The sequence below is a fragment of the Nyctereutes procyonoides genome, unplaced genomic scaffold (genome assembly GCF_905146905.1).
Source record: "Nyctereutes procyonoides isolate TBG_1078 unplaced genomic scaffold, NYPRO_anot_genome, whole genome shotgun sequence".
Lineage (NCBI taxonomy): Eukaryota > Metazoa > Chordata > Mammalia > Carnivora > Canidae > Nyctereutes > Nyctereutes procyonoides.
The window spans coordinates 85007306-85151484 of record NW_026575140.1 but is presented as its reverse complement, the minus strand read 5'-3'; the positions used below and the strand labels follow the sequence as shown (position 1 = coordinate 85151484).

Genomic DNA, 144179 nt, shown 5'->3' with positions numbered 1-144179 from the left:
TGCATGCATCACCTCAGCAGAGATACCCGTGAGAGAGGCAGAGGAAGATGGTTCAGCTCACAAGGGAATCTGTGACTTTCTCCAGGTCACACAACTAGTGAACGGCCGGGCTGGGTCACGGCCCAAGTCTCCTAAACCCGAGGGCAGTGTCATTTATATTGTGCAGCGAGGCTTTTTAGCACGAGGAGGGTCTGTGACTCTGTGGCTCTGCTTACCCCCCTACGCTTGTCTGTCTTGTGGGAAGGGGTCATTGAATCTAGCAGTTCAAAGATGCCCGGCCAAGGTGGGAGGCCCTATCCTGGGAAGAAACCGCCTCCAAGGCCAAGAGAAAGAATTAGCCACGCTCGAGGCGGGTCACACTGGGAAGCAACAATGAAGTTTTCCAGAACTCTGTACACTTGAGTTCACTTAATCCCTTGACAGAAGGGGCGCCTGCCTCCCACCTTCTTATCTGGTTTCAGAGTTAATGCGCTCAGACAAAGGGGGCTTTCTGAAAGGAGGGACCACCTCGGAAGAGGCCATTAACTCCGTCTGCATCCGGCTGCCGCTCGCTCGGATGCCTGGATGGACCTGCAGCAGGACAGCAGTGAGTGGGGGGCTGAGCTGTGCTCCACGCTCACACCCGAAATCCGTCCTGCCGGTGTCTCTGCTGCCGGCTGAGCTCTGAATTCTTTGCTCAGCAGAGAGGGTCCTAGGAGGGCACGCCTCGTTTCCGGGGGGGACCGGAGGATTCCCTGGATGTCCGGCTACCCCCAAGTGATTTCAAGAAAGGGTTCCATCACAGCCAGCCCATCCCCCCTTCCCCATATCCTCTGGGAAAGTGACTCCCATAAGCCCTGATGCTAAAGAGACCACATTCCCCAGTGTGCCCAGCGCCGACCCGGTTGGGGCCTGTTCTGGCATGATTATTAAGAGCATCGCCTTCACGCTCAAAAGCGTCCTGGTTTGGATAATAACAGAAGCAGACACATGCCCCACTTGCTCTGTCGCTGCCTATGTCCCCGTGGGAGAAAGACAAGTGTCATATCCCCGGAAGTTGTGTTTCTCTCTTGGCAAGAGAATGAGTCTTTCCCGTCTCCGCTCCCGTCAGAATCGACGATACGAAGCTCTTCCCGAAGAAAATGCCTCAATATGCAAAGGTCTTTGGTTTGCTGCTTCTGCCTCCCCGGGTATAGACGATGCCAGGGGAAGGCTTGTTCGCTGGCGTGCTTTGGGTCTGTTTTGGCTATGCCTTAGCTGTCCTTGTAGGAGCAGGGATAGGTGGCAGTCGGTGTGGTGACGGAGGGCGTAGTCCCTGAAGGGTAATCGAAATGAGTTGGGTGTCCCGGAGCAAGTTCCCAGGTTCCCTGTGTCTCGATTCCTGGAAGAGTTACACCAATGTCCCGGCACTGCCTTGAGGACACAGTAAAATACGGAAAGCACCTGACCCAGCGCCTGGCACATAGTAGGTGCTCAACAAAGTGTCGGGAATACCAGCGTCACCTTGGGCAGTGGTGTCGGTCAGAGCCGGAGGGCAGTGTGGTCACAGGCCCTCCCAGCCCACCACCAGGTTAGCTCCGCTGTCCCGCAGGGAGGCCTTCCTTTCCAGAATGCTCGGCTCAGGGTGCTCGAGCGTGGCCCCCTTGTGTTGGGTAAGTGCGGGTACCTTCTGAGAGCTCATACCGCCCCTGGCTGTTTGGGGAACAAGGAGAGATGAAGGACGTCAGTGCAGGAGCCTCTCTTCTCTCCACTTGCTTCCTTACCCTCCTTTGCTTCTCAACTCAGGCCCTAGAGACACCCCCCCCCCAGTATGAAAAGGAGGGCACCAGTTGCTGAGGCCAGAAGGTGTCCGTGCCACGTCTCTCCCTCTCCTTACCCTCCCAGGCGAGCTGCAGGGAGAAGCGATGGGACCCACGCGTGAAGAGCAGAGGAGCAAGGCAGGGGGGACGCTGAGCAGAAGGAGCTGCTGGAAGTGCGTGTGGCCCGGGCCCAGACTCCCACCTCCCACTGCAGTTGGCTCCTGCTCCACGGGTGCTCTGGGGGACGGATCTCCTTAGTTGTCTCACGAAGAATCCAAGAGGCCTGTGTCGCAGCCTAGCTGGCCAGGGCATTTCCTTCTCTTCTTTTCAGGTGGCCTCAGGGGCACCAGTAGAGAAGGAGACCCCCTAAAAAAAGTGCCGTGTCTTCCTAGTGAGAATGAAGGGCAAGGAGTCCCTGAGTCATTCGAGAGCAGGGTTGTTTGACCGCCCCTGGCCGCGCTGCTCAACAGCCCTGGCGTGGTCATTGGAGGTTGTCTGCTGGGCCGGGGCCCCCACTCCCCCAGGGGCGCCTTCTCACTCACCTCCTTCAGCAAGCAGCCCACACCTGTGTGAGGCCCAGAGTGAGCGGTGGGCTGAGCCGTCGGACCCTCCCCTCGACCGGCCCCTGCACCCTCTCTCTGTGGCCCTAGAAGTCGGGCCTGGTCTTGTAGCCCGGGTCCCCGCAGAGAACGGAGCTCACGGCCTCAGGGCCCCCTGGGGTCCCCACCAGGTCCTTCCCCCTGGGGAACCGTAGGAGGTACTGGAAACGTCAGGCATTCCTGCCATGGGTCCCTGGAGGAGCAAACAGCGGGATTGGCAGGGCCTCCCACCCCCAAAACCTCAGCGAGACGAGACAAGAAGGGAGGTGAGCAGGACCAGGATTTGGGATCTTAATAGAAACATTGGACCCCATGGTCCTTGCAGCTCTTTTGCCATGGAAATTATCTTCTGAAATAGCAACCAGAAGGACATCCAGATGCTCTCAAATCATGCTTTGTGCGGAAATGTACACCCGTGTGCCTTGGTAACACGTGCCTGGGGACGCGGACCGTACGCGGTCCCTTCAGCCACACGGCCCCAGAGCTTCTGCCCGATCCGGTCAGCCTGGGACCCCAGACCTTCGGGACCGCCGCCGCCAAGCAGCTGGCATCTCTTGCGTTAACACCTTCTCGGCACAACATCGTCTCCCCCCGCCCCCGGTTTTGAGATTGTGAAATTGGGACTCAAAGGGACGAAGTCTTGTGCGGAGAGTTGCGGGTTGCCTCTGAAGAAATGCCAGGGCTTGGTCCCTGGCCCGTCAGATTGGACCCTTCCTAGGGCAAGAGAGCAGGAGACTCGGCCTGACCCTGGAAGCAGTGAGGGCCTGGCCAGGAAGTAGCCTCCGGAGCTCCCAGCCCTCAGCCCTCACCCCCAGTTGCATAATGATGTGATTGCCTCTTTCCCTCAGGAATCCAGCTCCGGGAGCAGGCGCCAAGTTTCAGCTTTGCTGATAAGATGTTTACATCAGCCTAAACATAGCGAGAGAGCTTGACACGCTAAGGAACCTGCCAACCCCTGTTTGTAGGGCTTACAGAATACCTGGCTCCTTGCCTGCGAGGTGAACAGACCGATCCCATTCACAAATAATAGGATTCGTCTGGAACCCCCACAAGTGGCCTCAACCGGTGGAGTGTCCCTCGTTAGCCTTTCGCCCTCTTTTCCCCTCCTTCCACTCCTACCTTCCAGACCACAGGAGAGTAAAGAAAAGAAAAGCTTAGGGGAGATGGTGTCCCAGGGAACGGGGTGCAGGGCAAGTGAACGGCAGCTCAGCTGGCCACACTCCCGGCTGAAGGCCTGCGTGCCTCTGCCCCTTTCTCGGCTGCAAAGAATCCAAGAGGTCTCACTGCTCGAGGTCCCTGAGGCAGGAGAGTGAGCTCCATCTGGCCGCCTCCGAAGCCTTGGGACAAGCTGGCAGCCCAGGGCCAGGACGGAGGCCAGGCAGTGATGCGAACTCCCTCCGCTGGCCTGGGCAAAACTGGAAGCAGGTGTGATCCTCAGCGCCTGGGCCTCGTTAGGCCCACCGACCCCCCTCCAGCCCCTGGGGTCAACCTTTCGGGGCTGTCCAGAAACCCAGCAGTCAGGCCTTGGGAAACCTAACGTGAAGAGTGTAGGCCTCAGGGACAGACGTGCCTGGGCCGGTGTCCCGGCCTTGGGAGCTGTGTGACCTCAGCTGATTTAACTTGTGCGAACCTCTGTTCCCTGCTTTGTTAAGCCCCGGATGACAATGCCCACTTCACAGGGTTCGTGTGAGGACTTAATGAGGTGTGGGCCTGGCCGACGGGTGCAGCCTGGCTATTAGGAGCGATGACTGGGACGATTCCAGAGTCGACTGTGCCCATCCTGGAGAGTCCACGTTACCCCAGCAGGCCCCGGGAAAATGCTCAACACGTTCTACTGACCTTGAAGGCTCAAATAATTGCTTCTGGGCTGAGCACCGAGAGGGGATGGGATTGGCTGGCAGGGAAGCGGTTGGTGTCACGTTAAGGCAGAGTCGCCAGTGCAGCCCCCACGGAACTTTCTGGGGATGATGGAAACGTCCCGTTCGCTCGGTTTAATACAGAAGCCTGGAGCTATAGGCGGCTACTGATGTACTTGAAATGTAGCCAGTGCGACAGAGGAACTGTAATTTTAATTTTATTGAATTTTAACTAACCTAGATTTGCACAGGCCCACGTGGCTGGTCAAGATGTTAAATGCACAGTCTTTGGAGCCGGGCCACCTGGGTTCAAGTGCCGGCTGTACACTCATTAGCTTTGTGATCCTGGGCCAGCTACTGAGCCTCGATTTCTTGTATGTAAAACCAAGGGAAATAACACCAGGACCTCCGGGTTTTTGTGCGTCTCCAGCAAGAGGCTGGATATCCAGGGCTCAGCACTGAGCCTGGCACCGGGGACGCACATCCAGGGGTGGCAGCAGTGGGCGGCAGGCCCCGGGCCCAGAGACGTAACCCTGCCCTCTCCCTGCTGCCTGCTTCCCGACAGAACCACATCCTGACGCTCATGTCTGTGGCAGCCCGAATCTACAAGCACCCCAGCATCAGAAACTCCATCAACCTGATGGTCGTCAAAGTCCTGATCGTGGAAGATGAAAAGTGGGGCCCCGAAGTGTCCGACAACGGTGGCCTTACCCTGCGCAACTTCTGCAACTGGCAGCGGCGCTTCAACCAGCCCAGCGACCGGCACCCAGAACACTTCGACACGGCCATTCTGCTCACCAGACAGGTCTGTGGGTGGCGGGATGGCGGGTCAAAGGGTGGGGGGACCCTGGGCCTCCCCAAACATGGGCTGGGGCTCCCCGCTGGCCCCACTGGACGCCAGGAGCCTCGTGTGTGGAAGGACAAGGAGGGGGTCATGGGACAAGTGTGAGGTATTTGCAAGGGAAGGAGAGGAATCTCGTAAGGGCTCTTCTCCAAAAGTTTGTGACCAGCTGTCTGCTGAGGTCATGGTGGAGGAAGTGGGCTCAGACAGCCCAGCAAAAGAGCTGCAGTTGGAATGAAAACAGGAGGGCCCTCTGCAACGACTGCTAAACCTAGCGGCAAGTAACCGGGGGTGACCCTCAGGGTTCCTCCAAATCGGGAAGCCCACCCTCCCGTCTGGGACAATTGAAACAGACAGCTGCCCGGTGGCTAGAAAGTCCAATAATGTATGCCAGGCCCTGTTGATGCCTTGGGTCCTCACGACAATCCCACAGAGCCGCCTTTTACGACTGGGGAAACTGAGGCACCGATTGGTCACACTGCGGTAGCGCCCATAGGCAAGCCTAGGCAGCTTGCTGCAGGGTCCGTGCTCGTAACCGCTGTGCCATCCGGCCTCCCCAAACCAGCCGTGGGACGTGCCAACTCTAGGACATGAAGTCCCAGCCAGCCCCCAGGGTCGCACCAACATAGAAAAGGAAACGGACTTCCTCACACAGGGGCCGTTGTGAAAAAATAGGGCCTTTGGCTTAAAATTTTTCCTTTCGGGGGCACCTGGGTGGCACAGCTGGTTAAGGATCCAACTCTTGATTTGCTCCTGGGTCATGATCTTGGGGTTGTGAGATAGAGTCCCGTGTCGGGCTGCGTGCTGGGCACGGAGTCTGCTTGAGATTCTCTCTCTCCCCCTCCCTCAATCTCTCCCCCCGCCCAAAAAAAATGTCCTTCAACTCAGGAGAAGCAGAAATAGGAAGACTGTCTGTTCTGTGTCTGTTCTCATGCCCTCACTCTCTCCGCCGAGCAGAACTTCTGCGGGAAGGAGGGCATGTGTGATACCCTGGGTGTGGCGGACATTGGCACGATCTGTGACCCCAACAAGAGCTGCTCTGTGATCGAGGATGAGGGGCTCCAGGCGGCCTACACCCTGGCCCATGAGCTCGGTAAGATGTGCCATGCCAGGCGCACTGTGCTGTGTCAGAGGGAACTGCCTTCCACGTCCAGGCCGGCCCGGCGTCTGCGGCGTACGCGGCTCTCACGTTTGGCCTGGTTCGACTCAGAATGTTGACAGAGTGATCCTGTGCAGAGAGATCGTGTGCTTTCTCCATCCCCTCCCTGGGCATGAGGCCATAATATTAAAATAGTGTCTCGGACCGTCACCCGGGGTCACCAGGAAAATGCCAAAAATGCAACAAAGGCTCGGGTGAAGATGCTTTGCCCAAGCTCAGCAGTAGCAGTAGGAACTCTGGGAAGAGCCGTGTAAGGAAAGTGCTGTGTGGGCGAGCAGATCGCTGAGGTGCGCGTGATCTAGGGCAGGCTGAGGCAGAAAGCAGAGGCCCCCAGCGTTCCCCGGAAGGCTTTCCGCCAGAGACAGGCCCAGAGTGCGGCCCAAAACCAAAATGTTTAAGGAGGAAGGGGGCGGCCGTGCCCGGGAGTAGCTGGTGAAGGCTTGGCTCTCTGTCGGCGGAGGGTGGCGGCCTCGAGGGGGAGCGGGGCTGGGTGCTGGGCCGGGTGGGGGGCCCTGGGGCGGGACAGGCCGGGCCGGAGGGCAGTAGAGGCCGGTGGGGGTGGACCTCAGGTCTCTCTCACCCCAGGGCACGTCCTCAGCATGCCCCACGACGACTCCAAGCCCTGCGCACGGCTCTTCGGACCCATGGGCAAGCACCACATGATGGCACCCCTCTTCATCCACCTCAACAAGACGCTGCCCTGGTCTCCCTGCAGTGCCATGTACCTCACGGAACTTCTGGACGGCGGGCACGGTAGGTGTCGCGTGGGCTGCTCCTGGCTCCTTCCTGGGCGGCCGCCGGCGCTGGAGGCCTGCTGGGCCCCCCCAGGCTTGCTACGCTGCTTCGGTGCTGGGGCCGTTTCTGGCTGAGCTCCCCCAAGCATCAGAGACGTTGAGGCTGGAACAGCGGGCAGAGGGGTGTCCCTCGCACCTCCTGAGCCGGCTGCCGGGCTCAGGTAGACGATGAGTCCCGGGGCCAGTAGAATTAGCCTGAGAAGGTGCCAGTGGAGGAGGGAGGTCCAACAGAGCTTGAAGGAATGGAAGACTGTGGAACAGAGGAGAGAAGAGAGCGCCCGGCCTGGAGAGGTAGACCATGTAGGAGCTCGAAACGGCAAAGAGGCAGCGAGGAGGTGGGCGAGCAGCAAGGGCCGGGCAGGGATGGGGCGTGCTGGGCTAAAACAGCTGGACTGACTCAGGAAAGCAGTGAAAATGCAATTGATTCTTCCCGTGATCGAAGGAGACGGGGACACCTATGTTACAAAAATCACAGATCATCCGAAATCCGTCCTCTGGCGTTATTTTGCGTGCCACGGTCTTCGAAAGCCCATTCCCATCCCCAAGTATATGTGACGTTGACTAGTGTCACAGTTAACTGGCATCCCCTGGGCACACGCTGAGCAGATATAATATATTCTGGATAATGACCCCAACAACCAAAATTCAGTCCTAATAAAATTTTACCTACTGCTAGTCCAGAATGGGATAAGCTCGTATGGATGAGACGGTCAAAGACACCACGATGGCTGGGCCCCCCAGCCCACCGGTAGGAATTCAAGTGTGATGCGGGAGGCAACCGGGAAGCTGAGAGAGGGAAACCCCTGCTCCTCATTCTTTTTCCTCTGCTTTCCTCCATTTCTCAGGAGACTGTCTCCTGGACGCCCCCACCTCGGCCCTGCCCCTCCCGACAGACCTGCCAGGCCGCATGGCCCTCTACGAGCTGGACCAGCAGTGCAAGCAGATCTTCGGGCTGGGTTTCCGCCACTGCCCCAACACCTCCGCACAGGACATCTGCGCCCAGCTCTGGTGCCACTCGGATGGCACCGAGCCCCTTTGCCACACGAAGAACGGCAGCCTGCCGTGGGCTGATGGGACGCCCTGTGGGCCTGGGCGCCTCTGCTCAGATGGCAGCTGTCTGCCTGAGGAGGAAGTGGACAGGCCCAAGGTGAGGGACGGCCATTCGGGGGTGTGGGAGGATGGGGTGGGGAGGGCTGTTTGCAAAGAGGAAGCCACACTTGAGAGCCATGAATTAAGAGACTTTGGGCCTGGCTGCAACTATGACTTGTAAGTAAAATCATTCATCTTTTAACAAACAGAGCAAAGCATATTTACCCAAACTCAAGAGGAGCCCTTCGAGGCTGTACTCATAGCAGATGGATGACGCCACCAGTGCGTTGGGTGCAGGGCGTTTTGGAAAGTCCTCCTTTGGAACTACTTTGGAGGTGACCCGAAGGCTTGTGGAGCTAGGTGATAGGTATGAAGGCTCCAGCACAAGGCCCAGCACGTGGCCACTCGCTAAAAGGAGGCCCCCGTGAATCCCGTTATAAGCTAGATAGAGTGACGGCAGGAGATCTGAGAGCTGAGGGAAAAGGATTCGTAGCCTACCCACTTTGGAGTGCGCTCCTCTCTAGAGGTCAGGAGAGTGGGATTCATTGTGGGAATTCCATACCCACGAGGGGAGAAGGGATCGAAGCTGTCTCTGAGCAGGCAGAGAAAACTTGGCCTGGGACAGAGTAAACTTACAAGAAACACCAAAGCAATGCCAGCAAGGGTTTTCAAATGATTCGCTTCTTTGCCCTGCTCCTAATACTTCCAAACTGTGAGACTGCTCACATTTCTCTTACTGCGAGTCACCGAGCCCTGCCTATGAAACAGCATCCGCCGAGTTTCACAGCCTGGTCCGGGCCCAGCTCCGAGTCACCAGGGTGGCCTGGGCACTCGCGCCTAAAAGGGCTGTCCCCACGGGCGTGTCCTCTGCCCTGAGGCTCAGGATCCTGCTCAGGCCAGGTGAGCCACCCCCTTCCTAAGCAGCATCTTCAGGCCCTTGTCATCCCTCCCTACCCCCACCCCTGCTTCAGACACTGAGCTGCTCTCCTATATCCTGGCCCCCTCACCCCCCCAAAGCACATGCCTTACACGTTACTGAAAGGAGGGGAGGAGAGAGAAAGGGAAGGCATGGGGTCTGTCCAACATTCCCCAGCACCAGAGCCAAGCTTAATGCGGGGAGAGTCTGACATGGAATTATCATGGGATGATGTTCATCATCTGTTTTTAAGGGTAAGAAAAAACAGGTCATAAAACACTGTATGTAAAAAAAAAATCACATCTTTATGATTATTCAGAACAACGGTGTGACAGGTTATTGCTGAAAATCATCACATCAGGAATTTTATTTGCATAGTGGGTTTTTTTAAGTGTTTTCTTTTTTATACTTTTCTGCATTTTTCCTTTTTTATATAAGCAAATATTACCTCTGTCATTTTTTTAAAATTATTTCTCTTTTGAAAACCGTATGAACCCATCAAGAGCAAAGCTTTGTTCTCCTAGGTTGATTGTAAGGATGGAAGCAACTCTGATTTTTCTCCCAGGCCTTGGAGTGGTACCATTGGAAATTGTAGCTGGTAGACCAATAGCAAGAGCTCCCAGCAATTACTCCTTTAAACCAAGACTTCTCAACCTCACACTAGAGACATTTGGGGCTGCATTAAGGCTTGGTTGTGAGGATCTATCTTCTTCATTGTTGGATACTCATTGGATGCTTGTTGGGTGCTGATTGTTGGATGCTCATTCTTGGGTATTCATCGTTGGGTGCTCACTGTTGGATGTTCATTCTTGGGTATTCATCATTGGGTGCTCACTGTTGGATGCTCATTCTTGGGTATTCATCGTTGGGTGCTCATTGTTGGAATCTCATTGTTGGATGCTCGTTGTTGAATGCTCTGCAGCACCCCAACCTCTACCCACTAGAGGCCAGAAGCATATGCCCTCCCCAGTTGTGACAACCAAAATGTCTTCAAATATTGCCACATGTCCCTAGAGGATAAAATTGCTCCTGATGGAAAACTGCTATATCAGACCAAACCTTATTCACGTAAAACGTTGTTTCATTCAGCAACTAATATCAAGCACCTTACTATTGGCAAGGCACTGTTTTAGACACCAGGGTGAAAGAGTGAACAAGTCCAACACAGCCTCTATGTTCAAGAATCCAAGAGCCAAGCAAGCCACACAATAGTTAACAAATGGTTAGGGCAGTTTACTGAACACGTCCCACCAGGATGAGCATGACTAGGTGAGGAGGTCAGGACCAGGGACCTCTGTGACCCAGAGAGCTCAGGCCTCCCCACCTCTGCTCCTGACTCAGTGTGGCCTTGTGTGTTGCAGGCTGTGGTGGACGGAGGCTGGGCCCCATGGGGACCCTGGGGAGAATGTTCCCGGACCTGCGGAGGCGGAGTACAGTTTTCACACCGTGAATGCACAGACCCTGAGCCTCAGAACGGAGGGAGATACTGCCTGGGTCGGAGAGCCAAGTATCAATCTTGCCACACGGAGGAATGCCCCCCTGATGGTAATGACCACTGACAGCCACTGCTGTTGTCACTGCAGCAGAGCCCGGGACGAGAAGTAGGGTGGCTGTCCCGGGAGGCGGAGCCTTCCTGTGATCCAGACATAAGTGGACTCTGCAAGGCACCAAGTGGTAGGGCAAAGCCTAGCAGCCCCGAGACAGCTCTCATTGTGCTAGGAGAGTGAGCGAAGTCAAGGAACCAAACCGCCCCGATCTTCCACGACGTGGATATAGAGACTGTCATTCCCAACCAAACCTATCAGGGAGTCGGGGGGAGCTCTGCAGAGGGGTGAGCGTCTAGGATAATAATCCTCCTGGAGGCATCTGAACCCTCGTCTGTGTGCAGAATAGAAGTGTTTTCCAAAGCAAGTATCAGAGCCAAACCTCCGCTGTCTCTCCAGCCAACATTCAGCCCGGGGCGGAGGGAGGGTTTCTGAATCTGATTCTAATGCACATTCCTTCTGAGAAGAGTTGCCCATCTTCGCCTGAGGCCATGGAACCTCACCAGGCAGCAGCACCACCCCTACCTCCCCTTGGCATATATTCCTGCCCCCTAGCACCCGCTAGGAAGCACACACATTAGCTCGGAGGCGGCAGGGGTAGCAGCAGAGCTGGTGAGAGGGAATCATTAGACATTTTTCCCCACCATCCCATCCAATTCCCCTTTGTGCAGCTCCAGGAAATATTGGCAGGCAGCAAAAGACAAGCAGAGTTTTAAGAGAGATGCATCCAAGTGCAAAGACACACTGACATTGGGTTGGTGTCTAATGAGGGAATCTGTAGGCTTTGCAGTTTTGCAAGACAAGAAGGACCGGCAGTAGCATGCAACCCTGGAAACTTCGCCCTGGAATCGTGAGGATTCGCCTGGCATATGGGGCAAAGAGAGAAACAGAGAGAGAGAGAGGAGGGGATGGAGATAAGGCACGAGGTGGACAGTATGATTTCTGTTGCACGGGGATCTGCCTCAATCAACAAGTGGTTTTTAGTGCCTCCCATGTGGCTTGAACTAGACTGGACGTTAGAAGTGCCATTGTGCAAACGCACAAAGCACGCTCTCTGTCCTCAAAGAACTTGCAGTCTAGTTAGAGATCCACACGCCTTTTACAAAGCAATTAAAGCCTAATCTCTGAGGCTCAGATCTCAGGTTTATGGAGAATTCAGGGGAAGGAAAAGCCTGGGCTGGTCAGAAGCTTCACAGGGACTTAGGGCTGAGCAAGGCCTGGAGAATGGAGATGGTGATGAGGTGTGGGAGGACGTGTGCCAGTGTGGCAATGGGGAGGCCTGGGAGCGGCTGGGATTCACTCGGGTGGAGTCAGCCAGCATGCTAGCATTTCAAGGCTACACAACAAAGGTTTATGAGATTGAAATGGTATCTGGAGGTCCTCCTGCTGGCTATCCCATCAGGTCGCCCGGGAAGCTTGTTGAAAAGGGGCCCAGGCCCCTCAGATGTGTTGAATCCGAATCTCAGGAGTAGAGCGTGGCCATGTGTGCTCTGAAAAGTCTCTGCGGGCCATTCAGGGATGCAGCTAGGTGGAGAACCTCAGTAGTAAGAGCAGGTTTAATTTCAGGATTGTGGAGAGGAAAAAAAAAAAAAAACATGTCTTACTTCTGACAGATTGTTCTGGAAGCAGCGTGCAGCAGGATGGGAGAGGAGGCTGCACACTAGGTCTCACATGAAACCGAGAGGCCCTGGGCTGGTGGGAGGTGGACTCAGATGGCAACAGGGGTAGGAGACACTGAAAATCACAGACTGTCCTGAATAGTGTGTAGGACTTAACGACAGGTTGGAAATAGTAGAAGGAGGTGCTCAGGTGTTCAGCAGATTCCAGGTGCCGGGCTCCCAGGTACCCCCAGAGGAAAACTGAACCAGTCACTGTGGGAGCCATCCGGGGTTGGGCCTTTGCTGAGCTGGAGGCTATCACACTGCTACAAATGGAGGGGCCCTGGAGACACCCAGAATTATAGCAGGCGAGGCATAGGGGCAGGTTCAGAACTAGAGACGTAGACCTGAGAGTCTTCGGCCACACGTTCAAGGTCACCAAGGAAGTCAAAACAGAGCACAATTAACGGGGGCCCCCGAGAACATGCTCCATGGATCAGTCAAGCTTAATTGTCCCGTGTTCCTACTAAGTTCATTCATCTGTTAGAATTGGTTTCTTCCCCGGATGGAAAGGCTGTTCTTCCCAGAAAGCCCAGCTTGAGCCTGCACACTCCGTTCCTTGCCACATGGACCTCGGTTGGGTGTGTCTAGGAATGTTGGGCCCAGATGACACTGGACCTGTGTCCTGGGATTGGGTCAAAGTCAGGAGGAAGAAAGGGGCCCTGGATCCCAGCCTTTCGGCCGCAGAGCCCTCCCCCTACAACCAGGCATGTTAACTGGGAGCCGTTTCTTGCTCTTTGTAGGGAAAAGCTTCCGGGAGCAGCAGTGTGAGAAGTACAATGCCTACAACTACACTGACATGGATGGGACCCTCCTACAGTGGGTCCCCAAGTACGCGGGGGTGTCCCCCCGGGACCGCTGCAAGCTGTTCTGCAGAGCCCGGGGAAGGAGTGAATTCAAAGTGTTCGAGGCCAAGGTGAGAATCCTTCCGGAGCTCAGAACCGGAGGTTAGGGGGGAAGGCCACCGGCTTCGCCTCGGGGCGCCCCAGGCCCGCTGTTACCTCCCGCTTCCCTGCTGCAGGTGATCGATGGCACCCTGTGTGGGCCGGAGACTCTGGCCATCTGCGTCCGTGGCCAGTGCGTCAAGGCTGGCTGTGACCACGTGGTGGACTCGCCTAGGAAGCTGGACAAATGTGGGGTGTGTGGGGGCAAAGGCAATTCGTGCAGGAAGGTGTCTGGTTCCCTCAACCCCTCCAGGTGAGTCTTGCCCAGAGTTGTGTTGCCTAGGTTCTAGAAGGGTGGAACGGGCTCCAGGATCACGTGGGCCTAAGCGAGAATTGTGGCAGCCACTTATCACCCGGGCGGCTGGCCCAAACTCCTGAGCTCTAGCTTCCTGGTAAAGCATTGGGAGTCCCTCGATCTCAGAAGCATCCTAATGAGTCATGAGACGGGTGGGACACTTGGCACAAGGTCTGACCCGTAGAGAGGACAGTGCACGGGGCAGCCAGACGCCCTGAGGGTCGCAGTGGATCAGCTCTGAGTCCCGCAGCAGCAGAGCCACGCCGAGCAACCAGGGCCTCTGCCGGAAAGCGGCTCTTCCAGGCCTGTTTTGGTAAGGACATCTCACTCTTCACCTGAAGATGCCATCCCTTCTGCAGGTGGATCTTTCAAAAAGGGGGGGGGGGTGCAAAGAGGAGAGTCTTGCTGGCCTTAGCGCTTTCAGGAAGCTGAGCACCCTGGACGCTGTCTCACATCTTAAAGCCATGTGGTCCCAAAACTAGTACTGACCTGCTTTCATTTCTCTTCTTAAGTGCTTTCATTTCTGTGGCCTCATGTGATTCCCGAAATAAGTCTATCAGGTGGCCAATACCGTTATCCCCCATTTTCAGATGAAGAAACGAAGGCGCAGGAAGATGGCATGACCTTCCTGAGGTCACACGGGGGGTTAATGACAGCCAGCAAGAGAACCCGGGTGTCTCAGTCCCTGAGCTGTTTCTTTCCTGCCAGGGAGAGTAAGGGCAAGGCTGTAGGTCACATGGCCACGCTGGGTCCTTCTCTGTGTCCCACTGTCTCTCCCATCGTCAGGCTCGGAGAGCAGAACCAGCCCCCAGCAGACAGCGTGGCAGTCTTCAAATTTAAACTCAAAGGGTTTAGAAAAAAGGAGCATGTGGTGTGGGATAGTCAGACACTCAGGCATTAGTCGTACGTGGCGGTGGATGCGTTCCACGCCGCCCTAGCCTGAGTGCCACCTGCGTGGGTAGAAGGCAAGAGGAGCCTATCTGTCCTCGATCTTTCTTTCCCCCCAGCCCGTGCAACCCAGACACTATTGCCCCAGAAGGAAGGCTCAGCACGAAGGTTTCTCCATCCCACATAAAGCCCTAGACCCACAGTAGAGTGGAAACCTGTTCCCCAGACAGCACGCTGTCGCGTCAGAGGCTCACAGCTCCTGCTGTCTGTACACACTGGGAGGAAGGCAGCTAGCAGCAGCTTTTATCACCCCGGCTCCTGCCCTGGGGCCATGGTCACCTAATACTAGGGACTGGCTGGCTCTGAGAGGTGGCGTGAGATGTCCATTCTGGTCGGGTCCCGGGGCTGGGGTACGGAACAGATTTTTCCGCACGGGTTTGAGCTCGGGGTGTGGAAGCGGCCGCGCAAAGTCTGATTCCACTGCAAGGGGCCAAAGGTGCTTGGGCTCTCACTGGAGCCACGAGCTGCCAGGTTTGGCAGCAGCGATGCACGATGCAGCTCTGCAGACCCTTCTGGGACGCCCCCCCCCCTCGTGCCAGTGTGCAGACCCCCCCATCCAAACTCCACTCGTTTGAAGCGGAGTTCCCAGGCAAAGCACAAAGCCCTGCGAATCCCAACGTACCAAACATTCGTGTCGGCCTCGGCAGCTCATTTCTTGGGAACCCCGGGGCATCGGCTCAGGGACTCCTAGCGCTCTGTGGTGGCGCAGCCTGGCGGCCAGCGTGCTAACCTCCTGGGGCCCTGGGCTGGGTGGCTGTGGTCCTCAGCGTCTTTCTGTTCCTGTCCCAGTTACGGCTACAATGACATTGTCACCATCCCAGCCGGTGCCACTAACATCGACGTGAAGCAGCGGAGCCACCCAGGGATCCAGAATGATGGCAACTACCTGGCCCTGAAGACCGCTGATGGGCAGTACCTGCTCAACGGCAACCTGGCCATCTCGGCCATCGAACAGGACATCCTGGTGAAGGGGACCATCCTTAAATACAGTGGTTCCATCGCCACCCTGGAGCGGCTGCAGAGCTTCCGGCCCCTGCCCGAGCCCCTGACCGTGCAGCTCCTGACTGTCCCCGGCGAGCCCTTTCCCCCCAAAGTCAAGTACACCTTCTTCGTGCCCAATGACGTGAACTTCAGCATGCAGAGCGGCAAGGAGAGGGCAACCACCAACGTCATCCAGCCCCTGCTCACTGCGCAGTGGGTGCTGGGCGACTGGTCTGAGTGCTCCAGCAGCTGCGGAGCTGGCCGGCAGCGGCGCACCGTGGAGTGCCGGGACCCCCACGGCCAGGCCTCCACCGCCTGCAGTGAGGCTCTGAAGCCCGAGGACGCCAAGCCCTGCGGAAGCCAGCCATGCCCGCCGTGAGCCGGTGGGGCGGGGCCGGGCTCGTGCTTGTGGACTGGGGCGCGGGCGTGCCCACCAGGGCAGCCCCTCTGGCGGCCCTACCTGTACAGGTGGTGCGGCCCTCCACAGGCCCGCCGTCGCCGCAGCCGCTTCAGGTTGGCGTGAACCCGCGATGGGGAGAAGGGGATGCGGACAGCAGGTCCCGAAGTCCACCCTGTGGCGGGTTGAGCCCCGCGTGGGCTCAGGTGGAGGGCAGAGGTTAAAAGATGCACGTACTGGCCCAAACAGGAGACGCCGCCTGTTTGCAAAGGACTAGCAGAGTTAAGTGAAAAAAAAAAAATTTTTTTTTCCTATTTGGTTTCCCCGATAAATAATCTACCTCAGAGGGGAAAAAAATGAGTACAAGAGAGGTACGGAGTGGGGTGGGGGGAGGACGGTGAACGCCAGAGCTCGTAGCTGCGCCCCCCGCTGTCTTCCGAAAGGCCCCAGACTGTCTTCAGTATTAAAATCCATCGCCTAAAGGGCTGCAAAGTCGCAGGAGGTGGGGAGCCGCGGCTTCTCAGGCTTCCACCTGCAGAGGTGGATGGATTTCAAGTATTTATGCAAATGTGTCTCTGAACTAAAGTGTGATCTTGTGCCAAAGCAGTGGTCTGGTGTGGTTCAGTATTCCTCTGGAAAGGGCAGAGGACCCAGCGTCCGAGGACAGAGGCTGAAACTACGTCCGCTGACCCTGAACACACACAGGGGAGCAGGCACCGTGCCTCAGTTTCTCGGGCCTTCCTCCCGCTGCATCTGGCTCACTTAGGCAACTCTCCATTATAATCTAGACCAGTGGATTCTCAAACTCGAGTGGGCTTTAGGATCATCTAGAGGGACTCTAAAAACGCTGGGCCCTACCCCGAGAGTTCTGATTCAGTGGGTCATGGGCAGGGGGGGGAGTTGGTTAGGGAAGGGGAGAAACCGAGAATCTGCATTTCTAGCGAGTTCCCAGGCCATGTGGAGCCTGCCGGTTTGAGAACCGCTGCTCTAGAGGAAATACCCATCTCGGAGGTAACGGCGGCTTAGGGGATGCCTCTGGGCTCATTATTCTTGAAGAAGACTTTCCCATTCCACTCTGCAAATACCCTCATCCTCCCTGTGATATACCGACCAGCCCGAGATCCCAGGGTCCCTTAGGACCTGAGGAATGCCCGAACCGCATCTAAGCACCATCATCCCAACGACCTCGGCTCCTTCTCTCCACATCAGAATTGATCCCTACCTCACAACCCTTCTGGCCCCAACAACTTGCAATGGTCCCACTCACCCCTTTTTATTGAGAGAGAAAAAAAAACACATATGCGTGCATATGTGCGTGTGGGAATAGGGCATGGTGGTGGAGGGGTGCGGCGGGAGGAGCAGAGGGAGAAGCAGAGAGAGACTCTTGAGTAGACTCCAGGGCAGCATCTGAGGCGGGGCTCTGGCTCACGACCCTGAGATCGTGACCTGAGCCGAAATCAAGAGTCGGGTGCTGAACCAACCGAGCCCCCGGGGCGCCCCCCTCAGCCCTTTCCACACAGATCTGCAATCCCCACCTGCCCCCTGAAGCCTACCTGCGGGCCAACAACATCCTATCTTCCACTCCGTGTCTCCCCACCTCTTCCTGGCTCAGTCTTCCGTACGGTCTAGCATAGAGGGAACCTACTCCTTGGTCACAAATGGGTGAGATGATCAAGAAACAACATCCTAGTGAAAAGCAGGAACATAGTATAAATTTGCATCTTCCCTTTCTGGCCACCTTTGACCCCTTTGTCCTGCACCTTCATTTTCTCTCAAGACTCCTTCAAATAATGGGGGATCTGGGCAGAGGGCACACTACCCGCTACCCGGAGCCCTGGCGTGAGTGAGGAAAGGTGCCCTCTGGGAGGACCCACCCTGGGGGCACGAGACAAACCATGGGATTTCAGCCCCTACAGTGCCCTCGGCCCGTCACTGCGGGCCACCGCTGCGGGCCGCACAACTGCACACTGTGGCTTTGGACATGGACTTGACCACTTTTTGCCCCCGTCTGCTGACTCTCTAGCGAGTGGGAGGCCGGGCTTACCTAAACATAAACAAGCACACACAGGCATGCCGAGGAGGCCTAGTGAAACCAGATTTTTCCCCGCTGCGCACCAGCTTTGCTGAGACTGAAGGGTGTCTCTGCCGCTCTTCATCTCCTTGCGTTGCTCATTGTCCCCAAAACAACCAAGGCCAACCGTGCCCCCCGGGAACTGCCCACCCCGGTCCAGTGGTGCCATCCGTCCCGCCTGCATCGCTGGCAGGCGCAGCCTCTGCCCTGGAGTTCAGCTGGGAGCGGAGCTGCCGATGTGCAAAGCGGAATGGAATCCAGCTTGGCTCTTCCTCGCTGTGTGGGCTCGGCCAGGCTCACAGAATACATACTTGTTTGTGTCTGGAAACTCAACAGCTGCAGTGCAGGGACTCAGAAAATAGATCTGCAGGGAGAGAGAGCACACCGCTGCTCCCCCTGGCCAACCTCGACCACCCTTTTAGCCCAGAGAAGGGAAGACCACCTTTCCTCTGCTGAGAGTTTGCATTTTCCAGCGAGCGCTCCCCACAGAAACCGACACCAGTGCCTCCTAAAGTCCCCGAGGCCCCGACTTGACAGGTACATTGGTCATTGGTCCGGCGGTCATTCATCTGGATCCTCCGAACACCTGCCAGAAATCTTCCAGAGGTGGTACATGAGTATCAAAGTTCCTTTCTTGCATCCTTAAGATAAGTGTGAATCCTTGCCTGGGGTTCACTTTCCGTCCCTTAGGCCCCTGTAGCTGAGCAGAGGGATTTGTGAATTTATGAAACTACGCAGCATTATTGTTCTCCAGCCCGCTGCGGCAAACCACCCTCTCCCAGGAGTGTGGTCTAGGGGTGATGGGACGATCTTCCCATTAGCTCTACACTCCACATCTTGTCCCCCTGGTGATGTCCACCAGGTTCTTCATGTTGGGGCTTTTCAAACCAAGTGGGCCTCACAATAAGGACTGTCCCTCCTTCCAAGCATCCAAACAACTAATTCTTCTTGCTTTACTCTGGAGCTCCCTTCATTTTTTTCCAAGCCTCCTCCACCAACCAAAAAAAAAACAAAACAAAACAAAACAAAAAAAACAAGAACAATAGGAAAGTTCTTAAGGGTATGTTGGCAAATAAAGAGAGGCTTTGTCACCACCGCATTCTTGAGTCTGTAGAGCGGCAAGGCGGTCTTGCTGCCACGTGCCAGGCTTTCATACCCAGCCCAAGACGCCCAGGGTCTGAGTCTCCCCAGGTTGTAGGGAAGAGGCGCAGGAGCCCACAGCAGCCTCTGTTCCCCGTGCTCTGCGTCGGATCAGCAAGCCCTTTTGCGAAGCAGCCATGTCCCCTTCGCCACTGGGAAGGAGGGATGTTTGTAAGACAGAACCAGATGTAGTCTCATGGTGAGGCTCCCAGATTTCTGCGGCCACGGCCTTGTTGCCTCCTTGTGCCACTTGGGTCAGGGGAAGCTCGATTTCGGAATACAGAGCCAAAGCAGGACACGAGGTAGGGTCGGCATGAGGGAGACCATGAAGGCAACATCTTAGGCAAGGTCAAGACACTGTCATGGACCCCTGTCCCCATCTGCCCGGACTCTGCTCTATGTCGAGTGGGAGGAATGGCCCAAGCAAGGAGAAGCAGGTCAGCGGCCTGCATCCCCCCACCCGCCCCAAGCAGGCCCTGCCCATGGGCGCCACGATGGGAGATGGGGGTGGAGACGGAGGAGGAGGGGAAGGAGAAGTATCAAGGGGTCCCCCCTCCTTTGGTGGCCCCTGGCCGCAGGACAGTGTGTCTGGGAGAAGGCCCTGTCCGGCCCGGCACATTTCCCCGTGGTCCTGCAGGAAAGCTGCACGTGGAATGCGCGAGGGAGCAGTCGTTGGGCTGAGCTGACACTCTTGCTGGTTCAATTCAGATGATCACTGGGGTGATGTCTTGTGGTCTTGTTGGCCTCACGTCTGAAAACATTCTAAACACACTTGGGGGGACCTGAATGTGGGGGCGCCGGGTGAGCAGAGCGCCCGGGTGGTGGCCCCCAAGCCCCCCCTGCCTTCCGTCGGCCCTCGCCAGGCACCTGCCGGCTTTCTGGGCCCACGCCTGCCAACAGCCCGACCAGGCTTCTCCCCATGGGTGTCCCCTCCGTGGCGTGGCTTGTTCTTCAGGAGGGAGGTGGCCTTCCCTGCTTAAAATTGCGGGTTGGCCAGCCCACGTCCCCCAAACACTAGATGAAAGGGCTCCTGGCGGACACTGCCTGGGTGCCAGGGGGAGGAAGGAGCCCCCAGGGGCAGGGACACAAGAGTCGTGGATGTGGGGCACGGAGACAGAAACACAGGGGCTCTTGGGACAACGTTCCCTGGGGCTGTGGCTCAGCAAGGAGCCCGGGACCACTCTGGCTGGTGGTCCGTGTGCCCGTGAGCTGCCCACCTGCCCTGCACGCACTCGCCCAGGAAGGGAACGAGCCCAGAAGCCTTGCCCAGGCCACACCGCCCCTCATTCCAAACATCTTGTAAGTCCCAAGGGCACTGGAAGAGTCCGTCTTCGGCCAAGCACAACTTCCTGCTTCTAAGAAAGGGCAGGGGAAAAAGAAAATGTTGAAAGAGGTTTTGGACACTGGAGATTTTGAGTTTCAGTAAACGCAAATGAATCAGCCACATGTGGAATAAATTTCTCCAGAAGTAAGGAAAGATGCTGTGAGTTCCCTTCGCTGGACCAGAAAGCGGGAAAGGGGTGCTTGAGGTGGGAGGCACGTCAGAGGCCCACAGGGAGGAGGAAGCCAGGTGAACGTGGGGTCAGGGAGAGGCGCCGGTGATGACAAGGGTCACTGCGGGCCCTCCCAAGGCCGCACCCTAAACGACCTCCTACCTTCCAGGTCTCTTACTAGCTCCCACTAAGCCGATTCCAGGCCCCCAGATCCTTGATGGCCTCCATATACACACATCCCCCTGCCTCTCTTTGTCCTCTGTCTCCCCCTGTGCTGCTTGGACTCCATGTTCCAGCACCTTCATCTCAGTCTCGCCAACAGCCCCAACTTCCCGGTCCCATTGACGTTCTGTGGAACTCAGTAGCAGAGCCTCACGCTCATTGTCTCATGCTAACAACCAAGCTCCACTGAGGGAAATCACGTAGGCCCCCCTCTAAAGTTACGGTCCTGGGATCCCTGGGTGGCGCAGCGGTTTGGCGCCTGCCTTTGACCCAGGGCGCGATCCTGGAGACCCGGGATCGAATCCCACGTCGGGCTCCCGGTGCATGGAGCCTGCTTCTCCCTCTGCCTATGTCTCTGCCTCTCTCTCTCTCTCTCTCTCTCTCTCTCTCTCTCTCTCTCTCTCTGTGACTATCATAAATTAAAAAAATAAAAAATAAAAATAAATAAAGTTATGGTCCTAGGACAAACTCCGACCCAAGCAGGCTCCTGCTGTCAGCTCTACTGCTGGTTCTCGGGAGTCACGGCACACTTCCTCCTCTGTCCTCATGATCCTGCCACAGTGCCCTTTCCTGTGAGCAGAGAACCTTACTTCCTACTGCCCAGCGGTGCCAAACGCTGCATCTGCCGTGAGAGCGGGGACAGAGGGGACCGTCTCACCGTTAACAGGTCAAGACACAGACGTGAATCTAGAGGAACAACATAATTCTACTTTATTTTGGCTTCAACAGACATATTCCAATGGCTGTCAAGCCCACAGGAGGGTGAAGATGCAGGAGATAATTTCTCCACCTTGTTAAATTAATCCCTCAGCTCCTCTGAAGCTCATAGCATACCAGGTGTAGCATCCAGGACTCACACATGGCTCAATGTCCCCATCGCGCCATCCTTGTCGCTCCCTCGGTTCTCCACAGAGTAATACCTTTCCTACCCAGGGAAATGGCTGTTCTCGCCTCGGCCCTGACGGGGTTTGTCAGCTGTTCCGGTCTGTGTAGTCACTGCTACGTGGAGCTGGGTCCTCAGATCTCAAGGGGGGCGGAGGGGAAGAAGGAAAGAGCCGTCCGAGGGACAGGTCCAAGGACAACGTATCTTAAAGGCCATAGGCTTTCCCCTGCGCTACCTTCGGCCTCCTGCTAGCCTGTCTCCAATGTGTTGTAATGGGGAAGATCCCTCTCTCGGCCATCTTGGCCTATCTACCAAAGGCCCCTGCTGTTTTCTTGGATTCCGATTGTGCTAGATTTCAGGAAGGAGGGGGGGGGGACCCTGCCCCACAAGAAACTGAAAGTCATCATCCAAGAATGCTCCATCTACAGCCACCAGTCCTAAGGTCTTACCTGTAGCCGTACCTGTCCTTTCAAAACCCATCCTCTCTTCCTGTTTCTGTTGCGTGGTGACTTATTTCTCTATTGCAACTAATCCCTTCTGGACACCACAGCCCCCCACCTTTTCAAGTCCTTCAGGGACCCCTCCCCCTCCTGTAGATTTAGCTTTTCCCTCTCCGTGGGCCCCCTGTCGTGAGAGTCTGAAGGGCGAGGCCTCAGCCTGCTGCTGTGGAGCCCTGGTCCTAGGTCTTCACACTCCTCTTGCTTGCTGAGCACCTGCTGCTCCTCCAACTATGCACTCTTCGCTCCCTCTGGGCATCCATATGCATTCGTCCCTCTTCCTGAAATGTCCCTTTTCTCCTCTCCTCACTTCAACAAACTCCTATTATTCGTCGAGCCCTGGATTCGGGGTCACTTCCTCAAAGAAACCCCCAGGTCGAGTTAAACACCCTCGTGGCGTTGTGCGCTTCGCGTTACAACTACGCGGCAGGCTGATAGGCCTTCCTGCCTTCACTGCTGGACCCACAGTCCGTGAGAGCCAGACCCCACGTTGTGTTGGCTTGCATACAGCAAGCACTTCATAAATGAAAAGAAACAAATGATCAAGTTTTTTCTCTACCTCCGTGCATTTACACCACCCCCACATTCCTCTCCGCTCTTTCCACAGTCACGCTTCGGAAGATTGCTCCCCCACCCCCACAGCCCCTAATAATCCAGCTCTCCTCACAACTGCCCACGGGGACTGTCTTGCCAAGGTCACCAAAGACCTGGTGCTAAATCCAGACATTCCTCTCTCCTACTGCCTGAGTTCTGGCCCTCCTTTGTAGTTGTGGAGATCTGCAGGGATCTACTCAGTCTTCCTGGGTGATCTCATACGCTCCCACAGTTTCCATCTTTTCCACATGCTGATCACTCCCAAATTTAAATCCTGAGACTGTCGGGGGTCCCCCAAGACCACCCCATGATTTGGAGATTCACCGAAGAATTCTCAGGACTCAGCATGTAGCTCTTCTCATGGCGGAGGTTTATCACAGAGACACAGCTGAACTATAAGGGACCAAGACACAGGCGGAGTCTGGAGGGATCCACAGGAGTCTTCCCTGTGCTCTCTTCCTCCTATGAGGGACCACACAGAGCACAGTCTTTCTCCCAAACCTGCTTGTGATGTATCTGCCCAGGGAAGCCCATGAGAGACTTGGTGCCCGATGCTTTAACTGGGGGCCCGTCAGGTCAGTGGCCTCTGCCTAGCAAAATTCCAGACTCCCAGAAGGAAAGTAGGTGTTCAGCATAAGTCACATTGTCTGCACAAACAGTGCAGGGAACCAGCCTTATCAGTCAACTGCTGACTGAGACAGTCTGGGAGCCAAGCTCCCAGATACCAGCCAAGGGCCCACCATGCAGTCAGGTCTTTCTAAGGACAGCAGTGGCCGGCCTGCTGTACTTGCTCCTTTCTGGCTGGAGCTGTCTCCTGAACCACAGGCCATGTGTTTCCAACTTCCCACCAGACTCAGTGTCCTCAAACTCACCCTCCTCCTCCCAGCTGTTGTGACCATGACCTCTCTTCTGTTTCTCTCCTTCTTCCCCACCCGTCCTATCCACTGGCCCCCACCAAATGCCACCACTCCTCTCTACTCCCACTGCTGCTCAGGGTCACCTCCCCCTAGGATGGCTACAACTGGCCTCTCCCCCACTGCTTGATATCCCTCCAATTTGATGCTCACATTATTCAGTTATCTTTCAAGCATGAAAATTGGATCACTTCATTTCTCCATTAAACCTTATAATGGGGGCAGCCCGGGTGGCTCAGCGGTTTAGCACTGCCTTCGGCCCAGGGCGTGATCCTGGAGACCTGGGATCAAGTCCCACATCGGGCACCCTGCATGGAGCCTGCTCCTCCCTCTGCCTGTGTCTCTGCCTCTCTCTGTGTGTGTCTCTCATGAATAAATAAATAAATAAATAAATAAATAAATAAATAAATCTTAAAAAAAAAAAAAGACCTGCAAACTCCTAAGCCACTCCCCCCCTCTCTGAGGACATGTGTGTTTTACCAGATTCTCACCAAGCCCTTTCTCATCCAAGGGCTTCACACATGTCCTTCCCCAGCCTGGGATGCCCTTTCCTCTGCCCACCCCTGGCTCCCCTTGGCTCATCCTCAGGGTCCCAGATTGAAGGTCACATCATCAGGAAGTGCTCCCCCATTGTCCCCAGTATAAATGAGGCTCTGTTACCCTCTTTCAGAATTAGTAACTGCAAATCTCTTATGTGCATTGTTCATGCCATGCCTCCCGCTCCTTCCCACTAGACTGTAACCCCCATGAGGACAAGAACTCTTTATTCGCCGCTGGATATCCAGAGCCAAGTTCGTGCCAGCCACATGGCTACATGCTGTCTCCACTGGCTCGGGCTGCCCTAGTGAAGTGCTATAGACTGGGTGGCTTCAACCACAGATATTTCTGGAGACAGGAAGTCAGACCAAGGTGCCACTATGGTTACTTCCTGGTGAGGACTTAACTTCCTTGGTGCCAGACAGCCACCTTTCCTCGGTACACATTGATGGGGAGGGAGTGGGCGCACAGGCTCTCTAGAGTCTCCTCCCATTGGGGCAGAAATCTCATCCTGAAGGCCCCACCCTCAAGACCGCATCTAAACCTACTTCCTCCTAAAGGCACCATCTCCAAACGCCATCACACCGGAGGTTGGGGCTACAACACAGGAACTCGGGGATGGGGTCCAGAGGACGTGCTCTCAGTGTTCAGGGAACAAACGTGGGACTTGCTGACAGGGTGGTGTTTCTAAAGTGCATATTTAATCTTGTTTCTCCTTCACTCAAAACTCCCTCATGATCCCCTCTGCCTGTAGCATAACTCCCTAAGGCCTTGGCACGACATCAGCCCCAGCCTCTCTGTCCAGTGTCTCTCTGGAGAGCTGCTCCCCTTTCTCCCTCGGGAGCAGGTTCAGTGCTTCTGTCTTCCACATCCCCAGCACCTCGGGGCCACCCCCTGCCCCCATCTCCGCAGTGGCACTAGGCCTTCCTTGTTTGAAGCTCCTGAAAGCGCAAAGCACCGAAGCAGGGTGGCTCATCTGAGGATGCCTGGGAACCGGATGCAGTAAAACTGCCAGAAACCTGAGCTCCTAGGAGCTGAGGAATTGTGGAGAGAAAACACATCCAAGGGAGGAAAGAGCCACCTGTGTGAGCTTGACCTGAGTCCCTCCTTCCTGGAGGGAGGAGGTTGGGCCAAGCATGGTTTCCATTACCCAGCACTAGGTGTCACCAGTTACACAGCCCCTTGCCACCCTAGGGAACTCCCCCCTACCTGCTGGGTGGAGCCCAGATAGTCCCACCAGCGCAGCATCACCATCACCCCTGCTGTCACACCCTGAGAAAACTAGGGCGGCCTTGTCATATCTCTACATGTGTCCTTCCCAAGTTTGGTGAATGATTAATGGGTGAGCATGGCACAGCAGACACTTGATCTGCACACATCTGCACACATTCTTTGCCTCTCTTCCTGTCCCCCATCTTGCAAGCCCATCCCCTGATTCCATGTTAAACCTGTGCTTTCCAGCCCTGGTACTTCTCCCTCCATACTTCCTCTTACTCCCTGGACAACTGGCATTGCCCTCATCATGTTATGAACTATGCCAGTGGATACTCTATCGATGCAGAAAATAGTCCATAATTCCTCCTGTCTGCATAGCTTCACCCTATCTGCTGATGGAAATGAAATTTAGGGGAGAATTTCCTAGAACTCCAGTCTCCCATCATATTCCAAATTGAAAACTGACTCTGATGTCACATACATGGCGAAAGGGTCAGCGTATGTGTTAGGAAAGCAGCAGGCCGAAAATCAGATGATCTGGCTTCAAATTTTGTGTCTGTCACTCATCATCTAGGTGACCGTGGGCAAGCTACATAGTCCCACTGAGCCTCAGGTTCTTCATCTAGAAAATGTCCTGCCAACCTCAGAAAATCTGTCTAAGAATCAAGATAAAAAAAAGTTGTATGATGGTATTTTGGCAAATTATAATATTCTACATAAATTGAGGGAATGCCTTAAGTATTAGGAGATTGAGAGCATCACTCGCTGGAAAAATATTCCAGTTACAATCAAACCCCTGGATTGGAGGAGAATGTGAGCAGAAAAGAAAGAAAAGAATAAAATAACCTAATTTAGTGAACACTGGAACTCCCAGCGTAATTCACAGCATGATGTCATATTGGAGAGAATTGGGAAGAACCAAAGTGCAAACCTGGACCTATTTGACTCCGTGGTCCAGGACGTCAAACCCAGTGCCAAGCTTGGCAGCATGTGGAGTGTGGACCACACTCTCTCCCCTCTGAGAGCTGAGTCTTTGGGAAATAAACACAAGATTTGAGGACCAAAATGTCAACTCTTGTTTTTTTTGTAAGAGCAAAAGATTGGAAACTACCAGTTGCCCGTCCAGCTGGGACTGGTTAAATAAATTATGGAAATTCATTCAATGAAATACTATGCAGCCATTTAAAAATATGGAGGGGACCACAAGGTGTTGAACAAAATACATTGTATGCTACCAACTGTGGGCAAATGTGTGTGCATATGTTCATATGTGTTATTTGCTAAAGGGCTTCCAAAGTCTGCCCTTAAGGATATATAAGACACTGAAAACACTAATTACCTCTACAGAGGGAACTAAGAAGCTAGGAGAATAGGAACCTGAAAGGACTTTCCACTCTCTGTCCTTTTGTGACTTTTGAATTTTGAACTGTATAACGAGACGAGCTTGCATTGTGTGTGCACATATGTGTGTGCGTGTGTGTGTGTATGTACATCGGCGTTATCGGACTGAAAAACATCTTGGACCAAAAGTCAATGGGCTCCCCATTTCCTAATGCTTAGGTCCCCACCCTAAGTTCGGACTCCATGACCCATGTGGGAAAGGGATGAGGGAGGGGGGATCAAATCCTGACAGCACGTGAAAGACAGGAGCAACGGAGCACAAGCCACAGTCTCCGGGCAAGACAGCCACGGACACAGCACCCCTTCCCCCCCAGTCTCGACCGAGGGAAGAGAGGGATTGGGAATTTCTCCAACTGGATATCATCTCCCTACTGTGGTGGTGTCAGGAGTGGGATGACAAGCGTCCTCCCTAACAGTACAAGGAGGGTGAGCATCAGATGGGGGCATCAAAGGTGGGTCACACGGGTAAAGCAGTGGGGCTGGGGAGGTGGATGCCCAGAGGGAGGTGATTAGAGGCTACAAGGCTAAGTCGAAGGATTAGGGGTAAAAATAAGTGGTGTCAGGGTATCATGGGTCACAGACTATTCTAAGAGCCAGAAAATGAGAGGATGGCCCGGAACAGGGCCCGAATATTCTATATTGCATCCATTAGCAGGATGGAAGAGTAAGAAAGATGTAACCTCTGGTTGGCACAATTATGGAGGATGCTGACAAGACGGGTCAATGACAACCCGCCCCCGTCCCGGCCTGACTCAGTCGGGTTCTAAGGAAGCCCCTCCCTTTCCTGCTCCCTCCCGCCCCCACTGCACTAAGGCCCTGCAGTTCGGTGTTCCAATGTTCTGTTTTACATTTGGTTTTGTTCAGCAGCAGCGCCTGCTTAGCCAATTTCTGCTGGAGGAGCCCCCGTGCCAAGAAACGACACAAGAAGAGCAAGGCCTGGGCAGGCTCAGAAAATGCCAGAGATGTTGCCACCAAGCCTCCTCCACCCAGGCTGCCAGGAGAGCTTTGCAAATGGAATCAATCTGAATGGAGCTGATGGGAAACATCTGAATGGAGGCAGCCAGTACAAACAGAAACTGCTGAGTTTCCCACTGCAGTAGCCTGGCTTCTCCTCCTATTCGCTGGCTTCTCTGTCACAGGGAGGACACACGCTGCTTCTTGGAAAAGCCTCCGGACCAAGATGGTTAACCTTGACCTCACAGACCCCGCTGGCCCTCGAGGCCACCCAGCGCACCCTTTGCCCCTTTGCCTCCGTCGCTCACTAGGTTTGATACGTTTTTATAAAGGGCAGGTGGGAGGTCGATTTGCTCACAGTAGGCCGCTTTCTTTTCCCTGGAACCCGAAAAGATCAGAAAACCTCACCCACTAAGCCTGTATGTCCCCTGTCACCCCCAAATAAGAGGCCCAGATACCTCCCAAGCGTAGGTGAGGAATCTAGGGTGTTCCTCTATGACTCCCAAGCACCCCGATGTCCAACGAGCCGGGGCAGCATTCGCTGCAATGCATCGCAGATGAAGTTATGATAAAGGAATGTGATTATTTCCTTGGAGCTGATGGAAAAGAGTTAGGTAATAAAACCTGGACAGAGGTTGTCTAGCAAATTCCAAGGACGGATCCTAACTAATACCTGGCATTGGTTCCTAGGCTTCTGTGTCTTCAGAGCAGAAAGTCAGGACAGTCTCAAGAGGTATTAACTGTAGATAGATGCTGTTTTGGCAGGGTCCCGTTTCCTTTCCCTGATCCCGCTTTCACCACGCGGCCTCCTCAATTTTAAGTTAGAGCCGTTGGCCAGCTGCTCTCGCGGATCGTGACCACCGTACCTTAGCGTCATGCTTTTTTTTTTTAAGATTTTATTTATTTATTCATGAGAGACACAGAGAGAGGGGCACAGACACAGGCAGAGGGAGAAGCAGCTCCATGCAGGGAGCCCGATGTAGGACTCGATCCGGGGTCTCCAGGATCACGCCCTGGGGGCGCTAAACCACTGAGCCCCCCGGGCTGCCCTTAGCGTCATGCTTTATCAGTTTGGTGCTCGTAATGTTTAGCCAGCATGGATCGTGCCACTTAGAGATTTGGCAGCTGGGGAGCTTCGGTCCAGGCCCGGGACCACGGTGATTAATGGTGCCGTGATTCAGTATTTAGGAACCGTCGAGCCACCCGTCCCAAAACAATGAAACCATTGGTCCGGGAGTTGGTCTGCTTCTCAGGTTCTCGGAAGGATAAGTGAGCTCCGTGTTACTCTGAGCATAAACATTATGCTGACCTTGATCCAGGAATTTAAACAGTGTCATTTAATGTAAACATTAGCGAATACCTTCTTGCTGAAGTGGTCTGTTTTCAGGATGGGTTAGGGTTTCTTCTCTACAAAAGCACTTTGGGGCCCTGGATTTTAAACTCCCGGTCAGCTCTGCATTTCTTCTCTCACTTACTTCGCCTGGCCTCCCAAGCAGCAGCACCAGCTTCTAAGGTTGAGGGAGCCCTCTGCTGATGGCCGGGGTGTAACTTCATAGGACAAAGCGAGGCAAGCCGGGCAGTCTGAACAACCCTCGGATCCCAGAGCCGTAACTTGCCTCTAGACCCGGAGCCAGGCTTTGGCTGTCAAAAGCCAGGCTCTAGACTGTTTCTCAGACTGTGCATATTGTTTCGGGTTTTATTCTTTCTGGAAGTAGAAGACACAAGGTCTGGAAAGCGGTTCTTGTCCTACGCATCAAGAGAGCTACACGTTGCTGCGCATGTTCGCGCACGGGCACGGGCACAAGCACACACACGCATGCACACACACTGCAATGGATCCCCTCCAAGAAGGCTCTGCTCGGTGTGTGCGTGTCCTGAGTAAAGGAGTGGGAGGCGCCTGAGTATATATAGCAGCCCAGAATCATGGGGCTGGATTTAGGAACATTCGCCCTTTGTGGTGTGTCCAGATGAAGCACTCTGATGAGACCACAGCCTGGAAGAGGAATTCTTCCCAGCAGCTGTGGCCTTGAAGCTGGAGGTTAACAGCTTAACACCAGAGTGTGGTACCCGATTCCAAACTCTAAAAATTAATGGTGATAAGGGTGGGCTGCTTGCCAAGGCCTGTGGTGTGAATCCCAAGAGAAATACCTTCTATTTTGAGACCTCTCTCAACCCACGATGTGCTGTCCTGTGCTTTGATGCATGTCCCACCTCTTTGTCTATGTGCCTCTTTCTCCAACCTAAACTTTGTCGAGCTTTCAACCCACAGACAGTAGCGACCCAATGTAATTCACTGAAAAGAATAGTCATGTCAATAGTCATGTAGGCAAATACGTGGCTCAGATGCCAATCGGAAGAACCAAAGGTAGAACCCTTGCCTTGCCAAAGGCACCAGAGGAGGCAAAGGGGAAATGGCAAAGAGCAAATCAAACTAAACTTTTTTCTGGGCAAAAGGGGACAAAAGCACAGTAAGTGTCTTTTCCTTGAGAGAGCTCCCCTGGAAAGGGAAAACAAAAGTGCAACTCATGCCTCGTTAAGTTAGCGCACACCGTCCAACGGCTGGGCCTACAGCAGGAGCCATCTCTGGCAAGGGAAAGGATGCCATGCTCCTGGGGCGCCCAGGGGGCTCAGTCAGGTAAGCGGCTGCCTTCTGCTCGGGTCATGATCTCCGGGTCCTGGGATGGAGCCCAGCATCGGGCTCCCCGCTCGGCGGGGAGTCTGCTTCTCCTCCTGCCCCTCCTCACCCCTTCTCATGCTCGCTCATGGGCTCACTCCCTCTCTCTCTCTTTCTCTCAAATAAGTAAATTAAATCTTTAAAAAATAAAAAAAGATGCTAAACTCCTGCTCAAAAATCTTCTGTGACTCCCATTGCCCATATCGAATCTAAACTCTTTAAGAGGATATTTAAGTGTCTTTGCTTCTCCTGTTGCACCCTTCTCCATCCGTGTTTGCCTCAACACGTGTATGCACACCTGACTCTCACCTTAACTATTAAACTTCTCTCGCCTTATTTTTTTTATTTTATTTATTTATTCATGAGAGACACAGAGAGAGGCAGAGACACAGGCAGAGGGAGAAGCAGGCTCCTTGTGGGGAGCCCGATGCGGGACTCGATCCCAGGACCCCGGGGTCACGACCTGAGCCGAAGGCAGACGCTCAACCGCTGAGCCACCCAGGCGTCCTTCGCCTTATGTTTTTCTGCTTCCTTTTCCATCTGTCAAGGACCTGCTCCCCCTTCAAGAGGGAGCTCAGATGTTCCATCCTCGTGAAAGCTTGTCCAGCTCTCCCGGACAGAATAGCCTGCTCTCTCCCCTATGTGTGCAAAGGATTTTACTTATACTCTCCTTCCACCCTCACCGTTACCATGTTTATGTGTAGTCTTTGCCATTCAGTCCATCTACAATTTATAAACTGAGATCAAGGCCATGCATTCATTTTTGCATCCTCCCTTGAGTTGCCGCCTCCGGCATGTCACTCCCCAGCCTCACTCCTCCCATCAAGGGTCTGTCCTAGCAATTCCCACATAAGAGAGTCTCAATACATTGTTTGTATTCAATTCAATTCATAACCAAGAGGATTAGGCGAAAATACAATGACTCCAAAGACAGAAGAAAGGCAGGATCCCAACGACAGGTGGCTCATCTGGAAGCTGCTCAGGATTCTGAATTCCTCCAGTTTAAGGACACTGCCTTCTACGTGTGACAGTAGAGCACTGAGAACCATTTTTGAGCAACTGTGAATTAGGGGGGAAGAAAACAAAATCTTTTTTAAGACACTTTACAGCCATCTGTTAGAAATTTGTCATAAAAACTAGCGAAGTATGCTGCCAACAGGAGTTCAGGGCCGCCCCCTGGCGTTGGTAACCAGCCGCCCTCCGCGGGGTTAAACAGCCGCAGCTGAACACATCCAGCCAAGGCCTTGTCCTCCAGGGCGGTCATGACAGCGCCGCGTGGGCTTGGGAGTCTAACTGAGTCTGAGTTTAAATCCGGGTTAACCATCGTAACCTTGAGTTTCCAGGCCTCTAAGATGGAGCTAATGAAATCCCTCTTCATAGGGTTGCTTTAGGATTAAATGAGATTTTAAATATCAAATACTTTAATGACTCACAACAAGTGCTCAGTAAGTGGAAGCTATTATTATTATTACAGTAATGATTCTATAATTTAATACATTCCTGACTGTTCTCTTTTAAAATTACCTTCAATGCCCCTCTATCAGCCACACACAAAAATCATGGATTTCTCCACCCTGGTTTGTGGCATTCCTTATTTTAAGTGAGAACATATCACGATATTCGAGTATGCAGTTTATTAATCCGATTTATCTAAAAATTCTATTTAGAGGTTTACAAAAGCCAAAGCCACCTATTTAAAGCAAAGGTTTTGCACCACTGACAACATTCTGCAGGTACTTAGGGAATTTCAAAGGCATTGCTCAAAATCTAAATTTTGTATAAAAAGCACTCGCGTCTGATACAAACACCCCAGACATTCTGACGAGATCTCATAAAAGGTTAGACACACTCCTCCTTACTTAATCAAATCATCAAGTACTTACTTAATATGAACATAATGGCTATTATGGGATGACAATCATAAAAAATCAGGTCTTCTGAGTTCATAACATAGAATCCCAAGAAACCTAAAACTGTGGAAGCAACCCAATATGGAAGCTGAGTTAAGCTGACATTCTAGATGGCTCCAGTGATATTCTCTGAGCTCCCTACTGGACCTGAGAATAACTTTAATTATTACCTCATATTGCGCTGCTTAGCCAGAGAATGTCCTTGAAGGGTCGCTGGACTCACTAAGAAATACTGCCAAAGCTCTGGCGTTTTCAATAGGAGATTATTACTCGTTCAATCAATAAGTACTTCCTGGCCTCGCTTACGTATAAGACATTGTGCTTGAGGCCATCAGAGTCACAGAGAAGATGACCCCTGACCTCATGGGCTTTCCATTCCAGGGCAGACTAGAAATCCCATCTGAAATCTGTCGATTCTAACCAGTAGATAAGCCTATAGAGAATATACCATAAGTAATACGATGACTCAATGAGTGAATAGTAGAAAGGAGGCACCCTGTGGACGGAAAGACACGTGTGGTGGGGGAGGTTGTGGAGGTTCTGGGATTAGACACGGCCTAACGGCTAGAGAGGCTCTCCTCAGTGAGAGGAGACCAGCCCAGTAACGGCCCAGCACGTAAGGGGCCCAGGAAAGCAGAAGGTAAAGCCATCCAGGTACAAAGAAGCTAAAGCAAGGATGCGGTTAGTTATAAGATGGGAGCGGTGTTTGCAACCGGACTGTAAAGAGCCCGAGCGGCAGGAGCTCCTACTGCACGGCCAGCAAGCGACGCCCTCCTGCACGGGTTACGGGCCGTCGGGCAGGAGGTCTGGACACTGTCCACGGGCCCTTTTGACATCAGCTCCGTTGTCCCGGGGATTCACAGGTGAGTGAGTCTAAGTCTCCTGCCTTAAGAAAAAGAAGATGAGAGTTTTGGGGTTTAGCCGCACGGGTCCATCCTCCGGCGCTCGCCCTGGCCTCTCAGACCAAGGTCCTGAGCAGCAGGCGTCGAAAGCGAGAAAAGCTGGAGAAAGTCCGAGCTGCCGGTGGCTGCAGAGACAGTGTTCCTGGCAGGGAGCTCTGCTCCCTCTGTGCCCGGGATAGAGCAGTGGGATTAGGTGGTTTGCTGGGCCCCAGGGCATGGTCTGCGGTGCTGTCAGCAGCCTTTCATCAAAACAGGACGGGGTAACACGCAGCGCAGGCTGGTTTATGGTCGGGATATTAAATGCAGGCTTACGTGTCCCTCTATTTAGACATGCACCCAGGCCTGCTGGATGACTGCCATTCCATTCAAGAGAGATAAAATAAAACCCTCCTGTGTAGCACGCTGGGACACACACCACGCATTCCTGGAAGCAAGAGGCAAGAAAGGGTTTGACCTCCAACCGCAAAAAGGAATCCAGCAGGGGAAACCACAGCGGCCTAACAGACCACAAAGAGAAATCCATTCTCAGGCTGTGGGAAGCTGGTCTTGGAGAAAAGCAGTAGGTGGGATTTTTTAACAAACCACACCAATTCTGAAGGATGGGAAGGCAAGATGAAGGGCCCTGGGGCACCACTTGTCTCATTCATATCAGCCTCATTGTCAAACTACAGTCTTGTCAAAATCCTGCCAATGGGAGACCGCGTAGTTTACTCTAACTTCACCCTCTGATTCGTCAGGCACTAGGTCCGACTCTCCTTCCCCAAGAGACTAAGCCAGCTGCAACCCAAAGGGGAGCAGATCACAGAAGTCAATGTCGTTGGTTGAGTGGCAACTGGCTAAATGGAGTTAGGAGGCCGTGGGAGATACACTGGTAAGCAGCTCGCCCTGGCAAAATCCACTGCTACGTAGGCCTTTGATTCAGTTCCGGCCCACCAGCCTCTCATTCCTCTCGGGGACCTCACCCTTGAGCGCTCCAGACAGACCCATATTTTTACTGGCCACTTCCTTCCTAAAGCTCTCATAGATTGCGAGACCTGAATGCTTCCTCCTTTGAACTCATTCGAATTCTGTGGTACTTTGGACATATCTCCTTTTATATAATAATTTACATACACAGCTCCCCCCGCCCAACCATGAGCTTGTGAACTCCTCTAGGCAGGCTATAATTTCCTCCCTCCGCCTATACCAACTGAAACATCAGATATATTCAATAAACTCTTATTGAAACTATATACGAACTGTAAAACCTCAATGGGTTTTGAATAAATGTTGCTGACTCATTCATTGACTTTTAGAGCAAAATGGCACACTTAAGCAAAACATAAATACCGCCCAAAAGGAAGATCATGATGCAAATAGGATCCCTGTTTGGCCAGATTCTGACTCTCTCTGAACAGATGACTAGGTATTAAAACCAGTGCTGTTCACATTTTAAAATAGGCAGCGGGCCTTGGAAAGTGACTACCAACCTTGAGGAAAAGAAGCAAATATCAAGATTCTGGCCTCCAATTTCCTTCATTCTCATCCCTTCCTCTTCTCTGCCCCGGTCTCTGACTTGCATAGCTTCGAGAGTTTCCAATTCTTCTCTAGATGATTTATAGTTTCCCAAACATACCCCACACATTCCCATCTCCAGGCCTCTGCTCAGGCCTTTGCTATGCCCGTGGAATATTTTTCCCCACAACTAACTGTCCACGTTTTAGTGATTCTTCAGTCCAACTACTTCATCCTTCATGGAATCTTCCTTGAAATCTCCTCCCAGAAGCAATTTCTCTTTTCCTGAACTCTCATAGCGTCTGGCACCCTTCTGGTGGCATTTAAGCAAGCATCCTGTATATTATAGTTTTCCATGCATGTCTTCTCTCTACAATTAAAATGGAAATTCCTGAGGGCGGAAACATTTATCTCCCATAGTATCGTGCATCGTTGTACCATGTCCTCCATGAGTATTTGTTGAGTGAAGGAATATATGAATGAATGGGGATATAGAGCAATAATAAATCATTGAATGAATGAGAGGCATTGTCAGTATTTCCCCCATTTAAGGAAAAGGAAAGTCACTCCAGAGATTTATCAGGTTGAACCTCTTGCCTTTACTTCGGTTAGTTATTATTAGTCTCACTTTAAACAGACCAGGCAACCGAGGACAACACAGACTAAAATGTAGAGTTATTTCTTCTTTACGATTCTGCTCAATATTGCTCTGTCTTTTCAATACCTGGCAGTGTATCATGGGATTATCTTCCCACAGATGGGGAAAGACCCCACATCTAGTTCTTTTTCTCCTCTTTTCATTAACCCCTTCTTAGTCCCATGCCTTGACAGAGTGTACAGATGAACACTTACAGTAGGATGATGTCCTGCGCATTATAAACAAGGCAGACCTGGTCTAAATAAGTCTAAAAAGCAAAAGTCTTTCAAGATGGAAAATGATTCTCAGATTAGAGTCTACAGACATGATGAGGAGGGAACCTAGATCAAAAGAAATAATCAAAACATTCGCCTTGGTAGATAGCTCCCTGGACTTGGTCCGGAGCCTATTCACGGAAATTCTCAGGGCAAGCTTAGTCTTCTTGCTGCTGGCAAACTGCCCCAGAAACATTCCAACCCACCCGGGGCCCCACCAGAGAAGCAGGCATCAAATCAAAAGAGCAGAGCACCTGCTGCTAGAGACAGAATGGACCTGACTTAGGAGTGGCCCCAGGCCCCAAGATGTGTGAAGATCACTAAAGAGGCTAATTCTGATATAACAGGAAGAGTTAAGTCCGCTCTTGGGAAATCTCTGGCAAATGTTCTTACGATTTGATTTGTGAGAACAGCAGCTCCTGATAAAAGCCCAGAAAGAAGATAGTGGCTGTTAACACCCTTGGCCTGAGGCCTGCAACTCTTTTGACAGTCTTTCTGCACATTAGACAAAAGTACACAGAAAATGTACAGGAGGTTAGAGCAGCAGCCCAGCACCAAGAGGTAGTTCTCACCTGGCCTTTTTAAGAGCTAAGAAAGGGTGCCTGGGTGGCTCAATCGGTTAAGAGTCTAACTCCTAATTTCAGTTCGGGTCATGATCTCAGGGTCACAAGATCAAATCCTGGGTCAGGCTTCATAGTGGGTGCCAACCTGCTTAAGATTCTCTCTCTCTCTCCCTCTGCCCCTCCCCCCTGCTCTAAAAAAGAGAGAGAGAGAGAGAGAGGAAGGAAAAGCTAAATGATTCGGTGCCTTTGTTTCTCTTGCTCTAAAATGCGTTTGATCCTGAGTTGGGACCATTGTGCTTGCTGTAAAATACCGAGTCTATGCTCCAGGAGCTCAGGTCAGATGTCTCCAAGCCACATCAGCCTGGAATGGGAACCCTGAGAGAACAATACTCAAGGCAATCTTCTCACCTGGAAGGGGAGTTCTTCCCACCCTGCCTTTCTAGTCCGGGAGCTCCTGGGCATCTGATGTGGGCTCTGAAAGCTCCACTTCCTCCTGGCAGCCCCCACCATACACCCTATGCTCCCAGGACACTGTGCCCTTTCCCTCACTGCACTGACCCTGTGGGCACCCCTACTCTGGGCCAAGGGACTGGGCCAGCCCCACGAACACGGGTGTGGTACCTAAAGCTCTACTAACACCACTTCGCCAGAGCACGGGAAAGCTGGCCCCTTCATTTGTAGTATTTGTATTACATTCCCTTGCTAGGCTCTCATATCATCGTATATAGACCCTTGAGTGAAGTATTTGGTTTTCATAATCAAGGTTCCCTGAAGGGCTGGGGTAAAAGACCACTGGAAAGGCACATATCTCACCATGTCACACCGTCTAAAGTGTCCTTATCTTAATGTTGAGGACATTTTTTAAACATGATTACTATACCTTCATCACACTTACCAAAAATAACCATAACTCCTGAATGACCTCTGCTACCAATCCCTGTGCTTATTTCCTTGATTTTTCTCCAACAGGTCTTTTTACTGTTGATTTGTTTGAATGAGGATCCAAACAAGGGCCTCATGATACATTTGGCTGTTTTCTCTCGTCAGAGAGAAATAACTCACTCTTCCTTTTTCTCTAATGCCATTCTTGATGGAGCATAATGCATACTTGGAGAAACCAGGTCATTTCCCATAGAGCGTCCCATCTTTGGGATCTAGCCAATCACATCCTTGTCATTTAAGTTCTTCTATTCCTTATATTTCCCATAAACTAGTAGCAGTTCTCAAGACTCAGCTGGAAAATCAGGTTCAATTTTGTAGGCAGGAAACATCACAAGAGATATTTCCTGATCCATCATCTCACGAGGCACATAATGTCTAGGCTCTCCAGCTTTTCAGGAGGCTAAGATTGATCACAGGGTGTAGGTGGTGGCAGCCCGACCCTTCCACTCTAATGTTCCCCATCAACAGTTCAGCAAATATTTTAACCGCATTCATGAATGTTGCCCGAATCAACTATTTCATTAGAGGTGGAAAGGGGTGTGTTTTTAAAAATTCTATCACTCCTTCTGCATTTATTATTTAGAATTCTTCTATATAGAACTCACTTTTACCAAATATCCAGTTACTTTAAAATATAGTTGGCACAGAAAGGAGACAATAAAGGCTTTCTCATTATTTATTCATTTCAGAATAATTAATTATTACCCAGCAACTTCCAAAGGCAGGCTATCAGCTGTATTTTGTTTTTGTTGTTGTTGTTTTAGGTAATCATTATGAACTCAGGTTTTTTATGTATTTGACAGGTTTCAATCCATTGTAGTTATAATTCTTTTTGATACAGAAGCTGTCAGATTTTGGCCAGTGGGAGCCCCTTCAAAGTGGGTCGTGTGTTGGTTTGACATGACCTCCAATAGTCTGTAGAGCTTCTTGCAAAACAAGTTGCCCATGGCTCATAATGAATATTTATTGCTCAGACCTGGGATCAGTCATTTAACCAGGTGAAATGGTATTTGGAGACATGTCTCAGGATTTTTTTAATTAAGTATTTTTTAAATTAAGCAGTAATGAATACAATCGAGACTTCTTATGTAGACATATCCCTGATCTCATTGACCTTATTTTTCTGTTAGAAGGAAATACTACCGTGTTCAAGTTTATCCTTCTTGTTCAAGTTTTCATCCTTTAACACATATTTTATACACGCATATTAAATAGCATCGTTTTACAGATGTTTAAATCTTACAGAATGCTATCACACTATAAATATCTTACTTCAACCAGTTTTTTCCGACATGATTCTATTTTTTTCATAATTATCCATACTGGTAGATATATTGCTTATTCATTTTAACCGCTGCATGTTATTTCATGGTATATATTATGACAACTTTTGTCCTGCTAATGAATTCTTAGGTCTTCAAATTTTGCTATTACAAACAATACTGAAATGAAGATTCTTGAACACAGCTCCCTGAGCACAGTATGAAAATTTCTCTACCATCCATTTCTAGATGTAATACTGTTGGATCATAAGGCCACGAGCACCTTCAAATTTACTAGATATAGCCAAACTACTCTCCAAAATGGTTGTGCAAATTTATATTTCCACCAGCAGTGCACAAAAGACTTCATTTTCCAACTATATTCAAATTAAAAAAAAATTTAGGGGCACCTGGTTAGCTCAGTCAGTGGAGCATCTGATGCTTGATCTCAGGATTCTAAGTTCAAGCCCCACATTGAGTATAGAGATGATTTGAAAAAAATTAAATTTTGGGGCACCTGGGTAGCTCAGTCAGTTAAAAGTCTGACTCTTCACTTTGGCTCAGGTCATAATCTCAGGGTTGTGAGTTCGAGCCCTGCATCTGACTCCTGCACTGGGCATGGAGCCTGCTTAAGATTCTCTCTCCCACTCCCTCTGCCCTACCAAAATAAATAAATAAATCTTGTTAAAGTTTTAAATAAATAAGTACATCTAAAACTAAGATAACATTGTGTGTCATATACTCAAATTTTAAACATTTTAGTAAATAAAGGGTTTCATTTTCTTCCTACATCCTCACTCAAACTTGGTACTATTAGACTTTTTTTTGTATGAGTCATGGATGTGAAATTATTTTTCTTTGGTATTTTAATTTGCACTTCTCTGATTGCTAGTGAGATTGAGATTCTTCTTGTATGTGTGTTGGCTACTTGGGTTGATATTTCTATTGAGCGTGAGAGCAAACACAGGAACCGGAGCCAGACTTCTAGGCTCAAACTCAGTTCCACCAGTTACTTTTAAGCAAATTATCAATCACTTTCTATGCCTACTTCTTCATCTATAAAGTAGGGTGATAAATACCTATCTCCCAGGGACATAGTAAAGATTAAATGAGTTAATATATCTCAAGTGCTTAGGACAGAGACTGGCTATTACCATTATTATCATTATTGGTTTGTAGGGGCTCTTTCTATATTCTGGATACTTTTTCTCAGTCAGATTTTGCATTTTAAATATATTTTCCCAAATGTCTGTATTTTTGTCTTTTTACTCTGTCTATGGTATCTTTGGCTGGTGCAGGAAATTTACTGTTAATATAATGTAATACAAATTATCCTTATTTTTTCCTATATAGTTTGAGGTTTTGGTGTAAAACTCTAAGAAATCTTTTTTTCTTTTCTTTTTTTTTAAGTCTATTTATTTATTTAAGTGATCTCTATCCCCAATGTAGGGCTCAAACTCACAACCCTAAGATCAAGAGCATCACACTCTTCCAACTGAGCCAGCCACTAAGAAATCTTTCTCTACACAAGGCCTTCAAGAATATTTCCTTCTAAAATTTTAAAGTTGTCCTTTTTTTTTTTTACTTGCAGGACTTTAACCTGCTTGTATTATGAGAGGAATCCAATTTTGTGTTTTTTTCATACAGATAATTTCCTAAGTACTACTATTGATAGTACTTGATAATATTGAACATTATTCATTGAACACTCTTGAACATTATTATATCATTATTTCTTCATTGATTTGTAATTTTACCTTTATCAGATACCAAGTGTCTACATATGTGTGAATGTGTTTCTGGACTTCCTATCCTGTCCATCAATTTACTTTCCAATTATTGCACTATCCCATGTCCTAATTTTTAAGATGTATTTAAAAATAAGTCTACATATCTTGTAGAACGAGTTCCACCATCTTTTTCAAAATGGCATCTGGGTTATTGGCTCCTTGCTCTTCCATGAAGTCTCCTAGATCTTGAAGAGCAGTGTAGACTGTTTCTAACACGTGAGAAATATAAACAGGGAGAGACTGGCTGGTAGCTGCTCTGATGCAGAGCAGAGGCATTACAGAAATCCCACATTCCCAGAATTTATGAGCAAATTATGGAGATAGTTCCCATAGGCCAGTTGTGGGCCATAGGAAAATATGTGCCTTTGCGGGATAACCTTAGATCCATTTAAGAGGGCCAGCTTCTATAAAGAGCCAGCATCACTATGGGGGAAACTAAGCAGAAGAGGTACATTCTTCTGCATGAGTGAAATTATAGGTGAGAGATTCCTAGAAGTATAGGATCTCAAAGAAAGCCCATAGAGAGTTCCATGATACAAGAAAAAAAGTCAGATTTAAGCTTCTTCTCAGTCCAGGGTGTTCTGATACCAGTTCATAACAGTACTGGGCAAGTAGGATCTTTCCTACTGCTCCCCTTTCTTCCCCTGCTTCAATCCTAGAGGAGTAGAGACTAATAAGTGCATGAGAAGGAGGAAGAAACCCAGTTGAGGGAAACAGGTGAGATGCATAACTGCTGTCTATTCTATTTCCACGACAAGCTTTCCACCTGCTGCAGGCTCAGGTTGGGGATGAGGATAAGCTTTAACTTTGTGATACTATAAGTTTAACTATTACCTCTGACTATACATCTTAATTCATACATTGAGACAGTTTTTCATGAGCCAAACACTTTTCACGTGGAGTTGCCAGAAAAGTCCATGATTTTTTATTTATTCATAGGCAAGAAAGAACTAGCCGCATAAATCAGCTCGTAAGGACAATAGCAGAAAGAAAACAATGACACAGCCTGGCTATGCCCCATGAGACATAGCTTTTTTGATGTATTTGCTACCTATTATTTTTTGAAGTTCTTATTTTAATTCCAGTTAGTTAACATACGGTGTTATATTAGTTTGATGTGTACCCTATAAAGATTCAACAATTCCATATATCACCTGATGCTCATCTCAACTCGTGTACTCTTTGATCCTCATCGCCTACTTCACCCATTCCCCCAATCCATCTCCCCTCTGGTAACCACCAATTCGTTCTCTGTAGTTAAGAGTCTGTTTCTTGGTTTGTGTCTTATTTTTCCCCCATTTGCTTGTTTGTTTTGTTTCTTAAATTCTACATGAGTGAGATCATTTAGTATCTGTCTTGTTCTGACTGATTTATGTCACTTAGCATAATACCCTCTAGCTCCATCCGATTTGTTGCAAAAGGATACCTATGATTTTTATTACACTGACAAATTAAATTTACCAGCTCTTTTTTTTATAAATTTATTTTTTATTGGTGTTCAATTTGCCAACATATAGAATAACACCCAGTGCTCATCCCGTCAAGTGCCCACCTCAGTGCCCGTCGCCCAGTCACCCCCACCCCCGCCCACCTCCCCTTCCACCACCCCTAGTTCGTTTCCCATAATTAGGAGTCTTTCATGTTCTGTCTCCCTTTCTGATATTTCCCACTCATTTTTTCTCCTTTCCCCTTTATTCCCTTTCACTATTTTTTATATTCCCCAAATGAATGAGATTAATATTTGTCCTTCTCCGATTGACTTACTTCACTCAGCATAATACCCTCCAGTTCCATCCACGTCGAAGCACATGGTGGGTATTTGTCGTTTCTAATGGCTGAGTAATATTCCATTGTATACATCAACCACATCTTCTTTATCCATTCATCTTTTGATGGACACCGAGGCTCCTTCCACAGTTTGGCTATTGTGGACATTGCTGCTTTGAACATTGGGGTGCAGGTGTCCCGGTGTTTCACTGCATCTGTATCTTTGGGGTAAATCCCCAGCAGTGCAATTGCTGGGTCATAGGGCAGGTATATTTTTAACTCTTTGAGGAACCTCCACACAGTTTCCAGAGTGGCTGCACCAGTTCACATTCCCACCAACAGTGCAAGAGGGTTCCCCTTTTTCCACATCCTCGCCAACATTTGTGGTTTCCTGCTTTGTTAATTTTCCCCATTCTCATTGGTGTGAGGTGGTATCTCATTGTGGTTTTGATTTGTATTTTCCCTGATGGCAAGTGATGCGGAGCATTTTCTCATGTGCTTGTTGGCCATGTCTTTGTCTTCTTCTGTGAGATTTCTCTTCATGTCTTTTGCCCATTTCATGATTGGATTGTTTGTTTCTTTGCTGTTGAGTTTAAGAAGTTCTTTATAGATCTTGGAAACTAGCCCTTTATCTGATACGTCATTTGCAAATATCTTCTCCCATTCTGTAGGTTGTCTTTGAGTTTTGTTGACGGCAACTTTTGCTGTGCAGAAGCTTCTTATCTTGATGAAGTCCCAATAGTTCATTTTTGTTTTTGTTTCTCTTGCCTTCATGGATGAATCTTGCAAGAAGTTACTGTGGCCAAGTTCAAAAAGGGTGTTGCCTGTGTTCTTCTCTAGGATTTTGATGGGATCTTGTCTCACATTAAGATCTTTCATCCATTTTGAGTTTATCTTTGTGTCTGGTGCAAGAGAGTGGTCTAGTTTCATTCTTCTGCATGTGGATGTCCAATTTTCCCAGCACCATTTATTGAAGAGACTGTCTTTTTTCCAGTGGGTAGTCTTTCCTCCGTTGTCGAATATTAGTTGGTCATAAAGTTGAGGGTCCACTTCTGGATTCTCTATTCTGTTCCATTGATCTATGTGTCTGTTTTTGTGCCAGTACCACACTGTCTTGATGACCACAGTTTTGTAGCACAACCTGAAATCTGGCATTGTTTGTTTAGGAATCCTACAACTACATTTTTAAGTGTGACTAATAGATCATTTTCTTGTTTTGCCCTTGTCACTGGTAGCAAAGTTATACTAATTCATAAAAAGATCTGGGCAGCTTTCTTCCCTTTTCTGTCATCTGAAACAGGTATAGTGATTGTATGTCTGTTGATGATATTGTAACTCTTATCTCAAACCCTCTGAGCCTGGTGACTTTGGGGAACAGGCTAGTATAATCTAGTTCCCCTTAGGTACAGATAAGATCTCAGTGGCCTGGAAGCTGCAAAGGACGGGGGCACCATTGTACATTGTGGGACCACCCACTTTCCTCTTAAGACACAGGTACCATAGATGCCTCATAGGTGCCTCAGGAAAAATGCCAGCATCAATTTGGATATCAACTTTCAGTGAAGCTGGATTTTTTTTCTTATTGAACAAAAATCAAATAGAAATTGGAAAAAAAAGGGAAAATATTGCCTGCCCAGACACCAGCAGAACCTCTATGCACCCCATCTTTGGAGACCACAGTTCTAGAGAGTGGACTGAACAGAGCCAGCAGCTAAAGCAATTCCCCCAGATGCTCTGTGGGGAAAGGGAGCAGACAGGAAGAAGGGGCTAGCCTTGGGCGCTGGCCATTTGCAGGGTTGTTTTTTTTTTTAAACCTGTGAGAGGCAGCGGGATATTGCGCCTTTTCCAACTAGTCTAATATAAGAATCACTGAGAACACTTGTTAACAAAAGAGATTCCCAGATTTCAGCCTAGATTTATTGAATCAGAATCTTTGGGACAGAGCTGGGAGGAGAGGAGAGAGTGTGCCTAAATACCCGTATTTGTAATAAACACTCCAGAAAGTCTTGCCAATGGGCAAGTTTGGGACACACACAAAAGGAGAAAAGGCATGCACTTTGGAGTTCGGCCAGGGTTGAATAATGGCTCACGTTTTAATAGTTGTATGGCTTAGAGCATGTCCTTTAATCTCCCTGTGCCTCCATTCCCTTATTTAGAAGAGGGGTTAGTCATACCTGCCTGGTGGGGTTAAGTGAGAGAATATAAATGAAACACCCCACACAACATCAGACACTTGGCAAACAGTCATCTTTATTATAGAGGGTTCTGGAAGAAGACATTAAGCTTGAATTATCAATCTACAAAGACATCATCCCTGAAGTGGAGATGAAACTACAGTACCTCAATCTTTCTTGTGTGTTCAGCATCCAGTCCCATTTTTCTGGTAATGTGCTTGTTTTTTTCTTGGAGAATCACTGCCACCTCTGATGGCTAGTTCACATGGTTTAGACTGATGGATTTGACCCTGCCTTTCACCCCAGGGGTGAGCATGATTAAGGCCTGGCCAGTGAACATATTCCATTGCCCCCCGCCCACCGCCCCAGCCATCATAACTGATTGAGAATAAAGACCATGACCCACGTTGGTCCAGTGAAATTCCATCTTGGGACTTTCACCAGAGATGTCAGCCTGGAGCTAAGCTGCCACCTGCCATCTTGCCGGAGGAGGCGAGGGTCCAACTAAGAATGCAGCAGGAGAGGAAAGAAGAGTGGAGACATGGAGAGCACGGAACCAAAGCTTGAAGATATAATTGAGCTCTTGGATCTAGACATGTGGAAGCAACCCCATCCCAGGACTTTTCATTTATGTGAACTAAGAAAAATTTTGACGTAAGACAGTTTGATTTAGATTTTCTGTTACTTGCATTCGAAAGGGTCCTGACAATGATCTTAATGCATTTCTTCTATTTTAGTCTCCAGCTTATGGTGTAATCATGCAAGCCTTTTTCTTGTCTGATACATTTCCTAACTTTATTAGGAATAAGCAATCCCATGGCCTTTGCATTTAGATTTGATGGATAATGGAAATTGCTACGGTATGATCACTCTCTGGGGATTAGAAACCTCAAATCCTTTCCATCTAAATGGATTCTTTTCTCTCAGGGTGGGAAGGAGTTGATATTTAGGTAAGTCTCTGTTTTTGTTCTCCAAACTCTGAGAAAGGTTGCCATTAAAGGGCAATACAACAATTAAAAGCTGTTGGATATGAGAATGACAAGCTTGGCTGGTATGCAATAATGTGCAGCTGAGATGATTATTCTCAATTAATGGGCAAACATTACACAATTGTCTCTTTCAAGTCCAGAGTGCTAATATATAATACACAATCACAGGGCATTGTACATTGGAATATAACTCATTAGCCAGTGCCAATTCTTTACCACCAGAAATAAAATAGTCCCTTGTCTATGGAATCTGCAATTTTGAGTCTTTTAAATTTGCAGTTACAGACCAGGTGAGAGATTTCAAATTGGGAAGAATCTACATGGAACTGGGAGTTGAAATTCCTATTGGTTTTCATTATTAAGGCAAAATGGTGGTAAAATCCGGGGCTTGGCAGAGCAGCAGTGGAAGGTAGACCTTGCCCCCCGCCCCCAGCCTCCCACTGGGAAGCCTATTTGAGGGCCTTCGGCAAATATGGCTGAGGCAGCATCTGCCCCGCTGAGGGACATCCCAGAATGGACATGTCCCTGTGTGACTGCCCAGCAAATACCAAATAGATTGGGTCATTTTATTCAAACCTGGAGGACTTGGCTGCCCCAGCACATGCTCTGTGGATGAACTCACTTTTGCTTTAGTCCCACATGGCTGCTGAAGTCTGAGAAGCTCAGACAGCAAGGACAGAGGTGAGGAAAACACAGGGCGGGCGATCAGAGAAGCCTGAGGAAGGGGATTGGATTACTGTCAGATCGCAGGGTGTGGGAGACTCTGGGACAGATTCACAGCCTAACCAGCTGGCGCGGAGCTGAGAACTGTGACAGTCGGCTGTGCTGAGCCAGCTGCACTGCATGTGCATGCGGAGCACGGGCTAACTGGGAGCAGGAAATTCTAACAGTTACCAAAAACACCCTCCAGCCCACCAACCCACCCAGCTAAGCCTGCCTATCAGACTCCCAGTCTCACAAGCCAAAGAGATACCTACCAGGTTATCCGGCTTCTTGCCTCATAGGACATGTCTCTACCAGTCTTTCAATGGAGCTCTAAATGTCAAGACAGTGCTAGGTGCTGGGGATTTGGAGGAAATATGTACAGACCTGTCCTCTAAGGAGTTCACCACCCAGCCAACAATTACAAAAAAGGAAAAAATACAATAGGAGCTGAGACGAAAGAGAGCACAGGTACTGTGCGGGAGGCCAGAGCCCAGGAAACAGGCACCAGATCAGGTAAGTTGCCATCTAAAGCTAAAGAATTTGTGAGTTTTTTCAACTACATATAAACTACTCTTCATGTGCCCCCAACACTATACTCACTCAACAGTCTTCTCTCTACAAACCCGTCTCCTATCTGCGACCTCAACCATGAATGTCAAGGTCTTGTCATAGTCAAATGTTTTATTCTCCACTATGACCTCCATGTTTCCACATCTTGGTTGTCTTTCTTTTTGAGTGCTTGTTTACTCTGGTTGGTATAATGTGATATTAAAAGGCCAGGGCTTTGATTTTCTGGGCCATTTAGCTTCATTTGGAACGAAGATAAAGCCCCCACACTCAGAGGTGTATCCATCAACCAAAGTCAGAGGCCCAGAAAATGTTCACTGTGACCTTGGTTACTGGAGGCCAAAGCAAGAAACTAGAGATGGTTTACTCCATTCAAACCTATCATCATTACCAGATATGCCATCAGTAGGACACAGCCTTTAAATAGTTTGGCAGCAGTATATATTCACAAATAAGGGTAAATGTGTGTGTGCATGAGCAGTTTTGCAGTCCCCCCGAGGGCAGCAGAAATAAGAATTACTCTGAACCTACAAACATAATCCCAGATTCTGACAAGCACACTCCTTTATACCTTTCATGTCTGTGCTAAGTATCACCTCCTCAGAAACTCCTTCCTTGACCAGTACTAGAATGTAAATTCACTGGAATCGCTGTCTATTTTGTTCACTGTCCATAAAATTAAAGCCCTGAGCTTGTAAAATATCAAATTCCATCAATTAAACAGAACACTCAAAGACAAGAGAGATGTGAAAACACAGACAAGAGAACATACACAGAGAAGACTCAAGCATTAAACTGTCCTTAGACCTGAAGGGCCTGGGGGCTATTTTTCCCATGCTGACGTCATGAATATGAGACCAGATGGGATGAGAGAAGACTGCTGGATGGGCATAACACAAGATGTGGCATTTCAAGAGCAGTTTATGAGACTGAAGACAACCACTAAACTCTTAGCTTTAGATCACAGTTTATATGATCTGGTGCTGTCTTCTGGGAACAGTTCCTAAGACAGTGCCTACCACTTGGTCACTGCTCAATAACTATTTATCGAGTGTCTAGTGAATTAAACAACCAAGTGTTCTTTAATGAGAGCTTTTATTTCTTCTCAATTTTATAAAAAGGTACTATGTTGACATAGTTCAACATTTATTCAGTGTAAAAAGAGAATACAAAGTCTTGTTCTCACCCAATTTTCTAACCATCCAGCTCCCACATTCTGCTCAGCAACCTCCCCCATAACCATTTTTATTAGTTTATTTATCCTTCCAGAGTTTGTCTATACAAATCATATACAACTATATTTTATTTCATTATGCAAAAGATAATGTACTATATGCTCTGATATCAACCTTGCCTTTCTTCACTGAATAATGTAACCTAATGAGTGAACAAAGAAAACATATACATATATGTTTTTCACCATACAAATGTTTGGACATAGATATGATAATTCAGTCATTTAAAAAAAAAAAACAAGGAAATCCTACCGTTTGAACAACAGAGATGGAGCCTCAGGGCTTGTGCTAAATAAAATGAATCAGACAATGAAAGACAAATACTGTATGATCTCATTTATAGATGGAATCTAAAAAAGCAAACAAACAATTCGTAGAGGCAGAGAACAGATTGGTGTTTGCCAGAGGCAAGGGGTCGGGGGTGAGCAAAATGGGTGAAGGTGGTCAGAAGGCACAAATCCAGTCATAAGATAAACAAGTTCTTGCCATGTAATGTACAGCATGATGACTATAGTTAACAATACCGTGTTATGTATTTGAAAGTTGCTTAGATCTTACAAGACCTTGAAAGTTCCCAACACAAGGGAAAAAATTGTGACTATATGAGGTTATGGATGTTAACTAAACCTGTCATGGTGATTATTTTGCAATATGTACATATATCAAAGCATTCTGTTGAACATCTTAAACAAATACGTTATTAAATGTCAATTATGTCTCAATTAAACTGAGGGCAAAACTCCAACTTGGAAATTCTTCCACACTCAACTTGGAGAATGATTTTAATTTTTTTTTTTTTACAGTTTCAGTCAATTCCATTGTATGAATGTTCCACGGTTTATTGAACTACCCAATGTGGATGGATGTTTGTGTTGTTTCCAACCTTTTGCTATTAAAAAAACAAAAACACTTTGTTAGATGATCAGATAAATTCCCAGAGACAGAATTGCTGGATCAAATAGTCTATGTATTAGTGATTTTATATATATATTGCCTTCCAGTTATACCAATTTTATCAGCAGCAGCAAGGTAAAAAATGTGTTTCCCCACACCCTTTCCAAAAGAGTTTTGTTAAACTTGGGCATTTGGCTAATTTAATAGGTAAAAAATAATATCCCGTATGGTTTTGATTTGCATTTCTCTTACGACACAGAGGATAAAGAGGTTCTTTATTTCTATGAATGGACATGTCATAGCTTTCTTATGCTTCTGGCAGGTGAATAAATCTTTTTATACTTGGCTTATGGGAGCACATTATATAGGGAGATTAGCCCTTTCTCTGTAATATGAGTTGCAAAAACTTGTTTCTAGTGGTGTGTTGGTTAATGTCGAACAATGGTCTCTGGGGAAAATAAACCCTGGTTTATAGCAATTGCCAACTGCCATGATGTAAATGTTCCCACCGCAGACAATCTCAAGCTCCTAATACGACATCTCTAAATGTAGAGTTGGAAAGAGATGTGCAGTAGCAGACCATTATATAATATCTCCACAGTACAGATATAATAGGCGTAAATAACCTCAAGATCATAGATGACAGTAAAATGTAGTTAAACAATTAGAAAGTGATGAGTTTGGAGTATTTATTACCTTTGTAACATTCTGTGTTTAATTATAAGCTTATATGGCTTAATTTTAAATAATAGCTATGTTTGATAATCAGCTTTCAAAATTCCTGAAAATTTAATGATCAGTTCCTGTGAGCCGCTGCAGGCCATCTCCAATGCACTATTGGTTTTTATTACATTTGTGGTTTTTTTTTTTTTTTGCCTTTTGACTTCCTCTCAAATGATGTTTTTCACCATACAGATGTTTGATTCTGAGGTAGTTTTATTTATCAGTCATATTCTTTATGAGTTCAGAATGTTGAATGATTAGAAGACCGTCCCCATTCCAAGATTATAAAAGAATTTTCTCATGTTTTCTTCTAATACTTACATGGTTTCATGTTTACATTTAAAGTTTTTTTTTCTTTTACATTTAAAGCTTTAATCCATTTGTTATATATGGGAAGTGAGGCTTCTACTTTCATTTCTTCCAGAGGCCTATCCAGTTATCCCACACCAGATACTGAATGATTCATCTTTTCCCATCTTTAATAATAATAAACAATAATAAAAACCATCTTTATACAATGCAGCTTCCTTGATTTTGATTATCATGGTATTTATCATCATTTGAATGAAAAGCTTTAATTATGATTGTATTTTATAAACAGTTTCCCTGTGTCCACTCATTTGATTCCATAGTGGTAGATTCAATAGATTATAATAGCTATAATATTTTTATGCCAGCGACTTTCCCATCCTCTGCCACCTGAATCCTTTAGGAAATTCTCCCTCCATACAATGTGATACTGGAAAGGCAGCCATCTGTGGGATACTGGCCAAATCACTGGCCACACATATAACTTTAGGCTGGCCAATCAAAAAAAATCCCACCACACAGTGATTGGCTAGGGTTTAGACATCTGACCTGAGCAAGGCAATATAATCTTCCTGGGACTGATATCTGAATGAGATTTTCTGTTAGAATTGTTAAGCTGGGAGATATTTTTTAGATCTTCTTAGCTGACACATAAATTAAAACTACATGAAGATAAATCCAAACAAAACCAAGCAGAACCAAGAAATAGAGAGTCAGAAAGTCCAGAAGGTGTCCTTTAGCTCTCTGGATCCAACCTTATCCAAAAGCCAATGCCCCCTTGGACACTCCAGAATGAAGCCTATAAATTCCTTTTGTTTCCCCCTACCCCATTTAACCTAGTTCGATATGGCTTCCTACAGTTTACAATCAAGAGATCTCTCTTCAATAGCTATTATAGTTTCCACATTATAGAGGAAGAAATGGAAGCTAGGAGAGGTTAAATTCCAATCACGATGATAACATGTTTCCTACTCTTAGCTCTTACTTCCTGTTACCTATTTTGCTAACACCGGCAGCCCCCCCACTTTGTGTACCGTATCCCAAAGAAGATTCTCTGATGATGACTAGAAAGAAAGGCCACATAAAGATATGAAGATGAAGGCTGCTTATTATCCTCTAAAATATTCAATATCCTAAATTAGATATGTTCTATTAACTTCTTATCAGCTTTTCCTGTAGCAAGGTGAAAATCTCCTTGACTTGACTTCTCAATATAATCAAGGCCTTGGCTTTATCCCTGGTGTCTCTCACTGGAAAAAATGCAAAAGGTCATTATCCAATAACATACTCAAATCATCCCCAGAGCTTCATTTCACATTGGGAGGACAAATTTGTTTTACTAAACCTCTTTTATAATTTGGTATTTCTTCATGCTATCTGGAGTAGTGAATACCTAGAAAACAGAAAAATACTAAGTCGGAACAAGTTCCTCTAAAAATTCTCTTTCCTGTGGAATAGCTAACACTTAGAGCTTCACAATTAGAAATTTTTTTATTTGTTAAAATGCAAATAGCCCCCAAAAGATTCCACTCAAGTCTTAATCACTATGTACACCTTAATGTGAATTAATTTAGAAGATTCTTTTCTTCGAATATTAGTTTCACTGAGGGAGTAGGAAGCAAAGGAGGACAAGTAGTCAGAGAAGAAGACTGAGAGGAGAGACAGGGGTACTACTGACAGGAGAGAGAGAGAGTGGAAATGGAGAGATGGAGACAATTATTAAAGGCTTACCTTCCCAAGTTACTTCTGAGATAGGGCTGTGAACTACAGTCAGGGTTGGGACAAACTGATATGACAGCTACCATTAGGAATGAATTGAATTAGACAGGTTCCCTGAGCCCTGAGGGGAGGCTCTAATTTAGCACCAGAACCAGCCATCTCATTATTTTCACATATTCTTCTACTAGATCATTTTTGGCATTACTCAAAACCCTTCATGAGCTGGAATTAATTTGCATCCAGAAACAGACCCAACCATTTGTAGCATGTAACTGCAGCTGTCCCATACTGTCAGCAAGCACCAGCTCCCTGAGCAATTTACTACCTGGACAGAACATTTCATGAGCTTATCTGTTCTCAATTGTCATCCAATATCCTAGTGGATTCCTCATCTATAAAACTTTAACTCCCCAAACACATTCTTATTCCAAGCTTCTTTATAGTGGCTAAGAGTGTCTTTGTTCCCACCATTTTTTTGTGATTGCACACACCTTTATTTAGGTCTTATGCCAAGGCCCCTAATGCCCTTTGGTGAGAGTCCAAGTGAAGACACAACTATGTTGAAAAAGAAGACATCAGAAAAATAGAAGATAGGAAGCTCCAAGCTTTTATTTCCCCCAGAAACATCTTTTAAAGGCAGAAATGATCTAAGCCAATCTTACTGGAGCTCTGGAAAATATTCAAAGGTTTATAGCCACCAAGCAAACACCTGATCAAAAAAAGAAAGCAATCTTCAAACAGTAAGAAAGTTTTGTGGTATTTTTACTCACCCTTGCTCTGCCCCTCCCCAGCATGGCAGTGGTTTTGGTCTTGAAGTGATAGCAGCCTAGTTCCCAGTACTATCCCTCAAATTGGAAGGAGCAGAGAAGACCCTATTTGCAAATGATTGTGTACATCCGTTCTAAATTGTCTGGTGGATACCTGAAGGACTGATGCAAGGAGCTCGTCACCCTTATGTCTAACTCGGAAATAATACAGGAAAAGCAATGGATACAACTCAAATTTGCAATATGACTACAGTTCCACAGACTTCTGGGGGAAGAGATTACAGGTGGAAACACAAGAGACTATCCAAAGCCCAAAAGAAAAGCCAGGGTGCAACTGAGAAATTAAGGGGAAATTAATATATGGGCGAATTTAGGAAGCAACAAGCACACCCAAGCAAGATGCATGCTCAGGAAGGATCTGAAAAAAACGGTAAGCTTTCACCTCAGGCTAATTGCTAGCCTCAGAACAAGCCTCGCTAAGTACTGGGGGAACACCCTAGCATAAAACCAATCTGAAAACACTGGAAGAGTCCTGGGATTCAAGGAAATCTCTATCAAAATAGAGGCACAGAGACTTCAGTGATCATATATGACAAGGAATAGATTAGCCTCTGCAAAAATAGTTAGGAAAACACTAAAAAAATACAGACTACTACAGCCTTTAACAATGCACACACACAAAATCAACCCCTCGGGGAAGGGGAGAATGTGATCTCCAGAGGTTACCGTATTTTTAACAGCTAAATTCTAATTTTTTAGCAAAAAATCACTAGGTTTAGATAAAAATAGAAAAACACAGCTTATTCAATGGAACAAAGTACACAGAAACCATTCCAGAGAAAGCTCAGACATTAGACTTGCCAGAAAAACTTAAATATACTCAGAGACCTAAAGGGAAACATGGATAAAGAACTAAAGAAAACTGGATGTACAAACAAGGTGAAAACATCGGTGGCACCTGGGTGGCTCAGTGGTTGAGCATCTCTTTTTTTTTCTTAAAGATTTTATTAATTTATTCATGAGAGACATAGAGAGAGTGGCAGACACATAGGCAGAGGGAGAAGCAGGCTCCCCTTGGGGAGCCTGGCTGAGCCGCCCAGGAGTCCCAAGCATCTACCTTTGGCTCCAATCATGATCCCACTGTCCTGGGATCAAGTCCCGCATCAGGCTCCCTTCAAGGAGCTTGCTTCTCTCTCTGTCTATGTCTCTGCTTCTCTCATGAATAAATAAATACTTTTTAAAAAATGAAAATATCAACAGAGACATAAATTATAAAAAAGAAGCCAGACAGAAATTATGGAACTGAAAATTACAATAATTGAAATGAAAAATTCACTAGAGAGATCTGACAGATTTCAGCAAATAGAAGAAAAAAATCAGGAAACCTGAAAATTGGACCATTGAAATTACGGAGTCTGAGGGACAGAAACAAAAAGGATGGAGAAAAGTGAACAGAATCTAAGGGATCTGTGGGATACTATGAAACATACCAACACATACATTATGTGAGTCCTAGAAAAGAAAAGAGAAAATGGGAAAGAAAGGAACGCCTGGGTGGCTCAGTGGTTAGGCGTCTGCCTTCAGCTCAAGTCGTGATCCCAGGGTCCTGGGGTCAAGTCCTGCATCAAGCTCCCCTCAGGAAGCCTGCTTCTCCCTCTGCCTATGTCTCTGCCTCTCTCTGTGTGTCTCTCATGAATAAACAAATAAAATCATTAAGAAAAAAAAAGAGGGGGGAAGACTATTTAAAGAAATAATGGAAAACCATCCAAAATTTTTTTAAAGATTGTATTTATTTATTCATGAGAGACATATATATATATACATAGAGAGAGAGAGAGAGAGAGAGAGAGAGAGAGAGAGAGGCAGAGACACAGGCAGGGGGAGAAGCAGGCTCCATGCAGGGAGCCCGACATGGGACTCGATCCCAGGTCTCCAGGATCAGGTCCTGGGCTGAAGGCGGAGCTAAACCACTAAGCTACCCAGGCTGCCCAAAATATCCCAAATTTAATGAAATACATGGAATTTACAACTGCAAGAATACATAAATTTACAACTGTAAGGAGCCCTATGAACTCTAGGTACAATAAACTCAAAAAGAGCCAATTGAGACACATTATAAGCAAACTGTTCAAAGTAGAGAATCTTGAAAGCAGCAAGACAAAAGTGAACCAGCATCAAACAGTAGGGATCCTCAATAAGAATATCAACCAATTTTTCACAAGAAACCTTGGAGGCCAGAGGAATATAGAATGAAATGTTTAAAGTGCTGAAAGAGAAACACAGTCAACCAAGAATTCTATAAACATCAAAACTTTTCTGGAAAAATAAAGGAGAAATGAAGAATTCCCAGATAAACAAAAGTTGAGGGAATTCACTATCACTAGATAATGCCTTACAAGAAATGCTAAAAGGTGTCCCTCAAGTTAAAATGAAAGGATGCTAGACAGTAATTGAGATCATGACATGAGACAAAACCAAGAATTGGATGCTTAACTGACCAAGCCATCGGTACCTCAGGAAATTTTATCTTTTTCTTTAAATTCAATTTGCCAACATAGAGTATAACACCCAGTGCTCATCACATCATGTGCGTTCCTTAATGCCCAACATCCAATTACCCCATCTCCCCACCAACTTCCCCTTCTGCAACCCTTAGTTTGTTTCCCTGAGTCAAGAGTCTCTCATGGTTTGTCTTCCTCTCTACTCCCCCCCCCCCCGCCGGTTTCCCCTCCTTCCTTTATGGTCCCTTGCACTATTTCTTATATTTCACATATGAGTGAAACCATATGATAATTTTCTTTCTCCAACTAACTTACCTCACTCAGCATAATACCCTCCAGTTCCATCCATGTCAATGTAAATGGTAGGTACTCATCCTTTCTGATGGCTGAGCAATATTCCATTAGATAGATAGATGATAGATAGATAGATAGATAGATAGATAGATAGATATCACATCTTCTTTATTCATTCAACTGTCGAAGGACATCATGGCTCCTTCCACAGTTTGGCTATTGTGGACATTGCTGCTATGAACTTTGGGGTGCATGTGTCCCATCATTTCGCTGCATCTGTATCTTTGGGGTAAATAGCCAGTAGTACAATTGTTGGGTTGTAGGGTAACTCTATTTTTAACTTTTGGAGAAACCTCCACACTGTTTCCAGAGTGCCTGTCCCAGTTTTCGTGCCCACTACAGTGTAAGAGGGTTCTCCTTTCTCCACACCAATATTTGTTGTTTTCTGTCTTGTTAATTTTAGCCATTCTCACCAGTGTAAAGTGGTATCTCATTGTGGTTTTGATTTGTATTTCCCTGATAACAAGTGATGTGGAGCATTTTTTCATGTGTCTGTTGGCCACCTGTAGGTCTTCTTTGGACAAATGTCTGTTCATGTCTTTTGCCCATTTTTTGACTAGATTGTTTGTTATTTGGATGTTAAGTTTGATAAGTTCTTTACAGATCTTGGCTACTAGCCTTTTATCTGATATTACTTTTGCAAATATCTTCTCCCATTCTGTAGGTTGTCTTTTAGTTTTGTTGAGTGTTTCCTTTGCTGTGCTGAAGCTTTTTATCTTGATGAAATCCCAATAGTTCATCATAGCTTTTTTTCTTGTCTTTGGAGATGTGTCTTTCAAGAAGTTGCTGCAACTGAGGTAAAGAGGTTACTACCTGTGTTCTCTTCTAGGATTTTGATGGATTCCTGTCCCACATTTAGATCTTTCATCCACTTTGAGTTGATCTTTGTGTATGGTGTAAGAGAATAGTCCAGTTTCATTCTGTATGTGGCTGTCCAATTTTCCCAACACCATCTATTGAAGAGAGTATCTTTTTTCCATTGGCTATTCTTTCCTGCTTTGTTAAAGATTAGTTAACCATAGAGTTGAGGGTCCATGTCTGGGTTTTCTATTCTGTTCCATGGATCTATGTGTCTGTTTTTGTGCGAGTATCATGTTGTCTTGATGATTACAGCTTTGTAATATAGTTTGAAGTCAGGCATTGTGATGCCCCCAGCTTTGGTTTTCTTTTTCAACATTCTCTGGCTCTTCAGGGTTTAGGACATTATATCTTGATATAACGGTCAACTCATCAAAAAGATATAACAAATATAAACACATATGCACTAACTAGCAGAGCCAAATATATGTGTGTGTGTATGTGTGTATTCATTCCAAACAATTCTTAATGAATTTTTAAAAGTGGAAATCATGCAATGCATCTTCTTATTAAAATAGAATGAGACTAGAAATCAAAAACAGAAGGAAAGTTTAAAAAATAAAAAATATGTGGAAATTAAAGAAGACACTCCTTTTTAAAGACTTATTTAGGGGATCCCTGGGTGGCGCAGCGGTTTGGTGCCTGCCTTTGGCCCAGGGCGCGATCCTGGAGACCCAGGATCGAATCCCACGTCAGGCTCCCGGTGCATGGAGCCTGCTTCTCCCTCTGCCTGTGTCTCTGCCTCTCTCTCTCTCTCTCTCTCTCTCTCTCTCTGTGACTATCATAAATAAATAAAAAATTTAAAAAAGACTTATTTATATATTTATTTGAGGGAGAGAGAGTGCAAGTGAATATGAGTGGGAGGAAGACAGAATCTTAAGCAGACCCTTACATGGGGCTTGATCTCACAATCCTGAGATCATGACCTGAGCCAAAACCAAGAGTCAGATGCTTAACTGACTGCACCACCTAGGTGACCCTAAAGAACACATTGTTAAACAACCAATGAGTTAGAGAAGAAATCACAAGTGAAATTAGAAAATGCCTTGATAAAAATGAAAATGAAAACACAACATATAAAAATTTATGGGATGCAGCAAAAGCAATTTTAACAGGGAAATTTACAAATATAAAAACATTTTCAAAAGAATAATATCAAAATTAATAACCTAACTTTATACCTTAGGACACTAGAAAAGACAGAGAAGCCCAACATTTGCAGAAGGAAGGAAATAATAATGACTGGAGCGGAGATAATTAAAATGGAGAATAGAAAAGCAAAGAAAATCAACAAAACCAAAATTGGTTCTTTGAAAAGCTCAACAAAATTGACAACTCTTAAGCTAGATTGGTTAAGAAAAAAAAGAGAGAAAACCCAAATTTCTAAATAAGAAAAAAAGTGAGGTTTACTACTAATTTTACAGAAATAAAAATAACTATAAGAGAATACTATGAATAATGCCAACATGCTGGATAAACTAGATGAAGTGGACACAACCTACCGGAACTGACTCATGAAGAAAGAAAAAAATTTGATTAGACCTAATTTGTTGTACTGAGTCAGGAATCAAAATCTCTCAACAAAGAAAAGCACAAGATCAGGAGGTTCACTGATGAATTTTACTAAACATTTAAGAAGAATTAATCAATCCCTTTAAAATTCTTTTTTTAAAAAATGAAGAGGAGGGAATACTACCTAAAGCCAAACAAAGATACTACCGGAAAACTACAGACCAACATCCCTTATGAATATTGATGCAAAAGTCCTCAAGAAACTAGCAAACCATATTCTGCAGGATTATATACCATGACCAAGTGGGTTTTATTCCTGGGATGTAAGGACAGTTCAATAAACAAATATCAGCCAATGTAAAATACAATATTAACAGAACTAATAGAATGAAGGGGGGAAATACAATTGATGCAGAGAAAGTATGACAAAATTCAATACCCTTTTGAACAATCAATAAACTAGGAATAGAAAAAAATTTCTTCAAGACAATAAAGGCCATACATGAAAACTCCACAGCTAATATACTTAATGCTGAAAAACTTTCTCTAAGATCAGGAACAAGACAAGGATGCCTACTTCTTGCTACTTCTATTCAAAATAGTATTGAAAACTCTAGCCAGAGTAACTAGGCAAAAAAGAAGGGGGGGGAGGAAGGGGACGAGGAGGAAGATGAAGAAGAGGAGGAGGACGATGGAGAAGGAAGAGAATGATGAGAAGAAGAAGAAAGGAAGAAAGAAGAAAATGGGAAGGAAGGAAGGGAAGGAAGGAAGGAAGGAAGGAGGGAAGGAAGGAAGGGTATCTAAATTGGAAAAAAAAGGTAAAACTATCTGTGTTCACAGTCAACATGATCTTATATGTAGAAACATTAAAGAATCTACACACAAAAAAAAACTGTTAGAACTAAAAAACAAATTCAGAAAATTTACAGGATACAAAACCAACATTCATAAAGGGTGCATTTCTATATAATAGCCGAAAAAAACCTAAAAAGAAAATCCTATTTAAAATAGCACCAAAAAGAATAAAATGTTTAGGAATAAACTTAACCAAAAAATAAAAATTAAAAAAAAGGAATAAACTTAACCAAGAAGTCAAAAGAAGTGTGTGCTCACAACTATAAAATGTTGCTGAAAGAAATCAAAGGCAGGAATTAGTGGAAAGACATCCCACATTTATGGACTGGAAGACTTAATGTCATTAAGATAGCAATACTACCAAAAAAAAAAAGATATCAATACTACCAAAAAGCAATCTACAGATTCAATGATATTCCTACCAAAATCCCAATGACATTTTTGCAGAAATAGAAAATCCACTCTAAAATTCACAGAGAATCTCAAGGGATCCCATATAGCCAAAACAATGTTAAAAAAGAAAAATGAAGTTGGAAGACTCACACTTCTTGATTCCAAAGCTTACTATAAAGCCACAGTAATCAAAACAGTGTAGCACTGGTATAAATACAAACGTATACAATAGAGACCCCAGAAATAAAACCTCACATATGTAGTCCAATGATTTTCAAAAGGAGTGCCAACACTATTAATGAAGAAAGAGCAGTCTTTCGGCAAATGGTGTGAAGAAAGCTGGATATCTATGCAAAAGAATGAAGTTGGACCCTTATTCTACATCATATGTGAAAAATTAACTCAGACTGGATCAAAGACTTAAACATAAGAGCTGACACAAAAAAAAACTTAGAAGGCAATATAGAAAAAAGTTCACGACATTGGATTTGGCAATGATTTCATTGGCTAAGACACTAAACACAGACAACAGCAATAAAAGAAATAGATAAACTGGACCACTAAAATTAAAAACTTCTGTGAATCAAAGGACACTATCAAGAGAGTGAAAAGGTAACCCACCAAAAGAGAGAAAATATTTGCTAATCATATATCTTATATCCAGAATATATAAAGAACTCCTACAACTCAACAACAACAAGAAATGAATGAACAAACTAATCTAAAAGAAGCAAAAGACTTGAAATGGCATTTACCCAAAGAAGATACACAACGGGCCCTCAAGCACATGTAAAGATGCTGAACATCACTAGCCATTTGGGAAATGCAAATTGAAACCACAAGGAGATGCTATTTCATACTCGAAAGGATGACTGTTAGGAAGGGAAGGAGGGAAGAAAGAAACAAACAAACAAAAAATAATTGCTGGTGAGGATGTGAGAAATGGGAACCCTGGTTCATTGCTGGTGGGAATGTAAAGTGCAGCCACTTTGTCAACCAGTTATGATGGTCCCTCACAAAGGGAAACATAAACTACACTACCGTATGATTCAGAAATTCCACTTCTAGGTATATCTTCAAAAGAATTTAAACCAGGGACTCAAACAGATACTTGTATACCAATATTCAGAGCAGTATTATTTACAATAGCTAAAAACGGAGACACTCCCAGTGTCCATCAAAAGATGACAAATAAACAAAATGAACATCTACATAACAATGGAATGTTTCTTAGATGCAAAAAATGAATGAACCTTGAAAACACTATGCTAAGTGAAATGAGCCAGATGCAAAAGGACAGATAGTACATGATTCCACTTTAATGAGTTACCCAAGAATAGGCAAACTCATAGAAACAGAAAGTAGAATAGAAGTTTCCAAGGACTGTGGGCAGGGTGGAATGGGGAGTTATTATTTGATGTATACAGAGTTTCTTGTCTGGGCTAATGAAAGAGTTCTAATGAAAGAGTTCTGGAAAGTTCTGGAAAGGGTTAGTGGTAATGGTTGCACAACAATTAGAATGTACTTAATGTTATTGAATTGTATACTTAAAAATGTTTAAAACGGTAATTTTTCTGTCATATGCATCTTACCACAATAAAAATATTTTTTAACTATATGGAAGATGAAATGTGTTTTCATAGCCCTCCCAAACTACCCATTAAGTGTCATCTAATTTTTTTCCCTTTATTCAACCAAAATTTATTGAATACTAACCAATTGTCAGCTCTCTGGTATGATAGGTCCTCGGCTTTCAAAGAGACACAAAAAATAGTCTCTGTCATAAAGGACTTTGTAATCTGCCTGGAAAAGCATGAAAGTAAAATTAACAGACAAAACTATGTGATAAGTACCATGATATTGGTATGTGCATGGAATTTATGAAGCACATAAGTAGGAGTATTTAGCTCCAGCAGGAAATACCTGGAAACAACCTTTCCAAAGGATATTAGTGACTAAGCTGAGTCTCAGCATATATGAGTTAGCCAGGGGAAAGGGGAAAAGAGTTTCTCAGTCAAGAGAAACAATACGTAAAAAGACAGTAAAGAGAATATGAGCAGATTGGGGAAATATGATAATATATAATATTGGTGATGGTTGGGTAAAGAGAGGAAAAAGGAGAGCTGGGTAAGGTTCAGAAAATGAGTATCTTACATCATATGGGAGCTTATACTTTATTGTAAGGGCAATGAGTACTGTATATGATTTTATTTATTTATTCAGGAGACACGCAGAGAGAGGCAGAGACAGAGGCAGAGGGAGAAGCAGGCTTCCCATGGGGAGCCCGATGCAGGACTTGATCCCAGGACCCCAGGATCATGCGCTGGGCCGAAGGCAGATGCTCAATCACTGAGCCACCCAGGTGCCCCTGTATATGATTTTAGAAAGAGAAATCAGGTGATCAGTTGGGTCTTTAAATGGCCCTCATTGGCTACACTGTGGAGAATGGACAGAAGAGGGGATCAACCCCCCAGTCACAGAAGTGAGAACTGGAGAGGGGTCTGAACTAAGGTGCTGGTAATGGCCATGGAGACTAGCAGTTAATAAATGTTCCCGATAAGGACTCAGGAGATCAGCTACCGTTAGGGACGCATGATGGGAAGACTCAGGTTTCTACCTTGGAAAATCTGGTGAATGGAAGTACAAGTCATTGAAATGAGAAACTCAGGGGAAGAAATAGGTCTAGGGCAATACAGATCATTTTTATTTGGAAATTTTGCACTTGAAGTGATTGAGGGGCAGAGACAGATGGCTATTTAGTTGCAGAATTCAGGAAAAATGCATGATGTACAGCTATTGATCCGTGATCCCACTAAATAGAAAGGAGAATTTGCCTTAAATTAAAAGAATTGATGTCTAAATGTAGTATACTATTGTAGAAGTAAGGATACTCCTTCCAACTCAGGGTAACTTAAGGCATGGAGCAGCTCCTCTATGCAACATCAAAATCAAACCATAGAGCATTTGCCCCCTCCACCTTGCATGTAATAAGGCTTCTGAGAATAAACCAATTATTGATAAACCTGGAAGCTTTCCAAACTGGTTTTCATTTTGAAGCAAAGAGGGACTCCTAATATATATCTTGCCTGTGGCAAATCAAATCTTAAAACTCTTTTTATAGTTGAGATCGATCCTTTGGGAATTTTGTCAACAACCAGAAACGAGTAACTAACAGAACAACAAAATAAAATAAAATAAAAGTGTTAGTGTGCTCTATTTTTTTATGGGTATTCATCAATTTTTCCCATTCTTATTCTCTCCTTTCACTGCTGACAATAATTCTTCTCCTTAGCAAGTGGATTTTATTTCTAGAAGAGTCCTTAAAAGTGGAAGAGGGGAATGAAATAAATACTGACACATGCCACAACATGAATGAACTGTGAAAATACGCTAAGTGAAAGAAGTTAGGCACAATAGAGTATATATCATATTATTCCATTTATACTAAATGTCCAGAGCAGGCAAATCCATAGAGACAAAACAATTATTGATGGCCAGGCCTTGTGGGTGGAGAAAAAAAGGTGGCCCCGAAAGTGTAGAGGGTTTCTTTTGGAGGTGATGAAAAGTGTTCTCTAACTGGTTGTGGTGGAAAATGCACAATTCCATGAATACACTGAAACTATTGAATTGGACATTTTAAGTGGGTAAATTGTATGGTATGTGAACTTCAATGAAACTGTTACTAAAAAGAGTGGAAGATGGAAACAGATTATTGGACCTGGTAACAGGTGATGATGCAAAAAGTGTCACAAAGTTGCTGAGTTTGCCGATGGAAGAACAAGACCAGCAGCCCAGGAACACAGGTGGTCTCTGGAAAGTGGGAAAGGCAAGGAGATGATTCTCCCCGTGAGCTTCCAGAAAGGGACAGCCCTGCCAACACCTTGATTTTAACCCAGCAAGACGTGTGTCAAGGCCCAGAGAATGAAAAGACAATACATGTTGTTGCTTTAAGCCACTAAATTTATGTAATTACTGTTACAGCGGTCATCAATTGTGAATGGGAGTAGGAAAAAAGGTAATGGGGGGTTGACAGAAGAGATGTCAGGAAACAGTCATCTAGGAGGATAAAAGAACGGATTGAGGAGCAAAACGTAGTAGGATTACAAGGGCATGTTAGGAAAACACGGGAATTGGGAACACCTTTTCCCCCCTTCCAGATGGCTACTGTGGGAATTCTATTTTTGTATTACCCATCACTGGGCAATATTTCATTGATCCAAAGATGACCATCTGTTACAGGTTTGGTAAATCATTATCTTACACTCCCCACCATAAATGACTTCTATATTAGGTTATTAACAAACCCACTGTCCCCTAAAATGAAAGCAACAAGCAGTTAACTAAATAAAGTCTTAAAAGAACCACTGACCAGGGGTGCCTGCCTGGGTGGCTCAGTCAGTTAAGCATCTGCCTTCAGCTCAGATCGTGATCCTGGGATCCCAGGGTCCTCAGATCGAGCTCTGCACTGGGCTCCCTGCCCAGCAGGGAGTCTGCTTCTCCCTCTCCCTCTGCTCCTACCTGCTGCTCAAGCTCTCTCTCAACTAAATAAATAAAATCTTAAAAAGAAGAAGTACTGACCCAAAAAGCCCTCAAGCCCCACTTAGGAAGCTGTCGATTATTCCTTAACCCTTAAGACAAGCCGCAGCCCAAATATATTCACCAACAGAGAGAACACCACTAACACAGTCAAGCCCTCTTCAGAGGAATTGCCCCCAGCTCTTTCTCAGGGATGGATGGGCCTGTGGGATATGAACATGGAAAATCCTCCCAGCAGGCCGAACCCGGGGCACATGTACTGAACTTACTCCATTATTAAGGAGGTGAGTTAACAAATGAACACCTGTGAAATCTGCTGGTCCTATGCTCTCCATTACCTCATCTGGACCAGTGACCACTCTAGGCTGCTTTCTTTTTTCTTCTTTCTGCAGGGTTTTGAGTTATGGATATCCTGTTTGTCTTTCATCACTTGACATCTGTTGTACTCCAGAACAACATTCACACATGCAATTCACGTGATTTCAAGTGACCTGGAGAGAAAGAAGCATTGGATCATTTCGCTCAGCAAGTGACTGCTCAGAGTAAGCAGGAGATGGAAGACACAAATGAGTCAGTCCTCAGCAGGTCTCGGTTTCGAGGCTCTCACGGCGTGGCCACCTAGCAGCCTGAGTGCAAGCCTAGAGTCCCTAAATAGAAACCAACAACTTCCTCTGGTGCTCGGTAGAAGAATGAGCAATCTGTTCCAACACGGGAGGAAAAATCCACTGTGTTTGACTTTACTGAGAGACAGCCTGTCAGCCTCCGATATGGCTCGAAAATACAACACATTTGGCTTTATGGCGATTCAGGAGATCTTCAAAGGCAATTTTAGCTAGGCATGATTTCTGAATTTGTAGTATGCATTTCCTGTATTAGTAAGAATTTTCGGGGCACGTGGCTGGCTCAGTTGGAAGAGCATGGGACTCTTGATCGCAGGGTCATGAGTTCAAGCCCCATGCTGGGTGTAGAGGTTACTTATAATAAATAAACAAATAAATAAATAGATAAATAAATTTTCAGTTCTGCTATGGAAATAAATAAAACAAAATGTAAGAAGGCTAGATGAAACTCAGTATAGAAGCAAATGACATGTGGGGTATGCTAGAGAGATATAAAAATAAGTAGAGCATACATGTTCTGAACTAGAAAGTAAAAGAAGAACCAAGATGTACCAAATAGTCACAATTCACTAAATATACTTGAGGTGCACTAAGTATTCACCATCTATGAGGTCTTAAATCAGCCATCCATAGATGATATCATTCTGGCCCCAGCTGTACTCTGCTCTAGAAATTTAGATCAGGTCCATAGATACTCATCAGGCTAGTTTATGAAATATAGCTACTGACTGGGCATACTTGCCCCTGCAATCCTTCTAATAGACAATTGCGTATGCTGGTTCCATGGAGCTTCAGCCTATTGCACCCCTGGCTCAAACTCAATTCTGATCCTCATCCCCTCACCAAAGGTGAGGAAAGCTGATGCAGGAGGAGAAAAAAGGAATATGAACGCTGTATGACCCATATTCAGGTAGAATGGTTCTCCTACCCCACTTGAACCTTACTTATCCAAAGCAGAGTGATGGACCTTAGCTCTCTCCCGTTACTTCTCCCTACCTCTGCCCCAAGATAATTTCTCACATGGCAGGAGTGGACTTTAGAACCTTTGCAAAGGTTGTGCCCCTGCTGTCTTGAGGGTCATTAAATTTGTCTTTTAGCCCATAGATTGCAAAACTGTGTACAACCATATCCAGACTTGATTCTGTTGATTCTGGGAATCAGAGACAAATGTAGCAGCTGGTCGTGCTTTTGAATAGTTTCTCTTTGATGAGGCAAGCTATCTGTTGCTCTGTGTGATAAAACTGCATTATGTTGGACGAGGGAACTTATGAAATTGGATATATGGGGAGAAATATGTGTGTACTGTACTATGAGACTGTCTGCCTGGCATGCCCCGTTCTCCTGGAAACTGCTCCTCGGCATTCACACATCTGGTATGAAAGCTACATATTTTTATAGTCCCTGTTGCCTTGATTTGGATTGATTGGTTTAGAGATAAGCATCTCATCTGAGCCTAACCAACAAGGCCCTTCACTGTTTTTTTTTTTTTAGTTCAAAAAATTGAGATAGATTCCCCTCCAATATAGACATTTGTGTGGTACATTCCTCCAGATTACAGTATATTAGGATTTTAATCTGATATCTTGGGTTCTAGAACCAGATTGTTTAGGTTTGAATCCTGACTGGTATTTACTATCTACATGAACTTGGGCAAATGGCTTACCCTCTCTTCTGCTTCCTTATCTGGCAAGTAGGGATCATTATAATGTCTGCTTCATATGGTTGTAGCAAATATTAGGAGAACTTAGTACTTCTCATTCAGTAAATGTTAGGGAAATTTAGTCTTTACAAATAGAGACAAAGTATTTTATTTTTCCCAAGTCTGACTTCAATTCAATGTTATTAAATTCAGCATTTATTTTTTGTGCACATATCGTATTCCAAGCATTAAGTTAAGCTTAGGCGGGAAAAATGATGCCCAAAGAGACATGGTCCTTGCCTTCAAGGAACTTAAAGTTCACTGGGGAAGGCAAATATTGAAGGAACAGTCTCATAAATACAAACTATGAGACGTGCTATGAAGAATAAGTAGAAGGTGACATGAGAAGTTGTAATGGGTATTATCAGTTTAAACTTCCTTAGGAAAGTAATGTGGGAGGAAAGAGGAAGTCAGAGAAAATTTTCCAGGTAGAGGGGTCATGTGCAAAGACCCTGCAGTGGGAAAGTCTTTGAAGATTTAGAAAATTGAAACAGGTTAATATGGTCTGGAACAGTAAGAAAAGGAGAAGGAAGAGGGCATAAAATGAGGTTGGAGAAATAGTCAAGGACCAGATTATTCAGGACCTTGAAAGAGGAGAAGGATAACAAAGATTCAAGATCTGAGAGGATAGGTTAAGGACTTTTGATCAGAGTATTAATAGTTGAAAATGAGAGAACTAGACAGGATTAAGAGATAATTAGTTAAACGGGGGAAAGCAAGTATTTACCCTGCTTTCTTATATAAACTAAACCACATAATTGAAGAGGGGTGACTTCAAGTCCTCTATAAAAACATTGCAGCTAACACATGAAGAATGATCGAATTATATCACCATTTACAACTCCTAATGAATGAATTGCTCCAGGCATTATTCAACAGCAGTTACCAAAGAGAGAGAGAGAGAGAGAGAGAGAGATCACATTAGAAAAAGAGAAATAAGTACATGATGTATGCCTCTTAATGGAAAAAAAATGCCACCACCTCTGAAGATACCTTGCCAAAAAAAAAAAAATTAAACAAAAATCTAGATCTTATTACCAGTTTACAAAAAATACAGAGGACAAGGGAACATGTTAAAGTACACCATGGGGATGCAACTGCCAAAATTCAGATTGTGGAAAATACTACAGGACAATCTAGTTCCTTAAATAAAAATAAAATATTACTGGGAAAACAGACAAAAATACAGAGGATTTAAAAGATATACCAACCAAAATCAGTATAGTTCCTCTCTGAAGCCAACTGTAGATAGATATAGATATAGATGATATAGATATAGATATAGATATAGATATAGATATAGATATATAGATATATACCAGGGCATTTATGAGTCTATTGGAAATGTAAATATTTTGTATTATAAAATTATTCCTATTTTTTAATTATAATAGTACTGTGGTATTTTTTAAGATTATCTCTTTTAAAGATATAGACTAAAATATTTACATAGAAAAATCATACAATATCTGTCATTTGCTTCAAAATAAAATGAGTAGGGAAAAATGATCAGGGGTGTATGGATGAGGCAGTATTGGCTGTTGGTTGGATGTGATGGCTTGGGTGACAGATATATATTGATTTTTAAAAAATATTTCTTAAAAAAATAAATTAAAAAAATATTTCTGAACTCATCTTTCTATGTTTTATATGTGTGAAATTCTCTATGATTAAAAAAAAAAGTTTTTTGGGCAGCCTGGGTGGCTCAGCAGTTTAGCGCTGCCTTTGGCCCGGGGCCTGATCCTGGAGACCCAGGATCGAGTCCCACGTCGGGCTCCCTGCATGGAGCCTGCTTCTCCCTCTGCCTGTGTCTCTGCCTCTCTCTCTCTCTGTGTGTGTGTCTCTCATGAATAAATAAATCTTTTTTTAAAAAAAGTTTTTTGATTTAGAAAGCAAAATTGGCATAAATTAATAATAAATTGGACATTTGGTAAGGATGAATATGATGGAGGTTTCAGGGATGAAGTTGGTCTTCTGAATTTTGGGTCTAGAACTGAAGTACCCTTCAGTGCCTTAGAAAACACTGAGCAAGAACTATGTTTACCAAAGGCCATTAATCTATCTTGGACATGTTGAGTCTGAGGTGTTTCTGAAACAAGCAAGCAAAGTAGAACTAGTAAGCAGTTAGATAGGCAGATCAAGAACTGGGTAGAAAGACCTGGGCTAGTGGTATACATTTAAGAATCAATAGTTCAGAGTTTATGTGCATGGGTGGGATTGCCTGAGCATTGGTTCCCAGACTTGAGAATGGATCTGAAATACCTGGATAGTTCATTTAAACATGGATCGCTGGGCCCTAAACCCAGAACTTCTGATTCATAGGTCTGGGCATGATTTAAGAATTTGCACTTCTAATAATTTGATAAGTGATGCTGATGCTGTATTTAGGCCTGAGTATGACATTTTGAGAACCACTGGCCTAGGAAGATAGTTCTCAACATTGGACACAGACTGAGAATATTAGTGAAGACAAGGAAGAGGGTGCTTCAAGATGGAAAGAGTGCTCAACAAAATCAAATACTGCACCCAAGTCCAGTAAAAGGATGCTGAAAAACGCCCTTTGGATTAGCGACATCAAAATAATTGGTGACTTTATGGAGATATTAAGTGGACTGAAGGGAAAATCAAATTAGAGGTGTTGAGAAGTGAGGAAGAAGGTCCAAAAATGAAGAATAATTGAGTGTAAATAATAGTTTTGAGAAGTTTAGCTATGAATCACACAATAGGGAAAAAAAATAGTATTGTATCTGGTGGGGAGGTGGAACTCCAATCAGATGCAAGGACTGAGATTAAATCACTACCCACTTCCTTGAATTAAAAAAAATTAAAACATCAATTCCTCCTCTGAAGAGGAGTTGTATTTCAATAGCTGCATCTTAAGGATCTGAAGAATCTTCAAAAAATCAAAAGGATGGACTCTGATCTCAGGTAATCTGGCATCTTGCAGAGGAATGGGGATGTTTATTGAAACACAAGCTTTTCCCCTGACATTATAGGTCTTGGGAAGCTGCTGTTCTACTAGCTGGTAAAACTGGCCTCCACATTCATTTATTTCATTATTGATTCATTTGTCCATTAAGCATTTATCAAATATCTATTACGTGCCAGACAACATACTAGGCTCTGGGATTAGTGTTGAGCAAAAGTCATTAGAATTATAGTAGTAATTAGAAGAGTGTTAGAGAACAGGGTGTTCTGGTAGTATATCCATGGGGTCTGATGTAATCTGGGGAGCCAGGAGAGGTGGCCTTGGATGAGTGGTAGTCAAGAGGAGATCTGAGTTTCATTTATATGGAATATCTAGAATTGGCAAATCTGTAGAGCCAGAAAATAGACCAGTGGTTACCCAGAATGAGTTGGATTGTGGGGGAAAGGGGGTTTCTTGCTAATGAGTATGAATTTCTTTTTGGGGTAAGGAGAATGTTCAAAAATTGACTGTGGTGATGATTGTACAACTCTGTGAATATACTAAAATCCATAGAATCATACACTTTAAGTAGGTGAATTGTATGGCATGTGAATTACATCTCAATAAAGTTCATATATAAATGAGGCCTGAATATTGAGGGGAATTAGCTAAGGAACAAAATATTTCTACACAGAGGGAAGAGTGTGTGCACTGGCAGAAAAAAAGTGTGGCATTTTAGAGAAGTGGAAAAAAATTCTGTGACTGGCATGTTCCTTGACAGAGTAGGATGACAGATGAAGCTGAAGATCTTGAAAGAATCCAGATTGTATAATGTTGTAAAACCCATGCTAAAGGTTGGGTACTTTATCCTAAGAACAATAGGAAGCCAATTGTTGTGCAATATGATCACTATGCACTACCACTCTGGCTATCACGTGGAGAGTGAAGGGAAGAAAAGAATGTATTTGGGAAACCAGAACAGTGAGAATATTATAATTCTCCAGGCAGGAACTATTGTATTTTAGATTTGGATGGCGGCAACAGGAATGGACAAATATAAGATTTGTTGACAGATTAGAATCAAGATATAATAGAGTGACGTAGCCGAGATGACTTGCTCAAGTGAGTGGGCAGTGAAATGGACATAGGAGAAGAGGTGCAAATTTTGGGATGGGTGTCAGATTAGTTATTTTTAATATAGTTAGGATGATCTAATAAGAGAGCAAGGATGATTTGTGCAGTAATGAGCTCTCCTCCACTGGAATTATTCAAGTCAGATTAGAGATCCTCCTGTCCAGTAGAATGCACTCTTGCTCTAAAAGAAGTTGTGATATAAACAACTAAATTTCCATTTGGTTCCAAGGGTCTACTCCAAGAAACTGCCAGTTGTGTCAGAATGTGGTGCCCAAAAACATCTCAAGGCCAAAATGAGCCGTTTGCCGGAACCTGAATTCCTCAGAATCATTGACACCAGGTTAATAACTAGTTCCTCAGGAGGGCTCCATTTGTTTGTTTCACCTGTGCGGAGGATTCTGGTTTCATAAAATCCTGCAGCAGTATTATTTCACCTACTGTCAAAGAAAGGCCTACTTATTCCACCAACCCAAAGGCAAGTCTCTTCTCGCCCGGGAAGAAAGAGGTGGGAGGGTGCAGTAGCCACAGAAACTGACCCTGCCCAAAGCCAAAACACAGAGCCGGCTCCTACAAAATTAATCTCTGTATTTTTTTTTTTCTCACACCCTCTTCAAGTATCCAGCACTGTGCCCTAGGGCTCAACAGCCATTTGTTGGTTAACTGATCTTCCAGACCTGAAGGGTGAAGGTGGGGTTAGAGGATGATGGAGTTTTTAAATGGAAATTTGAAAAGCACAAAAGGGAGGGAAAAGGAGAAGTGAGAATCCCGGAAAGAAGGAAAGAAAGCCACGTGCGTACAGTTGCTACCTGGGTCCCTTAAGAAAGAGTAAAGACTTAGCTAAGGTCTTTTATGGACTGTCTCACCAGATGTCCTAGGAGAGGTAGATGGGATCTGTTTGCCTGCTTTATTCTCACCTGATTCTTCTCCAGTTTTTACCTGGTGCACACAGTCTATCACACAACCAAACCAGGGATTCAAGTCCCTACCCCTCCCCAAGCCTTGCTCTCTGGCCACCATCCCCTCTCCTAAGGTAAGTGTTCACCACCTTCTTCCCCTTCTGCAAACCTCAGCACAAAACTTTCTGGGCCTAATTCACATCTTTCTGACTCTTCCCCAGCCTTGAAATGGGAATAATAAAAATGATATTGGGAATAGCAGTAAAACCTCATACGGTATAGTTGCTGTAAGCATTAAACATTTCACATACTTGAGAATTCGTTGGAACTGCGAAGGACTTGTAAAATCAGACGTTGTTTTTATTGCCTTGATTTCTAAAGTAGAGTTCAATTGTTAGCATCAGGGTGCCAGGATGCTTGGCTGCTTATAAAAGGGATCGGGGAAGGGGTTAATGTTAAATGTTGCCAAGTGTTTCGGAGGGAAAAAAAAATCACTCCACTTGAAGCAGGATGTCAACTCACCTTGCACAAAAAGCCCTTTGGAGAGAGAAGTCTTTCGGTGTAAAAGCTGGAGGCGTGGGAAAACAAAGTACTCAAAGCCAAGCTCCAGAAGGGCTCGAGCCTCTCTGGGCCTGCAGGCCCGCACCCCAGTCCGCCTCCACGCACCTGCTGCGCGCTTCCGCGGGGGAGCGCCCCTCTCGGCCTTGGGCGGGGAGGAGTGAGGGGGGGAAGGCTCAGGTCCCGGGGGTTTTAGCATCTGATCAGACTCCGCAGGTGACCAGGAACTCTAAGACCCCCCAGGTACTGCGGGTCATCGGGACGCCCCCGCCCCGGGGTAGGGCCCTGGAAAGTGATGGTGTAATAAAGCGAGACTCAAGGTTATGCAAAGAATAGGCCTATTGGTGGGAACAGCTCCAGGTGCCCCCGTGTTGGGGGGGATGAGACAGATCTGGGTGTTGATTTCTCCACTCATTTCGGAACCGCACTTCCTGCCAGATCGCCCAGGGAGATGCTACAACGCTCTCCGAGCCCTGCAAGGATGCCAGTCCGGAGGCGGTTCGCGGGCCCGGTGGTCCGCGAGCACAGCGATGGCGTCCCGCACGTGTCCGGCCACGCGTCTTCGCGGGCCTCAGTTTCCCCGTGTGAAAAATGGGCAGAGCGCAGGCTCACCTCCCTCACCCAGAGAAACGGGGCTGGGTGTTCCGGTTTCGGCCCCGCTACAAAAAACCACTCGAGAAACGAGGAGTTTCTTTCGTTTTCAGTTCAAAGAAAGAAAAAAAAAAAGGGGGGGGGAAGCAAGAAGCGTGAACATGCCCAGAAATGCGTCCGTTAGGGACGCCTGGGTGGCTCAGCGGTTGAGCACCTGCCTTCGGCCCAGGGCGTGATCCTGGAGTCCTGGGATCGAGCCCCGCACTGGGCTCCCTGCGTGGAGCCTGCTTCTCCCTCTGCCTGCGTCTCTGATGAATAAATAAATAAAATATTAAAAAAAAAGAAGGAAATGCCTCCGTTAGTGTAAGCGCGGAGGGGCTGGCGGAGAGGGCGCCGAGCGGAACGCCGCGCGCACACGCCCGCGGGAGGGCAGAGCCGGGCCCGCCGGCCGCCGCTCCGGCCGGGGCAGGGGCAGGGGCAGGGGCAGGGGCAGCGGCAAAGCGCGCGCGGGAGCGGCCTCCGCGGCGCCTGCGCACTGGCCGCGCCCGCCCCGCCCCCACCGCGCCGGCGCCCCGCCCCCGGCTCGCCCCGCCCCGCCCACTCCCCTCGCGGTCCCAGCCCGGCCGCCCGCGCACGGCATTGTGGGACACAAACAAAGTGCCCCCGAACAGGCTGGAGCGAGCGAAGCGGCAGCGGCCGCGGCGCCGGCCCCCTCCCGGCCGCCCCCTCCCCTCCCCTCACTCCCCTTCCCTCCCCCGCCCCGCCCCGCCGGGCGCACGCGAGCCGCCGCCGCCGGCCCTCCCCCCGGGCGCCCCGGGGGCTGCGCCGCCGCCGCCTCGCGCTCGCGCCCCTCGCGGGCACGCCATGCCCCGGCCGCAGGCCGCCCACGGGCCCGGGCGCGGCGGCCCCAGGTAGGGGCCCCCGGCTCCCGGGGAGGAGAGAGGCGGCGGGCCCGCGCTCCGCCCCCTCCCCCCGGGCCGCCGCCGCCGCCGCCGCCGCCGCCGCCGCCGCCGCCGCCGCCGCCGCCGCCGCCTCAGCCTGGCGGGGAGGAGGAGCAGCAGGCCTCCGGGCCCCGGCGCCGCCGCCCCCAGGTACCGGGGAGGGGGAGGGGGGGAGGGGAGGGGAGGAGGGAGGGGAGGGGAGGGGAGCGGAGGTGCGCCCCCCGCCCGGCCGCGCCGCGGGACGCAGAGCCCCGGCTCGCGGGCCCCCTCGGCGGCGTCCGCTCCTGCAGGGAGGAGACCAGCCTGGGGGGGCGGCTAGGAGCAGTCCCCCCGCTCGGCCGGGGCGCCCCCGTCCTCGGCACGCCCCGCGCCCTAACGCGCAGGGGCGGCGGAGTCACCTGCTCTCACCTGGCGAGCCCCAGACCTGCCCCCCCCACACCCACATCCACCTCCCTCTCCTCCCCCCCCCCCCCGCTGCAAAGAAAAGGATGGCACTCTTGGGGGGGGAAAAAAAAGAATAACAACAAACACCCCTTTTCCTTCCCTACCTGAGGATCACTCTGCATATCTAGTCGCTCTCAGCCGGCCTAGCCAAGGGGGGGGGGGGAAGGGGTGGGGAGTTCCCTGCAGGTGAAACTGGCACGTCCAGCACAGGTGATGCGAGGGGCTCTGCGTGCGGCTCCCACCCGGAATCTTCATTGTGCACTCGATTGGAACTTGGAGGAATGAAGACAAAAACTTAAGTTGTTTGTGGTTGTTTTTTTTTTTTTCCCCCTTTTACACCGTATAAGTAGATTGAATCTGTTGAGGTCAGGAAGAAATGGTTTCCCACTTGTTCTCTTACAGGTTGGTGTGTTGGGACATAGACTGGTAATACCCTAAACGCACTAATCGGTGTGGTAGGAGGGCAGATAGTCTGGCCAGGTAAAAAAAATTTCTGATTCCCATTGGCCTGGGCTTGGAGTTAAAAATTATTGGGTTTAAGAAAATAAGAATCATAAAAAGAAGCACCATATAAATCTTCACTCCCCTCATTGCTTCGCATTGCCAGTGCATTAATAATATTTCATTGTGCCTAGTGGAGTTTCCTTATCACGCAATGTGAAAATCACCAAAGGAATGGTTTTTTCCCGTAGCCTTTTGTGTTTTTTTTAGGACGATAGCACTCATCGGTTGCGGAAACCAGATTTACTTACTTTGTGCAACATAGGCATCTCGCATATGTGGTCTTATTTAATTCTCAGAGCAACCTGATTACTTAGACGTTATTCCTTGAATTTTGTCTAGGTGAACAGATCACACAGCTAGAAGTGAAATCTGTACCCAGATAGAATTCCAAGGTGGGTAATGTTTCTGCTTTGCCGCTCAGCACAGGGACACTTTTATTACGAAAGATCTGTCTCATGAAATTGAGAAATAATGAATATTTCACTATGTAGATGGAGTAAGGTTGTTTCCCGTCGCTCCTCCCTTTTAGTGTCTCTCTTTAACCATTTGAAAGTAAGTTGCAAACATGGGGACCCTCGACTAATTTCAGCATGCATTTCCTAAAAATAAAGGACATACTTCTCCTCAACGTCATTATCTACACCTTTTTAAATTCATATGCAAATTTCCTCTTTATTCTAAAATCTCCTTGAGAAAATTTACCCTTTCTGTATTCACTTGAGATTATTGCATTTGACCATTATGCCTTTAGTCCCCTTTTAAAAATAATACCCATCACCTTTTTTTTTTCTGACACTTACTTGACCAAACCACTTGTCTTTTAGAATGCTCCCACATTCTAGACTTGTCTACTTCCTCATAGTGGTATTTAATTTATTCCCCTAGCTCCTTGACTTTTCTGTTACTGGAAGTTAGATCTAAGGAAAAACTTGATGAGCTTGAGGTAGTAAAACTTTCTTTGGCAAGAATATTGAATAGGTGATACTGTGTACTTCTCATTGCTTCATGAACAGGTATATAATGTCAGATTGCTACACTGTTGGTAATGCCAAATGACCACTGAAGCGGTGACTACCAAATCTGCTATAAGGGTGTTTCACCCTTTCATTTGTATGTGATCTTGGGATAATACTTTGACACCAAGCAAATATCTTGTTTCTGGCTACTTTCTGTTTAGTGATTTTAGCACTCCTTGGTGACTCTTGATTAAGCCAGTTTTACTGGAGATTTTCTGTAAAAAAGATTTCCTTCATTAACTAGGGGTAAACTAAAGTTCCTCCTAAACAATGCAGAGTAAATGCTTAATTTCTTCCCTTTGATTATCAATATTCAGAGAAAGGATTGGAGAAATAGTTACCTTCAATGGTGGCAAATGAGATTTTTTCTTGTTTTTTTGTTTTTTTGCAGGATACACTATAGTCTCATGGGTTTTAATGTATTTATTCATTTTTTTAAAATGACCATTACAGTAATTTTCTTTTTTGACCAGATTGTCCCAGATTTGAATAGTAGGAACCCTTTCAACCTGGCTCCTGTGTCTTGTTGTTGTTGTTGTTGTTAAATACTTCTGCTTGCTATTGGAGCATTCTTGGAGTACTTTCTGGCACAACATACCCTAGGCTTACCATGTTACTTTCTTTGCTCTAGATCTGGAATGGACTGTTTATCTAAGGAGTCTTGTTTTTTTTTTGTTTTTTTTTTGTTTTTAATAAGAAATGGTATATAAAAACCAAGATCAGGATGTTGACATAGTCATTTGCTGCTGGAGTGTCATTGCTTCAAGGCCCTTTCAGAGGAGAGAACTAAAAAATGGGCTTTTGCTTTTTTGTTGAATGATAAGTTCATAGTGATATATCGAATTCAGATTTAACATAGCAGACTTTTCATTAACTTTTTTAAAAAATATTTTATTTATGAGAGAGAGAGAAAGGCAGAGAGAGACACAGGCAGAGGGAGAAGCAGGCGCCCTGCAGGGAGCCCCATGTGGACCTGACTCCAGGATCACGCCCTGGGTGGAAGGCAGGTGCTCAACCTCTGAGCCACCCAGGCGTCCCTCATTAACTTCTTTGATTTTAAATTTGTCTCTTAAATGAAAATCTTAGTGCCTGATAAAATTAACATACTTAATTATCCTACTATATACATAGAATCATTTCAGAATCACCATAACAATATCCTACTATCCGTAAACTTCCCAGTAAAGTTTAAGAGTTCTTTGCATTTATTTTTGTCCTTAGAGTATATGATATGAAGAGTGTGTAATCAGAGTACTTACGGTATTCAGAAGTCACTTGAAATACTTTTCTGTTTAAACTGTCAATTTGATACAATTCATTGGTTTTATTTATAATTTTGGGGTTTTCTCTATTTTTTTTTGTTCTCTATTTTTGAATATGTCAAATATATCGTTCAATACATAGCTCAAAAATAATTTTTAAAAGTATGTTAAAGATGCCTCACCCAAATTAATTTTTAAGATGAAATATTCTTTATCTTTGCCATACCCTTTAGTATCTCATGTATTCTCATATATCTTAATTGCAGAAGGCTTAGCAGTAGACAAAGTATGTTACTTCCTTGAAGTGATGTAGGAGTAATTTTAAATTTTGCAATTAGATTCTGATTCCTCTGGCAAAGAGAGGGCATTAAGACCAATCTTTCAAGGTGAGCGGAAAAGTAGATTTCAAGCTTGCTTTTGCAATCTTTACTTGAAAAATCATGTCTTTAAAGAGGTATGTAGGCGGTGGAAGTTTTATTTTTTTATTTTTTAAAGATTTTATTTATTCATTCATGAGAGACAGAGAGAGGCAGAGACATAGGCAGAGGAAGAAGCAGGCTCCATGCAGGGAGCCCGATGCCAGAATCGATCCCTGGTCTCCAGGATCACGCCCTGGACCTAAGGCAGGTTCTAAACCGCTGAGCCACCCAGGGATCCCCATTTGTAGCAGTTTTAATGTCTTTCCCTCATTAATTAATGAATTGGATAAACTCTATGACGTGTATTCATTCTATATTTGCATGACAGTCATGGGACCTCTTTGGGAATGGCCTGTGTGTCATCTCTTCTTCTGAAACCGTGTAATTCCCCACCTTCTCCCAGGTACCCTTTCCCCAAGGGCCCAGAGTAGCTCAGGGGGCTGGTGTCCCTAGGGATCCCGTCCTGCCTCATGGTCAGATTCCCAGGTAGGCTGGGTGTTGGGACAGTGCAGTTATGCAGTTTATCTCAGTCGTCAATCACCCGGGTGCTATAGAAAGCAAAAGATGTGGCCAGTTTGTTTTCCTCTGTGTATACTATCATTGCTTTTGGTAACAGAATGGACTGGGAAAATGGAGAATGCATGTGCTTTGGACCCATTCACTCTTATTCTCTCTTTAATCTCAGTATAGATTTCCCAATATTGTTAGAACACATAAAATAAAGGGGGAAATGCCACGAACAGTTGCATAGGTATGTGTAACCACATAGCAGGTAGAACCTGTTGTGGTAGAATGAATGGGAAAATACACTAACAATTATTGCTAACATTTGTTGAGCCATTTCAAAAAGCCAGCATTGTACTAGACATTGCTTACAGCATCTCATTTAAATTTCACATTAACTCTTTGATATTGCTGCTGCTAACTTATTTTTCAAGTAAGGAAACTGATAATCCAGGTTTCAAACTCAAGTCTGTCTTCAGAATAAGCATTTTAATACTTCAGTACACCTCATAGCTAAATATAATGGGTAATAAAATATATTTCATTCGCCATGAATTAAAGCATGTACATGACTGATGTTTGTTCTGTGGCACCACTGAAGATGGTATGCCGAGAGCCCCAAGTGCTTGTCACATCTATTACACATCCTTAGTATATCGGACTTTGCTTCAGAAACTGCATTTAGGGATCCCTGGGTGGCGCAGCGGTTTGGCGCCTGCCTTTGGCCCAGGGCGCGATCCTGGAGACCCGGGATCAAATCCCACGTCGGGCTCCCGGTGCATGGAGCCTGCTTCTCCCTCTGCCTATGTCTCTGCCTCTCTCTCTCTCTCACTGTGTGCCTATCATAAATTAAAAAAAAAAAAAAAAAAGAAACTGCATTTAGATACCATTTTAATAGGTATTTAAATAGTAGAGCATCAGGGCACCTGGGTGGCTCATTTGGTTGAGCTTCGGTCTCTTGATTTCACCTCAAGTCGTAATCCTGTGGTCGTGGGATTGAGCCCTGCTCAGCAGAGTCTGGGATTCTCACTCTCCCTCTCCCCTCACCCCTCTACGTGGTCTCTCAATAAATGGAGAAAATCTTTAATACGCATCAAAATTCAGGGTGATTGGTTGATGGATAGATATGTGATAAAAAAAAGTATAATGTTAATTGGGTATCTAGGTGTGAATGGGGAATCTAGGTGTGGTTATGCAGATATCCACCAGTAAAATGCTTTAAATTTTCCTCCATAGGAGTGATTAACAATATACTGTTATTATAAAACATTATTGATAGCTGCATAGAAACCAGTAACATGCTTACAGTGACTCTCTTAAATTTTTAGTAAGTCTTCCTAGCCTTCTCTGTAAGGATAAAACTTGTCACTGAAAACGGTCTAGAGTCAGACTGTTATTAAAGGGTTTTCTTCATTAGTTAGAGGGCCCCTAATTAATTAGGCCCCTTCCAGTTATAATTTTTTAGTATCTTTGTAAATATTACATATACCAAATGTATGTATGTACACACACACACATTCCCCCCCCCCACCATGGTTTTCTGATGTTCTGTAGACAGCTCATGAGCATACTTTTCATATAAGCTATATGGGATATTTTTACTTTAAATGCTCCCCATCGATGATAAAAACAGTTCTCCGTGTAGCTAAGAATGATTGGGGGAAGTTTATCCCCTGGTAAACTGAAAGCCACATTAGTTTTCTTTGTTCTTCATATTAGAAATGTGTCACCCCATTTTAGGCAATGAGCCGGAAATCTCTAGATTCTTAGTCACTGCATCTAAAATAGTGATTGTGTACATTAGATTTATATTATGCTCCTGCTTGAAGGGCATATGACTATTAGATTAATTTCTTCACTAACATTATTAGTGCCAAGGGTGATCTTAGGACATTTTTACATAACTGATTCTGGAGTAAATCACTTCTATCATCGTGGTATTTCATATTGATAATTCAGAATACTGAAAATTGGTAGATGAAACTTACTAATGTCTCACTCTTGGGGAGCAGTATTGTCCTTGTTTCCTCATTGAATATTCTTCTATTTTAATAATTTTTTGGTATAGCTTTAAAAACTTAAATATGTTTTATGCCTCGTTTGTAATTTCAGTATTCTGTATTGCTATCCTACAGCTATTAAAATGCTTATATTTCTGTATGTTGAGGGAATTTGCTATCATTTGGTTTCGATTGATTTTGATACATTCAGCTATAGACATCTTGGGGTAGCATATAACCAAGACGTGAATCTCTGGAATCAGGATTTTGTGGAACTTCTACCCCGCTGGCTTCTGAAACAACTTTAGATACTCTTTATTAAATGATTTCCTCTTAATTCAGATCTTAACCTGCTAAATGTCTGATCCTCATCTACTCTTACCAAGCACAAGCAAGCATATTTAGCACTAGTCTCTATTAAATATTGTATTTGTGTTTTTTTGGTAAAACAGAAATCCTTGCTCTAAACAAAAATAAAATGTAAGTTTTCAGGACTAGACATACTTGTTTGCTTCCATTTCATTTTTCCCTTTTACTGATGTTGTGTACTGGTTGTGTGTGTGTTGTATGTCTTCTTGCACTTCTATCTTTTTCTTCTTTTTACATTGACTACCTCTCTTCCCCCCCCCCCCTTTTTTTTTTTTGGCTCTTTGCTTCTCTCCTTTCTTGCTTTGGATCTTCCAACACTGCTCATTTTCTTTTTTGTGGTTTTCTATTACTGTATGAGCACTGTAGCTTTTATTTTTGATCCCTCTTACATGCCATATAAAACTATAAAACCATACCTTTATGAGAATTATTTGTGTTTACAAGAATCACTGCCTCTCTTTGTTTTTTGTTTCTTCGTCATTTCCTTCTGCTTCCTTCAACTAGGTTTACTTGGCTTTACTTTGAGAGCCAGTACAGCATAGTGTTAAGAGCACAGACTGGGTTCCGATCTTGACTCCTACTTACTGGTTGTGTGGTCTTGGGCCAGTTTCCTCAACTTCTTTGTGTTTTGTTTTCCTTACTGGTAAAATGAAGTTACCAAGTGACACCTATCCCAGGATTGTGTGAAAATTAAATTATTTATTTGTAAAAAGTATTTATAACAATGCTTGGTACATATCAAGTACCATATAAATATTAACTAATAATTATCGTTCTTCTTAAAAAACTAGTTCAAAGCCATTCTTTTTTTGGCAGTTTATTGAGATAAAACTCAAAAGCCATAGATTATAGCCACTACAAATTTGTGGTCTCCCAATTTTATTTAGGTACCTCCTAGTCATCCTTCTGGGTTTTTTTTTTTTTTCCTCCACAGGTTTCTCATGTTTCATTTTTCCTCAGAATTGTACTTTATCTCCTCTCTTCTCAGCAGGCTGCCTCTACCTGTAGTTTCAAAGAGAAATAACATAAAAGCCACAGCTATCAGACAAGAACTCTCACTACTTGTCACCACCCACCTGTAAACTTCACTGTAACTGCACCCTTCCTTTTCTCTTTCTTCCTATCACTGGGTCTCCTGTTTCAGGCTAATTTTTTTTTTTTTTTTTACTCATGCACTGAATCCAATTTCACCGTATCCTGGAACCTTGTGCCGTCTTTATCATTGTGTTCCCTGTATTTAACTTTTCCTCCTTCTCTGAGTCTTTTCCAACCACTGTCAAAACATTCTCTATTTTACTATAATAAAAACAATATATCTGGGGAGAAAAACATTCTTTAGTTTTTCCCATTCTATAAAAATACCAGTATCCTCCCTTGAGCCCTAATTTCCCTCCAGCTAACTCCCTTGCTCTATCTTTAGAAGCTGTCTTCTTCAGATTGAATTGTCTATACTTACAGTTTTCACTTCCTCATTTCTGTACACTCTTCATCTTTGTCTATTGCAGTCTGATTCTACTATGTGCTATTATAATGTCATCAGTAATTCTTTGTGGCTAAATCAAATAGAGTAGTTTATATCTTATTTGACCTATCAGCAGCATTTGACACTGACATCCACTCCTTGAAATACTCTGCACTCTTGGTTTCTGGAACATTCTACTATCCTATTCCTTCTGAATATCTCTTTTCCAGGTTTTCTTTTTGCTACCTCTCACCCTCTTTTTCCTCCTCTTGTTTTCCTTAATCATTCTAGCTTAAAAGCTTATCAATTTTGCATTCTAGGTTAAGATCCTCTTTAAAGAACCCGTTTGGCTTTAATTTGTTCTATGGTCTATTCACTTTATGTCTGTGCTTTACTTCCTTCTATTTATTTTGAGTTTGCCTTGCACTCTTTCTGGCTTCTTAAAGTAGATGTCTAGGCCATTGATTTTTTAAATTATTGTGAAACACATTTTAAAAAATTTATTACTTTAACTATTTTTAAGTGTACAGTTCAATGGCACAAAATACATTCACACTCTTATGCAACCATCATCATCATTCATCTTTAGAATTCTTTTCATCTTGCAGGACTGTAACTCAGGACCCATTAAACAATAACTCCCCATTCTCTTTTTCCAAGCCCCTGGCAGCCACCCTTGTACTTTGTGGTCTATGAATTTGCTCTAGAAACCTTATATTATTAGCATTAGACAATGAATATCCTTTTGTAACTGGTTTATTTCATTTAGCATAGTGTCCTCAGAATTTACCCATATTGTAATGCATACCAGAATTTCCTTCATTTTTAAGGCTAAAAAATATGCCATTGTATGTGTGTATCATATTTTATCTTCTTTTGGTGAACACTTGGAGTATCTCTACCTTTCGGCTATTGTCAGTAATGGTCCTATGGATATTTGTGTACAAATATATGTTCATGTCCCTGTTTTCAGTTCTTTGGGGTATATATCCAGAAATAGAATTGCTGGATCATATGATATTCTATTTTTTAAGTTTTTGAAGAACCCCACCCATACTGTTTTCCACAATGACTGTACTTAAATTCACACCAAGAGTACACAAGGATTTTTTTCCTCCACATCCTCACCAGCACTTTTTTCTGTATGTATTTGGTTTTTTGTTTTATTTAATAGGAGCCATACTAATGGGTGTGAAGTGGTAGGGCCTGTGGTGATAGGCCTTTGATTTTTAGGCCTATATACTTTTCTAATATGTGTATTGAAAGCTATCAATTTTACCCTAAGCACCACTTTAGCAGCATCCCACAAATGTTAATAATGTATTTTAATTATACTAAGTTAAAAATGCTTTCCACTTTCCCTTGTTGATTCCTTCAGTCAACCTGTGGATTATTTCAGTATTTTATTTCCAAGTATTTGGGGTTGTCTTAATAACTCATTGATTTCTAATTGTGCGTCTGTGGCGAGAGAACGTTTTCTGTGTGCATTCACTCCTTTAAAATTTGTTTAGAGGGGTCTTAATGGTGCAACATATCTGTCTTGATGAGCATACTTTGTACTTGAAAAGGATGTGTATTCTCCACTGTAAATATCAGGACAAGGTGGGTCAGTGGTGGTGTTCAGATCTTTCATGTCTTTAGTGACTTTTCTTGGTGGGGAAGGACCTAGTTCTATCAGTTATTGAGAGGGTCAGTAAAAGTTCCGGAGTATTATTGTGCGTTGTCTGTTTCCTTAGCTCTGTCGGTGTTTACTTCTTGTATTTTAAAGCATTGTTTTTAGGTGCACACACATTTCTTGCTATTATACATCTTTGTATCTCTGGTAATATTTTTGTCTTGAAGTCTATCTGATATTAAAAATAGAGCGCTCCTGGGGGGCACCTGGGGGCTCAGTCAGTTAAGCATCTGCCTTCCACTAAGTCCTGATCCTGGTTCCCCGGGCTGTAGCCCTGTGTTGGGCTCCCTGCGCCGCGGGGAGTCTGCCCCTCCCTCTGCCTCTCCCCCTCCTCCTGCTCAAGCTCTCTCTGGCTCACTCCTGCTCAAATAAAAAAATAAAATCTTAAAAAAAAAAGAACTCCTTGGGGTGCCTGAGTGGCTCAGTCACCTAAGCAGTTGACTCTTGGTTTTGGAGCAGGGTCAGGATCTCAGGGTCCTGGGATGGAACCCTGCATGGGGCTTCGTGCTCAGTGCGAGTCTGTCCCTCTCCCTGCTCACTCTCTTTCTCTGTAAAATAAATAAATAAAAAGCAAAAATAGAGAACGTCAGCGTAAAATAAATAATAAAAGCAAAAATAGAGAACGTCAGCCTACCTATCCTTATTGCTTGCCTGGTATATCTTCTAACATACTTGTATCCTTTTATTTCTTAAAAAAGAGCATACAGTTGGGCTTGCTTTTTTAATCCTGTTCTGCCTTTTAGTTGAAATGTTTGAACATTTAGTCCATTAAAATTTACTGTAGTTAAATGAAGTCCAAAATCAAATTGTTGGCAGAGTTGGTTCCTTCTGAGAGAAGGATCTATTCTATGCCACTATCTTTCCTTCTGTTAGTGCCATGCTTGTGGCAATAGGTCTCCGGTCTTCACTTGGTGTTTTTCCTGTGTGTCTTCAAATATCCCCTTTATATAAGGACATCCTAATTACCTCATTTTAACTTGATTACCTTTGTAAAGAGCTTGTTTCCAAATAAGGTAGTATTTTCAGGTACTGGGGGTCAAGACCTCAACATATTGGGGGGATGGGGAAAGAAATGGCTCATTCCATAATGGGACACGTTTCACTTTGGCATCAGTGCAAAAGGCCAGTTGGGTAAAGCCACTGAAGTTGTGTACATATTTTAAAGCAAACACATTGGAACTCTTGAGTACTCCATGTGAGTGCTTAAAAACTCTTTAGGGAAGAAAAAAAACTCTTTAAATGCTAATTGGCTAAAACTGACTTGAATTTAACTTGCTCTTGTAAGGATCCAAAAGAGTGACTTAGACCTATCCTTTCTTCAAGCTTGCTTTCTAGTAATAATGAATTGATGTCAACAGGTGATACTCTTAATGTACTGTGATTGAATCCTTATGCATGGCAACATGATGGGACAGGGAGAAGAGACTAGGAATTTGAATTTTATAGTCAAATAGACCTCTGTTCAAATCCTGATTTTATTCTTTATAAGGACTACGGACGGGGGATCCCTGGGTGGCGCAGCGGTTTGGCGCCTGCCTTTGGCCCAGGGCGCGATCCTGGAGACCCGGGATCGAATCCCACGTCGGGCTCCCAGTGCATGGAGCCTGCTTCTCCCTCTGCCTGTGTCTCTGCCTCTCTCTCTCTCTCTCTGTGACTATCATAAATAAATAAAAAATTAAAAAAAAAAAGTCTATATCAGGACTACAGACGGGCAAGTTAATTTAACATTTGGTTTCCTCATTTGTAACTGAATTTTTAAAACTCCTTTCTCAGAATTGTGAGCCCAGAGTGAAATAATGACACTGGTGAATTACTCTATATTAACTTACTTCCCTTAATGTAGAAATTAATAATCAGGGCAGCCCCGGTGGCACAGCGGTTTAGCGCCGCCTGCAGCCCAGGGCGTGATCCTGGAGACCCTGGATCGAGTCCCACATCAGGCTCTCTGTATGATGCCTGCTTCTCCCTCTGCCTGTGTCTCTGCCTCTCTCTCTCTCTCTGTCTCTATGAATAAATAAATAAAATCTTTAAAAAAAATTAATAATCAGCATGACTGTGGCTACCAGCAATGAGGTGAAATTCTAATAGTTTAGTGTTACCAATTTTTTAACGGATTTATTAAATCCATGTAAACCTCAGTCTCTTTCTTAAGCTCTGAACTAGAAAGTATTTCTTTATGTAGTAAAATGCTTAAAATCTTTGATTAAAAAATGGCTAGTTATAATAAAAGTTAAATGATTTTTTTTTATAGCTCAGTTACAGCAATCTATTTGAAATTCTTCCTGAAAATTTAATAAACACTTAAGAAGACCCGGGGGAAATAAACCATCATCAAATTAAAGATCACATATACTTTTATTAGTGTTCAGAGAGAGTAAAAGCATGTTCTCAAAAATGAGTACTCATCTGAATCCATTCTGAAAAGTGTATACTTCCTCTCATAGAAAACTACAGATTACAGATTTTTTTTTTTGCTTTAAAACAAAATTTAAAATTGTGGTACTATAATATTTGTAAAGAAAAAGTGATTCTAAAAAAATAGTGAAAAACATCTTAATTTAACTTAAATTTCTAGAGAGAGAAATAATTGAGTTGGAATTTTCACTAGTTCACTCAAACATTTTCTGTGTAGTTTTAGCATGAAGGTTTTGAGTTATGACTCTCCTTTTTTTTTGTTTTATGGCTCTTCTGTTCTTAAACCAGTTATATTAACAGGTTTTCTATAAAATATTTGGATGTTGTATATGTTAAACTTCTAGCTTCATATATTTTATTTCAAGTTTTTATTCACCATTTGCAATTATACTTTTATTAATAATGTAGTTCAATATAAAAGAGTATGCTTATTCCAGAAATAAGCACCATAAGTCACAAACGTTTATTCAATATTTTTTAAATGGCTTCTCTCTGTGTTAGGCCATTATTACAGTTAGAGAATGCACACAGCCTCAGCATCTTAAGTAGCATGTGAATCTCTAAGCCACAAGATCTGTAAACAGTTGATCACCTATTTTACATAAACTACTAAGGTAAAACAATGATCTTTTTGTGGCCATAAAAGGACACTTATAATAAGCAATGAAACTAGTAAGAACCTCCATGTGTGTCCAAATAAAGATTTTACATAAATGTTCATAGAAGCTTTATGTGTAATAGCCTCAAACTGGAAATAAACAGTTAAATGATAAACACATTCTGGTATATTTATACAATGGAATAGTACTTAGCAATAAAAAGGAATAAAAATTTTTGAGCCTAACATGGATGAGTCTCAATTATATCTAGTGAAAGAACCTAGATAAATAAGAAAGTCTATATTGCATAATTTTATTTATATAAAATTCTAGAAAATGCAGCTAAAATAAAATGAAAAGGAAATCTAACATTAAGAAGAAAATGACATGTTGGTGAGGATGTGGAGGAAGGGAAATCTTCTCTTACACTGTTGGTGAGAATGCAAGCTAGTACAGCCACTCTGGAAAACATATGGAGGTTCTTCAAAAATTTGAAAATAGAGCTACCCTAAGACCCAGGAATTATACTAATAGGGATTTATCCCAAAGATACAAATGTAGCAAAGGGGCACCTGCACCCCAGTGTTTACAGCAGCAGTGTCCATAATAGCCAAACTGTGGGAAGAGCCCAGATGTCCATCAGCAGATGAATGGATAAAGGAGATGTGGTCTGTGGGTATACACACAGACACACACACACACAGTGGAATACTACTCAGCCATCAAGAAATAATATCTTACCATTTGCAATGACATGGATGGAACTAGAGGGTGTAATGCTAAGAGAAATAAGTGAATCAGAGAAAGACATGTGGAATTTAAGAAACAAACAGGACCAGAGGGAAAAAAATAAAACAAGACGAAATCAGAGGAGGAGACAAACCATAGGAGACTTATAACTGTAGGAAACAAACTAAGGATTGCTGGAGGGGAGGTGGCTGAGGGATGGGGTAATTAGATGATGGACATTAAGGAGGGTGTGTGATGTAATGAGCCCTGGGTATTATATATAAGACTGATGAATCACTGATCTCTTTCTCTGAAACATCTATTAATTTGTTGAATTTAAATTTAAAAATAAATAAATGAATAGCAAATCAGGGTCACTTGGGTGGCTCAGTGATTGAGCATCTGTCTGCCTTTGGCTCACGGTGTGATCCCGGGGTGCTGGGATTGAGTCCTGCATCGGGCTCCCTGCAGGAAGCCTGCTTCTCCCTCTGCCTGTGTCTCTCATGAATAAATCAATGAAATCTTTAAAAAAAAAAAAAAAAAGAAAGAAAGAAAAGAAAAAGAAAAATCAGTTGCTAGAGAGGGGTAGGAGGGAGAAATTGAAAAAAAAAAAAACTTCTAGGGGGTCACAGAAATTTTCCTTGATGTGATGATTATCGAATTACACACTTAATAGCAATTTATTGTACATCAGTTATATTTCAAGTACTTATAAAACGATTTTTTTAAAGATTTTATTTATTCATGAGAGACATAGAGGCAGAGATACAGGCAGAGGGAGAAGCAGGCTCCCTGCAGGGAGCCTGATGCAGGACTCGATCCCAGGACCCCAGAATCATGACCTGAGCCAAAGGCAGAGAGGCTCAACTGCTGAGCCACTCAGGTCAGGCCCCTAAAATGATTTTTAAAGTACACAGGTATGATTGATTTCATAAATATGTTTGAATTGTTCTTGAAGAGACTGGGAATAAGCCCTGGTAAACCTGAATTGGTGTTATATCAAATTCCCAATTAGGAGCACGTGGATGGCTCAGTTAAGTGTCTGCTTTTGGCTTGAGTTATGATCCCAGGGTTCTGGGCTCTGGCTCCCTGCTCCATAGGGAGCCCTCTCCTCCCTGCTTGTGCTGTCAATCTCTCTCTCTCTCTCTCTCTCTCTCTCTCTCTCTCTCAAATAAATAAATAAATAAATAAATTTTCCAGATGCCAAATTACAGGTCAAGACAGAAAATACTGCAGAAGTTAGCTGAAGGGAAAAGCAGCATTGTTTAGTATAAAGTGGGCACAGAATTTAATTAAAGTCAATTCCTGATTTGGAGACCCTGTTAGGCCACTTACTTTGTCTGATATTCTTTTCTTCATCTTTTTTTTTTTAAGGTTTTATTTATTTATTCATGAGAAACAGAGAGAGAGAGGCAGAGGGAGAAGCAGGCTCCATGCAGGGAGCCTGACAGACTCGATCCCAGGTCTCCAGGATCACGCCCTGGGCCAAAGGTGGCACTAAACTGCTGAGCCACCCAGGCATCCCCTTTTTCTTCATCTTTAAAAATTTTTCCTCATCTGTTCCACAAGGTGTTTAAGATCCAAAGAAAATATATTTGAAAACGCATTATAATCTAAAAAGTGCCCTATAAACAAGAGATATTGCTGACATCTAGGGTAGAAGGAAGAACAAATACAATATTTGGCCTGTTGAGAGTAATAAGGAGAGGATTCCAAAAAGGGACAGAGGTAGGGGAAGTGGAAATGTGTATGATGTATTTGCAGAAAAATAAAAATCAATTTGGAGTAAAGAGTTGATATTAGACAGTAGAGGGAAAGATAGCCTAAAGCATCTAAAAATGTAATACAGGTGGGGAGAAGATGAGACAGAAAGATGAGCATCAGGATATAAACTGCTGTGTACTTGTCCTGTGACTGATTTATTCTCTCTTCAGTTTACTCATCAACATGATAGGAGGAGGATAATATGCCTTATCTCAAGGATTGTATATATTGAAATCATTATCAAATGTATATAAAAGCACTGAAAAGAACAAAGTGCATTGTTTAAGAGTTGTTTCTTCTGATAAGGCATGAGGTAATAAGTGCTGGACTCAGATGATTATATTTTAGAGAATAAGTAATGGTGAAGGGTGAATTCAAGGTTGGGGAGACTAGAGGCAAGGAGACCAGTCAGGATGTTTAAGTAGGCCAAAGCAGTGGCTAATGGAGAAAGGAAAGGATGGATTTGAGATAGGTCTTAGGCGTCTGTGTTAGGAAAAGGGAAAGATAGAAGTTGTATTTGTTTCCTGTGGCTGTTGTGTAATAAATATCATGAGCTGGATGGCTTAAAACAAACATTCTCTCACTGTTTTGAAGGCCAGAAGTTCAAAATCAGTATGACTGCCTTGAAATCAAGGTATTGGTAGGTACCCACTCCTGAATGGCTTCCATATGGCTCTAGAGGAGAATACATTCCTTGTCTCTTCCAGCTTCTAGTGGCTGTATGGTTTGTGGCCACATCCCTCTAATTGCTGCTCCATCTTCATGTCACCTTCTCTGATATCGATATCAGATTTCTTTTACTTCTCTCTTGTAAGGATGCTGTTTCTATTTAGGGCCTACCTGGATATTCCAGGTAGTCTCCCTATCTCAAGATACTTAATCATACCTACAAAGTCTTTGTCATAAAAGTAAGATTTGTAAACTCAGTAATTAGGACCTAGATGTGTTGGGGGGAGTGACCTTTTTAAGTCTACCACAGAAGTGAGAGATAACTCCCAGGTTTTTTGCTTTTTGGAATGATGGTATCATTGGCCACAGAACTTCAAGAGGAAAAATACATAGGTGAGGAATGATAATGAATTGACTTGGACCTGTTGAAGTAACTATGGGATGTCTGTGTGAGGATACTCATTTACTGTTTCAGAAAACCTTGAATCATGTGTTTTAAGCATTAAGGACGTTTCTTACTTCACAGAAAAACGACACAAGAAATTCTGGAATAAGGTAGCTTCAGAGTTGTTTATTCAGCAATTCAGTGGCATCATCAAGAACCCAGGTTTGTAACTTCTTGCTTTGCCGTCCATAGGCTATCTCTCCTTAGGGTTCCAAGATGGTCCCTATAATTCTTGTGAGCTTGGTTTTTGTTTGTTTAGATCAGCTAGGAAACCTAACTCTAACCCCTGAGGCTCCCAGCACGTTCTATTCCTCTTAGCCAGGTAAACCACCTTCTTGACTGTCTTTTACCTAAATGGAACTATTACGTCTACATTGCGGATTTGTTGAAGCAGGTCTTCCCCATCTTCCCCTCCACACACACATGACATGTGACACTCCTTCATGATTATCTTAAGTGACTGTGGATTTTACTACTTTTGATGTGCAGATTTGAAGATAAGGAAGCAACCGTTTCCTATCCTGGATCAGAAGTTTTAAGCAGTCCATTCCCCTTGCTTAGCCTATAAGCTCTGTCTGCAAATTTTTTTTTAAGATTTTTTTTTAATTTATTCATGAGAGACACAGAAAGAGAGGCAGAGACATAGGCAGAGGGAAAAGCAGGCTCCTCGCAGGGAGCCCGATGCCGGACTCCATCCCAGGTCCCCAGGATCATTCCCTGAGTCAAAGGCAGACCCTCAACCACTGAGACACCCAGGCATCACTCTTTGCAAATTTCTAACCATCTCTTGAATTAACCTTAAACTAGTTGTTAGTGTGGTGTGGAGCCTCTCCTGGCAATCCCCAGAACCTTTCAGAGGATTTACAAGGTCATAACAATTTTATAACAGTATTAAGGTATTGTTTGTCATTTTTATTCTTATTCTCATAGTGTGCAGTGGAGTTTTCAGAAGCATTTTGATATGTGAGAGCACAACTGACTGAATACAGATGCAGAAATAAGAATTCAGCTGATCTTATAAATCAGACTTTAGGATATTTGCAAAATCAATGCCACTCTTCCTTTTTCTTTTGGTCTGAGAAGTGTAGTTTTTAGAAAAATATGTTGTGCCAGCATTTAATGGGCTCATTATTTTTAATGAATCAATAATTATTTTTTACATATCTAACTTCTGATTTATAATATAAATATGAATAAAAGCTACTTGGAATTCTCAGTAAACTTTAAGAGTATAGAGGAGGTCCTGAGACTAAATAGAATTTGAAACTTTGCCATCTAGTGTTGATGCTACTTTAACCACATACCCAGAAGTTTTTTCCACTTCTCCAATCATATTTCTTATCACTTGCTGAGTATTACCAATTAATTGCATGAACATAGCATTTTCATATATTGTAGCACTTATTGTGGGCATTTCAGAATCATTCATACTGTTTTTTTTTAAAGATTTATTTATTTATTCATGATAGAGAAAGAGGCAGAGACATAGGAGGAGGGAGAAGCAAGCTCCATGCCGGGAGCCCAGGACTCGAGGATCGTGCCCTGGCCAAAGGCAGGCGCTAAACCGCTGAGCCACCCAGGGATCCCGAGAATCATTCATATGGTTTAGTGATCTCTCCCATTCATGGAGGCAGCATGCTTTCTCATTCTTTTATTAATATGCTTAGCTCAGCATTTTATTTCCACCATAATCACATACTTCTGTTTATAATTTATGAAAGATTTTATATTTTTAAGTAAAAGTGTGAAATTTTACTTTAATAAGAACAATTGTTCTTACACTTCTTATGTTCATATCAAATCAATGGAAAGAGTACTTGTCATAATTTAGTAGTTCTGGCTCCAGGTCTTGTTTTTAACTGTGATTTTTGTACCAAGCAGTGGACTCCCAAGAATCAATCTGGACTCAATTCACATCTTCCATTAAGTAACTGACTGCTTAACCTTTCTGAACTTTTTTCACAAGAACAGTATATGGCACCTGATAAATGTTTGTTGAACTAAAAAACTTCTTAAACTATAAGTAATCTAATATCCCTTTTATCTTATTCCTTTTATCTTCAAAATTCAATTTCCTTTGTTGTATTTCTGAGGGTTTTTTCTCAGCTTAGGGGAAAAAAATTACCTCATTTCAATCTATTCCTCCATCTTTTATCTCTAACTTCTAAGATAACATTCAGGCCATGAATAATAATACCTATAGTATAAGAGAGTCCCAGAGTCAAACCTCTGGCACATGGTTCCTCTATAGAAAATATAGTAGTCACTGTATCAAAACACAGTATTTCTCCATAGTCTATCCACAAGGACTGGTAATCTCCAGAGTTGCCAAAGAAGCCCTGTTCTTGACCAGCTTTAGTCAGGGTCCTCAGAGGAGCAGATCTTACCAGAAGTTTCGTGACTGTTACCCTTTTTATCAGTTGTCAGTTAAAGCTAGAGCTTAAGGGATGGGGCTTCCATGGCTTAATTGTGCCATCCTATGTAAAGAACTTTAAAGTATAGTACTGTTAATAGTTGTGACAATTATGAATTATTAATTTGTTACTTATTATTGTTACTTCAATATTATTTTATCCATAAACAAATTTTTAATGAGAAGGAACAAGTAAGCAAAATATGAGCTATACATCCATATTGCCTATAAGCAAGAATGATAAAATGAAAAAACTTTCAGTAACATAACAGTATAATTCTATAAATTTTACCTACATATGTGTTTGCCTTTTAAATATTATTTGTGAAGAAAGTAAAAAAAAAAAATCAAGATTTCTTAGTGTCAAACCTTAATTTTTATAAGTGAGATTGAAAGTACTCTAATTTTCTTTATATAAAAATGAAATTTTTTTACATAAAATCTTTAAAAAAATGAAATTTTTAAAATATATTTAAATGGATGAACTTATTTCTTACACACTTTGTAAAATCTGCTTGGGAATATCCTCCTAAAATAGAGTCTGTGATGCTATTTGCTTTTATTCCCTGTAGCTCTTTGGGGTGTCATCAAAATCTGGCCTTGCCAATGAAAAAGTTGGAAATACTTATGTGGTTGCACAACAGCACATATGTGAGGATTCCATTTATATGTGGATTTACTTAAAGCCGCTGAACTGTACACTTAAAAATGGTTAGATGTGTATATTTTGTTATATATACATTGTACACAATATTTTTTAAAAATCTGGTCTTGCCCATGGAGGTATATATTACACATATGAACATCTGTTATGTGTGTCACGGTTACATAAATTAATTAAAATACTGATGATAATTGCCAACTTGGAAAGAGAAATATGAACAATTTAAAGCAGTAGCCACCTTTACTCAAGATGATAGAGTGAAATGCCAGAACTTCATTGTTGTAATAACTTTCTTCAAATGATTTAAATATTAGAAAGCTATGGAACTAGATGACCTCCCAGGATTCCTCTTAACTTGGAGATTGTTTGAACTTGAGAATAAACATTGGCTTCTTTAGTTAAATAGAAATCTAAAATCCATGGAAACAAACCAAATGTCCATCAACAGATGAATAAACAAAATGTGGTATATACATATAAAGGAATATTACACAACCTTTAAAAAAGATGAAAAGTGATACATGTTACAACATGGATGAACCTTAAAGACATTAATTAAAGACATTATGCTAAGTGAAATAAGCCAGTCATATAAGGCCAGATACTGGATGATTCCATTTATATGAGGTGCCTAGAATAGTCAAATTCATGGAGACAGAAAGTGGAAGAGTGGTTATCAGGAGCTGGATAGAGAATTATTGTTCAACGAATACTGACTTACAGTGTGAGATGATGCAAAAGTTCTAGAGTTGGGTAGTGATGATAGTTGCTCAACAATATAAATGCACTTAATGCTACTGAGCTATACACTTAGAAATGGTTAAAATAGTAAATTTTATGTCTATTTTGCCGCAATAACAAGAAACTTCGGGGCACCTGGGTGGTTCAGTGGTTGAGCATCTGCCTTTGGCTCAGGTAGTGATCCCAGGGTTCTGGGATCGAGTCCCACATCAGGCTCCCGCCAGAGAACCGGCTTCTCCCTCTGCCTATGTCTCTGCCCCTCTCTCTGTGTTTCTCATGAATAAATAAATAAACCTTAATTTTTTCCTTTTAATTAACTTAGATAATGTAGGCATTTTAGTTTATAATAGAGTTTTAGAAAACTTTCTTAATGGGCACATTACCAATACTGTAAAACTTTTTTGATATGCAGATACTACTTGAATTGTGGTGGGCAAATGAGTTTGTATTTAATTTTATTTTTTTGATTCATCCATAGTGTTTTGAGTTTATCTCTTTGTATAGATTATTTTGAATTTGCCCTAGGAACCACATTTTGCAAGAATAACATCACCCAGCGTATTAATGTCAGCATGTTATCAGTTGGAATGAAGTATAGGGACTTTTTAAAGTCCCTTTGCCCTCCTATAATTTTTGCTTCAGTTATATGAAACATAATGTATGAAAGTCTGAGGAGAGAAAAGATTATTGCCTATATTTTTTCTATCATTCTTCCTATCATTTTGAGAAGTACATATACCTTTTCTTTTTTAGTAGACCTGCTGGCAGCATGTTCCCTAGTTTTCATTCATCTGAGAATGTCTTGATTTCCCCTTTAATCCCAAAGGATCTCATCACTGGATATAGAATTCTTGATTGGCAGTTTCTTTGAATACTTACAAAGTGTCGTGTCACTTCCATGTGAGCTCATGAGTTTTTATGAGAAATCCTCTGTTATTCGAATTGTTTTCACCTTATAAGTAGAGTCATTCCTCTCTTGCTGCTTTTAGAATGTTCCTTTTGTCTTAGTATCCAACATTTGGAATGATTTGATTGTGATGTATCTAGGCATGGATTTCTTTGGGCTTGTTGGGATTCTCAAATCTCTAGGTTTAGAATTTTTTTCCAAATGTGGGGCTTTTTCAACCTCTTTTGGTGGGGAGGTGAATAGTTTTTCAGCCCTACCCTCTAACTCCTCTCCTCTGAGGACTCTGAGGATATGAATATTAGATCTTTCCCATAGTTCTGAGGCCCCTGAGTTTCTCTTCAGTTTTTTTGTCTGTTTTCTCTCTGTTATTCAAATTGAGTAATTTTTATTCTTTCTTCACATTGAGTGATTCTTTCCCCTGTCCCTTCCATTCTCTTGTTCATCTCTTCAATTCCTCTCTTGAGTTTATTTTCAGTTATATTTTATAATGACTTGAAAATTAGCATACAATTCAGTAACTTTGTAGTATATTCACTGATTTGTGCATCCATTGCCACAACCAATTTTAGAATATTTTCATTACTCCCAAAAAACTTGAACCCTTTAGCTGTCACTCCCAAGTTTCCACTACCCATCCCCAGCACTCAGCAACCACTAATCTACTCTCTGTCTGTAGATTTATCTATTAGACTTCCTGTTCCTTATTGCTACTATATCAAAATTTCGACCTTTTTATGTTTACCTTGTATCCAGTCACCTATTAGTTCTAGGCGACATTTTTTGTGTGTGTGTGTGATTCCTTGGGTGTAGATAATCATGTCTGAAGTGAACAGTTTTATTTTTTTTTTAATATGCACAAACATACCCTTTGCTTCTTTTTCTTGCTTTTTTTCTGACCTTATGGGGGAAAGTACCCAATCTTTATCTGGTAAATAGGTTATGTTACCTGTAGGTCTTTTCATAATGCTCTCTACCAGATTAAAGAAATTCCCTTTTACTCCTAGTTTGTTAAGAGTTTATCATGAAGAGATCCTGAGGTTTTTTTGTTTCTTTTTTTCAAAAACTTTTTCTGCATCAACTGAAATTATCAGGTAGTATTTCTTCTTTAGACTGTGAATATGGTGGATTAAATAGACTGATTTTTTTTAATGCTGAACCAGCCTTGTAATCCTAAAATAAACCCCACTTGATTATGATCTTATTTGCTTTTTCTTTTTGTATTGCTAGATTTGATTTGCTAATATTTTTTTAAGGATTTACATCTTTGTTCACAAAGGATATTGCTCTGTAGGGGTTTTTGGTTTTGGTTTGGTTTTTTATGGACTTTGGCTTTGGTGTCAGAGTAATGCTGGCCTTAAAAAATGAGAGGTGTTCTCTCTGATTTTTCTGGAAGAGATTATATGATTGGCATTACTTTAAATGATTTGTACGATTCTCTAGTGAAACCATCTGGGCCTGAAGATTTCTTTAGAATGACTTTAATTATCAGTTCAATGTCTTTAACAGTTATAAGCTTGTTCTGGTTATTTCATTTTGGTTGAATTTTGCATGTAGTTATCTCGGGAACTGGTCCATTTTGTTTTTGTTATTGAATGTATTTGTACAGTTGTTCATAGTATTCTTTATCTGTATTGTTGGGAAAACAGTCATAAATTTTGAAATGATCTGGTTAGCTTTATTCAATTCATGAATTGAGCAGCGTCTATTATAGAGATAGAGTGGAACTCCAAATAATTGTACTAATGAGAGGGTTTTATAGACTAAAATGAGTAAGAATAAGGAATTTATACTAGGCATTTGAAGATTGGTTAAAAGCAGGATTACTTTCCGTATATGGAGCAAAAGAAACTCTTGGAGGCAGATTGTACTGAGCAGGCAAGTGCTGATTGGTTAGCCTAGGCTTTACTTTTCTGGAAGAGCCAAGCACAGAAACTTAGGTAAGTTCTAATTTGTTAACATCTTGGGTCTGGTCTGGACAATTGATAACCCTTCTTTTAAGATTTTATTTGACAGAGAGTACACTTATGTATGGGGGGGGAAGGAGACAGACTCTACACTGAGCAGGATCCCACAACCCAAGCAGAAACCAAGAGCCAGAGGCTCAACTGACTAAACCACCAGGCACCTCCAATTGTTGTTGTTGTTGTTGTTTTTTTTAATTTTTATTTATTTATGATAGTCACACAGAGAGAGAGAGAGAGAGGCAGAGACACAGGCAGAGGGAGAAGCAGGCTCCATGCACCGGGAGCCCGACGTGGGACTCGATCCCGGGTCTCCAGGATCGCGCCCTGGGCCAAAGGCAGGCGCTAAACCGCTGCGCCACCCAGGGATCCCCAGCACCTCCAATTGTACTGATGTCTGCTCTATTAATTTCTTCCTTCTACCTGTGCTTTGGTTTTATTTTGTTCTTTTCTAGATCTTCTAGATCTCTGTGGAAGCTCTAGATTACTAATTTGAGACCTTACTGGGTTTTTTTTATTGGAGTTTGATTTGCAAACATATTGTATCATACCCAGTGCTCATCCTGTCAAGTGCTCCCCTCAGTGCCATCACCCAGTCACCCCAATCCCCCCGCCTACCTCCCCTTCCACTACCCAGAGTTAGGAGTCTCTCATGTTCTCTCACCCTCTCTGATATTTCCCACTCATTTTCTCTCCTTTCCCTTTTAATCCCTTTCACTATTTTTTATATTCCCCGAATGAATGAAACCATATAATGTTTGTCCTTCTCCAATTGACCTACTTCACTCAGCATAATACCCTCCGGTTCCATCCACGTTGAAGCAAATGGTGGGTATTGGTCTTTTCTAATAGCTGCTTACTCGTTTTTTGACACAAGCTTTTAGCAATATGAATTTCCCTCTAAGGGGTTCTGCACCCAATTCCAATGTGGTGTATGGTGGAGGAGGGGGGTGGTCCCCACACCAGCAAGCAGTTCTCTGACACCAACTGGGTATCCTACAATTTAAGTCCATTCTGACACTGTCTACACAGAAATGGTGTCAAATCTCACCAGTTAAGAGGTCAGTACTGTAAGATTGTCTCTCTTTCCCACTCTCCAGTTTAAATGGCAGTCACAAGCCTGCTATACTGTATCTGTCACCTGTGCTTCTGACTAACCAGTTACACATTAGAGGTTCCAAAAAACCCCTTTTGTGGTTTACAACTAGACCAATTCTAGTTCTCTGACAGAACTCAGAGAAACATTTTACTTCTAGATTACCAATTTATTGTAAAAGGATATATAGGGATCCCTGGGTGGCGCAGCGGTTTGGCGCCTGCCTTTGGCCTGGGGCGTGATCCTGGAGACCCGGGATCGAATGCCGTGTCGGGCTCCCTGCCTGGAGCCTGCTTCTCCCTCTGCCTATGTCTCTGCCTCTCTGTCTCTCTCTGTGTGACTATCATGAATAAATAAAATCTTTAAAAAAATGGATTTAAAAGGATATATAAGTCAGGAACAACCAGATGGAAAAGATGCATAGGACAAGGTACAGGGAATGGATGCAGAGCTTCCATGCCCTCTAATGGCGCCACTTTCTTTAAATCTCTACATGTTCAACAACTCAGAACCCTCAAACTCCTTCCTTTTGGGGTTATATGAAGGCATGATTACATAAGCATGATTGATTTCAGCTTCTAGCTCCCCAGGTTAAGAGAAGGGAGATTGAAAGTTCCATCCCTCTAATCACGTGGTTGCTTCTCCTGGCAACCAATCCCTAGTGTACAGTCTGAAAGCTAACTCATTAACATAACAAGGCACATGTTTGCTGCCCTCATCACTGAAGAAATTCCAAGAGTTATAGGGGCTCTGTGCCAGAAACCAGGAAAAGACCAAATACATATTTATTATAAACCGGAGTATCATACTCTAAACACTGTTTTAGCTGCATCCCATTCATTTTTATATGTTTGATTTTTGTTCAGGTCAGCATATTGTCTAACTTCCCTTGAGTCTTGCTCTTTGATTGATCCATGGATTAGTTAGCAGAAGTATGTTTAATTTTCAAATGTTGGGATTTTTTTTTTAATCTTTCTTGTTAATTCCATTAGGATCAGAGAACATACTTTGGAAACAATGTGTACTGTGTTGTTACCAAGTAGAATGTTCTATAAATGTCAGTTTTATCCAGTTGGTTGATGGTGTTGTTCATTTCAGTATTTTTGCCTATTTTTTTTGTCTACTAGTTCCATTGATGACTGAGGCAAGAGTGTTAGGTCTCCAAATAAAATTGAGGACTTGTCTCTTTCTCTTTTCATTTCCTTCAGTTTTCTCTTTGTGTATTTTGAACCTCTTTTTTAAGGTGTATACACATTTAGAATTGTTTAGTCCTTCATGAATTGACCAACCATAGCTTTCTGCTGATTAGTGTCTGATTTGTGTATGTTTTATCCAGCCTTCTCCTTTTAACCCACCTAAAATGTGCTTGAAATGAGTTCTTGTAGACAATATATTTGAATAATTTTTTCTGTCTCTTTTTAATCCAATCTGACAAGTTTATTTGGTGTGTTTAGGCCATTTACAATGAATGTAACAATGAGTGAGGTTGATAAATTGGGCCTCCCTTCTTTCACCCATCCCCCGCACTTATGGAACCTTTTGTATAACTCATTTAAGAATACTGGGACCCCAGTCATCCTTGCCCCAGCTCATGAAGTGATGGTTCCATGCCAGAGAAGTCAAACCTAGTGAGCCTCCAGTTGCTATTCCTCCTCCATCAAGCACTCAGCTCCTAGAGCAGGAGTGGTGCTGGGAGAGGAGCTTGCCTTTATCGACATTTTCTGCTCCAGAGCTCTGTCCCAGAGATTTTGCCAGGGAGGAGAAGCAGGCCATAAAACAGATAGCCCCTAATCTCTTCTCAAAAGAGCTGACTTCGTTCAGAACACAGTGTATAGAACTTCAAAGCTTACAGGTGCTCTCAACAACAGTGGTAGTTCTTTTTTTTTTATTTTTTTATTTTTATTTTTTTTTATTTTTTATGATAGTCACAGAGAGAGAGAGAGAGAGGCAGAGACACAGGCAGAGTGAGAAGCAGGCCCCATGCACCGGGAGCCCAATATGGGATTCGATCCCGGGTCTCCAGGATCGCACCCTGGGCCAAAGGCAGGCACCAAACCGCTGCGCCACCCAGGGATCCCAACAGTGGTAGTTCTATTGAAAGGCAAGAGGACTGTATATCTAATGAATATACAATCTAAACTGTCTGCCGACTGGTCTACAGGAGTGAACCAGAGAATAAGACCTCCCTGTGGTCATAAGTATCAAACCAAGTATCTCAGAAACTGTTTCCTCCACGGGACCACAGTTTGTTCGGATTAATTTATAGGGCAATTTATGTCCCCCGAGAGTGTTGAAAAATAGTAATTAGTGAAATTTAACATCTGAGCATGGTAAGGGAAGGAGCCCTACTGATACCACTATAAATCCAGGGTAACTATTGATATACCCAAGGATGCACCTCCCTGAGGAGTAACATCAGAAACTTACCACTTACTATTGTGGGTACTGGGGTAGCAGAGTAGAGGTCACTTAAAATATCCTCTGGTTAGTCTATGTCAATCACAAATACCAGGAGGTGGGGTGAGGGAATAGTAACTGGAGTTGCTACAATATATTATCCAATTTGTCAGTTTCTAACAAAAAAATTACAAAGCATTCAGAGAAACAAATTGATGGCCAAAACACTGGGGGGGGGGGGAGAGACAACACAAAAACTGCTTGTGACAGAGGCACCTGGGTGGTTCAGTCAGTTAAATGTCTGAATTTGGCTCAGGTCATGATCTCAGGGTCCTAGGGTAGAGTCCCAAGTCCCAAGTCTGGCTCCCTGCTAAGCCGGGAGTCTGCTTGTCCCTCGGCCTCTGCCCCCACTACTCTCTCTCTCAAATAAAATCTTAAAAAAAAAAAAAAAAAACTGCTTGTGACAGAGACTAGATGTCAGATTTAACAGGAAAAGACTCCAAAGTGGCCATTTATAAGTGTGTTCACAGAACACATGGATTAAAGAAACCATGATTAAAGAAGTAAAGGGATGTATAGTGACAATTTTGCATAGAGGATGCCAATAGTGAATGGAAATTGTGAAAAAGAACCAAGTAGACATTTTAGGAGTACCTGGGTGGCTCAGTGAGCTAAGTGTCTGCTTTTGGCTCAAGTCATGATCCTGGGATCGTGACATCAAGCCCTGCCTTGGGCTCCCTGCTCAGCGGGATGCCGGCTTCTGCCTCTCCCACTGCCCGTATCCCCCCCCCCCTCCCGCTCGTGCTTTCTCTTGCTCTCTCTTAAATAAAATCTTTATATATATATGTATTATAAAAGGGCAAAATGAATAGAGTTCTATATGACTAATGTTTTTATATATCACTGGTATTAAGCAGGGAAAATCTGAAGCTGATTCTGATGAGTTTAAGATTTCTGGGGTAAACTTTGGAGCAACTATTGAAAATATTTAAAAAACAAAAGTTGAAGTTAGAGTACTACGTTAGAAAATACTTAATGCAAAAGAAAGCGCAGGAAGAATAATAAACAAAAAGACATAAGACATACAGAAGGAAACAAAGTAGAATAAACCCAATATCAGTAATGTTAAATGTGAATGGATTCAGGAATCAGAAGGCACATATCAAACTGGGATGAACAAACATGATCTCGCGATATGCTGTTTACAGGACACACACTGGAGATTCAAAGGTGGATACAGATGGAAAGTAAAAAAGGGATAGCAGAAAAATAGATTATACAGACGGCAACTACAAGAAAGCTGAACTGGTTGCACCAGTAGCAGACAAAATAGACTTCTACACAAGTTACCAGAGACGTTTTATAATGATGAAAGGGTCATTTCATCAGGAATATATAACAGTTATAAGTTACTTATGTACTTAATAACAGTCCCAAGATATGTGCAGCAAAAATAGAAATGAAGGGAGGAACAGACAGTTCAGCATTCATAGTTGGAGACTTTGGTATACTGCTTTTAATAATGTATAGACTAGCTTTTCAGCATCACCAGAAAATAAGTACCATAAACCAGCTAGACCTAGAAAGCATCTGTAGAACGGCTCTAGAACACTCTACCCAGCAACAACAGTAAAATATATGTTCTCAAGTAGCAACTGTAACTTTCTCCAAGATAGACCATATACTAGGTCATAAACCAATAAAAAAAATTCTAAGATACATTTATTTGAGAGAGAAAACACAAGTGGAGAGGGAGAGAGAATCTTAAACAGATTCTGTGCTGAGCTGGGAGCCCATCTTGGGCCCCGTCTCATAACCCTGAGATCATGACCTGAGCTGCAATCAAGGGCTGGATGCCTGACTTCTGCACCACCTAGGCGTCCCTATGAATAAATTTTTAAAAAGTTGAAATAATCCAAAGTATGCTCTGAGAACATAGTAGCATGAAATTAGAAATCAGTAATAGCAGGAAAAAGTTTAGGAAACTCAAAAATCTGTGAAAATAGTCACTCCTAAATAACCAGTGGGTCACAGAAGAAATCAAACAAGTCAGAAAACATTCTGAGATAAATGAAAATGGAGATAACAACATACCAGAGCTTATACGCAGCAGTAGCAGTGCTTAGATGGAAATGTATAACTGTAAATGCCTATGTTAGAAGGAAGGTGCTAGAGTGACATAGTTGGTTAAGTGTTGGACCTTTGGTTTCTGCTCAGGTCGTAATCTTCAAGTCGTGGTATATAGTCGTGGGATATAGCCCTGCATCAGGCTCCGCACTAAATTAGCTTTAGTTCCTCAGTGCAGAGTCTACTTAAGACTCTCTCTCCCTTTAACCCTCTCCTATCTCTCTAAAATAAATGAATAAATCTTTAAAATTAAAAAAAAAGGGAGATTTCTAGTTAATAGCCAGTCTTCCACCTAAAAGACACTGGAAAAAAGAATAAACCTAAAGGAAAGAGAAGAAATGAAATAGTAAAAATTATAAATACAGTGGGGGCACCTGGGTGGCTCAGTCTGTTAAACATCTGCCGTTGGCTCGGGTCATGATTCCAAAGTCCCAGGATCCAGCCCTGCATCAGGCTCCCTGCTCAGCAGGGAGTCAGCTTCTCCCTTTGCCCCTCACCCCACTCATGCTCTCTCTCTGAAATAAGTAAAATATTTTTTAAAACTATGGAGGCATTGGGTGGCTTAGCACTTGAGCATCTGCCTTTGGCTCAGGTCGAGGTCGTGATCCTGGAGTCCTGGGATCAAGTTCCACATCAGGCTTCCTGCAGGGAGCCTGCTTCTCTCTCTGCTTGTGTCCCTGCCTCTGTCTCTGTCTCTCATGAATAAATCAGTAAAATCTTTAAATAAAAATTATAAATACTATGAATAATGAACCATCAAAAACGAAATTAAGAATATAGTTCCATTCACAACATCAAAAAGAATACTTAGAAACTTAAAGGAAATGTAAAACTTACAAAATATTTTGAAAAATTAAAGATGGTCTAAATAAACAGAAAAATAGTCCTTGTGTATGGATTGGAAGGTAAAGATGTAAATACTCCCCAAACTGATCTACAAATTGAGCACAATCCCAATATCCCATCTGACTTTTTGTAGGAATTGACGACCTGATTCTAAAATTCACATTTTATACTTGTGAGTAACCCAAAATAAGTAAAGCAGTACTGAAAAAGAACAAATTCAGAAGACTCATCCTTCCTGATTTCAAATTAACTACAAAGCAGCAGTGACCAAACCTGGCATAAGGGTTTCACACCATATATAAATAAATAACTAAAACAAAGACCTAATTGTAAGAAAAAAAAAATTATAAAAACCTGTAGAAGAGGGGTGGCTCAGTCAGGTAAGCATCCAACTCTTGATTTTTTTTTCTTTTTATTGAAGTTCCAATTTGCCAGCATATAGTATAACACCCAGTGCTCATTCCATCAAGTGCCCTCCTCAGTGCCCATCACCCAGTTACCCCATCCCCCCGCCCACCTCCCCTACCACTCTTGATTTCAGCTGGGGTCATGATCTCAGGATTGTAAGGTTGAGCCTCACTTCAGTCTCCTCAAGATTCTTCCTCTCCCTTGACCCCTCCTCCTGCTCGCATACACACACTCTGTCTCTAAGCATAAATAAAATCTTTAAAAAATAAAACCCTCTGGAAGAAAACATAGGGGTAAATACTCAAGATGTTAGATTTGGCAAAGGATTCTCAAATATGACACCAAAAGCCCAAGCAACAAAAGGAAATAACATGTTATACTTGATCAAAATTAAAAATTTTTGTGCGATTGAAAAAAAATTTTGTGCTTCAAAGGACACTATCAAGAAAGTGAAATGACAGCTCACAGAATGGAAGAAAGTGTTTGTAAACCAAATGTCTGATAAGCAGTTTGTAGAATATGTAACAAATTTTGCAGTTCAATAAGATGACATGTAAGCCAGGTAAAAATGGACAGAGCATCTGAATAGACCTTTCTCCAAGGGTTATACAAATAGCCAGTAAGCACAGGAAGAGATGCCTGACATCATTAGTTATCCGGGAAATGCAAATCAAAACCACAATGAAATACCACTTCACACCCACTAAGATGGCTAGAATCAAAATGTCAGAACACTAAAAAAAATCTTCGAATTACACACTTTTAAAGGGGTGATTTATATGGGATGTGAATTATATCTGAAGCTGGTTTATAAAATACATAATCATATTACATATTAAAAATAATTTGATATCAAGTAATCAGTAAAAAATTTCTGATTATCTCATAAAATTTTTGTTAATTCATTTCAAATTAGATACTCCTCTACACAGTGATTGATTCATAAAATCTTTTAATCTACAAGTTCCTTACTTTAGTTCCTCTTTTATCTCTTTTTTCCCCTTGCTGTTTATTAGTTTAAAAATTCAAGTCTTTGGTCCTATGGAGTTTCTCACAGTCTAAATTTTGCTGTTTGCATCGCAGTGGTGTAAATTAACATGTTTCTGTCACCTCTGTATTTCCTGTGAATTGATAGGGTCTAGAATTTCATTTAGTCTCTTTTGGTATGTCTTACTGCCCTTTTTTTGCCAAGTTATAAACCATTAATGATCAATACCTCTTCATTTGGGGATGGGGGCTTTGCTGCAAAATGGTTATCTTGTACTTCTGATATTCCTTCTTCATTTATTAGCCAGAATATTTCTATGGAGAAAACTTCCTTCATATTGTTTGATTACCCAAAAATACAATTTGTATTGAAAAGCCAGGATGAATGCTGCCTTCTTTCCTGTTTTTTAAAACCAGTTTTCAAAATAATTATTTGTTTCAATAGCATCTTTTAAAGGTGATAAATTAGCTTTGTTTTTTCTTGGCAATGTCAGATGAACTCATGAATTTTTTTTTTTTAAAGATTGTATTTATTCATGAAAGACACACAGAGAGAGAGGCAGAGACACAGGCAGAGGGAGAAGCAGGCTCCATGCAGGGAGCCCCATGTAGGACTCCATCTCAGAACTTTGAGATCATGCACGCCTTGAGCCAAAGGCAAACGCTCAACCGCTAGGCCAAACAGGCATCCCGTGCTCATTAATTTAAACATGTTTCGTGTATTTCAATTTATTTTTCCATTTTTGGCCATCGGGAACCTCCACACATTGACTTGAGTTTTGACACACTCCTAATAATCTTTGATAGTTTCTTTGCTACCTGGTAAGATGTTCCAGGTGGACATTTACTGCCCTCAAAATGCAATCAGCCATTTCTCTAAGGAGCCATGGTTCCTTTTAGTGGGAAATATTTGAAGCCAGTCTAGGTGCTAGGGATATTCATTGCTTGAAGATTAATTATATTATGAGTTCATACTGATATTTTTGATTCAAATTTAAGACTATAAATTCAAATTGTAACTTTTTCTTTGCCTTTAACCCCTAATAATATAAATAGGCACCAAACCAGATAGAAATTTTATGATGTATATTTATCCATCCAGTATTTCACAGACTTCTTTTGTGTATGTTATGCTAGGTACTGGACAAGATCAAAAGATAAATTAGGTACTATAAAGTGTTTTCACTAAATCCTTCTCTCTCTGCTCCGAGCTTCTCACATCTTGCCTTCAGTCTTCCCCATACATTCTTTAGATGTCTTTAGTTCTAAAAAAAAAAAAAAAGAAAAAAAGAAATCAACAGAAGGAGATTTATCAGTGACTTATGTAAGATCCAGTATTTAGTTCCACCCCTAACCTCTTCCCTGAACTCCACATCAGAATGGGTAACTTCATATATAATTTTATACGAATATTTCTCTCTAAAATTTTTCAAATTTAATTTACCTAAAACCAAAATATTCTTTCTCTTCATCGTTAATCCCTACCAAAATCATTCTTCCCCTTTCATTCTCTATCTTGTTTGGTGAAAACACCATCTACTCAGTCACCCCTGTTGGAAACCTAGGGTCAGGTTATTCTCTCCTACCCCTTTTTACCCCATCCCTGATAGAAGATCATGCCTAGGTGGTTTTATATCCTAAATTTTTCTTAGATGTATTTTCTCTATCCTCAGTACCACTTAGTTTGATCCTATTTTATCATACACTCATACTGTTGTAATAGCCACCCTCAAATCTACACTCTATATTGCCATCAGAATAACCTGTACTACTCCCCAATGGCTACTCACATATTGAATAAGATTTCATTAGGTCCCAATAAAACAAAAAAATATCTCATTAGGTCCTTAGCATGGCATAAACAAATATAAGTGGCCTTGAGCAGAGTTATTAAAGTCTCAATTTCCTTTGTAAAATCAGATTATTATCATCTTACTTCATGGGTGATAATATATCTACAGCTCCTAATCTTAGCATCTGCTCTGTGGTAGACAATTACCCAGTACAGGCAACTTCATATATTTTTACCTGGATATTCCTCTTAGAGGCATCTCAACATCAGTATGTCCCTTTCCTTAACCTTCTTTTCTGTCTTTGGTTTAAGTTAGGATATAGGATGGAAATGAAATTATCTCAGTTCATTTTTCCCATAATTAAAACTTTGTTAGTATCATTGGGAAAGTTAGCGTTCAGTTTTAAATGTGGCTGGATATTTAAACATGCAAATTCTTATTAAATATTGAGTCTTCCCATCTTCCCAAATTACTTGCAATATTAGCAGTCTTCATCACTTTTTCTTTAATCATATGAGTCAGGCATCTTATTTTATATGCTTATAGCTACTCCATTTGTTTTGTTTTGTTTTTTTAAGATCTTATTTACTTGGGAGAGAGAGAGCACGAGCGGGAAGAAGCAGACTCTTCACTGAGCAGGGAGCCGGACATGGGGCTCCATCCAGGGATCTTGACCTGAGCCAAAGGCAGACACTTAACTGACTGAGCCACCCAGGCTCCCGAGCTACTACATTTTAATCCCAAATCCTTGGATAATTTTTATCAGCTAATCTCTATACCAAAATATACATACTCAAGATGTACTCTGTATCATGTAAGAAATAGAGTAGACATGAAATTTGATCTCCATTTTACTTATTTCTCACTTTTTTCTAGGGCAGTAGCAGCTAACATTTATTGAGTGCTTACTTAATGCCTGGAATTATACTAATTTAATCTTACTATCTTGAAAGTGTGATTTCCATTATTCCTGTTTTACATACGAGCAAATACGCATACAGAGATGAAGTAACTTGATTGAGATTTAATGCCTCACTTGTAATTGGAAGAGTCAGCATCCAAAACCTAAAATTTGTCTAACTTAAACCATTTTTATTTTTATTTATTTATTTATTTTTAAAGACTTATTCATTCATGATAGAGAGAGAGACAGGCAGAGACACAGGCAGAGGGAGAAGCAGGCTCCATGCCTGGAACCCGACACGGGACTCGATCCCAGGACTCCAGGACCGCGCCCTGGGCCAAGGGCAGGCACCAAACCGCTGAGCTACCCAGGGATCCCCGTAACTTAAACCATTTTTAAAATAACAAGGCTATATACCTTATTTGCCAAAAACTTTTCAACCCAACTGCAAAACAACAACATGGGATTTAGCAAGTATTGCTTTCATAAGCAAACATGCTATTTCATCAGTGATTTGGAATAAAAGGTAGGGGTGGGTGGGAAGGAAACTGTTTCTGAATTACTAGTTCACATTGCAAAGTATTACACAAATACATTTTTTTACTTTTAAGTACTGTGTGAATTCTATGTTAGTAATTGGAATTAAGTGATATTTATCTTTATTCAAGAATTTTGAATGAGCTCCAAATTAAATATACATACATGTACATCTAAATCTACACAGGTGGGGAAAGTGAGATGTTTAATAGAATTATGTAATTGATAAAAATTTCAGGCTATACTTTCTAGCTTCTAATCTATATCAATATTATATATAATTTTTTCAAATCGTATAATTTCATTGTAAGTTTTGTCACAATGTACGATATTGCAAACTTCCAAAATATATTGATCCATGTAATTTTTTATCGTAGAGTATGTCATGAGACTAAGTTTCCACAGACATGTATTGGGAAATGCTTATAATACATGGAGTACAAGACCTTTCTCGATCAAATCTTCATCTTCCTCTCATCTTCTGCTATATCAGGCTTTGCAGCTTAGTTCTTGAACAAGCAGAACTTGTGGAAGCAACTCATAGTCCATTTTATTTTTGTCTTCTCCGTTTAAATGTATTCTGTGGTTAGTTTTTCCTCCAGCTTCTTGAAGGTCAAGTCTTAACTTTTCTGGCTACTTTCAGGAAATGAAAGCATTATTTTCAAGAACTAATAAATTTAATTCAGTTAAAGGTTTCCCTCCTTTCCCACTTCAGTTGTACTACAGGTGTTTAGTAAAAAATGAGGTTCTCCTGGCTTCCTTTTTCTTTCTGTTTTTGGCCTTTTTGGCCTTTTATTCCTCTTCATTTGCTAACTATGGTTTCTGGTCCCTCCAGGATTGAGAGAGGCAAGGCTTGAGTAAGAAGAAAAGGTCTTTAATACTAGTAAAAGGAGCAGCAGCAACAGCTAACGTTAATATAATGTTTATTTTGTGCTAAGGACTCCACTTTACATATAGTAGATCAGCTAATCCTCACAAGGCTCTGAGGTAGGTTCTGTTCTCCCTCTTTTACTGTTGAAGAAGGTAAGGCATAGTTTCATGACGTGGCCTAAGGTCACTCAGCTTTATAAACATGAAAAGCAGTACCAGGATGCAAACCCAGCACTCTGGGAAGTCCCATCTCAACCACTCCTGTGTTGCTTTTATATACTGTGGGAAATGGCAGGCATACTTCCTAGTCTTGGCCAGAGTTTAAATCACACTTGTACCCTTTCGATGTTTTCCAAGTGTGACATACGTTTTCCATAGACCTAAGACAAAGAGCAAACATGTCTCAACCCCTTTCTCTTGCAGAAGAGTAGGAGGGAGTGTGGGATGGGGTTTGGAACTCACAACACACTGATCACTGTCTACAAAAATCCTTTTGTAATATTTAGCTCTTTGAACATTGAAGGTGGGTGTAACTCAAGGTTGAAAAATAGTTTTCCACTACCTTATTGCATAGATGTCCTTACCACTCAATTTTGGCCAGCAGTACCTGTTTGAACCCTCTACACACCAGGATTGATGGTTTCATTTTAAGACCATGTTGCACATATTCTCCAAATGCTCTTTAATTCCTTCCCTTCGTACTTCGTACCTTTGTTCTTGCAGATGGTCCCTGGATTAAGATTGTGTCACTTGCTCTGAATCACATGATCTGCATCAAACCAACACTCTTGATGGCCAGGCTTTTAAAGAAGCTAGTTTACTGTGGTGCAATAGAGAAAGAAAAACATTATAGATAGTCCTTCCATTTTCTTCTTTTTCATCTCATTCCTATGAGGGAAATCAGCAAATATGTTGAACAGTGGTTTGCTCAAACCAACTTTAACTGCCTAGTGTGTTGTGATTACTTGTCTTTGGGAAAGGTGTATGAAGAGATTTATATTTGAACTCATCTCTGATAATGATCAAGGTGGTGATTTCAGTGGCTTTACCTGGTTGTCTTGGCACAGGGCTTTATGTCTTTTATCCTTTCTGTTGTGTTATCCCAGATTGATCATTTTGTCTTCCCATATTAGAATATTCAGTGACCTTATATTTATTCTGCTAGAAGTCCTTAAGTTTTTTTTTCCTTTTTCCCCTCTATATACACATTTATCTGCATAGAACATTCAAAGGGATGTTTATCTAATGGATTGTTTGTTTGAGCATGTCCTCTGCATGCTCACATTTTTTTTTAAGATTTTATTTATTTAGAGAGAGCGAGTATGAGCAAGGTAGAGAAGGGCAGAGGGAGAAGGAGAAGCAGACTCCCCACTGAGCAGGGAGCCAGACACAGGGCACCATTCCAGTATCATGACCTGAGCCGAAGGCAGATGCTTAACCAACTGAGCCATCCAGATGCCTCTTTACTTTAAAAAAATTTTTTTTAACTCCAGTATAGTTAGCATACAATGTTATATTAGTTTCAAGTGCATGCTCACATGTAGAATGTAGTATGGTACTGTTTAACAATTTGCCAGTACATACATTGCCCAGGGAGGCACACGAAGATGGTGAACACTGGCTGAGATTATGTGTGATCCCATGATAACCTGGAACTCCTTTCTGCTTTATTACTTGGCAGAGTTCTGCTTTCGTTAGGCCTTGTGCTCTATGATGCCTCCTCTACCTTGTACATTTAGAATTATTTCATTCATTGCTTTCACATAGCACAGCTGCACATTTTGTAGTCTCGGTTAGGAACATGTCTTTTTCATAAGGACTGTAAGCTTATTTAGGTCAAGAACAATTACTTGTACTTGTGTTCTTCCCTTCACATAATAAAGTGCCTCACATTGGGTGAATCCACTGTTAAATTTTCAATAATGTAAGCAAAATCAGTTATAATTTGACTGTTAGAAAACTTGATTCAGTCATACTAATACTTGTGCCCAAAACAAGGGAGGTAAAAAATAGTGAAGTTAAATCCTACTGTACCTATCATATTTCATGCATAGGCATACTAGACCTGGGAACTAGTATTAAAGGAACATTGAAAAGTAGAGGTGGTTAAGAGAAAGGATGTTAATCAGATTTTAAGGAGCACTTAAAGGGATTAGGGATGTTTAACTTAAAGAGAAGAAACCATAGGAAAGAGTGGCATGTGATTGCCATCTTAAATTTTTGAAGGCAAAAAAAAAAAAAAAGTTTTTGAAGGCTTTTTTAAGGGGAAAGAAAAAGTAGACCTACTCTGTATGACTTTAAAGTTTGAACCTGAAACCCCAGTGTTGTAGCAGTATGCTGGGTGGGTTTTCTTTGTTTTTGTTTTTTTTTAAGATTTTATTTATTTATTCATGAGAGAGAGAGAGGCAGAGAGACACAGGCAGAGGGAGAAGCAGGCTCCATGCAGGAAGCCCAACATGGGACTCTATTCCAGGACTCCAGAATCACGCCCTGGGCCAAAGGCAGGCGCTTAACCACTGAGCCACCCAGGGATCCCCATGCTGGGGTTTTTAAAGAAAAAAAATTTTGCTTAATGTGCAAAAAAAAAATAAAATAAAATAAATACCCCTACTCCTACCAAAGACCTCATATTCTCTTGCTCCTTGTGTGTGATGTGGATACAAATACTCTTTCATCACATTTTTCATCAAATTGTAATAGCTTCTAAGTACTTCTCCAAAGTGGATTTGTTTTATACTTATTTCAGTACTCACAATAAAAAAGTTATTTACACAGATAAAATATTTGACATATATAGTTGTATTTTTTTTACACTGGAAAAGTACTGTGATCTAAGTCAGAAGACCCAGATCATAGCTTTGGTTGTCATTCATTAGTCATGTAACTTTTTTATCTAATGGATTCGCTTTCTTATCTTAATATTAAGAGACTAATATGAGCCTCCCCGACTTCACATGGAGAGTGTAAAAAGAGGTTAGGAGAAAAGTACTATAAAAACTGAAGCATTTTTAGATGTGCTAAATTAAAACTATTTGAGAATGTCAGTTTCTTATATTTTTAGTAAACGTGAAATCTGATAAAGGCAAACTGACTTCTTTTTTAAGGGAAAATCCATTCAGTTGATTGGTTACTAACAATTATTTAATAAGTTTATTTCCAGACAGTTTGTCGCATTGTATTAGAAACATAAACAACAACTGCTTTCATTTGTTGAGCATTCACAAAGCACCAGGACTGCGCTAAGCATTACTGTCTGTATTGTTTTGTTTAATCCTTTAACAACCGTGGAGGAATTGTTGAGGAAAGAATCCAGGCCTATCATATTCTAAAACTTGAAATCATAACTGCCTATATTTAATCATTTTATATTCTAAAGGAAGCAGCATTGAGGTGAAGAGGGCGGGCTGTGGAGCCAGCCTGTCTGGATTTGAACTCACCTGGGTCTGCAACTTAATAACTTCCTGACTTTAGCAAAATAGTTAACCCTTTTCTGTTAAACAAGGATAATAATGTATTTATTGACAATAAAATCAGCTAAATTGTCAAATGGGAAGCATTTAGGACAGTGTTTGGCACAAAGAGAGCACTCTGTAACTCTATGTAATTGTCCTATACAAACTATTATTATTTAAAACTATCCAGCTCATTAAAACAGTAGCTCACAGACTCCACTGATTGGAGTGGAGAGTTTGGGGAAATGTAAGGAGAACATATTTTAATATATTCTTTCCCTACCTTGAACTTTCTCACTACCACCCTTCAGCTTTTTTATTTAGCACAGTGGCCACATGAAAATAATGTAAATCACCTTCTGTTTCAACCACTAACCCATCAATTAATGCTTATTTTATGTATTTTTTAGGAAATTTCTGATTTATTTGCATCCTTGAAGAGCATCTGTAGAAGAGGAAGGAAAAGATGGGTGTGAAAACATTTACTCATAGCTCCTCTTCCCACAGCCAGGAAATGCTTGGAAAGCTAAATATGCTGCGGAATGATGGACATTTTTGTGATATCACTATCCGTGTCCAGGACAAAATCTTCCGGGCACATAAGGTGGTACTAGCAGCTTGCAGTGATTTCTTTCGCACCAAACTTGTAGGCCAAGCAGAGGATGAGAACAAGAATGTGTTGGATTTGCACCATGTTACAGTGACTGGCTTCATACCCCTTTTAGAGTATGCTTACACGGCCACTCTGTCAATCAACACAGAGAATATCATTGATGTTCTCGCTGCAGCCAGCTACATGCAGATGTTCAGTGTTGCCAGCACCTGCTCAGAGTTCATGAAGTCCAGCATTTTATGGAATACACCCAACAGCCAACCAGAAAAGGGTCTAGATGCTGGACAAGAGAATAACTCTAACTGCAATTTTACTTCTCGAGATGGAAGTATTTCCCCTGTGTCTTCAGAGTGCAGTGTGGTAGAAAGAACGATTCCTGTCTGCCGAGAATCCCGGAGAAAGCGCAAAAGCTACATTGTTATGTCTCCTGAAAGTCCTGTAAAATGTAGCACACAAACAAGTTCTCCCCAGGTATTGAATTCTTCAGCTTCCTACTCAGAAAATAGAAATCAACCAGTTGACTCTTCTTTAGCTTTTCCCTGGACATTTCCTTTTGGAATTGATCGAAGGATTCAGCCTGATAAGGTTAAGCAGGCAGAAAATACCCGGACTTTAGAACTACCTGGCCCATCTGAGACAGGTAGAAGAATGGCCGATTTTGTGACTTGTGAGAGCACAAAAACTACCTTGCCTCTGGGTACTGAAGAAGATGTCCGGGTCAAGGTAGAAAGGTTAAGTGATGAGGAGGTCCATGAGGAAGTGTCTCAGCCCGTCAGTGTGTCTCAGAGTTCACTGAGCGACCAGCAGACAGTGCCAGGAAGTGAACAAGTCCAAGAAGACCTTCTCATTAGTCCACAGTCTTCCTCTATAGGTATAGTGTCTTCTGCTTTTCATCGTGCTGTAAAGTCCATTTGAGCATTTTTCAGTACCTTTTAGATAAAAGTTTTGTGCTGGATCCTATAAGAAACATGAAAAAGAATAAAACACAATAACTGGATTTTTAAAGATGCTATTAGTACTGTATATATGTGTGTGTGTGTATATATATATATAATGCATTGGAAAAGAAAGAAAATAGTTGAACAATTTCTGACAGGTCAAAAGCAGGTTATGTTATATATGAATTGTGAATTATTTTCAATGCAGAATATACCAGTTTTTAAAAATCCAGTTTGTATTTTATTCTTTGTCAAATATTTACTGAAAACTTTTACTCTGTGCCAAATTGGGGATATATGATGAAAAAAGCATAGTCCCTGCTGCATCTGAGGATTTAATAATCTAATTGAGAAAGCAGATGTGTAAATCAGTGATTAGTACTAGGCTAGAGATACGAACAAAGTATTAAGGGTCACAAACGAAAGAGCAAGTTAGTGCTATATATTTGAGCTGGATTTTAGTAAGTACAAATTTGCTCAGGAGAGGAAAGGACTTTTTTGAAAAAGAAAAGCCCAGAGGTATGGAAAACCATTGCATTTTCTGGGAAGCAGCAAATTCAGTTTAAAATGATGTGAATAAACTATGGTAACCTGCAAGTATTGGAAATAATGAGAGAGAAGATAAAATGAGCAATCAAGAGCATATCGTGAAGAGTCTTAAACACTAGTTTTAGTTAGGATTGCATTTAACTGCATAGAACAGATCCCATCATAGTAGCTTAGACCAAACAGGATTTTACTTTTATCACATACAATGTTTAGAAGTATGAAGTCCAGGACAGATTTTGTGGCTTTACAGTGGCCTAGGTCCCTTGTATCTTCATAATCCACCATCTTTAGTTTGTCAGTCTCATTGATACGCTTATGGCTTCATAGTTACAAGAGGTTTGCTTCATCTTTATTTTTTTTTTATTTTTTATTTTTTAATTTTTATTTTATTTATGATAGTCACACACACAGAGAGAGAGAGAGGCAGAGACACAGGCAGAGGGAGAAGCAGGCTCCATGCACCGGGAGCCCGACGTGGGATTCGATCCTGGGTCTCCAGGATCGCGCCCTGGGCCAAAGGCAGGCGCCAAACCGGTGCGCCACCCAGGGATCCCCTGCTTCATCTTTAGTGTCATATTCTAGAAAGCAGCAGTGCTTACTTCAGGAAAGCACAAATGTTCCCAGAAATCCTTAAAAAGCTTCTGCAAGGTTATGTCATGTGGTCTTTCCTAGCTGTAAGGGAATCCAAGAAGATATGTGTATTAGCTGGGTGTATAACTACCTCAAACAGAATAGGAGGAGAATGGGTATTATGTGCAGCTAGCAGAGTCTGCCACAGGCAAGCCACATAAGCTTGAATTTTTATCCTAGTGTAAATACAAATAAGACACTTAATAGATATTTAGGAAAATTAATTTGGTATTGGTATGCAAGGGAGTTTGGCTGGGCACAGACAGTCTTAGAAACCAGTTACAGTAGGGTTGTTTTTATATGAATGAAGATACTTAGAGTAAAACTATGAAGTTATAGATAAGAGACTTATAAAGGAAGAATCATTACTTTCTGATGATGTTGATATATGGAATTGAAGGAATGGTAGGGATTAGAGAACTCTGACTAGAAAAATAGTGCTAACATTTTATTATATTCATTGATTCTAAGGCATAATTTTTCATGTTATCTAGAGAGATTAATCTTTTACAGTTACTTTTTCTAATGGCACAAAAAAATGGTAATTACATAATGGATAGGAATCTATTAAATTCAGTTACTATAATATGAAAATCAGTGGAAGAAGGTGGAAACCTAGTTTTAAGAGTAAATCAACAGTCAATTTTTTGTGAACTATGCTTGGGTGATGTGGCAAAAATGTCATGCTAGAAAGCAGTTGAAAAAGCAAGATTGATGAAATCAAAACTGAAGAATAGGGCTTTTCTTTTAGTAGTGACAGATTGAATCTCAACAGGAAAAAATATATGTAAGGGCTAAAACCAAAGAACTGACCCTTGAGAAATATCTGTATTCAGAGAGAAGAAAAACCAATAAAGAATAATAAGGAGAATTTCTCCAAAAGATCAGAGAACCAGGAATGCTATATTAACTTTGTTGATTTCTTGAATTTTGACCCACTATAAGAGTTTTTCAGGGTTATCACTACAAAGTGTACTACAAACTGGATGATATAAAATAATAGTTTATTCTCTCTTAGTTCAGAAGGCCAAAAGTCTGAAATCAAGGGTGGTTGTTGTTGGCAGGGCCATGCTCCCTCAGAAGGTTATAGAAAAGGGTTCTTTCTTGCCTCTTCCTAGCTTCTGGCAGTTACTAATACTCTTTGCTATTCCTCAACTTAATAGTTCCATCCCTCTGATTTCTGCCGCCGTCTTCATGTAGCCTTCCCTGTGTTTCTGGCTCCAAATCTCCCTTACTCTGTAAGGACACTAGTCCTTGGATCAGGGCCCACCCTACTCAGGATGACCTCATCTTACTTGATTAAATCTGCAAAGACCATGTTTCCAAATAGGGTCACATTGCCACATATTAGGGTCAGGATTTGAACATAGGTTTTTGGGAGACACAGTTCTACCCACAGCACCAACTAAAGATCATATTCCTGAATTCGGGTCAAAATATTTTTCTTTTTTTTTATTCTAATTCCAGTATAATTAACAGATAGTGTTATATTAGTTACAGGTGTACAGTATAATGATACAACAACAATTCTGTACCATTACTTAGTGCTCATCATGATAAGTGTTTTTCGGTTTCGTCTTTTTTTCTTTGCTTATTTTGTTTTGTTTCTTAAATTCCACATATGAGTGAAATCATATGGTATTTTCTTTCTCCGACTTATGTCACTTAGCATAATGCCTTCTAGATCCATCCATTTTATTACAAATGGCAGGATTTCATTCTTTTTTATGGCTGAGCAATATTCCACATCTTCAACCATTCATCTGTTGATAGACATAGGTCAGGGTACTTCTAAAGAATTCAAGCGACCACACATTCAATAATATATTTAATGTTAGCTATTTGTTATGTGATCAAGTTTTTGTTAAATTACTAGTCTTTAATCCTCAAAACACCTTCTGAGTAACAAACTGTTTAATGAATATTACTATTTAATCATTTTGTCTGAGAACTTAGAAATAAAAAATTGATCTCAGTATCCTGCTAACTAGGCATGTGAAATAGTCTGATTTTACCACACTCAAGTTTGTGTAATCAGTTCAGACTTTTCTATTTAATCACGTTAGTAAGATAGAAAGGCAAAGTTAGGAACTTAAATGGAATAAACCTATCAGTATATTATAATTTCTTTCCAATATATACTATCAAAGATGTAGATTCTCTTATAGAGCTGACATGTGAATAACTATGATCTGAATATCATGTAATTAAATAATCCAAGAGTTGTTTTACTTGCAATCATAGTAAAATGTATTAATCACTCTGAATTAACTTATCTTAACTCCAAATCTATACAGTAAAACTAAGCTTTGCAGTAAAGTTAAATTCCTAGAGTATAGTAAGCAGTCAAAAAACATGAGCAGGAGAAAGGAAAAATGTGTATCATACTTTTCTGTATTCTGTAAGAATACTTCATAAGAGTATTCAATTTTAATTACTACTTATTTATTAAGACATCTAAAAGGTAGTTTGTCTTTCCTAAGGACTGTGAGAATATAATATTAAATGCATTTGTTATTACAAATCATTTTTTAAAGATTCTATTTGGGGATCCCCAGGTAGCTCAGCAGTTGGGCATCTGCTTTCAGCCCAGGTTGTGATCCTGAGATCCCCTGCAGGGAGCCTGCTTCTCCCTCTGCCTGTGTCTCTACCTCTTTCTCTGTGTGTCTCTCATGAATAAATAAATAAAATCTAAAAAAAAAAAAAAAAAAGATTTTATTTATTTGAGAGAGGAGTAGGGGGAGGGGAAGAGAGAGGGAGAAGCAGGCTCCTTTCTGAGTAGGACTCCATCCCAGGACCCTGAAATCCTGACCTGAGCTGAAGGCAGACATGTAACTGAGTCACCTAGGCACTCATTATCACAAAATCCTAAAATACTTTGATCGTCCATAAAGTTAATTCAGATAGGATTTTACTTGCTGCTTCTCTTGCCAGTTGACCCAGCAGAGGGTCGTAAAATCTGACATCCCCACTTGAGGGCAAACAGAAGCAATAAGAGCAAATTTAAAAGGGGAAAAAAAGTCTCTAAGTTTAGATTGGGTCTTGCTACTCAAAAAGATGGTCATCAATATCTGGACTAGTATAGAAAAAAACATAAGTGAGAAGGACTTCATGATATGGCTTTATTTGTCTGAGGTATTCGATTATCTTTTGGCACCAAAGACAAAATAAATAGTTCGGATTAATCCACATTTTACTATGGTAAAGGAATTCAGTTTTTTTTCTGAACTTTAAAATCTGCCATTAAAAGTAAAGCAGCTGTTATGGGGTCAATTATATTGAGATAATTTGACAGTTTTCTTAGTAACAGTAGTGATTAATTTGTTGAGATGGGCACCTAGAATAATGGTGGAATTACAAAATCCATCATATGGAGAAGTAGTTAAAAGTTTGGGGTTTGAGTCAGACAGATCTAGAATCTGCTACCGGTTTCTGTCACTTTATAAATGTGTGACTTTGAGGAAGTCATTTAGCTTAATGAGTTCCCATAACTATAAAGAGTCAATACCCTTAGGCAAAAGACCAGCAGGAACATACTTGTAGTTGAACAATTTGGGGTGGTAATTTTAATGTCTGAAAATCCGTAACAGTTACTGCAAATACCCTCGGGTGACTTAGTGTGCAGCAGGCACCTACAAGCCCTATGATGACATAAGAAGTAGTATCCTAGGGTGGTGCCTGGGTGCCTTAGTCGGTTAAGTATCTGCCTTGGGCTCTTGTCGTGATCCGAGGGTTCTGGGGTCGAGCCCCATGTTGGGCTCCCTGCTTAAGCAGGGCGTTTGCTTCTCCCTCTCCCTCTGCACCTCCTCCTGCTAGTGCTCTTATTCTCTCAAATAAATAAAATCTTAAAAAAAAAAAAGTAGTAGTAGTATCTTAGTGGTGGGGGCTTGGGGAATATAAGTATCTTTCATTACGACAGGTGTGAGTCAGTTTTATATCCCTTAAAATGGACAAATTCCTTGACTAGAGTTATAACAGTTTCTGCAACCCAGGCTGAAGAGTCTGAAGGAAGAACAAGCTCTGTCATAATCAGAGTCCCAGTATTAATATCTTTCTGATTGAATAGCCCTTAATGATAGGATTGTAATGGCAATCCTTCGCAGAAGCATTTTCATGATGTCAGATCAAGGAACATTTTTTCACAGGGCTCAGAGCCTAAATATAATATGATGCAAGGGGCCATTAAAAGGGAAGCTACCTTCTGACATATTTAAAAGAACAGTTATTAAATTTTTGTCAGCTAGATCAACTAGAGGATAGATAATAGATTCAGTGATCTGTTAAATTCAAAATAGTAGCTATGGTCTGGAGAAAACCTACAAGAGTTTTGTTTTTCCTTAAGTAACAAAAGGAGATCTTGGGGAGTCAAAACAATGGGATATAGATGAGAGATCACACTAGTTGTAATAGACAAGATTAGTAGTGATAGTAGATTAGTAGTAAAGGGATAGAAAAGACTACTGAAGAATCAGAAAATTAATATGATTTTGTCATCTTGGGAAGGAGCTGCCCACTGTTAAAGTCCATATCTTCTGGAGAATCCCTCAAAAAGATGTATGTCTTCTAACTTGGGAAACATGGATCTAGCGGATACCACCTTAACATTTTACTGCTAAATCAGTTGTTAACAATTAAGTGATAATCAATGACGGGTTTTCTTTGGTGGCATCTTTTCCAGAAGACCAAAACTCCAGATTTTAAATCATTCGGAAGCTACTTTGGTGAATGTTTTCAACATGCAGGTCATAACTGTGATAAAGCTGCAGATCTCTTGTATTCAATCACATTGGCTATTAAAAGGTTAAAACCTAAGATTTAAACTAAAATTCCCATTTGTAAAAGACAGCCTATTATTAACTCCTAAGGAGTTAACTTTGAGTCCTAAAGAGTATGTATCTTATTGCCATCAAGGCTCTTGGCAGTACTTGGGGCTACCGAGGTTTAACATTCCATTTGTAGTTTATTGCCCTTTTTTTGCTCTAAGTCTCTCGTAATTTAGAACAGGGATGTTGTTATTATTATTACTATTATTCAGGTATAATTGATGTACATTATATAATGGTTCGATATTTGCATGTATTACAAAGTGATGACAGCAGTTAAGTTCCGTTAACATATGTTACCACACATACAGAATTTTTTTTCTTGTGATGAGAATTTTTAAGGTCTACTCAGGAACTTTCAGAATGCAGTACGGTATTAACTACAGTCACCATGCTGTATATTACATCCCATGATTTAATTATTTCATACTCAGATTTGTGCCTTTTGACCACCTTTGCCTGTTTCTCCTATTTCCCCAACCTCCTGCTCCTGGCATCTATCCCTCTGTTCTTTTGTTCTGTTATCTTTGAGCTTGGTTTGCTTAGATTCCAGGTAAAAGTGAGATCATATGATATTTGTATTCCCCTGATTTCACATAGTATAATGCCCCTGAAGTCCATCCATGTTGCACATGGCAAGATCCTTTTTTCTTTTTTATGGCTACATAATATTTGTTCTCTTTATTTTTCTTGAAGTTTGTAGATGATAAGGATAGTGGAGAAAGCCTCAGTAAAATAGAAAGTTTATGGAGTTCTTAACAGTATCATCAGTGAATGTGTAGTCCTGTATTGGAGAAATAAGTTGGGATTTCCCTAGCCAGGAATACAAAATCTAGTAGTTTTCCCCACCATTGTAATATAGCTCTTTAGCATGTGAAAGCCTCAAGCCACCCTAAAAATAAACAACAACCAGAACAAACTGATTGCTCATTTGGAGGTATTTAAGTATACTTCAGTGTTTGATCCATATCCATGTCTTGCCAAGGTTGTCGGTGACAGGAAGACTTACAGGTTAGAAATATCCACGGTAGTGCCTCTTAAAATCCCCACTCTGTTGATGCATCTCAAGTGAACAATCTTGTTTATGTCAGAAACTCCCCCCCCCCGCCCCCAGAATGGCCACTTGCAGTTCCAAATTGTCATCGGTGAAATTGTGTTAGTTGAGAAATAAATATATTAGTGTTACAGAGAGGAAACATGAAAGAAGCAGATGTTTGGCCTTGAAGAGGCGGCAGTTTTAGATTGAGACAGCTCGTGAGAGATGCAGTGGTCCATAAGAATAATGCTTGTGTAACTTTTTATTTTACGGCTCAGCTAAAGGCCAGTTGTCACTGATCAGGGACCAGACAATGCCTGATTCTGGGCATATGGAAGTAAGCAAGGCAGTTCTCAGGGACCCAAAGGCAAAACTGAAAAAGTCCTTATAAAGTTTTTCTTTTTAAAAACATTTTCATTGAAAAACAATCTTCATTGAAATACAACTTACATATAAAATTCACCCATTTAAAGTATATACTTTAGGGATGCTCAGCAGTTGAACGTCTGCCTTCTGCTCGGGGTGTGGTCCCAGGGTCCTGGGATCGAGTCCTGCATCGGGCTCCCTGTGCAAGGAGCCTCCTTCTCCCTCTGCCTGTCTCTGCCTCTGTGGTCTCTCATGAATAAATAAAATCTTAAAAAAATAAAAAATAAAGTGTATAGTGGTTGTTAGCATATTCACAAAGTTGTGCAGACATCCACAGTCTAAGTTTATAACATTTTCATCACCCTAAAAAGAAACCCTGACCTTTAGCAGTGATGCCCTCCTAGTCCCATCCCAGCCCTAGGCAGACACTGATATACTCTGTATAGATTTGCCTGTTCTAGATATTTCATGTAACTGGGATCGTGCATTATGGTCTTTTTGACTGGCTTCTGTCACTTTCTATAATATTTTCAAGGTTCATGTATGTCATACCTCATAGAGTTTTGAAAAGTTTTTGCCAGAGGTCTTCTGAATTCAGCCTCTAGGCCCAGTTCAGATGGAGTAATTGGGCCGATCTCCATCCTCTTGATTATCTATTCCTCTTATAGATAGGAGTCAACACACTGGACAAACCAATCATAGAAGCAGGTGTTAGAAGGCTAGAAAACAATCTCACCAAGAAACAATGACAAATCTGAGTAGCTGAAATAACCCCAAAAGATTTTATAGGAAAACAAAATAAACCTTCCACTGAAGGACTTTAGTGTGAAATATTTGAGCTCAATTCATAATGAACTTAGCTCCCGGCCAAGGACAGGTTGCATCTCAAAAGGGGTTTTTTTTTTAAGATTTTATTTATTTATTTATTTATTTATTTATTTATTTATTTATTTATTTATTTATTCATTCATTCATTCATTCATTCATTCATTCATAGAGACAGAGAGAGAGAGGCAGAGACACAGGCAGAGGGAGAAGCAGGCTCCATGCAGGGAGCCCGACGTGGGACTCAATCCCCGTCTCCAGGATCACACCCTGGGCTGAAGGCAGTGCTAAACTGCTGAGCCACCTGGGCTGCCCTAAAAGGGATTTTAGATGTGCACTCTGTTAACAAGGTGCCCTGTGCAAGACCACAAGAACTGGATGGGTCCTCCTTTCCTGCCAGTGCTTGGTTGCCACAGACCACCAGGAGCACAACTATAATTGAGCAAGTTGAGTTTTTTGCTCATTTGCAATGTAAGATATTACACACCCTGGGGTCTTTAGAGTTTCTCAGTAAGAGGGTGTTAGAACTTAGAGGATTTGGCTTGTGTTTGGTGATTTTAGGGAGGATTCATTGGAAGTGGTGGGGTTTTCTCAAGACTGGTGATATCAGTAAGCAGGGAAAACTATGATTGTGTATCTTTTTTTTTTTAAGGTTTGTTTGTTTTTTAGTAATCTCTACACCCAGCATGGGGCTCAAACTCCTGAACCCCGAGATCAAGAGTTGCATGCTCTTCCTGCTGAGCCAGCCAGGCACCCCTATGATTGTGTATCTTAACAAATATCTAGGATCACAGCCTAATGTGAACCTAAAGCAGCAGTGACTTACTAGCTAGAGAGGGAGATGTTTGGTATTTTTGTGATTGCACAATGACCTTGGTTTTGGCTGTGCTTAAACAAAATTATGTGTTTTGTCTCGGCCCATTGTGACCTGGTCTAATGTTGTTCTTTGAGATTGTGTCCCAGTATAAAGGACCAGGGTCTAACTATGAACACCCGGCCCACTCCTGAGTGTGTCAGTGTCAGGCCGGTGTCTGGATGTTAGGGGCTGCTTTTCTCTTTCTCAAGTATGAAATGAGATAATGTTTTTAAAACATGTAGTAGAGTGTCTGCACGTGGTAAATGTTGAGTAGTGGATGGCTACTATAGTTATTTTTCACCACCAGATTTTGTGTCTTGGGTACTTAAAACAGTGGTTAGCAGTGGAAAACAGGACTCAGTTTGATGCTACAGAAGCTATCTCGTAGTACTAATTGGCAGAAGAGAGTAGAATCTCTCTTAAGATAATCCCTACCACATAAAGCTGATTGTCTCTCTCATTCTGTTTCTTAAGGTGAGAGGGTTCTATTCAGAATTCTTAGCTTTCCTTAGCACTGCAAGCAAAATCCCTGTACAGTAGAAAGGAAAACTCCATTTTCGTAATTTAAGAAACATTACTATACCTCAAGGAAAGTAATATTGCTTGTGTATCCTGCTATTAAATTGGTTTAATTAAATTCCAATTCATATGATTACTTCTGTTATCATTGGCAAAAACCATCACATTGGAGAAGAAGTTTGCAAGATTTTTATCAATAGTTGCATAAATGATGTAACACTATTTATATGTTGTAATGTCCACAGACATTATAGATAGAATTCACAGATAGAATTCTTAAAGTGTACTTTTTAACTCTTAATTTAACTTGTAGTAGTTTTTATTCTTAGCTTTTAGTGCATTAATAACCATAGGCAGGAGCAGAATGTCCTTTGTTTTAAAAGGGGCCGTCTGCTAGATGCATCTTATACTCCATTTTAATTCTTTTTTGACCAGCTTTTTAAGCAGACTCTTGATAATGCAGAATCAGTCCAAAGCAGAGTGGTTTTTATTTGCACCACACCAAGACTCCACTCCCCCCCTCCTGAAAGTAGTGTAATCTGATTGTGACGAACACAGGTGTGCCAGTCAGTCTTCCTCGCAGAAGGAAGGCCTAGTCACAACTCCAGTCCTTTTTTGCAAGTCTTTATATCTGGTCTCTCAGTCTATATTAAAAATAAATCAGAAGGATTGGGAATAAGTTAGATAAGTAGGTATGAGGAAAAGCGTAAATGTCTTTTGACAGTAAGAGAAAGAGAAAATGAAAAGATATGTGCAGAAATGCTAAACACACCAGTAGGTGTGAGGTTGGGAGGTGTGCAGAAGAATACAGATACAGTTGGGGATGAATGTAAATGCACATAGTCCCATCTCCTTTCAAAAATAATCACTATCAGTGTATTAGAACATAATGTAATAATTGGTGTCTTTGATTGCCATGAGTCATCAAGAAACAAACAAATTATATTTAGTATTCTTTAAGAAGTCAAGGCAAATGTCACAAATTTTCTAACACAAATGACTTAACTATAGTTTGGATGCTTTAAAAGGGATTAGGTTATTTTTTTATTGGAGGCAGGGAGGAATTTACTTAAGTGGAAAATGTATTCATTTCTTAATGTCAGCTAATTCAAGTGTTCCAAAGGGGAAAACTGAAGCACTGGATTCTGTTTTCATCAGAAGGAAAGTTCATTCTAAGTGTCCCAACGACAGATGATAGTTATTAAATATCCACTTGTATATGGTATTGTACAAAGTGTTACTATTAGTTCATTTTAGCTTTCATTAAAATATTGCAATCAGAAGCATGCTTCTGTTAAAGTGGACTACACAACTTTAGCAGCTCAGATTTGTTCATTTGGTGAAACATAGCTTATTTGCATACGATAAATACATTGGCAGAGTTCAGTCTCTGATCGGAACAAGCGAGATTTTTCACATCTCCCTCTCACAAAAAAAACAACATGGGTTTGTTTTTTTTTTTAAGTTACCTTAAAAGTATTTGGAAGGTCGTTGGGAAACTGCCAAGTTAAACTTGGGGGGAGGGGAGCCCAACGCAAAGAGGTAAATGTATATCAGCACTGAAACCAGTTGTTTCCTAAGACATTTGCCAGAACACACATGGGCTTTGGTTCATCAACTCAAAGAGCAAGGCAAACAGAAGTCAAGACCCAGAGCACATGAAAGTTGTGAAGTCTAAGAGAAGTTGCTCAACAGTAAGTAGGACTTTCTCACTACAACTAAATATGCTCCCCCTCCTCCAGACCCCAAGGAACTATAGAAATAGTTGCCTTGACAGTGGGCAGATTAGAAGACAGAAAGGAAAAGGCAAAAAAACACATCTCTGAGAAGTGGCCACTGACCAGTCCATTTGCAGATTTAGATCCTGATTATTCCGTATACAAGTAGGCCAGGGAATTTCAGTGAATTTGGTTTAGGTACGACCCTCCAGGAACCTAGCAAAAGCAAACAAAGTTTTTCTTGAAGAGAGCATATCCATCCTAACCTAAGCAAGTCATTCTCTCTATAAATCATTTTCAAGATCAGTAACCATTGAAAAACAACCGGGACACACAAAGAAACATAGCAGAAAGAGAACCAACAGATAAAAACAGGCAGCAGAAAGAAATTGGCATAGTTTTCACACAGATATAAAATAAATATGCTTACCAAGTTTAATGAAATAAGCATGAACAATAATAACAGACAACAGTATACTGTAAAAAAAAAAAAGTTGAAGCAGATTTGAGGGGAAAAAAATAGGACTTATAGAAAAAAGTAACCAAAATAAAGAACTCTGTCAGCATTTTGGCAGTAGCTTGGATTTTGCGAAGAGACGATTGGTGAATCAGAAGATAAAGAAGAGACCTGAAGATAAAAGAAATCACCTGAAGATAAAAGAAATCATCTTCCCAAAAAGATGGTGAATCAGAAGATAAAGAAGAGACGATTGGTGAATCAGAAGATAAAAGAAATCACCTGAAGATAAAAGAAATCATCTTCCCAAAAAGATGGTGAATCAGAAGATAAAGAAGAGACGATTGGTGAATCAGAAGATAAAAGAAATCACCTGAAGATAAAAGAAATCATCTTCCCAAAAAGATCCTTAACATTCAAAGGTTTTAACTTCAAACTTTGATAATTATCTAATTTCTAAAGTAACCAGAAAAATAGGGAAAGATTATATAATTTCCAAACTGCAGGACTGTATTGTTTTAAGGTTCTCCAGAGAAACAGAACCAATGCAATATATGCAGGTATACAGGAGATTTCTTAGGAGGGATTCACTCACATAATGGAGGATAACCCCCACAGTCAGCCACCTGCAAGCTGAGGCCCTGGAAGGCCAGTTGTATCATTCTAGTACAAATCCAAAGATCTGAGAACTGGAGGGCTGATGGTGTAAGTCTCAAGTCCAAAGGCCCAAGAACTGGAAGTGCTGGTGTCCAAGAACAGGAGAGGATGGATATCCCAGCTCAAGCAGAGAGAGCGCACATTTGCCCTTCTACCTTTTTGTTCTATTCTGCCTTCAGCAGATTGGATGTTACCTCCCCCTGCATCTGCTTTTTATTCAGTCTACTAATTCGAATGCTATCTTTGCCAGAAATGTTCTTACAGACACACCCAGAAATAATATTTTACCAGGTATCTTGGCCTCCTTAGCCCAGTCAAGTTGACACACAAAATGAACCATCACAGAGACAACGGTGAGAAACTGCTGTGGAGAAGAGGATAAGGGGTATGGACAATACAAACATAGATTGATAAAGCCCTAAGAAGAGAAGAGAGAAAGGCTGAGAATTTTCTAGAATTGATGAAAGACATCAATCCATAGATTAGAGCCCAGCAAATCTCAAATAGGAATTATAAAAATACAAACCTAGACACATTATAGAGAAAATTCAGAAAATAAGATAGAACAAGATACTACATTCAGAAGAATGACTTCTGAAACCAGTGGAATAATATCTTCAATGTCCTAAAAGAAAATAACTACAAAAAAAAAAAAAAAGAAAGAAAATAACTGCCAATCTAGATGTCAACACACAAAAATATCTCTCAAAAATGAAGGTGAAATAAAGATATTTTTAAAAAACAAAAATAGATTTATCATTACCAAATCCTCACTGAAGAAAATTCTTAAGGATGGACTTCAGGCAAAAGCAAAGTGAGCATAGATGGAAAGTAATATATTACAAGGAAGAGGTTAAATATATGGACAAATGTAGGTAAACACTGCATAAAAGAGTAATGTTTTGTGGTACTTTATTCAAAACAAATATAATAATTTGTGAGTTGCAGAATAAGAATGTGTAGAAAATGGAGTTAAACAGATCCTTAACATTCAAAGGTTTTAACTTCAAACTTTGATAATTATCTAATTTCTAAAGTAACCAGAAAAATAGGGAAAGATTATTTATTATCATTTATGCTTAACAAACTCATTTTTAAAAATGTATAAAGAAATGCAGTGGGCCAGGGAGTCTGGGTGGCTCAGTTGGTTAAGCATCTGCCTTCCACTCAGGTCATGTCTCAGGTCCTGGGATCCAGCCCCGCAAGGGCTCCCTACTCTGCAGGGAGTCTGCTTCCCCCTCTTCCTCTCCCTCTGTGCCTGGTCTCTCTCTTCTACTCTCACACTCTCTCAAATAAGTAAAATCTTAAAAAATAAATACAAAGGGCCAAGAATAGCCAAGGAGTTTAGGTAGCAAATGAACAAGGTGAGAATACTTGTTTGCTGCTCTGATATCATATAGCTCTGGTAGCTGAAGATTGGCATTAATGTAAGTTCAGACAAGCAGATGGGACTAATATAATGAGAACCTGAAAACACACCCATACACTTCGAGGCCTGCAGAGCAGAGAGACAAACTTTTCAGTAAATGTATTTGGTTATAAAATCAGCTCCAGGTGGCTTAAAGAAAAGACCTTAATGTCAAGGGCAAAACAAAATCTTTCATAAGATTATTTGAGATGGAGAAGGATTTTTTTTTTTTTAAGTAATCTCTACACTCAACATGAGGCTTGAACTCACAACGCTAAGATCAAGAGTTGTATGCTTCATTGAATGATCCAGCCAAGTACCCCAGGATTTTTAAAAACAAGACCAAAATAATGGAAAACTGTACATTAAGAGTGAAATGGATAGATTATGAATATTATAAACGGTGTAAACTTTCACCTGTAATAGCATGGATCAGTCCACAATATTGAAGGAAAGAAGATAGAAGAGTATTATAAACTCAATTTATGTAAAGTTTGCAAGCAGTAATACAAAACGGTACTGTTGGTGGTGAGAGCACCTGATTTCCCTTAAAGAGGAGGATAGTTAATATTTTAGACTTAGCTGCCATGGTCTCTTGTCACAACTGCAATAACTCTGCTCTGCCATTGGTGTAAAAGCAGCCCTTGCTCGTTCATGGCTATGCTCCCAACAAGAACCAACCCCTAGTTTGTAGGTACATGTTTTGGAAGTAACATTACTATTAAAAGGAAGAGGGCCAAGAAAAAAGGGAGGAAAATGGTGACCACAAAAGATAAGACAGTGATTACCTCTTGGAAGGAGGGAGTTTGTGTTCAGGGAAGGGTAAACGATTTATAGGATGCTAGCAGTATTTTAGTGGGACTTGTATGGAGGTTACACAGGTATGTATTCACTTTATAGCTCTCTTGAATTCTATGTAAAAGTTCTATGTACAGTAAGTCATGTCACAAGTTTTCAAAAATACGTGTTTCTTTAAATGATTGTTACTAACATTTATGTGAATTTTTGCTTAGTTTACATTTGAATTTGCTTATTTCTGAAATTTATATCAAATACTCTACAAAATTTAAGTAGTAATATAAGGCTGTTGTCTTATATATGATTTCTATTTAAAGATTTCTTTATATTTGTTTTAGGGGCTTGGAGATGCAGATTGCAATTAATATATTGGTTTATTTATATCACTGTATTGACAGCTGTCCTCTTTTTGTCCTTCTGTTCACAGGCTCAGTAGATGAAGGCGTCACTGAAGGGTTACCCACACTTCAAAGCACTTCTAGCACTAATGCTCATGCAGATGATGATGATCGGTTAGTACCAACATAGTATGTCATCTTCTTATAAAGGAATGTGTTTGCAACTGTAAATCCAAACATTTTATTTATTTTTTTTAATTTTGTTTATTCATGAGAGAGAGAGAGCGCGCGGCAGAGACACAGGCAGAGGGAGAAGCAGGCTCCATACAGGGAACCCGACACGGGACTCGATCCTGGGACTCCAGGATCACACCCCGGGCTGGAGGCGGCGCTAAACCGCTGAGCCACCCAGGGCTGCCCAAATCCAAACATTTTAAATGGGAATTATATAAGAAGTTTATTAGTGCCTCATTTTATTTTACAGAGTAAAGAGATCGTTATATCATAAATTAGACCACCTATACAGGATTTTTTGGCATTTTTAAAACTATGCAGGCCCATCACTTTTAAATAGTATCTGTATCAGGTGTTGGTGAACTGTGAACCACAGGCCAATTCCAGTTCACTTCTTTTATTTGTAAATAAGTTCCAATAAAACCATGCTCATTTGTTTACATATTATCTGTGAATGGCAAAGTTGAATGGTTGAAACAGAGATCATATGATGTACAAAGCCAAAAATATTTACTGTTTGACCTACTGCAGAGAACAATTGCCAGGTCCTCATCTATAGACCCACAATCCCCAAGTCATTATATTCAAATTGTCCTCCCTGCTTCATATTTCCACATAGATGTTTAAGGGGCATTTCAGACTTAACATGGCCAAGACCTGACCCTCTAACTCCCCATCTAAATCCTCCTCATCTAGTCTTAACCATCTCAAAACAGCATCGTCATCAATTAAATGTACAGAAGCACAGCCTTGAGAGAGAACTATGAGGATCTGTTTGGTACATGGTATGTTTGGGGAATGAGAAGAAATGAGGCTGGACAAGTATACAGCACCCGTATCTTGAGGAATCTCCTGTGCCTTGCAAAGGGGTTTGGACTCTATTCTGACGGTAACAGTGAACCATTGCAGGATTTTAGAGGGGTTGATTTAATCAGATGGCTGTGAAGCAGAAGAACGGATTCAAGGGGTGGAGGGCTAAAGAGAGGGACTTACTAATTCAACCTTGACTGATGAAGGCCTAAATTAAAGCCAGTAGTAGGAAGGAAAGCATTAGAGAGATAAGGATGCCTGGTGTAAAATCATTCATGATGTGTGACTTAAGATGCTGGATATTCTGGACAATAATGTTTTTCATACTGACATCAACGAAACTTTTAATCTAACAGTCAAACTCTCAAAAAGTTGTTTTTTCTTTTGTTCATTTAAAGTTGTGCAGAAATGTTTATTCAACTTAAAAATCAGAATCTGGTTGCCTTCTTTGGTCTGTTTTTTTAGATTGGAAAATGTTCAGTATCCCTACCAACTCTACATTGCTCCTTCTACCAGCAGTACAGAACGACCAAGTCCAAATGGTCCAGATAGACCTTTTCAGTGTCCAACTTGTGGGGTACGATTCACCCGTATTCAGAACCTAAAACAGCACATGCTCATCCACTCAGGTAATGTCATCTTCCCTATTGTTGCATAAATGAGTACTTGAAAAATTATATTTAGAAATCCAAGTTAAAAATAGAAAATAGGTGTTTTTGAGTTTAAAAAATATGTCTCTGAGAAATCAGATAAGCCTAACTCTGTTGCTTAAATGGTACAGTGTCAGAAAGCTATTTGCTTAACATATTTGCTACAGGCATAAGTATTCAGATTAAAACTTGAAGGAGTATGTGTATATAATGAATAAATAAAAGGTATTGGGTATATTACGGGTATGTATGTGTATGTGTGCAATAAAGCACAAATATAAATAGAGCAAATGAAATTAAAAGGGTATTTATTGGTGTTCTTTGCACTATTCTTATAACTTCACTTTAAGGTTGGAAATTATTTCCAAGTAAGTGTTTTTTAAAACTTAACAATAATTTAATTTCAATTCTTTAATCCTAAATTTCTCTGTACCCTGATTAATTAGCACTGTAGTAATTTTTAGTACAAAAGATTTTAAATAAATGATCCATAAAACAGATTTGAAATTTAAATTCAATATTACATAAAGGCAACAAAATTCTTGTGGGAAAACACTAACATCTTTGCTACTGTTTTCTGCTATGTTACTATCTTACTTTCCTGTGCCATAGATAGGTCTAATAGTTCTGAGCTAACACCAATTCCCTATGACTTTATTAAAACAACAGATTGTATTTTTTTTTTAAGATTTTATTTATTTATTCATGAGACACACAGAGAGAGGCAGAGACACAGGCAGAGGAAAAAGCAGGCTCCATGCAGGGAGCCCAGTGCGGGACTCGATCCCGGGACTCCAGGATCACACCCTGGGCTGAAGCCAGACGCTAAACCACTAAACCACTGAGCCACCCAGGCATCCCAACAGATTGTTTTTTAAAGGGCTTTTTGCCAAAACTGTAATAATTAATTGGAAGAGACAATACACTTTATGATTTACATATTAGTTTCTATATATTTTTTCTATCACTTCACGTTAAATGCTCAAAAACCCAATTCACAAAAAAATAAACAAAACAAAAAAAAACCCAATTCACCGAATGATAATTCTACCATGATTATTAATTACATTCAGAGATGTTAGATTTTTCTTTTTTTCTTCTCATTTCTCTGTCAGGGAATGAAGACTAGGTCCTTTTTCTATCTTTTCAGTATAAACTGTACTACTTTAAATGAAATAAAATAATAAATTTATGGAGGTTTCAATTTTGTTTAAAAACTGTGTTTAAATTATGTTTTTAAGTCTATAAAATAGATGATTTAGAAGAATATTCAAAAGTCAACTTCAGTATATTAAATAGTTTACATCTTCTAATGCCTTTCTTTATTTTTTTTTTAATTTACTTATGATAGTCACAGAGAAATGGGGGGGGGGGGGCCAGAGATATAAGCAGAGGGAGAAGCAGGCTCCATGCACCGGAAGCCCGACGTGGGATTCGATCCCAGGTCTCCAGGATCGCGCCCTGGGCCAAAGGCATAGGCGCCAAACCGCTGCGCCACCCAGGGATCCCTTTTTTTTTTTTTTTTTTTTTTTAAGCACTAGTGACTTTTCAGATGTTCTGTACCTTTTCTGAGATGTTGATTTGGAATCCATTTTTGCTGGTGATTTTTGTCTTTTTAAATTATCTATTGCTACAAAATTATAATTCAGAAATTGCGAGGTTTGTGACCTTTCATTTTATTTTGTTTTTAGATAATATTTTGTTTGCTTGATTTTGTAGGAATTAAACCATTTCAGTGTGACCGCTGTGGGAAAAAGTTCACCAGGGCTTACTCGCTTAAGATGCATCGCCTAAAGCATGAAGGTAAACGCTGTTTCCGGTGCCAGATATGTAGTGCCACTTTCACTTCCTTCGGGGAATATAAACACCACATGAGGGTTTCCCGGCACATTATCCGCAAGCCTCGGATTTACGAGTGCAAAACATGTGGCGCCATGTTCACCAACTCTGGAAATTTAATCGTGCACCTGAGGAGTCTGAACCATGAAGCGTCAGAGCTAGCAAACTACTTCCAGAGCAGGTGAGGTGCACAACAAAAACGAACCAGGAAAACTGCTGACTAAACTCTCTTTTCCTGCTTTTAGGGCAGCCTGCTGTGTTTTTTATCAGGTTGCCAGCTAAACAATCACAGTCTTTTTAAATTCCCACTATCCATACTCTGATCTCCTGATCTGATAAAATTTTGCTGAATCTTCTAAATATATACAATTATAAATATTTTCCTAGTTGATAATGGAAATTTTTCCCTACAGAAGTAGACCATTTACTTCTTGCTTTGTCTTTTTTTTTGTTTTTTGTGTTTTTGTTTTTTTCAGTAACATAAGGTTAAAGTAATATAGACCTTATTGGAAGTTTTACCCTGTCAGATGATCTTAGTGATATTGAATTACTTCAGACCCTTTGGATGTCAAAAATTTTAAGCACTTCTCATCTTTTTAAATTCTATACAAAAGAATATATATTATCAATAAAGAAAGAAACTCCAACAGCCACTATAATGGATTTGATTATTTAGATCAAATTTCCTTTTTCTTTCAGTTTAGAGCTCCATGCTTTTAATATTAATAATTTATTATAATAGAGTTCCTTTCTGATTTATAGAGTATCCAAGGAAATCAGGTTCTAGTTCTGGCTCTACCACTAACTGCTGTTATAATTGAACATGTCACTTTACAAATGAAGAAGCTTGAAACATAGAGAAAGATAAAATGTAAGCTTTAAAGATGATTTCTAAGGTCTCTAGACATAAAATTCTATCATCCTTTTTTAATATTTTGTCAGAAATACAAATCTATAGGAATCCTTTTTGGTTTTTATAAAATATCCCTAAACTTTTAAATTTTAAGTCATATATATTTTTTATATCTTATTTTTCAATAAATTCCAAATTATTGCTGCATAGATTTTGTTTTTCTCTTCAACCTGACATTCATGCTTAATCATGTCTGGGTGTCTGGTTGTCCTATCACTAAACCTAAATTCTACATGTTATATCAAACGTTTTTTGTTCAGAACTAAAATAGTGTCTCAGTTAACCACTCCTGTTGCCTGTATCTTCCCTCTATCATCCCATTCCTCCTATCTAACACCTAAAAACTTTTTAGAAAATATAACACAGGACATTTTAAATTCCTTTGGAGATGAACAAATTTTAATTTTTTTTATTAATACTGGACAAATTCTAAAATAATCTTCCTGAATGTATTAGTTCTTGATAGTCCTAGTAGAATGAACTTTTTTTAAGTTCAGTAAGGATTTAATTAAAGCATCTGAGATTTATTTTATAATGTTTATTTTAACTACAAAAAATGCATATAGTAGAAAATGTCAATGTAGGAAAGTATAAAATAGAAGAAATTAAATTTTTTTCTCATCTCACGACTCAAGGAGACTCTCCACTATTGTTAACATTTTGATATATTTTACTGTCCATATTCAAAAATTAAATATTTAATTCTAGCAATAGAATATTAAATATTTTCAATATTAATAAATATGTCCTTAGGACTAATAATATAACCAGTCTCATGACATTCATTTTCAAATTAATGCCATTTATGCCTAAGGACTTAATTTCTTAACCAACTTCTATCCCGGAAGTAATAAAAAGCTAGGTTTATATACCTCTTAATTAGTATATGATCCAAGAAGGGTTAAGTTATTCAAATGATCTTTGCTTAAGTGAGCATGCTAATTGCATTTGTTTGTATACAGAAACTCTTCTACATAGAACAAAAAAGGCTATTTAGGTGTCTAAAGTAACAGTGAAGGTGCTAATCTTACTGTTAAGATGGTGGTAAAGAGAATTGATGTACTTTGGTTCTTATGGATGATTCTGTTCATATTTAGGAAAGTTTAGAAATTGAAAATCCTGAATTATAATCAATCAAGAATTAGAGAAATGAAAAATCCCAATCTTGTTTTACAAATCAGGTCTTTTTATTGTGGCTAATATATTACTGGTTTGAAAATTAACTCCCTCTTTCATCCTTTGCCTCTTACCTAGTGATTTCCTAGTACCGGACTACTTAAACCAGGAGCAAGAAGAGACCCTTGTTCAGTATGACCTTGGAGAACACAGTTTTGAAAGCAACTCCTCTGTTCAAATGCCTGTAATTTCACAGGTCTCCTCGACCCAGAATTGTGAAAGCACTTTCCCCTTGGGGTCTCTTGGTGGGCTGGCAGAAAAAGAGGAAGAAATGCCAGAGCAGCCAAAGGCCAGTGCTTGTACTGAGGCAACCAGAGATGACCCCCCAAAATCAGAGCTGTCTTCTATAACCATTGAGTAATTTCATGGTTTGGCTTCATTTTTGGTTTTTGGAAAGTGCCTGTGCTTGGTCTTGTACATTTAAATTTAACTTAATTTTTTAAACAAAGAAGAATGTGGGAAAGAATTTCTCTTTTTACTTTGTAAGCCCCGCAATTGATGTCTTATTTTTCATGACTGAGAGATTGCTTCTTTAAGTGCACAGTAGTATGATGTTGAAACAAAATCGAAACTATGAGACTTAAGGAGAGCTAGTTAAGGCATATATCAGTTTCTTCTTCCATTGTTAAAACTAGGCTAACGAGAACATTAGATAAAGAAGAATTCAGATGATTGTTGACCTTCCTGAGAGGAAAGGTTACACCAGAAGCAAATTACTGAACAGAATTTGACAGGTAGCCTGAATAGATGTTTACTCCTATACACAGGACATTGTACAATATTTTGTAAAGCCTGTTGGTTTTGGAAATATTTACGGTAAGACTTCTTAAAAATAATTAGGGTAAATACTTCTGAAATCCAGTGTAGTCTTTTTTTTTTTTTTTTTTAAGCTTTGTCATTTCTCTTGTTTTTCATGGTGAAAATTTGGTGTTGGGATAGGCATTCCCTGAACTTTTTTAGTACTACTCCAAATCTATCTTTTTTCTGTGAAAGAAGGCAAAGAACCATGATTAAGAATAGTCAGGCTGTGCATGAAGTGACCAGGAGTGGAAAATGAAGTACGTGAATCTCAGCTTTATAGGAACTCTTTTAATACTGCTTTTCTGACTAAAATTGTTGTTTACCTGGTCTTTGAATGTTAATACCTGGCTAATTAGTCATTGCCTAAATCATTTTTTCTTCTTGCCCCATGAACAGTACTTCCTCTTGCATATACTGGCATGATATCATATAAAGGAAAAATATTGGAGATACTCTATATTTTATATATAGGTTTATGTAATCTTGGGGATGTTTCTATTGTGCTGATTTGGACAAAATAAAAGAATTCTCTGTTAAGGCTATGTTCTTAACCCAACTAAGATTGTTTACAAAGTTCCATATGTCAGTGATATTTTGTTTTTGTTCCAAAATATTTTTAGACATTGCCAAGTTTATTAAAAGGGTTAGTGTAGTTTTTACACAATGTAAGCAATAATGTAAAAGATAAGAGGCTTTAGATTAATGATCTATGATTCATAAATCTAGGGGAAAAAAAGAATCGTTAAGACTAAAGGAAAACCTTAAATTTAAAAACCTTAAATTAATATCACTTCTTTTGCTGCTAAAAAAAAAAAAAGAAAAAAGAAACTTCCTGGTTTATAGTTGAAATTTATGTGATATTCTAGACTGAAGTATATATACTTTTCATCTGTTGCCATTAAAGCATCACTGACCTTGATCCTAGATAGTCATGACTCCATGAACAATGAACTTCTGAGTAACTTTTTTTCTATGTATAGACCCAAAGTTTAATAATTATGAAAACACCTGATTAAATTAGAAAAAGAAACTAAATACAGTCTCTTACTCAAAACACAAGATTTTAATTTTGTCCGGGTGCTAGACCTGAATAATAAAATTCATTTTTAAGCTATAGTGATTTTATTGTTTCATTTTTTTTAATTGGCTAATTTTATGATTGATTTTCTTCCCACAAATGTAAAGGAAGGGAAAGTAAATACATTGAAGATTTTTTTGAGGCAACATTCTTTTTCCAGATCCTGCTTTCTTTAACTTGTTTCCAACTCCTTATGTCTGTCTTGAACCTGCTTTCCCCCTTTACTCCCAAACAGGTATATTACCTTTAGGAGGATCAGCATACACAGGTTATGTGATGGGCTTCCACCAATTTTGCTTTTTACTAATAGGGGTAAATTTCTTTTTGCAACAGACTGGGTTACTTAATTAGTAACAGTACTGCTGTGTCTCAACTAGAAAGGTCAGGATTTTTATTTTTAATGTCCTACATATTCTTTTTTTTTCTTTTGTCCTACATATTCTTGAAAATTGTCATGACTACCAATGGATTAACCTTGGAGTTATTGGCAAAAAAAAGAATAGGTAAAATTATGACCAGGAATCATTGTTGCCTTCAGTTTTAAGATTTTTTTTTTTTAAGGAATTAAAGAAAAGGAAGGTTAAGAAAAGAAAACTGGGGATTTGTATGGTTGAAAGTGTTTAAGCTCATCCCCTGTGCTGAGAACTCTACTTTAAGAGAGCCCACAATTTTGGCAGCTCTAAAGTAGCCTGTGTTCTCAGAATGTAGGATTACCACCACTGTGTATTCTTTCCCAAATGGACACTTTAAATTTTCATCAGTAATTACAAATTGCACAGATTTCCAAGTTTAATGAAAAATTTGAATATACTATGAAAATGTATACTTGATGTGTTTATTCCCCAAATCTTAGCAATACAGGTAGCTAACAAATCTTTAACATAAAATGATAAAGCAAAGGCTTTTTTTCTCTTTCATTGAGGCTCTACATTTTTCTTGATACACAATTTAAGGGTTTTTAGCTTTTGGATCTGTTTTAGGAAATTAAGCTGCAAGGGATAATTGTATATAGTGTTATTTAGTTTATTTAAAATTCATCAAAGAGAGGGGTACCTGAATGTGTAAGTTTTACCAGAGTATATGGAAAACATTGCAAAGAGAAGAAAGCCGGTTATATTATCCCATCCATTAGAAATTTCCAGTTAAAAAATTCCAGTTTAGAGTACTTAAGTATATCTGTCTTTGTTAAGGCCCAAGAGGGTAACTTTGTGATCTTTTAAAGGGCTTAAATGTTAGGAAGCGGGATAAATTGCCTTTTTAAAACGAAGTATTTTATACAAGAAAAGCATTTATTTTCCATTTCTATGTTACCAAATAGGTGTGATACACTTTAGGAAGGAGTTAAAGATGTTCGCTGTAATACTGGATGTGACAGCTCCTGCGGTCATTCTTTCCATTTTTAGGGGTGTATTCAAACAGTGGAAGCGTCTAGCATGACAGTGATTGTAGTAATTCAGAAATAAAGGGATTAATATTGGAGGGTTTTTTATTTCAATTTTTATAAACAGATACAGATGGATTATCAACAAATATATTTAAATGGATTTCTCTTATTTGGAATTTCTTTTTTTTTTTCCTTATTTGGAATTTCAAGTCCTCTTCCTAATTTGTATTTCACATAATTAGTTGCACAGTTAGTACATTGCTGGTTTTTAAAATTCCCAATTTCAGTGAGACAAAGTGTACTAAGATGTTTAAATAGCCTCATTCCATCTTATATTTTAACCTTTCAACAACCATTCAGGGTTAGGTAATTAGGTTCCATGTATGACACATGCCCTTTGTTTTAAAAAACATAAAAACTTGTGTTTTGTTAAAGTATTATATCAGATGGAATGGACTAGTCACCATGTTTAATTGCAGTATCATTGGTAACTCTTGTTACCTTCTAACTACTGAGCCAGACTCTCCCATTGTATAAATGATTCCCTGGGAAACTTTAGAAGTTGTATTTAACTCTTTCAGTCTTTTTTTATTTGATCACTCACTATTTTATTTTTGTAATCAATCTAAATAGAGGCCAGTTATCTTATTTAGTGGCTTCTATTTTGAAGATTCTCAGATCAGTCTTAGTCTCTTAGCTTTGTAGTCCCTGAAAAATACATTACTGTATACGGTAATGACAATGGAGAGAATTATTGTTATTGCTTGATGAATGAGCAGTCCTAAACTTGTAATACCTTAAATGAAAGGAGTTTGAGATTTGATGACGAAGAGAATTAGAAACTTTCATGTGGCACTGACTCTATTTTCACTCATCTGCAAAATGTGAAATAACTGAAATATACATCCATCCAAGTGAGGGAGAATAGTTTTCTAGGTACTAACGGGGGGGGGGGGGGGGACAAGTAAAGTTTGCGTTTGCAAGTGACCCAAAGTTGCTAAAAGGTAAAAAATGTGATTTTCACTCTAAGTTATTGACATAAAATACTTTATTTATAATATATTCAGATTTTAAAAGTAACAGAGAAGAATGTATAGAAACTAGATTTTCTTTTCTAAAGCAGTGGAACAAAATTGGGGAGAGTGCTATTATAGTAAATGCATCTATGAGGAATATTTATAGGTAAGCATACTCCTTTAGCTTTAAGCTAAAATGGTCAAAATTTATATTTTATTTTGCCTTATACCCACTTTTTTAGTGTCCTTTTGCTTGACAGAATGTGGTGAGATAGGGTATTTTTACTTGGAAAGTCCACAGCAAGACGAATTTACCAAAAGCAATCATAGTTCAGATTAAACAATGAAGTAGAATTGAACCAATTTCCAGGTTCAACTAAGGAACAGACACTCTGTGGATATTTTGTTTTTAGATTACTAATGTGTTGAAATTTATTAATGGGAGAATTAAGCTTATATCAGATTATGAAACGTAGACGCTTAGTGACATCATAGCTATACTTTTTTTTTACCTCATGCTAAATTCTAATACATTTAGATATTTCTACTACATTGTAGTGATTATATTTTTATGATAGAAAAAAATAGTTCCAGGTCTTTACATATAGTCTCTGCAGAGATGTCAGGCGATGTTACTGGAATCTCAGTTTGGCGGTATCAAAATATGAAACTGCCTTAAAGTGCTCATGCTACTTTAAGCTTCCTCTGTGCAGGCCCCATGCCAGTTACAACTAATACCAAGGTTCCTACGTACATTATAGTTTACAAAGAATTTAAAAGTTGAGACCATTGACTGACAGCAAAAAAAATTTTCTAAAAATTTTTTTAACTTAAAAATTTTAAATTTCAGTTTGAAGTGCCTGGTTTATAAAATCTAATTCTTTGGTTATTGCCTTTCTCTTTTAAATTGACTAATTTTGCTGATTAAGCTTAAGACCCTGGGTTCCGTTGTGATGATTTATTGATAAAATTCACTGCTTGATGGTTTGAGGGGCTAGTGTCATGACTCTTATTAAATTATCCTTGTTTTCTCAAATGCTGGTCCAGATTTCATAATCCAATTAAACAACCTAAAAAAATCATCCTGTAATTGAATGTTCAGGTTACCAAAGTACATCACCTTCTAAAGAAGGATAAATCTTCCCTGCTTTAAGAAGAGCCAGTCATCTCCCCTTAACACACGTTTCCGTTGGCATCAGTGGAAGCTGTGTTCATTTAAAGGTGGGAAGCCTTTCGTGCAGTTCTAGAAACAGCTATTTTCTAAAGAGAACCTTTTCTGTGATTAGGTTATAAATGTGTTTTCTCTAAAAGCTTTGTATTATTTCAGTTATCAATTTAATTTTCAAGTTGGTAGATGCAATGTAAAGTCTCTCATACTGAGAGTAGTCATTAAATTATTGAAAGTTGCACTGCTTTTCATCTTTCAGGTGCCTGAAATGAATGCCACCAGGTATTTGGAAGGATTAAGAACGTGAACTATTTGTTTTCTTCCTTCTACAAAGTGATGGCTTCTAATGCTATATTTCAAGATATTTAAAACGAAAAAAAAACTGTCCCTAATAGAATAAGATTTGGTTTTGATCCAAGTACCAGTAATATATTTGATTTTTCTGTTATTGCTGGTGCCTCCTGTTGCATCAGATAGAGATTGCCTGCCTCTTTGTAGGGCACCCTTGTGGCACCTTATGTCCAATTGGAAGATAGTATATGGCTTCTTTGTGCCTCTACTGTCTTTTCAAAAGCCATTTTATAAAAACCCTAGGTAGCCTATTTTAATATTTAAATATATATATTTGTGAGATACTTTTAGAACAGACTTTTTTTTTACTTTGAAATTCCTGTATTCTCATTTTTAAGAGTAAATTAAGATTTTTCAAGATTAGGACTTGTCTTTTTCCACAGCAGCATAATGAGAAAGTCAGATTGAAATTGAAATTGACCATACTTCAGTGATAGAAGAAATTGATGGCTTAGTTATAGGAGACAGATACGAAGGGAAAAAATTGTGTTAATGTCACAGAAATGAATCTTTAAGTAAAATTGATTTTGTTTCTGTATTTTCATATTTGCTGCTACAGTAGCTCAATATTTTACAGAGCTAACATACGAATATGACTCCATTTAAAAACTGGAGTACTTTCTAGTACAACCAGCCTGGAAGGAAACTGTACACCACAGTTTTCCAGATGGGTGACTGACTGCTTTGTTTAGCCGATGCATGCTCAATATTTTCCTGTAGGCCAACATCAAGGAAGTCTAGGGGAAAGTTTTTTACCTTCTGCAGCATTATGATTCTTTTTGGGCCTGGCATTTTGTGAAACCCTTGGGGGAGGGTAAAGCTGGAGCAGAAATGTGAATTAAAGTATGTAGGTGGGTGTTTTCATGTCTTCTCCCCTCTCCTAGAACCAGTACAACTCTCTTAACTGTGCCAGTCCCCAGTTCACCAGCTTTGTATCCAGTCGTCATCTCATTTAAATATGGCTTTACTTGGTGACAGTGGCCATAGCTAAGTTACTTGGCATGTTTGACTTTCAACAATAATGAAAATGGTTTTGGGATTTTGTTTTCTTTCCTAAAAATGTATACAATGTCAGAACTTCACATTTTATATACTAGTATCTGGCTATTAGTATTTTACAGGAACCATAGTTCTTGGTGACTTCATATATATATATACATATATATATATATTTTTGTGACTTTTTTGTAAACTAAGTGCCGTTTCAACGTTACAATCATTTTTAGAGTTATTGTAATCAATGTGAATATCATGTTTTTTCAAATCTGTTCTGAGCCTATAGTGTTTGCTTTGTGAACATATGTGTATTGTATATATTCTGTATAGTTACATTGTACTGAAATATTAGCTTGTTTGATATAAGGAAAGTATGTATTGAGTACCTTTTTGCTAGCCTGGTTGTTTAATCTTTTTTAAAAAGGTTTAAACTTTCTAAAAAAAAAAATCTTTAAACTGGCCTTTATTACATGGTCACAAATAAAGTTGCAGTTAGAAGGGATGGGCAGGGAAAAACTAGTTTTGAGTGTCTTTGAATAGAAACATAAGACTAAGATTTTTTTTTCCTCATTAAAATATCTTATTAATGCTTTATGGAGTAAAACTTCTGCCTTTGTTGTTTATTGTTAGCTGGAAGGAAGAAATTGGTGGTGCTGGTTGAGAAGAGCGGATGAGAAAGTCCTCAGACTAATGCATTACTTAAATAAGCATCCACTGAGCGTGCACAGACCAGAGTCTTACATTAGACTGACTGCACACAGCTGCCTCCCGGGCGAGGAAGAAAAGAGCTGAAAGTGCACAGATCCCAAAAATGCCGGCCCTAAGTTTGAAAGAGACACAAAGGAAGCTAGTTAGAGAAACTCCTCAGATCCTGGAGCTATTGAACCGGGTTCTTGGGCAAGGCTACTTCCTGAAGGGGGTGCATTGGATCTTTACAAGCTGCTCCGAATTTTCTGAAATTGTACTTTATTGACGAAAGACCTCTTGGTAACATTTCAGTAATATCTTACACCCGAAAAGTAGAAAACAGGCGTTCGGAGGGGCCAGGGGAGCAGCTCATGGCATAGGTAGTGAGCCTATGAGAGCCTAAGGGGAGGGCTTTCTAACTTTAGATTCATCTAGATATGGATTTTAATGATAATTGGTCTATACAATGAGTAACAAGCAAAGAAAATTATTTCATTGGTCCCAAGCTACTAGGATATCACTTCAGATTTCAGTTCAGGGAGGAAGAGGTTAGGTTTAAGAAGCATTTTAAGAAGCATTCTTTTCATTCAGTGAATGTGCCAAGCGGGTTATTTTGTTTAAGTAAAAGAGGGAGAGAAGCTGAGGGAGGGGCGGGGAGAGAGAATTTGAGGCAGGCTCCACACCCAGCACAGAGGCCCAGTGCAGGGCTTGCACCTCAACCCTGAGGTCGTGGCCTGAGCCCAGGTCCAGAGGCGGACACTTGAGCCAGTTGAGCCACGGAGGCGCCCCTGTGTGGAGTGTTTTTAACAACTGTTTACCAAACCATTCAATGACAGCAAACTGTCGGGTTCTCCGCTCAGTCACAGGTGCTGTATGTAGAATGTAGAATGTAGAAATTAAAGTGATTACAGTCGGCCCTTGAACAGTGTGGGGCTTACAGGTGCCTCCCCCCACACAGTAGAAAATCCGCGTATAACTTTGAACTCTCAAAAACTAGATAGCCTACTGTTGACTAGAAGTCTTGCTGATAACATAGTCAACACTTTTTTTTATGTTGTATGCATTATGGTACTGTATTCCTACCGTAGAGTAAGCTAGAGAAGAGAAGAGGTTACTGAGAGTCCTAAGAAAAAGCACACAGTGCTGTACTGTATCCCCAAAGGAAAAAAAAATTGCATAAGTGGACCCGCGCAGTTCAAGCACATACTAAGGGTCATCTATATCTAGAGTTTGATTTGCATATGATTTACGTACCGGAGTAATTCCTTTCAGAGAATGATGCTAAATGTAATAACCAAAGATGTTTATCTCCTCACCTGATAGAGTTGAAGCTAAGAGTTTGGCCGTTCTCTTTTGAACAGGAATGTTTGTTCTAAGTACTAAACTAAGTTAACAAACAAACGTGAAGAGTTTACGTGGGGGAAACTTGCTTGTAAACATTGAATCCCAGAGTTTAGTGTAATTTTTTTATATGGGTAAACTTTTATACAGATGGAAAAACTAAGAGGCATATTCAATCTAGAAAGAAATTCCTCAACAAACTGTCTTGAACTCTGGTTTGAACACCCTTGGGGACCAAGGGAACGCTAGTTGTTTTCCTCACCCCTGATTGGTAAGTGAATATTGCAGAAGCTCTGGGCAGAGTTGGCATCAGAATTATTTTGCGGGACTTGCACACATAACCCCACACCCTGCTTTCTGTCCCTGCCTAGTTTTCCCCGCAGCTAACATCTCTGACTGCCTTGCGCTGGAGATGGTGTAGTGAGTAGGTGGGCCTGTCTCTGACCGGAGGTCCTGGATCCTTAGGCTTAGCAGCACGTTGGCACACACCCTCCAGCACGGGCCAGCCTCAGGTGAATTGCCTCTGATGATTCTTGCCTTCTAGAGCCCCTGTGTTGGGGAAGTTATTTTAGAACATAGAAAAAGATCAAATGAAATTCCTGTAAACCGTTTTTTCCCCTTTTTTCAAGTTTTTATTTAAATTCCAGTTAACATATAGTGTAATATTAGTTTGAGGTGTACAATTTGGTGATTCATCATTTACATGCAACGCTCCGGGCTCACCGCAAGTGCCCGCCCTTAACACCCATCCCCCATTTAACCCATCCGCCCACCCACCTCCGTGTCAGCAACCCTCAGTGTGTTCTCTGTAGGGTTGCCTCTTATCCCCGTGTTCATCTGTTCCATTTCTTAAATTCCATGTATGAATGAGTGAAATAGTGTTTTGTGTTTCTGTGACTTGTTTTGCTCAGCATACTACCCTACCCCCATCCATGTCCTTGTCCTGTAGACCAGTTTAAATTAGGGGCTAAGGCATAGGCTCTCCTGGGCCCTCCAGGCAGCAGCAGTTCATGGCAGGATGTTCATGTGTGTGTGATCATGTCTGTCCAGGCGCAGAATTTTTATTTTGAATGCAAATGAGTCTACAAGACGAGTAAAAATTCCTTTTAGGTATGTTTTACAGTTTATGAAATGCCAGCGCGTAGGGAGCCTGGCTGGTTCAGTCTGTAGAGCGTGTGACTCCACTTCAGGGCGGCGGGTTTGAGTCCCACGCTGGGTGTAGAATTTACTAAAAAATCAAATGCACCTCTCGTGGAGTTCGACAGCGGGCGAGATACGCAGGGAAGGTCGTAGTGGACCTGTGGTCCCCACGGGCCGGGCGCCCTGCACTCCACCTGCAGGCCCTGCGAAGGGCTGGGGGCTGCAGCTGTAGAGGGCCCCAGAACTGTCCTGGTCCTGCGGGTTCCAGCACCTCGGGACACCCCGAGGGGAGGGTAAGGCTCTGGCGTGCAGGGGAGTGTTCTGTCCTTGCGCCAGGTAAATTTGGAAAAATCGCGTATGACCTCGTTCCGAAGATGCTGACCGTCCGTCTTGGTGTGCCCTTCCAGCCACCCCCCCGCCCCTCAGGCCGCGCCCCACTCAGCCCCCCCCCCATCCCCAGCACCCCCGGCCTGCGCGGCCAGCTGATCCCAGTCAGACCTGAAGGCCCAGGCAGGCCCCACCGCCCGGGACCGTCCCCGGGGCCCAGCAGCCCAGCCACCCCGGATGGCTGCCCCCGGCACCTCAGGTCCGGCTCCACCAAGCCCTTCCTCGGTCCCACGTGGTTGCGAGAATCATGTTTAAGGTTTGCTTTCTAGGCAGAGCCAGAGAACACAAGGGGGGGCGGCTGGTGCGCTCCCGCCGCGCCCCAGGACCTTGGTCACCACCTGGGCCGAGACCGATGCTCACCCCAGGCGCCCCTAGTTGTGAGAGTGAAGTGAGTTCTGTGTAAAATACAACCACACTTGTGTATGGCAGCCGTGTGACAGGCCTTGTCCGCCCGCAGTGTGTCCCTTCCCTGACTGGCTGGGGCTGCAGGGACTGTCCCGTCTTCTCCCCTGGAGCGTCTGACACCATGAACTCAAGGACTCTCGTGTATCGGAGCCTTAGTCCCGAGGGACACTGGGGCGGGGTTGGGGGGGCAGCGGTGGGGCGCCTGCCTTTGGCCCAGGGTGACCCCAGGGTCCTGGGATCGAGTCCTGCCTCGGGCTCCCTGCAGGGAGCCTGCTTCTCCCTCTGCCTGGGTCTCTGCCTCCCTCTCTGTCTCTCATGAATAAATAAAATCTTTAAATAAAATAAAATAATCTCTTTAAAAACAAGAATTCTTAAAGTCCTCTGTGTCCAACGTGGGGTTCAAACTCCTGGCCCCAAGACCAAGAGTCACATGCTCCGCCGCCTGAGCCCGCCAGCACCCATGTTACTCATCTGGAGAGGAAGGCGTGAGGTTTCAGGCTGAATGTGGTCGCGGGGAGT

General features: G+C 42.2%; 2 protein-coding genes and 1 long non-coding RNA gene across 7 annotated transcripts in view; 2 read left to right on the top strand and 1 right to left on the bottom strand.

Annotated features, from left to right (window-relative positions):
* Nucleotides 1-16402, top strand: part of ADAMTS8 (ADAM metallopeptidase with thrombospondin type 1 motif 8) — a 19828-nt gene extending 3426 nt beyond the window's left edge. The window contains exons 2-9 of the mRNA XM_055305310.1: nt 4799-5038; nt 6032-6167; nt 6819-6986; nt 7873-8174; nt 10394-10577; nt 12978-13150; nt 13256-13431; nt 15211-16402. Of these exons, the coding sequence (XP_055161285.1) occupies nt 4799-5038; nt 6032-6167; nt 6819-6986; nt 7873-8174; nt 10394-10577; nt 12978-13150; nt 13256-13431; nt 15211-15781 (1950 nt within the window). The 3' untranslated portion in view covers nt 15782-16402. The remainder of the gene's footprint in view (nt 1-4798; nt 5039-6031; nt 6168-6818; nt 6987-7872; nt 8175-10393; nt 10578-12977; nt 13151-13255; nt 13432-15210) is intronic.
* A 14987-nt stretch (nt 16403-31389) lies between these two features.
* LOC129497112 (uncharacterized) lies at nt 31390-70874 on the bottom strand. The gene is made up of 3 exons (XR_008661875.1): nt 70807-70874; nt 63366-63518; nt 31390-31453 (listed from the first exon to the last, which is right to left on the bottom strand). It is a non-coding gene; the product is annotated as an uncharacterized LOC129497112 (long non-coding RNA).
* Nucleotides 70875-72269: 1395 nt separating this feature from the next.
* Nucleotides 72270-134823, top strand: ZBTB44 (zinc finger and BTB domain containing 44). Of its 5 annotated transcripts, XM_055305683.1 has the most exons (7): nt 73125-73298; nt 73662-73714; nt 111164-112237; nt 127374-127458; nt 128794-128957; nt 130698-130998; nt 132985-134823. In XM_055305683.1, exons 3-7 carry the CDS (start codon nt 111220-111222, stop codon nt 133265-133267), a joined length of 1851 nt encoding a protein of 616 aa, XP_055161658.1. In that variant the 5' UTR covers nt 73125-73298; nt 73662-73714; nt 111164-111219; the 3' UTR covers nt 133268-134823. The 5 variants fall into 5 exon arrangements, with proteins under 5 accessions (XP_055161660.1, XP_055161657.1, XP_055161661.1 ...); XM_055305685.1 differs by lacking the exons at nt 73125-73298; nt 73662-73714 and adding an exon at nt 72270-72524 and having other exon boundaries at nt 128845-128957; XM_055305682.1 differs by lacking the exons at nt 73125-73298; nt 73662-73714 and adding an exon at nt 72272-72524.
* Nucleotides 134824-144179: the final 9356 nt, after the last annotated feature.

What these genes read in the sequence shown, in the direction of transcription:
- ZBTB44 (XM_055305682.1), top strand. Translation starts at nt 111,220, where the DNA reads ATGGGTGTGAAAACATTTACTCATAGCTCCTCTTCCCACAGCCAGGAA. An exon ending in CATGCAGATGATGATGATCG is followed by an intron (nt 127,459 to 128,793) that starts GTTAGTACCAAC and finishes CTGTTTTTTTAG; the next exon opens with ATTGGAAAATGTTCAGTATC. An exon ending in GCAAACTACTTCCAGAGCAG is followed by an intron (nt 130,999 to 132,984) that starts GTGAGGTGCACA and finishes CCTCTTACCTAG; the next exon opens with TGATTTCCTAGTACCGGACT.